This window comes from Lacerta agilis, chromosome 11 (assembly GCF_009819535.1).
Source record: "Lacerta agilis isolate rLacAgi1 chromosome 11, rLacAgi1.pri, whole genome shotgun sequence".
Taxonomy (NCBI): Eukaryota; Metazoa; Chordata; class Lepidosauria; order Squamata; family Lacertidae; genus Lacerta; species Lacerta agilis.
The window spans coordinates 8871907-8987495 of NC_046322.1; the positions used below are offsets into that span (position 1 = coordinate 8871907).

At 45.7% G+C, this 115589-nt stretch overlaps 4 protein-coding genes across 6 annotated transcripts; 1 reads left to right on the forward strand and 3 right to left on the reverse strand.

The window, feature by feature from the left end:
* Positions 1–534: 534 nt before the first annotated feature.
* PIAS2 (protein inhibitor of activated STAT 2) lies at positions 535–28123 on the reverse strand. Of its 3 annotated transcripts, none has more exons than XM_033163764.1 (14): positions 28024–28123; positions 16237–16711; positions 15752–15836; positions 14960–15010; positions 14772–14862; positions 13428–13562; positions 11836–11941; positions 10218–10291; positions 8575–8735; positions 6186–6319; positions 4396–4564; positions 2676–2815; positions 2371–2408; positions 535–1766 (listed from the first exon to the last, which is right to left on the reverse strand). In XM_033163764.1, the coding sequence occupies exons 1-14, from the start codon at positions 28045–28047 to the stop codon at positions 1683–1685; spliced, it is 1767 nt and encodes a 588-aa protein (XP_033019655.1). In that variant the 5' UTR covers positions 28048–28123; the 3' UTR covers positions 535–1682. The 3 variants fall into 3 exon arrangements, with proteins under 3 accessions (XP_033019655.1, XP_033019654.1, XP_033019653.1); XM_033163763.1 differs by having other exon boundaries at positions 535–1792; XM_033163762.1 differs by having other exon boundaries at positions 535–1795.
* A 6740-nt stretch (positions 28124–34863) lies between these two features.
* KATNAL2 (katanin catalytic subunit A1 like 2) lies at positions 34864–69084 on the forward strand. The gene is made up of 16 exons (XM_033164549.1): positions 34864–34964; positions 43977–44047; positions 46392–46558; positions 47887–47923; positions 48682–48805; positions 50168–50263; positions 50543–50641; positions 52037–52114; positions 54110–54208; positions 55828–55891; positions 57123–57241; positions 61583–61674; positions 63713–63823; positions 65337–65499; positions 66831–66933; positions 68798–69084. The coding sequence occupies exons 1-16, from the start codon at positions 34914–34916 to the stop codon at positions 68935–68937; spliced, it is 1614 nt and encodes a 537-aa protein (XP_033020440.1). The 5' UTR covers positions 34864–34913; the 3' UTR covers positions 68938–69084.
* Positions 69085–70913: 1829 nt separating this feature from the next.
* HDHD2 (haloacid dehalogenase like hydrolase domain containing 2) lies at positions 70914–86146 on the reverse strand. Its single transcript, XM_033164066.1, has 8 exons — positions 85817–86146; positions 85026–85117; positions 82300–82408; positions 78752–78960; positions 74308–74392; positions 73508–73724; positions 73342–73405; positions 70914–72331 (listed from the first exon to the last, which is right to left on the reverse strand). Exons 3-8 carry the CDS (start codon positions 82398–82400, stop codon positions 72228–72230), a joined length of 780 nt encoding a protein of 259 aa, XP_033019957.1. The 5' UTR covers positions 82401–82408; positions 85026–85117; positions 85817–86146; the 3' UTR covers positions 70914–72227.
* A 3371-nt stretch (positions 86147–89517) lies between these two features.
* On the reverse strand, positions 89518–94452 carry IER3IP1 (immediate early response 3 interacting protein 1). The gene is made up of 3 exons (XM_033164068.1): positions 94282–94452; positions 90602–90703; positions 89518–89706 (listed from the first exon to the last, which is right to left on the reverse strand). The coding sequence occupies exons 1-3, from the start codon at positions 94370–94372 to the stop codon at positions 89651–89653; spliced, it is 249 nt and encodes an 82-aa protein (XP_033019959.1). The 5' UTR covers positions 94373–94452; the 3' UTR covers positions 89518–89650.
* Positions 94453–115589: the final 21137 nt, after the last annotated feature.

Below are 115589 nucleotides of genomic sequence, written 5' to 3' on the forward strand. Positions count from 1 at the left end.
GTCTCTAAAATGGCAACAGAATACAGTGGAACCCCGTGTTACGTACACAATCCGTTCCGGGTCACGCCACATAACCCTTGTGTACGTAACATGAACAAACAAACAAAACAGAAAAAACCCGAAGGTTTGCGGGGTTTTGCACTTCTGACTTCCGAAACATTTGACAACTGCAAGCAGAAGCCTCAATACAACAGGGCAACTCAAAATGGAAGCAGAGTAGCACGTTTGGCTTCTGAAAATCGTTTCAAAACTGGAACAGTTCCAGGTTTTTGGCGTTCGGGAGCCAAAACAGGTGTTCAGGAACAGAGGTTTGACTGTACGGAGAGACATGGATTTGTAAGCACAGTAAATCAGGAATGACTAGGATGATTTCCTTCCTAACACATAAATCAATCTGGAATCTTCTATCAATGACAGAAGGAAATCATGTTTTGCGTGTAGCCCACTGCAATTTCACGATGTCCTCATCTGAACCAGGACTAGCTGCATCCAAGTATAAACCTACCCCCAGTACCCAAAACATTCATTAGTCTCTTCAAATGGGAAAATTGGTTTATTTTTTTTCCAAAGTAGAGATCTGAAATGCTATGTCATCTATGCAGTCAAGTAAATCGTTCTCATAACTATTCTAAAGGGAATGAGGATCAATCTTCCTAGCAGCAACTTGACTTAAGTAATGTGGACTGGACAGTTGTAAAAAGTTTCTACCTCATGATGGGCATAGATTCTTTCTGTGGCTACAAAATATGGCATAATACAAGCTGACTCAGCAGAGGCTTAGCACCACACGCAAATCTGAAGCACTGGCCATTTTGCTGGACTTGAAGAAGCAGAAATTCTTTTCCTTCATCCACGGAGAATGGTAATCCTGTCCTGAAAGCTAATTGCTGGGTTTTGAATTCTTTGTTTTGTGAACATGGATTCGATTTGTGAAGCTGACCTTTGCATAGCATTCTTTCCCCCCCACATTTCTGTGCCTTTTTCGCTGTTGTTGACTGAACATTCTCCAAGCAGCATGAGCTTCCAAATAGGAAAAAAAGATTTATCCAGATTTGGGAAGGAGATGGTGAAGCAACTGGAGAAGCAAAGAGGCAAACGTACAGTTTATGCACCTATTTTCACAAAGGTTTGTCCTCCGCTGAAGAAACTGCCAACTTCCTCTTGTCCTTACGTCTGTTATTCCAGAGAAATTAAGTGCTTTTTGATTCTTAACAAAACTGTTCACATTATTGCTAAATGTAACGAGAAAATAAAGTCAAAATATGGAATCTGCCCTGGAATCCACATAGTAAACCCATGTCAGTTTCTTTAGAGCAAGCTTGAAGGGCTGGCGTCCTCAAACTGACCACATTCTTCCCAAGCTGAGCAGGGGAAAAAATCCAAGACAACAAAAATATAATCCTTCCAGTCGGTTCCCTGCCCTCTTTTTGTGGCACTGTCAATCCACATAGAGGGTAAAAAAAAAAATCCAAAGCGTTCCCCCCCCCCCCGCTCTTTTCAAATAAATACCCCAAATAAGGTCCAAGTTGCGGATGGTCCAGGGATTTAGGCATGTGAATGGAGAAGCCCTGTGCAGTTGCAGATGGGCAGATTTTGCCAGCTTTTAGTCCAGAGAGATGATGTCAGGAATGTTGCTCCCGCTGCTGCTGGTGATAACTGCCGTCTCGCTCCGGCCTGAGGAGCTAACGCGAGTGCTGCTCTCCTGGTGGCTGGTGGAGGTGATGATGTTGCCGGGAGTTGTGCTTGTCGGCAACGTCGAGGTGAGACTATCCAAAAACATAGGAGGACAGTACTGCTTGAAACAAACAATGGTGCAGATAAGGAAGAGAGACAAAACACACGGGGGAGAAAAGTGCAAGCAACCAAGCTAGAGTAAGCAAAGTTAAGACCAGGTCAATTAATACAGTTTTGCAAGGCTCAAAAAGGGTAACTCTGAAATCTCTCCATCAGACAGGCATGCAAAGATTACAAGGAACCTGTCAACTCGGCACATTATTGGCCATCCTTATTGGTAACCTAATCACAAACCATCACAGTGTGCTGCCTTATGGGCCTGCTTAAAAGGGGTGGGAGGGGAAAGACAGGAGAAGCCAATGAAATTAAATGATGAAAGCATTCCTTCAAGAAATTATTCCTACTGCTTCAAGTTTTTAACCCACACCTCGCAGAGGATATTAAAACGTTCAGTCTCAAATCTTAGATGCGAATGCTACAGAGAACCATGGGAGAGCAGTCACGATAAATTTTTTAAACGCCCCAAATCTAACAATCAGATAGCAGAAGGGTTTCCCCCCCTTCACTCATGTCTACATTATTCCAGTTTAAGCAACAAAAAAGCAAAAGTAAATAATTTGTAATGAATATATTTACCTGTGGGTCAACTGGGATTAAAGAAAGAAAGTCCAAACCTAGAAGAAAAAACATTGCATTAAAAGAAGAGGCGTCATGGAGAAATCTCAGTTACATTGTGGTGCAAGGGTTAAGGATGACGAGAACTGGGAAGACCCAGAATTAATTTTATTTTACCTCTCCCTTCCTGCTCAAGAAGACATAAAAACGAGATGACATGGTTCTCTCTCTTTACCCTTCATCCTCCCATCCTAGGCTGATTTGATTCTTAAAGTCGTATCTACCCCAACTGATATCAGAATTGAGTTCAGAAAAAGAAGCCTTACCAGGTAAATCTGATGAAATACTTGATATTGGTGGGTGATGGAATGGTACAGAGTAGTCCGTTAATGAGGGTGGAATAGCAGAAGGGTCCACTGTGCTCACTCCAGGCACTCGTACAGTAGATGGCTGATACATGAGCACCCTGTGGGTGAAACAGAAGGTGGAATGTCAGAAACAACCCAGCAGTCAGCAGGAAGGTAAACTGTGCACAGCTGAGCCTTCTCAGACTCCATCATCAGAATACACACAACCAGTGCGGGTCTTTACTGTAAGCATTTTCCTTTTTGTCTCTTTGGATGCTCATCCTGCCAACATGGCCCAAGGCAGGCCAGCAGGACGATTCACAAAATGAACTGCAGTCAAAGAGGATTTTAAAAGCAGAATCCAACCACATAAGCACATAAAAGACGTTACTTCAGAGCAAAACTCCCAACGCTGAACTGTGTAGACCAGGGGTCAGCAACCTCTTTCAGTCGTGGGCTGGTCTACCGTCCCTCAAACCATGTGGTGGGCCAGACTATGTATTTTTTTGGGGGGGTGAACAAATTCCTATACCCCACAAATAACCCAGAGATGCATTTTAAATAAAAGCACACATTCTACTCATGTAAAAACACGCTGATTCCCGGACTGTCTGCGGGACGGATTGAGAAGGCGATTGGGCCGCATTTGGCCACGGGCCTTAGGTTGCCTACCCCTGGTGCAGACAGCAAAATCCATGCCCACTCTGATATGCAGCCCCTTAGGTCAATGTTGTCCTCAGCCTAAAAATGATTAACCACCTCTGTTCTGGAGTATGTGGAGAAGAGCAATCCAAAGAGATCCTCCTGCACTGTGGGAAAAGACCAGATTGTCCAAAAAGGCAGCCAGCACCAATTTTGTGTGCCAATAAGAGCACTCCTGATTCATCTGATTGGGAGCCTATGTATCCTGACACCCTGGTTCCCTCAGAGCAAAGCAGACTGGGAAACTAGGAGGCAGGTTCCCAATGGGAATTGGGAGGGGCCTTTTGAGTCCATGCCCTGGCCAAATCTTGCTTCTAAAAACCTGCCTCCTACTGGACCATAGCGAGATCACTCAGCGCACAGATCAGCAGTTGGCAAAACCTGAGGTGTTCTTGTTCTGTGAAGGTGTACAATCTACAGTGGCCAAAAACCAGTGTAATCCACACTGCTTGAAGAGAAAGAAAAGGTCAAGAATTTCTATATGAACTACCTTACACATGATTTTGGACTCTGGAGCTAGAACAGCACTTTGTAGAGAGAAAGATTTCCTCTGAAACAGACTAAAGCAATAGCATTTCTTAACTCCTAAACCCAGGGTGGGATTTGATCTGCCTGCAGACGGACTCTTCAAAAACGAATTTTGCTTGCCTTAACACAGCTAGCTGCGTTTGGGCATCTTTAATCAAACCAAAAATAATCAGAGAAGAGGCTTCCAAGAAAGCAGGGGTAGAGTGGAGAGAGATGGACCCAGCACATCTACTAAATGATGTACAAGCAGGAAAGTGAAAACGAAATCTGCCAAGCTGCCAGGATGGGGACTAAAACAAAATAAAATAAAAAATTCTTTCCAGTAGCACCTTAAGAGACCAACTAAGTTTGTTCTTGGTATGAGCTTTCGTGTGCATGCACACTTCTTCAGATACACTGAAAACGGATGGGGAATGATAGACAAACAAACCAGGACAGATAGTATTATTCACATGAAAAATTAACCAACCCTTTGGTGGGACTTGCTTGTGTGTCAGACATATATATGCATTTCCTTTTGGGAGGCGCATCTTCCTCTTCATCAGACGAGCTCTCAACTGTGAGGTCAATGACGTCAACTTTCTTTTTGCTGACCTCACTGATTGGCGTGGAGCAGGGCTTGCTGACCATGCTGGAACCTGGAAAGAAAAAGTGCAACGGAGGTGATGTTTACCCTACTGCAAACAAACAAACAAACACACCTTGTGGCCAAACTGTTTGAACTGAGTTGATACTCTGCTTTTCTCAATTAAAGGAATGACTTCTGCAATGAGGCCAAGGGAGTGAGGGCATAAAGAATCCCAGATACCAAGTTCAAAGTTCCAACCCTTCACTCTTGTCCTTTGCAGCCTATGGGTTCTTTTGTTTATTGATTCTGTCTTTCTCCAGACCTGCTCCTAACAAGAGCTGTTGAATCTAAGAGGAAACTATATCCAGAGGTGGAGTAAACTGACTATTGTGGAATCCTTAAGATTTTTAAATATATAATTCTGTCTCATGCCAGTGAGTGAATCAGGAGATTACCCTCAACTCACCTGAGGAGTCAGAAAAGAAGGTTGAGGGAGCTTTGGCACGGTTCATGCTGGGGCCCTGGTTGACTTTTTTCCACTGGGCTAGGGAGACTCCATGGAGGAAGAGGGGAGCGGCGTGTGCCTCCCCTTTTTTGGGTGTGCTTTCTTGCTTTCCTTTTATACAGCTGCTCAATTATAAACAATTATGGCTCTTTAATTTTCTCAATGAACTGAGCATTGAGGATAGATGCAGGAAAAGGTGCAGAATTGCATCACTCTGGCAAGATACGCAAGGGTAGCATCCAGGACCCTGACGAAAGGCAGACATTTGGAACGATGGGGAGTTACTATCTGACAAATATATTCCCACGGCTGTACAGGAACTGTTGGGACTGTACCAATGACTCTCTGCAGCCACCTGGTGGCCTGTGAATGTCATTTTTGCTTGGCATTTGATTGCAAATGGGCAGTCATCCACTAGGGCAGACCAGAACTGGGATACTGCTGATAGATGTACTGCTCTGTTCTGCACCTGAGAAGCTGAAGGTCTGGACACACTGACAGGGACTTCCACCAGCAGTTTCCCTTGTTTGTTGAAGTTGGCAGTGGAGCCTAGTGGAGTTGCAGCTAAGCTGTGCTTTGGTGGGTCTCTAGAGGAGTTCCCTTTCCGACTTGGCAGGGCATGGAGGACAGATGCTTCAGAAGTGTAACTCTTCGGAAGCAGGGTTGTTTTGGAAGACTTTGTTCTACAGCACTTCCCTGTTGGTGCCATGAGAAGCAGGGATGAAGCAAGAGAGAAAACAAAAGTTTAGGGGTTTTTGTTTCCCTATGTAGGGAGAACGAAGAAAAAGAAATCAAGAACAAGACCAGGGCTTTTTTTCAGCCGGAGCTCAGTTCCAGCACCTCTCAGGTGGGCGCCATTGCCACTATAAGAGAACCAGGGAGATGTTTGTGCTGAGTTCCGGCACCTCTTTTTCTAGAAAAATAGCACTGAGCAGGACTTAACAGATAAGTAACAGGATAAACTGGTGAATGGAGATCTGAAAGAATAGGCCAGGTAGGTATTTGTCCTCTGGAGAGACACATTTAAAAAATCACGCCCAGATAGTGAAGGAACTGGGAGGCAGTTACTGCAAGGAGGCAAAAGTATCTGCTGCCTCTTCTGCAAATAGGAGTAAACAGTCAGCCTGGATAGGTTCCCATGTCAACTGGGACAGGGGTTTCATGGCCTGAATTCGATGTTACTTACTTTCTACCTTGGTGCACTGCGGGCTGACAACTTTCAGAGCCTCCTTCTTCGGCCTCATAGGGCACCAGGAACCATCCTCCTGGAATTTGATCTCATCTACATCTGAACATTCGTTCAGGATTTCCATAAAGAGTCTGGAAAAGAGCATTAAACGTTACTAGTTTGTGTCCGCTGACTGTTCTGATGGTGTCTTTGAGTGATGGCTGCCTCAGAAACCCCGTCCAAAAGATCCACTACCTTTTAAACCTTATTTTAAAACCTTGTCTTATACACGGAAAAATACAGTAATTAGCCTTTGGAACCATTTGACAGGATCAGGATCCCCTGCAACTCACATTCATAAATTAACTGCATGTCACTTCAATCCTATAAAGCCATTCAGACCTCTGATGGGAGCAAACTAAGTCTCAAGCCAGGTCTATAGCCCTCAGGGGCGTAGCAAGGGGGCGGGCCGCCCCGGATTCCATAATGGAGGGGGTGACAAATTATCAAGGAACAATTTTTTTTTGAATTTTTTTTTAAATGCCTGCTCCGAAGGTCTTATCTTACTATACTAGGGATTATACAGTGGTACCCCGCAAGACGAAATTAATTCGTTCCACAAGACTCTTCGTCTTGCGGAAATTTCGTCTTGAGAGGCACCTTTTCCCATAGGAACGCATTAAAATTTAATTAATGCGTTCCTATGGGGGGGAAAGTCCGGGGGCCCCTCCCTCCCTCCCGGAGCCGCGCCACCGCGTTTTAAGACTGCAGTGAGCGAACAGCTGCGCTGTTGTTCGCTCGCTTCAGTCTTAAAACGCGGCGGCGCGGCTCCGGGAGGGAGGGAGGGGGCCGTGGGATCATGCCCGACATCGGGCACGATCCCACGGCCCCCTCCCGACCGGCATCGGTGCTCCGCACCGCCGCGTTTTAAGACTGCAACGATTGTTGCAGTCTTAAAACGCGGCGGCGCGGCTCCGGGAGGGAGTGGGCCGTGGGATCCTGCGGCCCCCTCCCCACCGGCAACGCGGCGCCGCGCGGCTCCAGGAGGGCTTACCTTTTCGCTGCGGTCGGGAGGGATGTTGTCCGCGTCTGCCATTTTGGATCGACTGCGCATGTCTGGACATGCGCAGTCGATCCAAAATGGCGGACGCGGACAACACCCCTCCCGACCAGAGCGAAAAGGTAAGCCGGCTTACAGTGGTACCTCGCCAGACGAATTCGTCTTGCGAAAAACAGGCATAGACGAATTCGTCTCGCGAGTCAACTAAAAACTCGCAAAACCCTATCGTTTTGCGAGTTTTTCGTCTAGCGAGGCATTCGTCTTGCGGGGTACCACTGTATAGCTATATATGAAATTTCATACATATCGGTTAATATCTTGACCCTCCTCCACCAAAATAGCTGTTCACTTGGCTGTTTTCCTATGTCATGAAGGCTGAAATTTCAGTTCAGAGAACACTTACTGTTCCCAACCCAAACCCTGTGGAAAGCCATCTAATTAGACTTTAATTTGATTTTGAGATGTTTTTAGGAGGTAATTTAATTATTGTTTGATTTTATACCAATGTTATGTATCTGATGTTAGCCACCCTGAGCCCGACTTCGGCCGGGGAGGGCGGGATATAAATAAAAGTTTATTATTATTGTTATTGTTATTATTCCTTTGTAAGAAAATATGAAATAACTTAAAACCATTTTTTGCGGGGGGGGGGGATCAATTGGGGAGTTGACAAGAAATTTTCCGCACCAGGTACCACCTGACCTTCCCATGCCTTGGGGGGGGGGTTGACAAAAAACTTTTGGCCCACGGGTACCAATTTACCTTGCTACACCCCTGATAGCCCTAGAAGCTGGTTGGCAATTTAAAAGGTTATAACCTGTTTATCACATTAGATCTATATATGCCAAGGGGGTAATGCTGGTGATCTTTTAAGTTGTGATTGAAGAGTAGAGCAGTGTTTTTCAACCTTTTTTGGGCAAAGGCACACTTGTTTCATGAAAAAAATCACGAGGCACACCACCATTAGAAAATGTTAAAAAATTTAACTCTGTGCCTATATTGACTATATATAAAGTAATTCTCTTGAATAGGAATCAAATAAACAAATTTTTCCCACGGCACACCAGGCAACATCTCGCGGCACACTAGTGTGCCGCGGAACAGTGGTTGAAAAACACTGGAGTAGAGTGTGTCATGGGCTACAAATTCCAAGCTTCAAATGCAGGTTAGTTCCAATTCTTTATGGCTTTACCACAACCAAACACACGCCTCTGGGAAGACACAGTGCTAGCTTACTTCCTAAGCAGCTCCTGCTGTTAATACACTGAATGCAGCAAACTGCTTTTATAGTTCTAAGAGCACTGCTACTGCCACCTGAAAAAGCGAGATACCACCTCCTCGTCTTACCCATCTAAGATGAGACTCTCATATGCAGCTTTCTTGTCGCACACAGGACATATCCAGGTGGGTTTCTTTTCATTCATTTGTAGGTAGAGAGCAGCATCAAAGCACTGCAGGTGGGTACAAGTAACGGCACGGCAGGGAATTGTCAGCCTCATTTTCCCCAGCTGGAGACCAGGTCACGTAGAAAGTGAAAAGCGTCAAAGGTAGGGAGGCCGAGGTGGAAGGAAAGGGTGGGGAGGTGAGAGAGCCATTGTTAGCGAATGGAATAGGGTGCTTTTAAGAAAAGGACAAAACCAGACAATCCTTGCTTGTTTGAGAAAGCCTGGAGCCTAGACCCTCACATGCATAGCAATCTAAAGTGTGGGTAGGCCTCCCTAGGTAAGGGGCAAACTCCTCATTGATCCACCCCCCCCAAAAAATGTTACAGCCTCTCAGCCATCAGATTCCCTCCCATAAAGGACCAGTCAAACACATCGTAGGGCACGCTGAATCTTTCAACTTTCAACTTCCAAAAATGAAGGGTGCTAAAAAGTTGTAACGTAACTTGGAAATTCAAAAGATAATTTAGTTTTGCCTGGTAGGGTAAATGTGGTGGTAAGTAAAATGTGTGTCAAGCTGCATAGAAATCATTAAAAATGATTACCAAGTACTTGCAGTTATATTCTATATTATTATTATTATTATTATTATTAAGCATTACCTCACATTTACAGAAGGTACAATTAAAATTTGTTGGTTTTTCCAAAAGGTTTATAAAATTCTTCATAAAATGTAGACTCACCAAGCTAAATATTGTCCAATAACAAAAATGGCAGATTTTAATTCCTCACACCCAAAAACCTATTTTTAAGACCCCTGACTAAAGAAAAAAATTAAACTTCACCTCATAAAATGACATGCCCTAAGGAAGGAAGGAAGTTTTCGTGTTGCGTACAGTGCCACATACAAATTCCACTGGCAGCACTACATGCGTGGACATGAGACTTGCATACTTCACAGATCCCATCAGAGATGTTATGTTAGTGGAGATGGTGATGGAAGTGTAGACATTTGGGTAACATGATTCAGAATCTTTCCAGCCCTGTATGTGAATGGATCAAGTTCCTTTTCTTTGGGCTTAGGAGGGCTCCCACTAACAGTATGTGCGTATTTAGTGTTCATGCAATTTATAAACCACTTAATATATTAAAGTATCTCTAAGCTGTGTATGGCACACTCACCCAACAACAACTACTGCTGCTAAAAAAAACCCAACACAGTAAAACCTTTAAAATTAAAATTAAACCAGTTCTAACAGACATCTTTAGAAGATGATCTTATCAGCTTTCTCTTTATAGTTTAGGGGGCTTTGAAATCCACACTAAAACCCAAATTCCACAGAAATATGCAAAGCATAGCAACTTCCATATATTACTAGTGACATACTTATTTGCAGTCTACCTCTTATTCTTTATTTTGTTCAGAAAAAACGTATAACCTCTAAACAGTTTACTTAAGACAATAATACTCAGATACAATCAGCAAGTATTTAAAAATGTGACCAAGTTAGGAGTCTGGATAGGCTTGCTGAAATAAAAAGTGTTTTAATCAAAGCAAACAATTTCCCTTTAAGACATCATTCCAAGCTATTATCCAACTTTACTTACGGGACACATTAATGATACTCGCAGACTGGTAGTTGCAATTTCACTATCTGGGTCAGCGGTGAGTTTTTCTTTAACTATCATTTTTAAAAAGAAGGGGGGAGATTTAAAATAAATGCTTTAATATCTTGCTGGACTATAACTTTTAATGTGCAATTCTTGATTACTCAGAAGCTTGACAGAATAATATACGGCCTAGCTATTTCAAGAATTTGTAAATTCAACATAAAATGATAATGGCACTGACAAAATTTCAAAGCTGCACATTAGAACTTCTACTGGTTTCCCATCCATAATACAATTGCTATATAAAATCTGTAAGATGAATGCATTTAGAGCATGTTACTGGGACTTTGCTCTCACACCAACCAGCTGAGAGACAGTACAGTGGTGCCCCGCAAGACGAATGCCTCGCACAACGAAAAACTTGCTAAATGAAAGGGTTTTGAGATTTTTTAGTTGACTTGCGAGACGAATTTGTCTTGCGCAGTACCACTGTAAGCCGGCTGGAGCCGTGCCGCACTTTAAAGCTGCAGCGAGCGAACAGCAGCACTGCTGTTTGCCCGCTGCAGCCTTAAAACGCGGCGCGGTCCGGTGCCGGTCGGAAGGGGCACTGGCCGATCGCGCCCGCCATCTTGGGTGGACATGCGCATGTACAGACATGCGCAGTCCACCCAAGATGGCGGGCGCGATCGGCCGGCGCCCCTTCCGACCGGCCCCCTGGACTTTTTTCCCCATAGGAACGCATTAATTAAATTTTAATGCGTTCCTATGGGAAACGGTGCCTCACAAGACGAAAAGTCTTGCGGAACGAATTAACTTCGTCTTGCGAGGCACCACTGTAACTCAGAAAGCTTTATGGCTACACAAGTATCTGAAGATGGGTGTCAGGGGTCAGCAGAGAGCACGATGAGGGGGTGAGAGGGGTCTCAGATGCTGAGGTTTCCGAGCAGCGCCTTGAGAGTCCAAGCACGTCATACAATGGTGACGAGCAGGAACAGGACGCCATGGTGGAGGGGCTGTCAGACTCTAGAGAGCCCAAACGCCACCTGAGCAGCTCGGGAACAGAGGGGGAAGTGGCAGCCCCGTCGCCTCAGCAACGTAGGGGAATCGAACGGAAGGAAGAGAGGAGGAGATTTGGGGTTCCCCAACTACTGTGTTGGAGGCGTTCTCGCTGAGCGCCACTTCCAGGATCTGAAAGTGACTGAATGGGCGCCAGAACTTTAGCTCTGACTTGTACTCATTTGTATAATAAAGCAATGTAAATATACAGATCGGGAGTCGAGAGTAGTGGGAAGCAGCACTATGCCCTGACAATGGGGCCTCCTGCACCCTACTCTGACACTAGCTACTGCCCCTGTCAGTATACAGATTTATGGTCTGATATTGTACAATGCTACAGGAAGTCAAAATAACACTTTTGATTCCTATTAGATGTCAAAGCAGCCCTTCCAAAAAAAAGAAAAAAGTATTTTCTTCTGCACTCTGGCAATAATACTTAGCCACATGGGATGCCCAGAACCACCCTGATGAGGAGCCACCCAATTGCTTTTATTAGAAACCTACAACCCATGACAAACATGTAACCGAAGGAAGAAAAACACAAGAATTATCTACTCACTTAGCGCCCGGGAATGATCAGGGTTTCGAATACCTTTCATTTTTAGCCTCTGTAGCAGCATGGCTGAAGTGAGTTGGCGTACAAGATACACAGACATTGAGTAATTCTACAGGAGGGGAAATGTGAAAGAATGAAAAGGTCATTTTCATAGACAATTGATCTTCAGATAAAAGGTGGTATACAAATCATCATCATCATCATCAACAACAACAACAGCAAGCCTCTATTTACAGCAGACAGACACACAGACGCAGATCATAGCAAGTTAAGAAAGAGAAAGAGTGTTGCATGAATGAGTTATTTATTGCTATTACAATTTATTATCCGCCCTTCACCCTAAGGTCCCAGGGGCAAGTTACAACAATTAACAATTCAGATATTTATATGTAATTTAGTTCCTTTCTCAGAATGGAACGGTTGAAATGAACCAGACATTAATCAAATGTGTTATTATCAACAAATTTTCATTTTCTGATATTGTTAAATTGCAGAAATTAGGTATATCTGTAAAAAATATAAGTTTTTTGTCTGATTGCCTGTTTGTTTTTTGTTTGTATGTTTGATCATCTGTTAATGTTGTCAAAAAATGAAAAAAAACAATTCAAACACTATTATTAAAACATTATTACACAATATTAAAAACAGTTTAAAACAATCTAAAATTACAGAAATAAGGTGGGTACTAAAAATATGCCTCTCAAATGCCAAAAGCCATGATAAAGAGGTGCATCTTCAGCATTCACTAAGAGAGCCAGATGTACCACTAAGGGAAAGGAGTTTCTCAATTTAGGAGCTGTCCCAGAATGGCAACCCCCCCCCAGCTTCTGTGGGTGAGGGAGCACCCAACAGGGCACCCTCCACCCTGCTTAGCACCCAAGAGGGTCTGTAGGGAAGGTGTATCTGAAGAAGTGTGCATGCACACGGAAGCTCATGCCAAGAACAAACTTGGTCTCTAAGGTGCTACTGGAAGGAATTTTTTATTTTTTATTTTGTAGGGAAGGAGGTGGTCCTTACAGGCATTGTGGTCCTAAGTCACTTGGGAATTTAAACACCAACGTGAGCATCTCGAGTTGGGCCCGAAAACAACCAGCACAGTGGTTTTAAATCAGTGTATATAAGATCAGAACGTAACCCCAGCCTTATTTTGCTACTGCATTCTGGACAACAGAAGTTTCCAAGTCATCTTCTAGGGCAGAAGTACTTGGAGCACTTTATAATAATTCAGTCTGGAAGTTACCAGAGCAGGGAATACAGCGGTCAAGTCATATCTGTCCAGCAGGTATCTGAGGCTGTCAGAGCAATGGACTCTAGGCCAGATGACAAAAGCAGATTCACCACTAGGCAAAGCCCTGCTGGGCAGCTACTTGCAGACGCAGCGATGGTGGAGAAGTAAGCTTTCTTCTTCACCACCATGTGGTAGGCACAATGGTGCAGACTCACCCACGTGCTCTAGCCACCAACCCTCTCCTCCTGTTTCATTGCACATAGGTCACTAGAAACCCAAGGCAAGGATTTACACTTTTCATTCAAAACAATTCTACATATTTTTTTTACATGAAGTCATTTTGCAAGACAGAAAGATTTCAATTTACCTTTCCAATTTCAGATGCCCAGGAAATAGAAATCTGATTTGGCACTGCAGAGGATAGCCTGACTAGAGATGTAATATTCAAGGGGCGCCCAGGCCTCTTTTGCTCAATTCCATTTTTGGGTGGTGGAGCATATCCCTAAAAAACATAGGCACAAAAATCATTTTTTCATTCATATATATATATTCTCTTTGGAGACTGCTCAAAAAGTTGCAATTTCTAGTAAGTTACAGCACATGCAAGCTAAAATTAAACACTAAAGTCCCATTGATTTCAATGGAAGTTAAAACATTTGCCAAGCATCCATTTCTTTCCAGTGAGCCTTACAGCACAATCCTATACATGTTTATTGAGAAGTAAGCCTCAATGGGTTCAGTGGGTCTTATTTCCAAATGTGCATATACGATTGCGGCCTGAGTAACTTAAGTTTGAGGGAGGGAAGTGAGGACTGCATCACTTTTTTATGAAATAAATTCCCTAAGAAAGTTGGTTTGTTAGTTTACTCGAAGTTTTGCTTTGGGAAATCAAACTTGGCTACAGCACCACACCTGTAAATAAGTCAGAGAAGGAAATTAGGGGAAATTCCAAGCTGTTAATAAAGGATTTCCAAATCTACTCTGTGAATAATGCACACTGATGCAGCATCAACCAAGTTTTGTAACTGTATTTGTTCACAGATCCAAATACTAGTTCTTTAGTTCCATAACTTTCATTCTGCAGACATTTATGGGTAGAGTTGTGGGGCAGACGGTATTTGTGTTGAACCAAAGGTGAACTGTTCTGGAAGCTTTGCTAACGCCATGTTGGTAGTCAAGATAACCCCACAATTAATTGGTAGTTGTTACAGCAATGAGCTCAAATATGTTTATATTTGCTTCCTTTGATGTAAGCTAATTGGCATGCTTTGATGTTACCCTTATCTGCGGGGCTTGGGATGCTGGGCTCTAAGCCCAGGAAAGGGCAGCTATCAGTAAGGTTTGGGTACCTGCCACCTATGCCCTCAGATAGTCAGGTTAAATGATGTATACTTCTTTGTTGCAAAAGAATGTATAAATGTTTGCTTGGGTGCGGACAAAGACATCTCCTTGCCGTGGAGTCTGTCATGCGTCTGCAAAAGCTACGAGAACTGGCACACTGCTTTGCTGTAAGTCTACACCTTCTTTAATAAAGCACTTGAACAGATCACTCTGGCGTTTTTGACATCCTTTGGTATCCCTTCACCCAAGCACTCCCATGAACCCTCCTTTTGGCCAGTGGATCAGGATGGTATAGCACCCCATTGGCCTGGCAAGTCAGGATTACAAGAAGTTTAAAGCAGATGCGCCATCAAAAATTTCAACAGCTTACCGGCAATGGAAAAAGCTTTCCATTTACTTTTATGCACAAGCTACTAGGGTAGTTATCTTCTTGGGGGCAGCTGGTTTCTGCCAGGCATAACCTGTTTGCAGAGAAGAATATTGTTGAATGGCAGCACATTAAAATGTACTCCATTAAAAAAAGGCATTTATACATTTATGTAAATAAGTTGAAGTCACCTCAGCTGAACTTGCACAGTGTAATCCCTTCTGCCTCCTGGCAAAAAGTCCCTGTCACAACAAAAGCAGAAGTTACTTAGACAAGTCTAAGGTTGCTTTATCGCTTAACAAGTCAACTCCTCATACAACGGTTACCTTCCTAATCCTGATTTGTAACTCTACTTTGCTTTCATGAGTATAAGTATCTGCAAGCACAGTGGGAGTCCACTATTGATATGGATATACAGAGAGAGATACACACAGATACACATACACACAAAACTCTATGGACAGCAAAAGATCAAGTGTAGCCATTTCCCATAGACAGCAACAAGTGAAACTCTGAACATATGGCTAGCTTTCATAGTTGCAGAGATAAACCTACAGGAGGGCTGTCAAATATTCCTGATGAGACTTCAGAGGAACAGCCACCAAATTCATCAACACTTCCAAGTGTCATCTTTGCTAGGTCCATTTACTGTATTTGTGGGGGATGACAAGCTGAAGCCTCAATGCTGTATGTTTACGCATCATGAATTAGCACTCATCATATTCATAAAAATTACATGCACCTGAACTTACAGGTTAGCAGCTATCATATGTTTATCATATTTCCAATAGGGTTCTCATTTCTGAACCATCTGCCCACTCTCACTGTAACCTTGGAAAAATGTGTTCATTCTACAAGATTAACTGAGATACTACTATTTTGCCAGGAAGTAATTTTCAGGATTCCAAGTGGTCTGGAATTCTGCCAAAGAAAATTAACCAAATCTGGTATGAGGAAGTTCATGCTAGACGTACTGCTATTACCTGGAAATGCAGATTTCTCTGACTTGCTGCGGTGTTAAAGCAAAGATAAAGAACTTCTCCTGGAACCTCTGAATACTGCTCTGTACTGCAGAGGGACACAGAAAAGTTTAGCTTTAATTCACTGACAAACACCAGAGTCTACAGAAAGCAGTACAGAAACGGGTGCCTTATAACTTTCTCAATTTCACAAAAACATGACTTTTAAGTAATGGAACTGTGTAGCTTTCAGGTCTTCCAGATTAAGTGCATAAATTGTACTTTTGCATTTAGATGCATTTAAAAGTTCACCTAATGCTATCAGTTCCCCAAGCAACTATACTTCGTACATTTCAGCAGTTTGGCAAGCTAATAACTTTATTGTTGTCTCCAATAAAGCCAGCTGTAGTGTCTTGAGAGTTAGCATGCTGTATTTTCTGAGGTAGGTGCACCCCAGCTGGAGACAGTTAAGTGATCTGCACTGCTCACAGCTGAAAAATCCCACTTACCTAAGCTTGTAGGTTTGATTAGAACATCTAGTACATCATAAAAGGGAAGGCTCTTCAGCTGAACATCAGGGTGCACAGGTGGAATTGGAGGTGATGGCTGCTGCATCTCAAAGCGAGGCTTTGTGTCCTGGAGCAGCACTGAACTAAGAGGTGAGGATGGGGATTGGGGAGTGACTGATGTAGATGGTATTGGGTGCAGACCAGCAACAGCTAAATCAGGTTCCACGGGAGATGAGCTACTGTCCAAATTGAAGACCGAAGGCTTTAAAGAGGACAAGTCCGAAAGACCTTCTATTGTTCTGGGATATCGTCGCCTGTAGAGTTCTCGGATCTTTATCTGAACTGCTGGGCTGCAGCCATTCTTCAGCAAGTGCAATGCCCTCATTAGGAGGTCATGTTTGCGTCCACTTTTATTACGTCCAGCAAAGCCCAACAGCACTTGTAGTTCAGAGACCCGAAAACTTGATACCATATTCTAAGGGGGAAACAGACAAACAGTGTATCAAACAAGAACTGAGAGCACTGAACATACAGGCACCAACATGCAAAATGAAAAAAGAGTTGTAAATTGCACTTTAGAGGCTCTTTAGATGCTATATCATATATCATACATGGAAACGGCAACAGCAAAGCCTTCATGATTTAGTCTCTTTTACAGGAAACATGACAGCCACATTGTGGAAACATTACCATTAAAAAAACCATGAGTCACTACATGTTAACTGTGCTTTGAGTGAAATCTACAACCACAAGGACAGAATTAAAGGGTATCTCATATACAGGGTCAGCTTCCAAAAAGTTGCAGGAAGGCAAGTCTGAACATGGAAGTTCTATCTAAGCTAGTTAAGATGGTAGGCCTTATTTCCACTGGTCCATCACAACCATCTAAACCGTTTCTACCTGTAAGCAAAGTTCAAATAGCAAAAGCAAATGACTAGACATTTGTGATGGCTGCCCCACTGATGTAGAACTTCCTTTCCGTAAAAGATCCATTCAAGTCCAACCTCTAAATGCCTTCTGGAAGCACTCAATGACTTTCCTATTCTAGCCTGCTTTTAACAGCTGGTCTTAAGCAGATAATGAAGCATGATGTCTATACTAAATCTAAGCATGATGATGTGAAAATATCACATTCTTCTCTATGCACCTCTGCTGTCTCCTGTGTGTGTTTCAATATCACAATCTCCTTGGGATAGTGAAATGTCTTCCCATTATTTGAGAAGTACCATGAACATGGATGGGACTACAGAACGGATCGGGTCCGTAACCCAAGGTACCACTGTACATTAATAAATATTAACAATATTTATCTGGATTATCTCTTTTCAAAATCTGCTCACTTCCTCAGACCAGTGAGAACAGTGCAGAAGATGAAACAAATGTTTTGATAAAGCTTCTCATTTTTCCTTTATACTTGAAAATTGTTTCTTTCTATCTGTCAACCAAGACGTGAAAGCTCTCTGCACTTTGTGTTTAAAACAAGCTAAATCAGAATCAACACGTTTTAGTTCTGTAGCCAACGTGTTTAGACAGTATTACCAGCTGCCCACATTATAACTGATGCAATAACTACAGGTATCATTATAGTCACCAAACAAAAGTTTGCTTATGATCATTTTTACTCTCACCTCAGTTGCAAAGCACAAGAATGGTAATACAGCAATACAGACACAAACATATTGGCAACACCAGCCAGAACCAGTGCTGCACACATAAAGGAATTTTATTATTTATACAGCACCAATGTAGATAATGCTTTAACATAAGCAGAAGACAAGTCATTGCCCCACTTACCATCTCTCAAGTTTGAACAGTGGATGAGAAAACAGACTTGGGGATTTAAGAAAAGAAAGCAGCGGGAAATGAGTTAAGTTGTAGTGAATAATAATAATAATAATTTATTATTTGTACCCTGCCCATCTGGCTGAGTCACCCCAGCCACTATGGGCAGCTTCCAACAAATATTAAAATACATTATATATATGTAACCAACAAAGCTGTCTGTGTGAACTCCTAGAGAAGGGGCAAAGCTTGCCCCAGTGAACCAGAGAGCTCAGGCCATAATGTAAATTAAACCAGTAGCAGAAGTCAATGTAAGAACACTAATATTTTTCTAGTGCTTTCAAGTGTTCAGAATACTTCACATAAAAAAAAAATCCAGCAAGGCAATTCACTACAGTATTATTATCCCCCATACTCTATGGGTACACATACATCTTAGGAGTGGCTTGCCTATCTCATGGCAGAATAGAGATTCAAACAAAGGACTTCCTGGTTTGTAGCACCAGTATCTTATCCACTAAGGACATGGGTGGCGCTGCGTCTAAACCACTGAGCCTAGGGCTTGCCGATCAGAAGGTCGGGGGTTCGAATCCCAGCGACGGGGTGAGCTCCCATTGCTTGGTCCCTGCTCCTGCCAACCTAGCAGTTTGAAAGCACATCAAAGTGCAAGTAGATAAATAGGTACCACTCCAGTGGGAAGGTAAACGGCGTCTCCATGTGCTGCTCCGTGTGCTGTTCTGTACGCAAGCTTCCTCAGCCAATAAAGCAAGATGAGCGCCGCAACCCCAGAGTTGTTCACGACTGAACCTAACGGCCAGAGTTCCCCTTACCTTTATCTTATCCACTATGCTAAAGGTAAAGGGACCCCTGACCATTAGGTCCAGTCGTGTCCACTATCTACTGGTCTTTAACTGGTGGATTGGGACCCACTACTGGGACATGACCTGATCCAAATTGAGTCATGACAGCAACACTACCACCACACAAATGCACCGTGGGAAATAAATGGGCTCCCAAATACACAGTTGGGTTAAAGACTGGTCCTGGGTCTGAAATAGTTGGCCACTCCTGCACTATGCTACATCATGTATCTCATGTATATAGGGTAGTTGGAGGAAGTGAGCATAATTCTTTGCTTTCCTTGGCGGATCATTTCTATGCACAAACACAATGAACACTTAAAAAATATTAATAATTACATACTCATTTCTGTACAGCAGGAAACATTAAGAATTTATGCTTCCTAAACAGTTTTAGTTTAAGACTAATTTTCCCATTCCCACTTTTCCGATTCAGCAGACGCAGATGAAAATGGTAGTTCAATTTTTGTGTACTGTATTGTTCTTATAGTCTTTCCAGTCCCACAGGTGCTTGCAGTGCTTTATTTTCTTCTATGCAAAAAAAGTTTTAAAAGCAAGAGACACTGGCTGCTATGGCAGTTTTCAGAATTGGCAGAGGTTTTGAAGTTATATTGTAGAATTAAGCAAATATGCAACATGAAATGAAACAAAGATTTAACAATAGCTGCGCAGGTTGCTTAGCCTCAAGAGGAAGCACTTTTGCTTTCTACAAGTCTTTTATAAATACAACTATGTAAAAACAAAAGATTCTGAGCATTACTACAACTTGAAATGAATTTGTGCTTTTGCACAAGCATTAATAGCTTGCATAATTGGGAGTCACTTTGCTTCCGAGTGGAAAATCTTGTCCAACAGTTCCTGATCATCATCATAATATCGAGGACTAAACACTCCATCAGGATTTCTATATTTTGAGTTGGTTACATGCTGACCTTTCTTGGTCACCACAGGATGACTGGCAGTCATAGCATCAGTTCCACATGACAATATGGCGTCATGTAGGTGTCATGTTAATTAATGAGCTGGCATGACCAGTTTGCTTGAAAAAGAAAGATACTCCTAAATTCCATTTGTAGCAACATCTACCAGGCATGGAAAGCCAGGACACATCTGAGGATTGAAGGATGGCTCTTAATCCTTTCCTCTGAGGCATGGTTAGCAACTTCTCTTTTTCTCAAACTGAAAACAAGCTTCTTTGCTCGGGTAATTTGTAGGATGTTAGCTGTTGACCCCAGGTAGTAAGAAATAATGGCCCTACAGTTTGAACAGGTTGTTTCAGCTGCTCTTGTTTTATATTGTTGTCATGATGGATGTAATTTGAAAACTGAGTTATTCTACCCCACCCAAGGATTGAATGTGATAACAGGTGGGCACTATTTTTTTTAAAAAAATAGACAGACACCTTTACTCTCTCCAATAGCTCCCTGCATTTGTCACCCGAGTCTGAAACTGAGACATTTGAAGTAGCCCACCAATAAGTACCAACCTCCGAGGAACTTATTTCCAGACCAATAGATTCAACTGCAGAGTGGCAATTGAATTGAAACTTAACTTGAGAACTTAAACCTTTGCCCCACTCTAATAACTCTTCTCTTATTTTATTGTATTTCAAATATATTAAGCCACCTCAAGTATTCTAGTTGGTAAAGTAAAAATGCTTCAAAATAAATGAACAAACCCCATGTTTGGGGATTCTCAATCTACTCCAAGCAAGCCTGCAAAAGAACTTGGTACTCTTAAGGAGAATGGAACCTTGGAATCACATCACACTCTCAAGTGTCCTGCTTGCACAGGAAGAGTAGCAAGAGAACACAGGAATCTTATCCTTTCAAATTCATCCTATTTGCATCAGAAGACTCAAAGTGAGATTATATCCTAACTACCCATCACATTATATTCTATTATTACCCAGTAATAAGCACTCTTTAAAAAAGTTTATACAACTATTATGTACTCATTCCATAGTATATTGTGTACATTTGCATTGTTTTTGTTTTAGAAACAAGCCATGACCTATTAAATGTTGCATTTTGTTTTTAATATTAATTAAATACTTGGTTAAGATGGTTCTAAACAAAAGGGATCTGTTTACTTTAGTGTAATCCACAGGGTGCACTTGTCAACTTCATACTGTAGGAACGCCATGTTTAGTAACCTCAATTAACCCATCTCAATTATCCAAGAATTTCCGTTCCTTTCAATATTTTATACAGTGGTGCCCCACTAGACGAAAAACTCGCTAGACGAAAGGCATTCGCTAGCGGAAGGCTGCCCCGCAAGACGAAAATGTCAATGGGGCTGCCTCGCAAGACGGAATATTTTTTTTGTGCGAAAACCTCCGCGCTCCATTACCGCTTCGCTAGACGAAAAATTCGCTCTACGAAGACACTCGTAGAACGAATTATTTTCGTCTAGCAGGGCAACACTGTACTCTACTTGTTTCTTTCTGGCCTGCTCACAGTTGTTTTAGCCTTTTAGTTTCAAGTAGTCACTTCATACAAATGATGTAACCAAGGGACATTTAAAATGAGGACAGACTTTATGGGCTAATTTAAGAATGTAAATGGTGTTTGAAACTACCTTCTATGCAAATTTCAGAATCCTTTCTGAAATTTGTATTCAGTTCGCATTAAGCTAGTTTTATTACTGAAATAATTAATACTATTAAGGTTCTAGCTCTGTGTGTAGTTTTATTTTTAGAACATTGTGTGCTTTTCATAGTTTGGGGTATTCTTACTTGTAAGTTAGAAGCTGCCGAGATAGCTTTCTGTTGTTTCTTAGCTATATATCTTGTTCATCTTAAAGGGCGATGTTTTCTTAAAGGGGTCACCATGTTTGTGTCTGTAAAACAAAAAAATAGTAGGAAGACATAGTAGCTGGAGAATGGCTACTGAAGTTTGCTGTTTGAGGCTTTAATTCCAATGTTTACCAAACATTTTGGTAAAACAAAATTGAAGAGAAAGGGGTCAGGACTAGGATGGCAAACTCAAGATGAGCAGGGGCTGGTTATGTGATCAGTCAAAAAAAGAATGAGACTGATCTGTCTGATATAATAAATAGTGCTCAATAACTGGAAAACAGGGGACGCGAGTGGCACTGTGGGTTAAACCACAGAGCCTAGGGCTTGCTGATCAGAAGGTCGGCAGCTCGAATCCTCACAATGGGGCGAGCTCCTGTTGCTCAGTCCCTGCTCCAGCCAACCTAGCAGTTCGAAAGCACAAATTGCAAGTAGAGAAATAGGTACCACTCCGGCAGGAAAGTAAACGGCGTTTCCGTGTGCTGCTCTGGTTCACCAGAAGCGGCTTAGTCATGCTGGCCGCATGACCCGGAAGCTGTACGCCGGCTCCTTCGGCCAGTAAAGCGAGATGAGCACCACAACCCCAGAGTCGTCCACAACTGGACCTAGCAGTCAGGGGTCCCTTTACCTATACCTAACTGGAAAACAAATGACATTTTGAATTATAGTAAGCCTGCAATTTATACAGGAGTTATGTTCTGGGGATAGCACCTAAAGCCAAAATTGTGTAGTCAAAACACATTGGATGCAATGGTGGGTGGGATTGCAAGTTCCTTCCCCTGGACGCCTGTCCCATTTTGATTTTTTAAAAAGGGTTAAGTTGCGAATGTACTGTACTATAATTTCAGTACAGGACTTTGGGTTTTGGGCTTGCCTACCAAATGGTGGAATACGGGACAATCCAAAGTATGGTGATGTCATACTGAATACAAATAATCTGGAACTGCCAGACTGCCAGCAGGCCGGCTACGAGGCAGAAACAGCAGTGGATAAAACAGCTTGCCATGAACGCAGTATGTGTCAACAGTAGCAGAGGCAGCCTGCAAGCCCTCGCAGTGGAGACCTGTGAGGCCTCACACTAACGGGAGCTAGCAGAAATAGTGGTGGCAGCCTGTGAGGCCTCGCCGCCGCAGCAGCACAGTGGCGGCCTGCAAGCCCTTGCAGAGGTGATAGAGTGATGGCAGTAGCAGCAGCAGCCTGCAAGAACTCATCGCAGCGACGAGAGGCAGCATCAGTAGCGGTGGCAGCCTGCGAGGACTCACAGCAGTGATAGGTGGCGGCAGTGGCCTGCTAGGCCTCGTGGCGGCAATGGAAAGCTGTGGCAGTAATGGCAGCAGTTTGCAAGGCCTCACGGCAGTGATGGTAAATGATGGCAGTAATGGTGGCGGCCTCCAAGGCCTCACAGCAGTGACAGGATTTGGCAGCAGAGGCAACAGTAGCCTGCATGTCCTCGCAGCAGAAGCCTGCGGGGACTTGCAGCAGTGACAGGAGATGACAGCAGTAGCGGCATCCTGCGAGGTCTCATGGCGAAACAAGCAGTTGGGCTTGCAAGGCCTCACCATGGTGGCAAGTCCTCCTGGCGGTAGTGGGAGCTAGTGGCAGAAGCTGTGGAAGCCTGCCTCAGCGAGGCCTTGCAGGCCACCTGTGCTTCTGCCACTGCAAGGCCTTGCAGGCCCCCGCTGCTTTTGCCACTGCCACAAGGTCATGCAGGCCACCACTACTGCCGCCATCATGACAAGGCCTCACAGGCTGCCACTGCTTCTACCGCCATGGCTCACTGCCGTGGCGAGGCTTCGCAGGCTACTGATTGTGCCACTGCTGCCGCTGCTTCTGCCACCTAGCAGGTCTACTGGCAGTCCAGCAGTCCCAGATTATTTGTGTACACTATGACTCATCATCATACTTTGAAATGTCTTAAATACTACCATTCAGCAGCCAAGGCCAAAATCAAGTCTCATTTGAATACATTTTGGCTTTCCTGCTGATGAAAGTGACCCTGAGGTGATTGACAATATCATCAGTTTTAGACCCTTAAGTAGTAGCAGTTGCCAGGACATTGTCCTGTTCACCCCTGCGTGGTTCCTTTTTTATTTCAGATATATCACCATGTTTAGCGATATTGAAAACCAGTTATCGCCCAGCCCTAGCCTGAAAATAAAAGGAATCTTCCTAGTACAAAGATTAAATCCCTTAAGATTAAAAAGAAATACAGAGCTCAGAATCAAGTCCTTGAGTGAAGATAATTCAGCATTATGCACACAGTGCAATGTCACTAATGCAAGCTCCTGTGGGATACAAGGAATGCTCAGATAATCACAAGACTGTTTTCATGGACATGTTTGTACAGATGCACAGTTCTGGATAGCAAACATTAACCACTTATCTCCAACAGGAGTTTTTATTCTCCCCTTATGCAACAAAAAAAATTTTTGGCACTTGCTGCTACACAGTGGTTCCCAGCAACACTGTTATTAGCAGCTGTAACCTGCAGGTGCATCAGTACAAATATGCTGACTATTCTGCAAGAGATGTTATCTTTTGTCTTAAAACATGTACAAAGTGCGCACAGAATACATAATTTGCTTCAATATACAAGAGGGTGAATCTGAAAATGTCTGCAATCTGAGAACATCACTCCGCAGCCCAGCCTTCTTCTGACCTCCACCAGCCAAAAATAAGTGAGGTATTTATATGGTCAGTTACTGCTAAATAGGTAAAAAGAAATCAGCTTAATTTACAGAGGAGGAGGCAAGTTATTTCCCCAATGTAAGCAGTTGTTGTTGTTGTTGTTAGTATATCCCACCTTCTTCCCTGATAGGAACTCAAGGCGTCTTACAGCTAAAATAGAAACAAGCTAAACACAAAAAAATGAATCATTTAAAACAATTAAACATTTTTATATATTATAATACACAGAATATCACAGGAAGGGTGGTACTTCAACAAAATACTATGAAGTGGAGTACTAATCAGTAACTATGAAGAGGCAAACACAAGCAATGAAGTGCAGAATATATCACCTCCTTCCACGCTTCTAAGAACTTCTGCTGTTAAAATAAGCTGGTGCTGACATAGTTGACACAATCAACAGAATAAATCTGAATCAATGAAATGTTTTGCATATTTAAAGCTCTGTGGGATACATATTTCAGAAGAGGAAGAAATCACTTGATAGAATTTTCAGACAACAAATAAAAGCAATGGCACATATAGGCAGAATTGTATTGTATCTATAACCGTTACATCCTTCCTGAAGTTTCTTAGATTAGCCTTATCTCAAACATTCCAAAAACTAAACCTCAAATACTAATGTTTCATCAGGTATATCTTAGCAGACAATGAAATCATCAAGGGCAGGGAAACTATCTGATGCAAGAACACAGTCTTTCAAATCATCTTTATGCTTCTTTCACCCCCCATGCCCCACTTATATATACACAAAGTCTCCTGGATGTCCCAAAGAACACTATACGCATTGGCTCCTCTCAGATGCCAACCCTAAGGTCACCGCTGCGGTGGCAAAGTTTTGTGCTGTCGCTATTAAGTTTCGGTCCGCACAATTAGGTGGCTCCTGATTCTTCTTTCGATTTACTGTATTTTTCGGTCCATAAGACATTCCAGACCATAAGACGCACCTTTTTAAATTTTGATTTTAATTCTCTTAAAGCAATTATTAAGTTTAATATATTTTAGTTTTAAGACGGCCAACCCCTTTTAGATCAAATCTCAGATCAATTTTAAATTGCATTTATTATTGATTCTGTATGTGTCTTTGTGTGTGTCTTTGTGTGTGCTGGTCGTCGACCGTAATAAAGAATTATTATTATTATACACAAATTCAGTGCAAACTATTTTTTATTCAACACGTTTTTAAAAATATTCCAAAGTAAGTATTTATAACAGTTTCTCAAATTCAGTCTACTCCAGCTCAAGAAACAAATCCAGATAAAATTTATTCAGTCATACAGGATGTGGTATAAGATCCAAAATACATTTTAATTAGGTTAAACTTATGATCTTGCCACAATCCATGTGTGTTATTTTGTACCACAAACTCCTAAACTATAGGTAATCAATTGCCTGTTTTGGACAATGTCATAATACTTCTGAAGGAGCCGGATCAAAGTCGGGGGGGGGGGGCTACTCCTGGATCCATCTCTGTCACTAGCAGACCAGGTAACCTGAGTTGCTAGAACTGCCTTCTATTCTACCACCTTCAGGTGAAGACAGCTATGGCTGCTTCTGGACTAGGACAGCCTGATCGTTGCCATCCATGTGCTGGAAAGCTCCAGACTGGACTGTTGTAGTGTACCCTATGTGAACTGGCCCCCAGGTTGCTCAACTGCTCCCTGGGGCAGAATATTACCATCATTTTGTGTGACTGCTGAAAGCACTGGCTGAGTTAGCTACCAGGCTGGTGTACAAGTCCTATACAGTTTGTGATCAACATACTGTACATCACCTCACCTCTTGTATACCCAACCAGTATTTGCTCTGCAGGAGAGGGGCTCTTCAAGATACCATCTCATCAGGAGGCCCATTCTGTACAGTGTCAGAATAGGACCTTTAGTATGGTGGCACATACCATTTGGAACTCCCTCCCATTATCTACCTTCTTTGCTGTCTTTTCATTGCCTATTGAGGAACTTAAGACTTCCAATAAATCTTTTGAATGAAGAATTTTTTCCTCCCAGTTGTATCTGTATTGGATTGAATATATATGTATATTTTTATTGTTAAATTGCTTCTGTATGTTTCATGGGAACCTATTCATTTTTTTTAAATGCTTTCTGATTTGTTGAGAAAAATATATTGTGGTCATGGGTCCCCAAAATATAAACAAACACAAGAGCCCAATGTTATATATTTTTAACTAGATTTAAGTCCTTATGAAGTAATGATGCTTTCACACAAATAAATATACCCAGTAATAGCTTAGTAGCTTAAGACTTGGCATGGGATCTGGTGCTGTCTGCAGAGCCGATTTTTGTAGGAAAACAAAAGCAGGCAAGAAATATTTTCAAAGGGTGGGAAATGGATGAATGGGAGGATGACACAGAAAAAGAATGAAAGAAAGCAGAAAGTGCAATGTTTAGAGTGGTTGCAACAGATCTTGGTTCAAGTGGTTGCCAAACCTAGAAGGAATTGAAGGGGTGAATGGACATTTAAGAAAGAAAAAAAGGCAATACAGTAGAGAATTCAAGAGGGATGTGCATATAATAGTTTGACCCTGAAATGTGGGGATAAAAAAAAAGATCTACCTACATGAAATGTCAGGGTGAGGAAGAAAAGCAATATTCACAGGAGAAAAGGAACAGCTTTGCAAGGGCAAAATTCAAGGATAAGAACAAGCAGATCTGAGAGGGTGCAGAAAGAGGCACTGCAAACCCTGTCACACGAAAAAAGAAGAAATGCAGCGGGAGATGAGCTACATTCAAAGGAGCTGGGAAGGAGGAGAGATGCAAAGATGGAAGGGGGGGCCGTAATTTCGGCGATAGGGCGCCAACCAAACCTAGCAAAGTGTGTGTGTGTGTGAGTGAGAGAGAGAGAGAGAGATGCCGAAGGGAAGGGTGGAAGAGAGAAACATGAAACCACATGAGCGATCAGGGGGAAACCACGAGTGGCTTCGAGACCCAAAGGCGCGCTTTGTTGTGCCTAGAGATGGTGGTTGTCTGCGAGGGAAGCATGCGAACCCCGCTCAACGCAGGATGCTCTCTTGAGTCGGGGTCGTTCGCAGAGGAGACAAAGAGGCTTAAGCCAGAGAGGGAGGATTAGAGAGAGCGGGGGGGGGGTGCGCGCTTTGGAATAAAATGGGGGGGGAACCAAGGCAGATCGTTAAAAAAGGACTTATTTTAGGGGAGGAGGGAAAGCCATCTAGGCTACCAAAACTGGGGCGGGAGGGGAGGGGAAGAAACGGGAGTGAAACCGGATTCCAAGGAAGAAAAAGGCGCGAGCCTCCCGCAAAGCCCCTTCACTCCGAAGTGTTCTTTCCTCAGCCCGGCGGGACTCCGCTCTCCCTGAGCAGCTGCCCTTTCACGCCGCGAGTTGCGAGCCCGTTAACAGTCCGCTGAGGCGGCTGGAGGCGTGGAAATAACACGAGAAAAAGGAGGCCAGCGCGGGGCTTGCCTGGCGAAGGGCCACCTCCCGCGTGGGGAAGGGGGAGGGAGAGAGGCGGTCCCGGGGGACGGAGGGATGATGCTTGCCGGGAGGGAGGGACGGAGGGAGGGAAGGCCGGCCTAAGCCGTTCAAGGACCGGGAAGCGTCGGCCCGGGAGGGGCCCCCGAGAGAACGGCCGCGGAGAGCGCGCCGCCAACCCCGCCGCCGCCGCCGCCATCGGCTTCTCCTCACCCTCAGCTCCTCGAAATCCGCCATTTTCTACCCGCCGCCTGGCTCAGCCTCGGCCGCCGCCGCCGCCACCATCCTGCACGCTCCGAGCGGCCCCCGCCTCCTCCTCCTCCTCCTCTGGCGGCACGACGGCCGGCGCGTGACGTGGGAGGCGGGGCCACGCCCCGTGATGGTTGGGGAGGGGGCGAGGTTCCGAGGGGGAATCGCGGTCCGTGAGGAAGAGAGTTATTACACAAGCCGGCGCTGTTTTCCCGCCCGTTTAGCCGAGTCCACTTCTCTGCGTGGGGAGGGGGAGCACAAAGGCCCGTCATTAAACCCCTCTGATACTAGTTGGGAGAACCCTCCCGAGTAAAAGCCCCGTCCGATGCACGTCCTCGCAAAGGTTTCTGGGAGCTGTAGTTCACTCCCTTACGGAGGGGTTTCCCTCACAGCAACAAAACGCTTACGATTGAGAACACCTAGGTACCACTGTATACCATACCGGGCGGTTCTTCAGGCAAGGCGCTATATATACCAGTTAAACAATTCATAAAGAGCAGTATGGAAATCACATTTGTTGTTCAGTCGTTCAGTCGTGTCCGACTCTTTGTGACCCCATGGACCAGAGTACGCCAGGCACGCCTATCCTTCACTGCCTCTCGCAGTTTGGCCAAACTCATGTTAGTAGCTTCAAGAACACTGTCCAACCATCTCATCCTCTGTCGTCCCCTTCTCCTTGTGCCCTCCATCTTTCCCAACATCAGGGTCTTTTCTAGGGATTCTTCTCTTCTCATGAGGTGGCCAAAGTATTGGAGCCTCAACTTCAGGATCTGTCCTTCTAGTGAGTACTCAGGGCTGATTTCTTTGAGAATGGATAGGTTTGATCTTCTTGCAGTCCATGGGACTCTCAAGAGTCTCCTCCAAATCACATACAGTCACATAAATATTCCTGATCTATGCTATTTATTTATTCTTCCACAGTTCAGGTTTTCAAACAACCTGGACTACTTATGTAGTTTTCTCAATCTGGACACATAACTGATTCGTAATATCATCATCATACAATGACTTAGTTAACAAAACATTTTCCTTTTTCTCGTATTGCAACAGAGCAGCAAACAGAAATTTTCAGGGCACTTGGACCCCATAAACCCTTTTCCCTGAGAAGCTTCAGAGGGCTGCATTCATTGGTTGTCATACTCGGAATAGACCCACTGAAAGTGATGGACGTGACTAAATCCATTAATTTAAATGTGTTTACTCTGAGTAAAACTTCGTCCTGTTTTTCTACTAAAACACCAAAATGACTTCCAATCTCCCACAAGCAAATACTAAAACTCATGCAAAACCTTGAAATACCAATAAATTAAGAATACATTAATAAGCAAACAATCCGCAGCACCCCCGCACCCCCTTTACCTACTTCTGTGCCAAGTTTTCAACAGAAACCCCTTCCCCTCTTTGGAAATTAAACCGAAATAAATTCCACTGTGGTTGTGCCATGTGCACACATTATCAGCTTAAAGTGTAACTTTATCTCAAAGTAGATCAAAGCTGATCTTTTGGGGGGGGGAGGGAATGCATCAATGCATATTATTTCATAAGAAAGGAAAGCAGAAATAGTGAAATTCGGCTAATACTGTGCATACACTGCTTCCCAAATCAGCTGGGGAGTGTACTGTACTGGATGCAGAGCAAACAGGAGTACTGTACACATAACAGAGTTTACTCACAGGTAAGAGTGCAAAGGATTCAGCCACAGTTAGTTTTATAGTACCCCTCTCAAAGGTTACATGCCACAATTATACCCAAAGCCTTTCTAGTTTTCCATGACTCTCTTCTTTACATCTGTATAGGACTTTGTAGCTATTGTTTTTGCTCACCTCAAATGTAAGTGGCTTTAGTAGCCTTTTATTTTACTACTACCTTTTAATGTTCTGAAACACCATCCTAACCTTCCAGGGATTCCTTCCTTTATCTTTCTTCTCGTCCTTTTTGTTTCAGTAGACCTGGAGTTGGAAGAAAAGACAGTTAAAGAAAAGGCATCACCCCTAACAGCCTTCCTCCATTTTCTCTGGGAAGGAGCCATTAAACAAGTAGCAGAGACTCGCAGGTATGAATTACCATTGGAAAGAGAGAATACATACCTTGTTTCTCAAAAACCTCTGATCGGATTTTTTGGGAACTGAAGGCAAACCCTCCCAGCCTGTTAACCTCTAAATATGCACTTGCAGGTGTTAACTATTTAAAGATTTTATTCCTTGAGTTGTTACAGGTGGCTCTTGATTAACATCTGGCATGACTTGCCATGAGGCTTAACTAAGTAAAATAATGTAATATGTGTATTTGGAGACCCTGTAATTTGTAGGGAACATTAACTGCCTGCCATATTTTCAATATGATGTCCTATGAGAGCCAGTATGGTGTATAGTGGTTAAGAGCGGTAGACTCGTAATCTGGGGAACCGGGTTCGCATCTCTGCTCCTCCACATGCAGCTGCTGGGTGACCTTGGGCTAGTCACACTTCTCTGAAGTCTCTCAGCCCCACTCACCTCACAGAGTGTTTGTTGTGGGGGAGGAAGCTAAAGAAGAATGTTAGCCGCTTTGAGACTCCTCTGGGTAGTGATAAAGCGGGATATCAAATCCAAACTCCTCCTCCTCCTTCTTTTTGGAATGGAGCAGCAACCGAAATTATAGATATCATATTATCTAAGGGACGTGGGTGGTGCTGTGGTCTAAACCACTGAGCTTAGGGCTTGCCGATCAGAAGGTCAGCAGTTCGAATCCCCGCAACGGGGTGAGCTCCCATTGCTTGGTCCCTGCTCCTGCCAACCCAGCAGTTCAAAAGCATGCAGTGCAAGTAGATAAATAGGTACCACTCTGGCGGGAAGGTAAATGGTGTTTCCATGCGCTGCTCTGGTTTGCCAGAAGCGGCTTAGACATGCTGGCCACATGTCATGCTGACCCAGAAGCTGTCTGCGGACAAACACCGGCTCCCTCGGCCTATAGACCGAGATGAGCGCCGCAACCCCAGACCTAACGATCAGGGGTACCTTTATCTTTACCTTTAAGTACAAACCTGAGTAACATGTATACTCAGAAGTAAGTGCCAATTGAGCACCGCCCAGTAAGCATGCTTAGGATTAATGCCTAATGTTTGCTTTTGCTTAATAATACAAGTACAAAGGTGTTATAAGGGGGGGGGGGGCTGCTCCTTTTTCCCTTAGAGCCCCTATAGAGTCCTTATGTAGGTTCTCTCTCGGTAGGAGAAAATAACAGAGGCCAACCAGAGAATATTGAGAAGCAAAGCAGCTAGTAAGCCTGATCTTTATTAAACTGTTGCAACAGGTTTCCCCACTCCCCCCATGCAGGGAGGGAGGAGAGGAACCCAAAACACTGGTGTGCAAGCTCTTATATAGACTTTTGAAATTGCTTACGCTGTAGCTCAAGACCACCCCCAAAAAACATCATACATACATCACGGAAAGAGGTGGTTCCCAGCAGAAAGTTGAGTGTTGCTTCTCTCCTGTCTGCCAGGATACCTGATAATGCCTTATCTGATTGCCTTTTCTGGGTAGCCTGACCATTCCTTTGAGATGGTAAGTACTTAGTTCCTGAATCTCTTACAGATATTGGTAGTGTGCTCAGCTTAACAGATACTTGCCAGACTGTATTTAAGGGGAGGTGTAAGCCCCTACAGTCCAAAGGCAATTGGAAAGCTTTTCCCATTTGCGGACACACGTGCGAAACCCTGTCTGTGGTGCCCACCCCTTCCCCAAAGAACGAGACAAGAGTCCAGAGTATGGGTTCAAATTGGCCACAACTTTATTGAGCATCAGAAGTGAGAAACTTGACATAGGCCTTGGCAGGCAACCTCTCAGCCCGTCTGGCTGAGGATATGCAGGTTGAAGAGGTACAGTGGGAGGGGACTGTGAAGTGCAAACTTAAACAGCATGCCCTCCCACTAACCTGAGTCCGGGAGTTTGACCTACATGCCGCCGCTCTAGGGCCAGGGACTCCCGGTTTGCCCTTTAACGGGCCCTGCAAGCGCCGCCGCATGGGAAGGGAGCCTGAAAGCACCCCCTCCCCTAACCTCATGATAGTCTAAAGGCTACTTTGCCAAGGCCTAAAACCGTCTGGCCAAAGGCGGTCAAAAGGCCAACCTAAGCAGGTGAGTGGCACCTGCCCAGGTAACCCCTGCCCGGTGCTGCAAACCCTGCCCAACTGTGGAAGGGAGGGCGGAAATTCCTTCCTCTTTGCAGAGAAATATTTTAGGTCAATTTGGGAGAGTCAAAATGGCTTCAGGATTGTTCTCCTGTACTATTTTGGACACATGGTTTATATACTTATGTATGTGTTTGCCTTGTATATTTATGAACATTATATATATATATATATATATATATATATATATATATATATGACCTTAGAATCACTATAACAAAAGGGAAGAGCAGGAATCAGTGTGATACACAAATCTGTGGGATAGTCTTCCACACAACAGGGACCCCACCCCTTTATTCTTACAACCCCTGCAAGGTAGGTCAGGTATAAGTGAGCTTCATGGCTCAGTGGTGATTAGATCCTGGATTTACCCAGGTTTACTCTGACACGCTAACCACTACACCACACTGACCCAGCCTCTGGTTGTGCTGCCAATGTTCTTTCTAGTGAAAACCTACCAGTTCTGAGTCTTTTTGGTGTAGTGGTTAAGAGCGGTGGACTCGTAATCTGGTGAACTGGGTTCGCGTCTCCGCTCCTCCACATGCAGCTGCTGGGTGACCTTGGGCTAGTCACACTTCTCTGAAGTCTCTCAGCCCCACTCACCTCCAGAGTGTTTGTTGTGGGGGAGGAAGGGAAAGGAGAATGTTAGCCGCTTTGAGACTCCTTCGGGTAGTGAAAAGTGGGATATCAAATCCAAACTCTTCTTCCAAACTCTTCTTTTTTCACCCATATTGTATGCCAAGCGAGCATTGTGTAACAGAGTGGACAAATGCCAACTTCCAGTAGTACTTATGCACATTTAACTTCAATACAATTGTTTTCACATATTAAATTGTTCTGTTTGTATATATACTATATACTATTTTAAACTATTTTCATATAAGGAATTAAAAGAAATGTGGATGCTTTTACTGTGCTATCACATCAAGGCATTTTATGGAAAGTGATTCATAAATGGAAGTAAATGAACAAATCAGTTCTCCCTAAAATACCGTAGTTACCAGGCACTTCCTAATATGTATTTATTTAAAGAAATCTCTCTTTCTTCTTCTTCAGCCATAACAGGAGAAAAACCACCACTGTATAGAAGGCTGCACAGGAATGTAAGACAGGCAAGACTCCATAGGAAAACCTTTTGAAACATGGTATCATGGTTTAGTAGGAGAAATCAATGCTTTCACAGTCAAGTTTTGTGGTGTAGTAGTTAGAGTTGGATTAGGACAGGGATCAGCAAACTTTTTCAGCAGGGGGCCGGTCTACTGTCCCTCATATCTTTGGGGGGCCGGATTATAGTTTGGGAAAAAAATATGAACAAATTCCTATGCCCCACAAATAACCCAGAGATGCATTTAAAATAAAAGCACACATTCTACTCATGTAAAAACACGCTGATTCCCGGACCGTCCATGGGCTGGATTTAGAAGGCGATTGGGCTGGATCCGGCCCCGGGGCCTTAGTTTGCCTGCCCATGGATTAGGATATGGGAGAGAAGAGAATGAATCCCCACTAAACCATGACGTTCAGAGTCTGGGTGGTTGTGAGGCTAAAATGAGGGGGCAGGAGAATTGTGGTACTTCACCTGGAGCTCCTTGGAGGAAAGGTAGGATATAAATGTAATAATAATAAAAAATTGTTTTCAGCCCAAGCACAGCATGGAGTAGAGCATAGAATCATAGAACTGTCGAGTTGGAAGCTGCAATGCATGTATGATCTCAGCTAGATCATACATGACAGACGGCTTCTACTTAAAAACCTGCAATGAAGGAGAGTCTCTGTAACCTCCCGAGGAAGTCCATTCCACTGTTGAACAGCTCTTACTGTCAGAAAAAGTTCTTCCTGTTGTTGAGTTGGAATCTCCTTTCTTGTAACTTGAAGCCCTTGCTTTGGGTTCAACCCTCCCAGAGCAGAAGAAAATAAGTTTGCTCCCTCTTCCATGTGACAGCCCTTAAGATATTTGAAGATGGCTATCATATCTCCTCTCAGCCTCCTCTTTCCCAGGCTAAACATACACAGCTCCTTCAACCATTCCTCATAAGGCTTAGTTTCCAGACCCTTCATCACATTTTTTGCCCTCCTCTGCACATGTTCCAATTTCCAATCCTTCTTAAATTGTGGTGCCCAGCACAGTATTCCAGGTGTTGTGTGACCAAGGCAGAATAGAGCGGGACCATTACTTCCCTTGATCTGGATACTATACTTCTGTTGATGCCGCCTAGAAAAGAAGTATTGAAGTTTTTTTTTACTTCTTTTTTTTTTTTTTACTGCTGCATCACACTGTAGACTCATGTTTAAGCACACATTTAGGGAACATTAAATGCGCACTTAAAAGCACACGACTCCCTCCTCCCAAATCCCGGGCTTTTTATAGCTTTGCCCCCTCCCAGAGGTACAATTCTTAGCACCCTTAACGAACTACAGTTCCCAGGATTCTTTGCGGGGGAGTCATGTGCTTCAAATGCTCCCTCTCTGCCTTCCAACCTTGCCCAACTCATGATTGGTCAGTTTTTCCATCCCGCCCTCCACCTCTAGCCTGCCTAGTTCTTATTGGCTGAGCCGTGGTATGTTGCGGGGTGCTGAATGGTTGTACTCTTTGCACCTCGGGAAAGACGCCGCCAAGGCCGCGGAGCTTCGTGTGTTGCCTCATAAAAACCCCGAAAGGAGAATAGGAGCGTTTTTCTCTCGCGTCCGAAATGGAGCTAACCTACCAAACGTTGAAATCTACTTATCAGGCCAAAGAGGCGGTGAGTGTAAGGTTAGCCGTCGTGTTTCGCTTCCCCCCTCCGTTACTATGGTAACCCCCCAGCGCTTACTCTCTGCGCATGCGTCAGGTGAACTGGAACGCGCACGCGCAGTAACGCTGCCCCAGGATGGAGGGTTTCTGAGTCTCAAGAGGGAGCAAAAGTTTTTGGGTGTTGGCAATATTGACATTTAAACAGCCTGAATAATACACACACAAACATATAATTATTCAAGCTGTTTAAATGTATATATAAATGTATAAAATCTTTAAACCGCCCTGGGATGAAGGGTTATTCTTCCTTTATATGAATAATAATAATAACAATAATAATAAACGTTAATGGGAGGAGAGAAAGTGATGATGAAGCAGGAGAGTGGTTTTAATAATTGGTATTCTGCTTTTCCAATGGCAAATGCTGAGCTCAAAGCAGCTCTCAGTAATTGAAACAGCATCATTTCTGCATTCCTGGTGGTGGTGGGGAGCCAGGAGGGTCTTTCCAAGGGGAAACCGCTTTAAGAACATAAGAAAATAAGATCCCAGCTGGATCAGGCCAGGGGTCCAACTTAGTCTACGATCTTGATCTTGTAGTAGCCGACTGGATGTAGTATCTTGATCTTGTAGCAGCCGACTGGATCTTGTAGTAGCCAGTGTGGTGTAGTGGCTAAGAGCGGCAGACTCATAATCTGGGGAACCGGGTTTGTGTCTCCGCTCCTCCACATGCAGCTGCTGGGTGACCTTGGGCTAGTCACACTTCTCTGAAGTCTCTCAGCCCCACTCACCTCACAGAGTGTTTGTTGTGGGGGAGGAAGGGAAAGGAGAATGTTAGGCGCTTTGAGACTCCTAGTGAAAAGCGGGATATCAAATCCAAACTCTTCTTCTTCTTCTTCTTCTTGGGAACCCAGCAAGAAGGACTTGTGCACATGAGCAACCCCCCCCCCCTGTGGTCCCCAGCAACTGGTATTCAGAAGCATTGCTGCTTCCCAACTGTGAAGCATAGACTGTAGCCATTGTGACTTGTAGTTATCAGTAGCCCTCTCTTCCATGGATTTGTCTCGTCTCCTTAAAGCCATCCAAGTTAGTGGCTATCGCTGCCTCTGTAGGAGTGGGTTCCATAGTTTAATGCACCGTGTGAAAAAGCTATTTCATTTATCTTTAATCTTCCCAACATTCAGCTAAATTGTCTGTCTGTGGCAGAGTGCATGCTTCTTTAAATTTTTCTCTTTACTGATTCACACTCCTGCCTTTCAGGGCAAAATCTATAGGAACATAAGAAGCCGCCTTACACCGAGTGAGAACATTGACTCAACTAGTTCAGTATTGTTTACACAGGCTGGCTGTGGCTCACCAGGGTTTCAGACAAGATTCCCTCCCAGTCCTACCTGGAGATGCAGGGGTTGAATCTGGGGCCTTCTGCATGCAAAGCAGATGTTCTGCCAGCGCGTTACTACCTTTCCACTAAATAGCAATGCAGGAAGCTCCCTTATAGTGAATTGGATCATTGGTCCAATGATCTAATTCATTGTCAACACTGGCTGGCAGCAGTTCTCCAGGGTTTTGGACAGGTTTCACTCACAGCTGTACCTGGAGATGCCATTGGAAATTGAACCTAGGGTGTTCTGCATGCAGAGCAGATGCTCTGCTGTTGTGCTACAGCTCCCCACCCCCACCCCAAATCCTGGTGACTTATAATACCAGTAACAAAATAAGAATTGGCATCTGTCGGGGTGTGCCTCCAGGGGTAGAATCATAGAATCATAGAGTTGGAAGAGACCACAAAGGCCATGCAGTCCAACTGCCTGCCAAGCAGGAAACACCATCAAAGCATTCCTGACAGATGGCTGTCAAGCCTCTGCTTAAAGACCTCCAAAGAAGGAGACTCCACCACACTCCTTGGCAGCAAATTCCACTGTCGAACAGCTCTCACTGTCAGGAAGTTCTTCCTAATGTTTGGGTGCAATCTTCTTTCTTGTAGTTTGAATCCATTGCCCCGTGTCCGCTTCTCTGGAGCAGCAGAAAACAACCTTTCTCCCTCCTCTAGATGACATCCTTTTATATATTTGAACATGGCTATCATATCACCCCTTAACCTTCTCTTCTCCAGGCTAAACATACCCAGCTCCCTAAGCTGTTCCTCATAAGGCATCGTTTCCAGGCCTTTGACCATTTTGGTTGTCCTCCTCTGGACACATTCCAGCTTGTCAGTATCCTTCTTGAACTGTGGTGTCCAGAACTGGACACAGTATTCCTGGTGAGGTCTGACCAGAGCAGAATACAGTGGTACTATTACTTCCCTTGATCTAGATGCCAAAGCTCTGCGTTTGCAGCACCAAAGGGACCTCCCCAGGACGTAAGCCTGGACAGTGGGTCTGGAGGTCCTGGGCTGCCCAGACAACTAGACCTCCCTCTCAGGCTCGCTGATGTGGGCCAAAGAAAAGCAGAGCAATACATTTGGCACCACCTTGGCTGCAGGAGTTACTGAAAGGAGGCGTTAACAGGCATACAAGGTGCCATCTAACTGTCTCAGGGACTCCACTTCAGATTTGCGTAGGATTTACCCCTTAAACATTTTCTTCTCCCAAAGATGTCCCACAAGGTAGTGGAGTTTTCGGATCAGAGTTTTCCTTTTCCTAGGTGAGCTACCTTCCCAGGTTGAGGAGACCCTTCTGCCCCTCACTTCCCTCTACAGCACACACAGAAACCGCCTTCTTGACAACTGGGCCCACTATTGGTCTCGTCCACTCAATCCGCTGGAGCCTGTCTTTAGGGGAAGTGCCTAACTCACCAAGGGTTTGAGACCCATGAGCTACCCTCCCCTGGTTTAGCTGGTATCAGAAAGGTATTAAAACAGAATCTGAGTTGACATAGATGTAGTAATACTTGCTCACAGAGAGCCTTGAAAGATAAAAATGGTATTCATGGCGTGTCTAAAAATTGCAAAAAAAGAGATTTGGGGCAGGGGACACCCCTCCCCCCTGTTCTGCAACCACAGTGCCACAACTGAAAAGGCCATGTCCTGATAGCTTTGCCTGCTGCCAGTTGTGGGTTGGGCTGAAATGACTTGGTTTTAAGCAGCATCATTTGTTAACTGGAATTCTTCTAGTTACAGGTGGGTAGCCGTGTTGGTCTGCCATAGTCGAAACAAAATAGAAAATTCTTTTCAGTAGCACCTTAGAGACCAAGTGTGTTTGTTCTTGGTATGAGCTTTCGTGTGCATGCACACTTCTTCAGATACACTGAAACGGAAGTCACCAGACTCTTAAATATAGTGAGGGAGTGGGGAGGGGTATTACTCAGAAGGGTGGTGGGAATGGGTGATCAGCTGATAGGTGTGGGAAACCTGTTGACGACTCATTAGTCTTGCAGGGAAAGGCAAGGGGTGAGATGGCTAAAGATGGCTTTGTTATGTATAATGAGATAAGAATCCACTGTCTTTGTTCAGACCAGGTTTCTCCATGGTTCTAAGTTTGGTGATTAGTTGCAATTCAGCCACTTCTCTTTCCAGTCTATTTCTGAAATTTCTTTGTATTAAGACAGCTACTTTGAGATCTTTTATAGAATGTCCTGGGAGATTGAAGTGTTCTCCTACTGGTTTCTCTGTCTTCTCTGTCTTCTGTGAGACATTTCTGGTAAAGTTTCCTTGAAAGGTAGCTTACCACCCTTACCTCATTACTGACCGGTCCCTGCTACAGAGACCTGTTGTGGGGCGGAGGTGTTCAAGGGCCTGGGATTACTCTTGTAGATGTTGAGGCTCAAGAGCTGACTTGAGTTTTATGTGAACTTACGACTGGCTCTACAGATTGCCAACATGCTGCACGTGTGCCCATTCCCCCTGGTGAAATTAGGCTTGAAAGAAGCATTCTCTTGTAGCCAGTATGATAGGTTGTGCTGTGTGCTTGGTTGTGTGGTGTGTATGTATATGGTGCCCAGAACATTTCTCTCTGGTTTGCAGATTCCCCTCCCCCCTTGTTGGCAATGTCAGTGTCTAAACCAGCCTTTCTCAACCTAGGGTCCCCATATGTTTTTGGCTTACACCTCCCATCATCCCTAGGTAGCCGGACCAGTGGTCAGGAATGATGGCAGTTGTAGGCCAAAGACATCTGGGGACCCAAGGTTGATAAAGGCTAGTCTAGACTCTCTAGAACATGCCTTGGAACCTTTTGCATTGTTTTCAGCAGATTGAAATTATGTGAAAATAGTTCCTTGAAGTTCATTAAGTATGAAAATCGCTGGCTTCCCATATCCCCAGGCTCCAATCAGCTAGAAAATGACTGGGATCCCCCTGCCCACATTATCTGACATTGGTGACTATTGACTGGATACCTTCCATAGTTCCAGTTACAGGTGGGTAGCCGTGTTGGTCTGCCATAGTCGAAACAAAATAGAAAATTCTTTCCAGTAGCACCTTAGAGACCAACTGAGTTTGTTCTTGGTATGAGCTTTCGTGTGCATGCACACGAAAGCTCATACCAAGAACAAACTCAGTTGGTCTCTAAGGTGCTACTGGAAAGAATTTTCCATTTTGTATTGACTGGGTAGTGTGCAAAACCCCATTGATGCAGTCAGTTTGTGTGCATTCTTCAGGACTACCTGTGATTGTACACAGTCTCTAGTAGATACGTGCATTCATCAGTCTGGTTGCATTGGCTCAGACATATATGCATGATGAATTTGAGAGCAAGAGGGAATGCACATTGAGAGAAAGAAACTAATGTGTAGTTTGGATGCACAAGTGGAAGTGTGGACCTTAAATTAAGCAAAGTTCCCCCCCCCCGCCTTGAATAAAGGACAGGTTGACCAACTTTTAGGACCTATTCATCCAAAATGTAGGTGAATATTAACACATCACTGTATGGTTAGTGCATGTGATGCTGTTTGCTTTTTTTGGATTGGCTAATCAGATGTTTTATGGGATGCCAGAGCCCTATTTAAAGATGGGAAGGCAGCACCAAATTCTCCAACCTGCTATGTTAAGTGCAGAACAAAGCAGGTCTGATCATCACAACTTCATCTCATTTAAAATAAGCAGAGCACCTCTAGCAATTTTTTAAAAGAACCTTGAGGAATTATCTGATCGTAATATTAAAACTTTGATTGCATGCTAATTCATCTTTTGGCAGCTGCGGCAAAAACTATGTGTGGCATTTTAAGAAATGAATAATGTACTCTGTAAGCATTGCAGCTAATTAGGGAAGCACTTTTAGCATTTAAAACTATCTCCTGTTTAAGTGCCTTAAGCTTTTATTAATTGTATGGACCAAAAACCCTTTATAGTAATTGAAAATTTAATTACACCCATTTTTTTGTTCTAGGAATGGGAGCTTATTAAACTTTAAACACTTAAACATCTATTGAAATACCAATGGCTGTAAAGATGGTGGCATTCTACATACCAATTAAAGAAGCGAGCGTAAATCGCTATAAACCTAAACTGAATTTTAAGTAATGTTTTGCTCGTTAAGTGCTTCTATTCTTTCACACATGTACAAGATTTCCGCCACTTCCGTGGTAACCATTGGCAATGTCTGTCTTTGGCAGGCCTATGTTAGTGCTGGTCTTTTTTAAAAAAACAACACCTTAAATATTGTTCTCGGTGTTACGCTCCTGCCCCAGTACCTGATGACAGCAGCTCTTATATGAGAGTAAAGAAGAGATCTTTATTCACGGCACAGGCTCAGCAACGATAAGTGGGTCCAAGGTACGCAAACATGGCAAGAGATGCAGGGCTAAACAGAAGCAACCAAGATAACCCAACGGTTGCCATACCCATAGTGCAAAGCTTTTGAAGATGAAGCAGAGTGAGCTCACTCGATGGACTCTCTTGCCTTATGGATCTGCTGTGCTTCAAATGCGCATCCGATCTCTACTACAGACAGAGGTGGCACCTGGGTCTTGGCAACAAGGCTGTTCAGACTCCAGCTGCCTTCTCCTGCTCAGTTCTTTCCCCATTTCTGACGTGACTCTGCAGGAGGGGCGATCAAGAGAGTTGGCAGAGCTGCTTCTCCCCAACATCTGGTGTCATGAAGCTCCATTTTCCATTCCTTGCAGCTAGCCTCCCACTTCTCCTCCTCCTCCTCCTCCTCCTCCTCCTCCTCCTCCTCCTCCTCCTCCTCTGTTTGGGACTGCCAAACCATCCTGATGGAAGTGAGCGGCCCGTGACACTCAGAATAATTAATAGGAATTGTGCAGATCACGTATGGAAGAGATCTGGGCTACAAGGCAGGCTGTGTGTTTTCTCAAATGGGGAGTAGCTGTCCCTTCTCTATCTCAAAATCCTAGGAGTGGAACTTTATATATTAACAATAATAATAATAACAACAACAACAACAATAAATCTTTAATACGGTCAAAGACCAGCAAGAAAATTGTACAGTCCAATTCATATAATTGGTACCTGCTTAATAAAATTACAATTAAAATTTTGCAGATTTTTAAAAGTTTTGTAGAATTTTTATGGATGGATCTTAACCACCTGTCGACATTCCTGCAGTAGTCCTACGGTAGTTCGACTAGGGTATCAGTCACTCGTATTTGCTGTCATCACAGTGCATCTTATTCTTGTCGCTATGTAGCAAAATTTTGTAACAATCCTAGTCGTCCCTATGTCTTTGTCAGCTAAAAGGTACCTGGTGTAGGCTTCCTCTGATCGACCGGGCTGTTTCACCAAGAGCGGTTCGATCAGTTCTTTCCTTGAGTCGCGATACAGTGGGCAATATAAAAGGACGTGCCCAGTGGATTCAATCTCATTGCCCTCGCAAGGGCATAGTCTTTGGTTAATCGTGGTCTTGTTATATATTTGATTCTGTTTATGAGTTACTTCCCATAACATACCTCCAAGTGATTTCACGTTAAAAACATTGACGATAAAAGCAATTGAATGTAAAAGCTATTTAAAAGATTGGGTCGTATCCAAAGCTGCTGTTCCTCTAATGCAGCAGACCTCTGCTTGCGCAGCGGAACTTTTCTGTCCTCTCCTCTGCCCCGCAGCCTCCTGTATATCCTCAGCATCTGCTGCCTCTGTGCACCCTCAACATCTGGAGCAGTTTTTGAGGGTGCACACCGGGGGGAAGAGAGGAAGGGGGAGTCCCACTGCATGAGTGGAACTGTGCGCGTTCATGCACAGATGGAATGGGCAGCCTCCTTGTGGGGCAGGTGATTCTGTTGCATCCTTTTCTGTGGCTGGGTGCTTTGAGCTCCTGGTAGCTTATTTCTTTCTTGCTAGCCTCTTTTTTGTGGCACACTAGTGAGCTCTCCTAGCATAGTTTCAGAATTACCTAGCATAGTTTCAGAATTAATAAAGTACAAGACAAATACTTATTTTGAAAAATGCACAGAATGGAAAAATAGCTTTCTGTCCTGGGCCACTAGATGGCTCTCTGGTTCCTCTGGAAAAGCCAGATTCTAGTAGATGAGCTAATGATTATTTTTTTTAAAAAAAAATGATGAACATTTTTCACTGTCAAATAGCGCAGCCAACACTTGCTTCAGGCATGTCCAACAGGCAGATCGTGATCTACCGGTAGATCACTGGACGTCTGTGGTAGATCATTGGTAGATCATGGGCTCCCCCAATAGAAGCCGAACAACTGTGGCTCCCCTTAAAAAGCTCAACTCAACAACTTTGACCTGAACCCCCCCAAAATGGGCCTTCCTAAAGAAAAAGCTCAACGACTTTGACCTGAACCCCAAAAAAGGGGGTAGATCACTGCCAGTTTTTAACTCTGTGAGTAGATCACAATCTCTTGGGAGTTGCCCCCCCCCCCCCCGATGTAGACTATAATTACTGTAAATCTTGCACTTTTGCAGTAGAATCCTACACATGTTAGCTCACTTAGTGGGCTTACTCCCAAGTAGTGGTGTATAGGACTGCAACCTTACTTTGTGTGTAAATCCCATTAATTGTAAATGGGAGCTGCATGTGTAAAACTGGTGGGATGTCTCCTTGAACTCTGGTACAGTAATGTCTCTTCCTTGCCTGGATGGAAGATAGAGTGGGTTTTGTGAGTATGGGCAGAAAGAAGTCTACTGTACAAGTGTTAAATTTACATCCATTGCGCCACCTGCCATAATTGCCCAGCAAAGAAGGTGTCCATCAGGCTAAAAAAAAGTTATCCACTGCTGCTTCAGAGTCTCATAAGCTGCATGGACACATGACAGAGCCCTGGTTCCAGGATTTTTTTTTTTTATTAAAAAAAATTATTTTCTGATAAAACAATACTAAAATACAAAAACAGTACAACACACTACAAACATCAATAAAGAAAAACAACAACAACAACCCAATACATTATCATAAATTCACTTACATCTTCTGTTACATTGTCTTGGTGACTTCCACACACCCTCTCCTTCTACGTACACTGTATCACATCTGTAGTAATTCCCTATCCTCATATCATAAAAAAAATACTACTAAACTTATTCTTATAATTCTATATATACAATTCCAAACTGTAGCCTATTTCTTCTATCTGCTCTTTTCTTAAATCTTTATTTTTGCATGTGTTCTTAAATATTCCTTAAATTTCTTCCGATCTTGCTCCACCGCGTCGTCCCTCTGGTCTCGGATTTTCCCGGTCAGTTCTGCGAGCTCCATGTAGTCGATCATTTTCAACTGCCATTTTTCCACTGTCGGTATCGCTTCAGTCTTCCAGTTCTTTGCTAATAATATCCTAGCTGCTGTCGTGGCATACATAAATATTAGTCTGTCTTTTACTGGGATTTCCTGGTTCACAATGCCCAGTAAAAAGGCCTCTGGTTTTTTAATTAGGAAATTTTGATTAAAGATTCAGTGATGGCTATGCTTTGCTGGAAACCACAGGAAGGGAGAGTTGCTCCTGTGCTCAGGTACTGCTTGCAGGTTTCCGACAGGAATCTTGTCGGCCACTGTGAGAACTGGATGCTGGACCAGATGGGCCACTGGCTTCATCCAGCAGGTCCTTCTTATGTTCTTTCTCAACAGCGATAGACTTATACAAGCGGATCATATTCCAAAACTTCCTCTTTTTATTTGCAGGAAGAGATGCGATCAGAAGCCCGTCGAAAAAACCTCCTCATTCTGATTTTACATTATTTAATGGATGAAGGGTATGTTTTCTTTTTGCTTGCCAGCAAATATTCATGGGTTGTTTTATTTTATTTTTTTACTGATCTGTTGTTTTTTTTTGTTCAATAAAAAAGTAGGTTAGGAAAGAGATAACCCTAAATCAGGGGCGTTGCAAGGGGGCGGGGGGGGGGCGGTCCGCCCCTAGTTCCAGGGGAGGGGGGGCGACACTTTGGCCGGCACCTCCCACCCCACCCCGCTGGGTGGCCCCGAACGGGGGCTTGTCGCCTTTTCCCCCTTCCAGCGGCTATTTTTCGGGGGAGGGCCAGCGAGGAGGGGGTGTCACGCTGGCACGACACCCCCTCTTTGTTGGCCCACCCCCCGCCGAAAAAAACGCTGGGGGGGGGGGAAGGAAGCACAGCAGGCGCATCCAAGCGCCTGCTCTGCTTCTTTTTCCCCTTTCCGATGCTTTTTTCCGGCAGGGGGGGCACAGGCCAGCGAGGGGGGGTGTCACACTTGTCACTAGCATGACACCCCCTCCGCGCTGGCCACCACCCCCCGCCGAAAAAAAAAAGCCGGGGAAAGGGGGGAATTCCCCCTTTCTGCATCCACGTGCGTCGTGACGTCACGATGACGTCACAACGCATGCGTCGTGCCCCTCCCCCAGGGGGGTACCTCTGCGCTGCCGCCGCCCCCAGCAGCGCACAGGCTTGCTACGCCACTGCCCTAAATAATTGCAAACTTTGTTTCCTTTCTGGCTGCGTAGTAAAACCTGTAAAGTTCTACTGGGCTTTCTTCCAGGTATACTATAGGCTGGCATCCTCTGTAAATTTGTGTTTTAGAGAAAGACTTAATATTTGGAAAGCTTTTTCTGCTTAGTCAGCTGGAGGGGATTCTTGCACTCAACAGACAAACGACCTAATTACATGCTTTGTTTGGCTGGCCTGTTGTAACTGTCACCACACTGATGGGTTGTTAAAATGTGGGAGATGATTTTCCAGCAACAGGTATTCAGAAAGCATTGTTGCGTCCAACTGTGTGGAGGCAGAACGTAGCCATCATGGTTAATAGCCATTGATAGCCCTCTCCTCCTTGAGTTTGTCTAAACCTCTTCTTAAGATATCTACGGCTGGTGTCAGTCACTGCCTCCCGTGGAAGTGAGTTTTTTTAAGGTTTCATTTTTTAAACGTTTTTATATATGCTGGAACCCTCCCAGGGTGGCTGGGGCAACCCAGTCAGATGGTCGGGGTACAAACAATACATTATTATTATTAGAGAATGAGTAATACTGCTGCTTGAAAATACAGTCATACCTCGGGTTGTGCGTTTTCGGGTTGCGCTCTGCGCCAAACCCGGAAGTACCGGTTCGGGTTACTTCCGGGTTTCGGCGCATGCGCAGAAGCGCAAAATGACGTCACGCGCAGAAGCACAAAATCGCGTCACACGCGTGCGCAGATGCGGCGCTGCGGTTTACGAACATGCCTCCCGCTCAGATCACGTTCGCAACCCGAGGTATGACTGTATAACTCTCAGGGAAGGAGTGTTTGCCATGTGATGAGAGGTCTGGATGACGGCTATCACATGATGACTGTCATTGAAAGGACCTTGTGTTCCATAAGAACATACAGGTGAAACTCGAAAAATTAGAATATCTTGGGAAAGTCCATTTATGTAAGCAATTGTTTTCATTAGCTACTGGAACTTAATATATGAGATAGACTCATGACATGCAAAGCGAGGTATGCCAAGTCTTTGCTTGTTATAATTGTGATGATTGTGGCGTACAGCTGATGAAAACCCCAAAGTTGAAATTGTTAATTTGGGGTTCTCATCAGCTGTACGCCATAATCATCACAATTATAACAAATGAAGACTTGACATATCTCACTTTGCATGTCATGAGTCTATCTCATATATTAGTTTCACCTTTTAAGTTGAATTACTGAAAGAAATGAAGATATTCTAATTTTTCGAGTTTCACCTGTATATATAGCTAATAAATATTTAAAATGCCAGTATCAGGATAGGGTAGAAAGCAGGAGGCAAGGGGTCCATGGTCCCTGTGGGCACTATTTTGGTAACTCCAGGAATAGGCTATGATGCCATCAGTTGGAGGAGCACGCAAAATAGTGGCTATTGGGTAGAGCTGTTTACCCAGTGGCAGCTTTGGGGTTGGAGCCACTTGGAAAGACCAACATCAGAGATGATGATGATGATGATGATGATGATGATGTACTTAACAGCTTCAGTGATGATGCAATGATCCTGGTCCTGTTTTATGTTCCCATTCCCCCTTCCAGCCTCTTTTTGTATAAAATGTTTTGGTTTTTACCCCCTACAGCGTTATAACAATGGAATAAACTGAACCCCTAAATCTGTAATTCCCAGTTATGTCGATGCTGCAAACGCATTGGAGCAAGAATCGAAGCTGGGCTTGCGGCGCTTTGAAGTTTGCGACAATGTTGACCTTGAGACTATTTTGATGGAATACGAAAGCTACTACTATGTCAAATTCCAGAAGTATCCAAAGATTACCAAAAAAGCCTTAGACACCAGTATGTGGCTAATTTCCAGAATAAATGTGTGTGGGGGTTTTTTTTTCCCCTTTTCAGATTTTAAATCCAGATTTTGTTATTACCGCTAGTATTTAAATTTTCCTTCAACACCAACAGCGTGCTGGTGTGTTGGTAGCTTTCCTCCTCGCTTTACCCTTATAACAGGCCTGTGAGGTAGGTTAAACTGAGAGAATGTGACTGGCCCCCAAATCACCCCAGTGAACTTTATGGCTAAGTGGGGATTTGAACTCCCAGACCCCAGTCTGACACCCAACAACTGTGCCACACTGGCTTTCCAAAGCTGGTTTCTGTGTGCATAACACTGGCTGGATTCAGAGGTGTGGGTGCAAACTGGATGCAATTTGAAATGCTGATAGCCGCTCTCCATTCTGCATTAAAGGTACTGACCTTTAAAGCCCTAAACGGCCTCGGCCCAGTATACCTGAAGGAGCGTCTCCATCCCCATCGTTTAGCCAGGATACTCAGATCCAGCTCCGAGGGCCTTCTGGCAGTTCCTTCACTGCGAGAAGTGAGGTTGTGGGCTATGTTGTTGTGGGCTATGTTGTTACATGCATGTTTAAAAGTAGAACAAGAAGAGTTTGGATTTGATATCCTGCTTTATCACTATCTGAAGGAGTCTCAAAGCGGCTAACATTCTCCTTTCCCTTCCTCCCCCACAACAAACACTCTGTGAGGTGAGTGGGGCTGAGAGACTTCAAAGAAGTGTGACTAGCCCAAGGTCACCCAGCAGCTGCATGTGGAGGAGAGGAGACGCAAACCCGGTTCACCAGATTATGCGTCTACCGCTCTTAACCACTACACCACACTGGCTCTCATATAATATAATAAATTACTGTATTGTATTATAAACATATAATACAATACAGTAACTATAATAGTTACATTTCCATGCATTATTATATGAATAATATTATTGTCCTAATATATATTTGATTCTTAGTAACCTACTGTATTCTGTAGAAACTCATTCCAGGTGTCATTATATTTATCCAAACAAAGTCTACATCTGTAAGCAATCCTTTCATATGATGTGGGTGTTGTCGTGTCATCAACCATTGATTAAAGGGGATCATGTATTCTTCAAGTTCATCAATACCAGTCTCTTGTAGAATCCATTTTCGTTGTCCAGTTGTCAGCTTTCATTATAGGAAAGAACAACTTGTGTCAGAGCAAAGAGTAGATCACTGTGCTGGGCAAGCTTCAGCATGCTTAACTTTGTGGCTGAATTGTGGCTCTCGACTATATACATTATTTTATTTAAAAGAAAGGCAAGTTCTCTCTCTCTTCTCTTTCCCGCCAACAAACAGCAGACAACAAATCAAGAGTTGGAGGGAAACAAAAAAGGTAAGAGAAATGGCTGCCATGAGGACACCATTGGTAGTAAAAAAGATTTTTCTTAGCCATGCAATCACAACATTATTTATTCCTGATGGGTGCATTCCAGGAGTGGGCAGGGCCAGACCTAAAGTGGGTGGTGCCAAACACAAAATTGCACCTTTTTAGCATAGGACAGACCCTTGGCAGAGGCACAGACAGTCATAGTGCCAACACACACACACACACACACACACACACACACTTCTCGCGCTTAACCACATCACAAAGTGTCTTGCACTGAGTATGAAAAGAGCCCATTCCAGTCTGTCAGGGTCTCGCATGTACTGGAGCAGGGGTCAGCAAACTTTTTCAGCAGGGGGCCGGTCCACTGTCCCTCAGACCTTGTGAGGGGCTGGACTATATTTTGAAAAAAAATAATGAACAAATTCCTATGCCCCACAAATAACCCAGAGATGCATTTTAAATAAAAGCACACATTCCACTAATGTGAAAACACGCTGATTCCTGGACCACCCATGGGCCGTATTTAGAAGGCGATTGGGCCGGATCCAGCCCCCGGGCCTTAGGTTGCCTACCCATGTACTGAAGGGTGGGTGCCCAGGGAGAGGGTGGAGCTTGAACTGGGAGAGGGGGTGTGGCCTGCCAGGAGTGCCAGGAGTTAAATGGGGAAATCCCATCCTTAACTTCAGTCCTTCACCATATCAAGACAGGTTGTAAACTTGACCCTTCCTGAAAGCTTTTCCTTTTTTTTTTTTTTGTTCTAGGGCAACAAGCAGCACATGTCGAAATCTTCCTAAGATTCACCCGGCAAATCAGAGGCCACTTTCGAAAAGTATTTCTCGTAGGACAGTCGAGCCAAAACATTCCATCAAGGATAGTCCTAAAGAGGTTGAGATTCCTTTTTTATATCCTCCTCCCGCCCCCGTTTTGTAAATTTGGGGAGTGCAGTGCGCTTAGCAATAGGATACAGCAACCGGTAGATTACTGGGGCTGCTAAAACCTTTATAGGAGGTTTTGTCTAAAAGTATTGGGGAGGTAGAAGGATGATTAAAACTTTGGACATCCTGGGACAACCACAGACTGAAATCTGCTTAATAGACATTCCGTCTCCCCAGCAAACTTTGGGAACAAGTGCTGGAAGGATGGCAACAGCTTTGTAGACAGATAATTGCCCATATCCTCACCAAATTACAACTCCCGAAGCTTATTGGGTGTAAGCATTTCAAACAAGCAACCAGATAACTGGAGTAAGACTAGACTGGATGCCTTAAATATGTTGCTGGATTGTATACAAGATATGCCATAACAAAGGAAGTGAAAACTTGATTATTTATCTCTTAATTGCAGCAAGGGTTGTTCTTGCCCAATATTGGAAAAGCTCTATTGTCCCATCTGTTGGGGAATGGTTATTTAAATCATTAGAAATTGCTCATATGAGTAAGCTAAAAGAGATGGTGTATAGAAATGAAATGGACAAGCTGTATACACAGTGTTTTCTAAATGACAGCTTTTTGTTCTTTATTGGAAAAAACAATTACGGATTAGGGAGCCTTGATATATTTTCATTTACAGAGAGAGTGAGAATATGTGAATATATTTGCATAATTGGAAGGGAGGTTCTTTGGGGATTGCCATTACTACAGTTAAACTAGACTATAACCAATATGTGTTTCTACTATAGATATACTCTCTGTATTCCAAAACTATTCTGAGATTGTTGGTTAACCTGGCTTGGATGAAAAGAGAGAGAAAAGTGTATGGAGCTAGATCAGTTTCAAGAGTTACTGCTGCTAAACTTGTATCTGTGGCAATAATGGCTGGTTTGCACGTCACATTAAACCATAGTTTAAAACAAACCATGGTTCAGTGCGAACAAGCAGTGTGCTGACCCACATTGCCCAAAAGGTTCCCCTGCCCTTGCTGCTTCCACACCACAGGCAAAACAAGCCAGAGTGATTATTTTCAGCTGCCTCCTCCCTGCTCTTCAGGGGTATCTTACTGAGCAAAGTTGAATATTGAGCATTGCTGCATTTTCTCATTTCCTGCCCTGTGCTCAACAGGAAGCAAAGGCAGAGATCAGCACCGTTGTGTGCTAGCGGCAACCATCGTGGATGTTACAAACCCCAATAGAACCCATTGGTTGCGCTGGGGATGCCAAGCACAGAGAATTGTGGGCGTTTCTCAAACATGCCTGCTTGGAAACCTCTTGTAATTTCAAAATTGGTCTGTGTTTGTGTTTGTTTTCTGTAGGAGAGTGAAGACGCTTTTGCCCGAGTGCCATCTGAGTTTGGTTTAAACGTGTCTGCAATCCAGAAAGGAAGTGGAGAAGGCACTCATCCTAGGAGGGTTAGTCAGAAGCCTCAGAGCATGCATGGATTGTTACTATACAGTAAGAGTGTTTGGGTGTCTGAAGGTGGAAACCTATGGATGCCTTACAGCAGCCTTCCCTAAATTGGTGCCCTACAGATGGTTTGGGGCAGCCCCACCTCCACCCGTTGTTCCAGTGGCTTCCCTACTGGTCTGGCTTCTTACACTTTGGTTCCCTGTCCAGCATCTCTTGTGTTCCAGGCTGAAGACCTGCCATGGGCTCCAGGGTCCGGTAAACACTATTTATTTCTCCTGTAGGGCCAAATCATCGATTTTCGTGGGATGATCCAGGATGCTATCAAAGGAGCATCAAATGAAATTGCTGTGAACAGCCTTAACTGCAATCCAGATCCTTCGGTGAGTGATGTTCTTTCCACCTGGTAAAATAAAAGTTGAGAAGTAGTAAGTGTCTCATACGTGTGGAGGAAAAACTTAAAACACGTTGCAGAGTCCCCCAAAATAGACCAGAGGCAATAGTACTTCATCCAGCATAGCTTTTACTGGTGCTGAAGGCAAACAAGCAGAATGGTCACGAAGCCAAATGCAATCAGGAATGGCACAGTCCATAAGAGATCCAGTTGCAGCACTTACAATAAAACTTAACAAGAACTCATAATAAGTCTAAAATCTTAACACTAAGCATACTATGTACAGAACAGCACCCAGAACAAAAGAGAGTCAGAAAGAGAAAGTGAGACCCAGGCTCCTCCTGGCCAATATTTATAATCAGCAGAATAGAGATAAGAGAACCAGTTCAAACCAGCTGTACTCAGCTTCCAGAAGGTGTAACCCAAACAACTCATAACCCTTCTGCCTGCTTCTCTCACACACAGAAGCTTCTACTAGCTTCTAGAATCCTCTTGTATTAATCAGAATAGAAAAGATCTCTACACATCAGATCAATGCTTTCTGCACTAAGAAATGCAAACTGACAATAAGAATCTGGTAAATCCAAGTGGGAAGAAAAGTCTTTTGGAGTGGCCTTTGGACTTGCATGTATCATCCTCTCTCCTCTCCTCAACATGCATAGATGGTGACGTCCAAACTGGAAGTTCTTTTGGCTGTTCAAACACAATAGCACCTTAGATCCTGGATAGGATGCAGTATCTCCTCCTATCCACAGTATCTCCCAAATTGGACTTTACCTTGTATATTTGGTGGAACTGTGTGGGGAGAGCATGAGGACTGGAAAACGCTGTATTTGCACAGGGATAGAGCTGGGGCTGGGGAAGACAGCTTGAACAGGACTTAATATGAAAAAAGTATTCCAAAAATGGCATTGCATATTTAAAACTCACATACTTAATTTAAAGTTTTGCAGCTCCTCAAAATAACTGAAACAATATTTTTTTGCATGGTATATTTCAGGCACGTCCAACTTCCTAGAGACTGCAATCTACTCACAGTATAAAAAGACCGGCTGTGATCTACCCATTGTCATTGCCAGGAGTTGTTGAGCTTTTTTGGGGGAGGGGAGGGTTGACCAAAGTTGTTCTTGTTGTTCTTGTACTTCAGGCATAGGCAAACTCAGCCCTCCATATATTTTGGGACTACAACTCCCATCGTCCCTGACCACTAGTCCTGTTAGCTACGGATCATGGGAGTTGTAGTCCCAAAACATCTGGAGGGCCGAGTTTGCCTATGCCTGCTGTACTTCATGCCGCGATCAACCTGGGACACCCCCGTGACCGACCTATTGGACATGCCTGCTATACTGTATATAGATTGCGTGTACATGTGTCTTTTTTGTAGGAACGGTTATTAAAACCTCTGGGTGCCTTTATTGGGATGACTGGTGAAATGAGAGAACTTGCGACAGTTGTGAGCAGGGTAAGACCGAACCTTGTTTCTTTTCAGTCCTGGAGTATATGCTGAGCCTAGTCGGTCAAAGAATTAATCCTCCGCTTTTCCGCATTTCTGTACCTGACGTCAGCATAGGGGAACAGGAGGAAAGTCTATGAATAACCACATTCAGGGCACGGCCCAGCAGGAAAGTCCCTTGTGGAAGCCGCAACCTTCGCTCTTCTTGTACAGCTTCCACCCACTGCAGTGGGGTCCCTGCAAGAGACTTCCCTGCTGGGTTGTGCTCTCTGTGTATGCACAGGAGGCGAGACTAGATGCTCTGCGGAAGGGGTGGGGAACCCTTTTCAGGTTGAGGGCTTCATTCACATCTGGGCAGCTTTCTGGGGCTGGGGTGGGGCTAGAGGTGAAAATGGGCGAAGCAACAAGTGAAAATTTTAACTTTCTACAGCAAACTAGTTCTACAGCAAACGCGGGTGGCGCTGTGGTCTAAACCACAGAGCCTAGGGCTTGCCGATCAGAAGGTCGGCGGTTCGAATCCCCGTGACGGGGAGAACTCCCGTTGCTCTGTCCCAGCTTCTGCCAACCTAGCAGTTCGAAAGAACGTCAAAGTGCAAGTAGATAAATAGGTACCGCTCCGGCGGGAAGGTAAACAGCATTTCCGTGCGCGGCTCTGGTTCGCCAGAAGTGGCTTAGTCATGCTGGCCACATGACCCGGAAGCTGTAGGCCAGCTCCCTCTCCCAGTAAAGCGAGATGAGTGCCGCAACCCCAGAGTCGTCCGCAACTGGACCTAATGGTCAGGGGTCTCTTTACCTTTACAGCAACCTAGTTCAAGCATCCCCTCCTCAAAATGTCTCATTGATGCACAGCAAGGAGCTGCTGGGAGGGGTGGCAGGGAAGAGCAGACCTTTACATATACAGTGGTACCTTGGTTCTCAAACTTAATCCATTCCGGAAGTCCATTCCAAAACCAAAGCGTTCCAAAACCAAGGCGCGCTTTCCCATAAAAAGCAATGCAAAACGGATTAATCGGTTCCAGACTTTTAAAAACAACCCCTAAAGCAGCAATTTAACATGAATTTTACTATCTAATGAGACCATTGATCCAGAAAAGGAAAGCAATAATCAATGTTCTGTACTATAAAATAAACAAGTCAGTATTGTAGATGATTAAAGTTAAAATATTTTTTTTTCTTACCTGCACAGATAATAGTCATTGTTTGGATGGGGGGCTTTTTATCCATTTCTGCAGTCACACAATCAATCAGTCAGTAGCTGAACTGGGTCCCACACAGTCACAAAAACAGATTAACCAAAACAGCCTCACAAACCAAAACGCAAAATAAATAGCAAAAACAGAAGTTTAATCCATTCTGGAAGTCCATTTGACTTCTGATATGTTTGAAAACCAAGGCGCAGCTTCTGATTGGTGCAGGCGCCCCAGAAACAATAGCTGACAGCTACATCGGATGTTTGGCTTCCGAAAAATGTTCGAAAACCAGAATGCTTACTTCCGGGTTTTCCGGGTTTGGGAACCAAGGCGTTTGAGAACCAAGGTACCACTGTACTTAGAGGCCTTCACTTAGGGTACATTGTGCCCACCCCATCATAAGACTCCCACTCTGCAGCCCTAAGCCTAGTTGCTCTGCAGGAACAGTCAATTTCAGTGGGATTGTCTCTTAAGTGAGCATGTTCAGAATTTTTAGTCCTCCGTGGCAATAACAATTTTGTGCATATTCCCTCTGCCAGTGTTTCTCAGGCTTGGGTCCCCAGCTGTTTTTGGACTACAACTCCCATCATCCCTGACCACTGGCCCTGCTAGTAAGGGATGATGGGAGTTGTAGTCCAACAACAGGCTGGGGACCGACTGAGAAACACTGCAAAGCAAACTGTCTCTTTCTGTGGGTACTGTTTTGTTTTTATGCCCTGGCATAACGGAGCTTATTTTGCTGCACCGATGTTTCCCTGACTGTACAGGGAAGCCGGAGCCCTGCCTTTTAAGAAGACCAAACAATGTCTTGCAGGATATCTACCTCCACAACCCGAATGTAAAGTGGGACGATATCATTGGCCTCGATGCAGCCAAGCGGTTGGTCAAGGAAGCTGTTGTGTACCCAATCAGGGTAAGGGAACCTGTTTTGAAAGTTTCTTTCTCTCCGGATTGGCACTCCTGATCTTGAAAGTGTCAACTTCTCAGCAGTATTCGAAACTCCCATTGTTCTAGGCGCATGTTGCAACGTGAGCAGTTTCTGAGCTCTGGGCGCAGTACTGCGCCTAAGATTTCAAATTAAAACTGCAGAGTGGAAGGAAAGGAAAGGAAACAAGGAGCTTTTTTCTGCCTCCCCACTTCCAGCTACTCTTTTAAGACTGGAGAAGAGGCCCTCTTAAAAATAGGAGGGGGGTAGGCAGGGGAAGGACTAGACTATGTGAAAAATGAACATAATATTTTAGCTGCATTTCATTCATTTTCAGCTTTGTATTCTTGTTATAAAAAGCATACCTAGACATTTCGTTGTTGCGCCCATAACCTAGGTGCCATTTAAGCTCCTAGCTTTCATATCTCTGTTTCTAGCACTGATTTTTCAGAGGGGGCTAGGGAGCCAAATCGGGCCAGACATGGAATGAGGAATGAGCGTCAGATAGAGTTCCCTTGGTTGAGCTATCTCTGAAGTTTACTGGCATTTCAGTGCCTTCTACTCCCTGCCTGCCAGAATTCAGCTTCATTCCAGCGCTGCTGTGGTGCAGGAGTTTGGCTGCAGCTTTCCCTTCTTGGGGTGTAGGCCCAGACCCCCCTTTACCTGGGTCGGCTGTCGCTCTGCATGCAGAAGGTCCAAGCTTCAGACCTTGGCATTTCTGATTAAAAAGCATTAGGAACTGGTAATCACAGAGACCCTTTCATGAGACCCTGGAGAGCCTCTGCCAGTCAGAGTAGACAGTACTAGGCTAGGTGGATGTATAAGCAGTTGTGTTTTTTGGAGTCGGTATTCATCTCACTGGCAGTGTCTTTTCAGTGTTTCAGACAGTAGAGACATTCCTCCGTCTGAGACTTTAGAGAGATGCTGCCCACCAGAGTAGGCTGTGCTGGCCTAAATGGATGAATGTCCTGATCATGCATTAGACAGCTTCATTGTCTCCTCAAAACACAGATCTTCAGTATTTAAATCAGAGTTGGGAGGGACCACAAGCGTCATCTAGTGCAACCCCCTGAAATGCAGGAATGTTTTTGCCCAACGTGGGGCTTGAACCCACGGCCCTGAGATTAAGAGTCTCATGCTCTACCGACTGTGCTATCCCAGCCCTAATAAACATTACAGTGAGCCATCACTGGTCATAGATTAAGTCACAGAACTGCAGAGTATTTGTTGGATGACTGTAATGAATGATAAACTGCCCCGTCTCCACCCCCAAACACCCCACTGTTGCTTACAATACCTTTGGACATGCCCAAGGATATGCCTGAAAAACAGACCTTTCTTCTCTCTCATGCTTTGGTGAAGCTGGAAGTCTGCAAAGCAGAATCTGCAAGAAGTTGCTATTTTGCCTCGGGTTTATTGCATGTCTTCCCTGTGTCAGTTACACATGGCGTTCAGTTGCAAACTGCCCCCATCATTCATGTGGTCTACAGGTGAACAGTTGTGAAATCAGCATATTGGGATGGTGGTCATTTGGGTGCAAAAATTGCAGTTTGACTCCCAAGAATTGTTATTATTATTTAATCCTGATATTATTTTTCTCTGCTTAGTATCCACAACTGTTTACTGGCATCCTCTCTCCATGGAAAGGACTATTGCTCTACGGGCCCCCAGGTACTGTCTGCATAACTACAGTTTGTGAATGAACTCCAGACATAACATTTTCCAATATTGCTCACATCCACGGTGTGGACCTGGCCACATAAATTCTCTTGCAGTCTTGCATATCTTGTGAGATGAATGCAAGATCAGCTTCCATTTCTGACACTCTGGCATTCCCTCTTGCTGCAGAGGAGCTGTTCTCCATTTAAAAAGGAAAAGGTTTTAAAGAGATATGTCTCTATATGCTGCCTTTAAAAAAACAAAAACAAACCCACCACCTGTGAATCCCTTTTGTAAAGAGTTTCAGTGGTTGCTCATGAGAAATCAGCCAAACGCAGAACTTCTAAACACTAAGTTCTTTATTGTGCAGATATTTACAGTGGAGCAAAAATAAAGACGTCCAGCTCATCCTTCTGCAGAGTCCGGGAATGCCCGTTTCCGGTTCTTTGCCCAACATAAAAGGCGCGGGATCCTGAACCCCCGCCTCCCACCTCTACGTCCTTCCTCCCTGCTAAAACGGGGTGACGGAAAGGGTCCCCCTCCCCCTCTTCCCGCTTGGCGCAGAGGCTCTCCATCCCTGCCACAGCCCCTGCGCCCACTTCCTGCCTCCATCTCCCCCTCCCCACAGTGGAGTGATCGCTTACTCCACTGGGGAAAGATGACGAGCTGCTCAGCGGAGACGGGGGTTCCCGATACTGAAAAAGCCCCGGGACCGCTTCCAGCTCCGGCGAGGGCGGTTTCCTGACACCTTGCAAAACTGCTCCAAAACTGGGAGTGTTTTTGACAGAATGGTTAACTAAATGGCCACTGCATCTGTTTTGGGAGGATTTATTTTACACAATGAATGTAGGTCTGTGACTTAACTGCTACATACAATCTCAATAGTACCCTTTCTTCCTATCTCTAGTCCATCCATTCCTGGGAGAATATTATTTCTCCCAAACCCGAATGATAGTGTTAAGATAGAAAGACAAGGTTTTCTTCCCAGCTAACACTTGCTTGAATGCTGGTCGAGTGGTTGTTACGGAAATGTCACTGCTGATAAATTATTTCGCTTTTTCAAACTCCTTTCAGATGATTAATGGGGGTTTTTTTTAACGGAGGTACGCCTCTTTTGACCAAATAGCTCAGGGGAATCATTTATTGTGGGGATAAAAGGCTTGCACAGTTCCTCAGCGGGGAGAAATGTTGAGGAGCACCTGTGTCGAGACTGAGTGCTGACTTATTTTTCTGCACCTTGTAGGTACTGGGAAGACTTTGCTAGCCAAAGCTGTTGCCACTGAATGCAACACAACCTTCTTCAACATCTCGGCATCCACCATCGTCAGCAAATGGAGGGGGGATTCAGAAAAGCTTGTGAGAGTAAGAGCACCTTCTGTTTTCCTCATGCCCTGGCAGAAATCCACAGTGTTTGGCAGAGAATCCTTGAGTGACGTGGCCTAATGCAGGAATGGACATATTCTCCCCCCCCTCCCCTCCTTTCTTTTCTAGAAGCCCCATGGCCCAACTCTTGATTTGCACCATTCAAACATGAGTTCATTTTCTGGAACAGGGAAGGTATAGCTAGCCTAATTTAAGTGATCCCGAGTCTTCAGTTTGTCTTGGGGAAATCTTAGGCAAGAGTTTGTCTTCAGTTTGTCTTAGGCAAGAGTTTCCTTTCCAGATCAGGGTGAGGTCCACCTAGATCTGTGTCTGTATATCTATATCTGTATCATCTATATCAGGATGTGGGTGGCACTGAGGTCTAAACCACTGAGCCTCTTGGGCTTGCTGATCAGAACGTTGGTGGTTCGAATCCGCGTGACGGGGAGAACTCCCGTTGCTCTGTCCCAGCTTCTGCCAACCTAGCAGTTTGAAAGCACGCCAGTGCAAGTAGATAAATAGGTACTGCTGTGGCGGGAAGGTAAATAGCATTTCCGAGCGCTCTGGCTTCCGTCACAGTGTCCCGTTGCACCAGAAGCGGTTTAGTCATGCTGGCCACATGACCCGGAAAGCTGTCTATGGACAAATGCCGGCTCCCTCGGCCTGAAAGCAGAGATGAGTGCTGCACCCCACTAGTTCTGCTAGTTATGGGGAGGGCAATGATAAGCCAAAGAAGAGATCCACTTTGGAGATTTTACCAAGGGTTTGCTAACGCACTGATCGCATACTGCTAAGCCGGTCATTGGAGTTCTAAGGACTAAGTGTTTTTATTATTAAATGACACCTTTGTTTCTTAGTATGATGGGTTATCTGGCCTTTATCTTTCTGTACTGGTGTGTAAATGCAGAATCCGTCTGTAATCATCTGTCTATAATCTGACTGACTGAACCCAAAGGGTGCTCATCAATGGCTCCTCTTCATCCTGGAGAGAAGTGACTAGTGGGGTGCCACAGGGTTCTGTCTTGGGCCCAGTCTATTCAACATCTTTATCAATGACTTGGATGATGGGCTTGAGGGCATCCTGATCAAGTTTGCAGATGACACCAAATTGGGAGGGGTGGCTAATACCCCAGAGGACATGATCACACTTCAAAATGACCTTAACAGATTAGACAACTGGGCCAAAGCAAACAAGATGAATTTTAACAAGGAGAAATGTAAAGTACTACACTTGGGCAAAAACAAACAAACCCAAAAGGCACAAATACAGGATGGGTGACACCTGGCTTGAGAGCAGTACATGTGAAAAGGATCTAGGAGTCTTGGTAGACCATAAACTTGACATGAGTCAACAGTGTGATGCAGCAGCTAAAAAAGGCCAATGCAATTCTGGGTACCACAGTTCAAGAAGGATACCGACAAGCTGAAACGTGTCCAGAGGAGGGCAACCAAAATGGTCAAAGGCCTGGAAACAATGCCTTATGAGGAACGGCTTAGGGAGCTGGGTATGTTTAGCCTGGAGAAGAGAAGGTTAAGGGGTGATATGATAGCCATGTTCAAATATATAAAAGGATGTCATATGGAGGAGGGAGAAAGGTTGTTTTCTGCTGCTCCAGAGAAGCGGACACGGAGCAATGGATTCAAACTACAAGAAAGAAGATTCCACCTAAACATTAGGAAGAACTTCCTGACAGTGAGAGCTGTTCGACAGTGGAATTTGCTGCCAAGGAGTGTGGTGGAGTCTCCTTCTTTGGAGGTCTTTAAGCGGAGGCTTGACAGCCATCTGTCAGGAATGGTTTGGTGGTGTTTCCTGCTTAGCAGGGGGTTGGACTGGATGGCCCTTGTGGTCTCTTCCAACTCTATGATTCTTTGATTCATCTGGCTGCAGCAGTGAAATGGGCTCACAGTACGTGGTTCCATTAACGGCAAAGATTAAAGCTGCAACTTCAGACCCACGCTGCAGTTTGCGTCAGAATGGAGTTTGAATGCAGTCATCTTTTTAAGCAAGGAAAGCAAGAACACATGATGCTAAAAGTGACAGGATATTGGGTTTTACCTCTCCTTAAGAATTCTGTTTGTGGAGAAAAATAAGCCATCATCCTTCGTTTAAAAAGAAAAGCCAACAAAAATCTCATTTTGTGTAATACGTGGGATTATCCACGTTGTGTTTTGATCAGGAAAACAGAAGCTATTTAGTCCAGCCAACCCAACTTTATTCTAACTTGCATTTATGTTTTTAAATATATATATATATGGAGCAACAATACATAAAAGGGGAATGTTTTAATCCTTGGTGCTCTTTTAGGATTTGCCCAGAATCCCTTTCTGGAATAATTTCCTTCTATCCTATTATTCTCCATATACTTGGGTAGGATTTAGGAGAAAAGATTTAAAATGCAAAGACAGGATTATTTGTGTGTGTTTGCTCTTTCTCTCCTCTTTTATAAGCTGTTCCGATTTAAGAAGTGGTTCGGCCTACCAAAGCAAGGCAGCGTTTCAGATGTTTTCTCCAACTAGCCTTGTGGCATCTGCCTTCCCTTCTCTCTCTCTGTCAGAGCCCATGGCAGAAAACAAAACAAGTGCAGCCTTTTATTTTATTAACTCTGTACTCTCAATTCTCTGAATGGATCATAAGATCATAATGACAGAATATGAGTAAGTGAACATAATCATTCACTGCAGTCCAACTGCATCAAAAATGTACAGCATTTGGCTCTATTCCAGCCCACACTTGGAAGTTGCCATTAGTTTAGTGTTTCTAAAATATATCTGCAGTCAGAGCCGTCTCATCCATAGAGGCCGGTGGCGCGGCGCGCCAGGGCGCAGGGCACCCCAGGGGCGCCCCCGTGAGCCCGCCGGCATACCGGGCTCCCCCTCCCCAACCCGCCCCCGCCCCCATGGGCAGGCGGGCACTCGCACGCCGGCGGGCGGGCGGGCTGTAAGCCGCCCGCCCTCGCCTCCCGGAGCCCCAGCTGGAGCGGCGCAGGGCTTTGCGCGACCTTCCAGCACTCCAGCTGGGGCTCTGGGAGGCGAGGGCGACCGGCTTGCCGCCCGCCCCCCCCCCCCGCCGGCTTGCAGCCCGCCCTCCCGCCGGTGCGCGAGCGCCCGTCCGTCCGCCCCTCATCCTCCGCCCGCCGGAGCGCGGGTGCCCGCTCCAACGCCACGCCTCTCATCCCCCGCTCGCCCACCTCCCCTCCCGAGGGGCGGCCAGCGCGGGAGGGAGGCGGGCGGAGAGGCGGCAGGCTGGGGGCGCCGAGGGATCGCTGCGCCAGGGCGGCAGATCCCTCTAAGACGGGCCTGTCTGCAGTGAAAGCAAATGAAGCCTGAGCCCGGGGAAAAGGACTTCATGTGTTTGACATAAATCAGTTTTTATCCAAAACAAAGGTGTTGATCTAAATGGCCTGCAGTGAATGGAATAATCATAAATATGGGTTAAAGACGAATGTGCAGGAAGAACATAGCAATGCTATGAACCTTGGAGGTTTTTAAGCAGAGTAAGAACGTAAAAAGAGCTGGATCAGTCCAAGGGCCCATCTAGCCCAGCATACTGTTCTCACAGTGGCCAGTCAGATGCCTAAGGGACCTGGGTGCAACTTTCTTTCTTTCTTTATTCGGCAATCACTCATAGCCAAGTAAGATTGTCTTCCATCAGCACAGTCTTAACAGAGAGGCTGTAAGTGACTGCGGAGGCCATTTCTGGATCTGCACATCCTTCCACAGTGGGGACGTAGTTTTCCGGGCAGGAGTTGATCACGGTGAGGGTTTGCCAAGCGTGCCTTCCTCTTAGCACATTTCTCCTTTGCATCCTGAGTTTGAGCGTCTTCAAAGCCCATGACACCTTTGGTAAAGGCTGTTCTTCAACTGGAGCACTCGCAGGCCAGTGTTACCCAGTTGTCGGTATTTATACTGCATTTTTAAAGATTTGCCTTGAGAGAGTCTTTAAACCTCTTTTGTTGACCACCAGCATTATGCTTTCCATTTCTAAATTCGGAGTAGAGTAGTTGTTTTGGAATACGATAATCAGGCATCTGCACAACATGACCAGTCCAACGAAGTTCACGTTGGAGAATCATCACTTCGACACAGGTGATCTTTGCTTCTTCCAGTACACTGGCATTATTTCGCCTGTCTTCCCAAGTGATGTGTAAAAATTTCCGGCGACATCATTGATGGAATCTTTCGAGGAGTTGGAGATGGCGTTTATAAGTGGTCCATGTTTCACAGCGCTCTCCCCGCTTGTGATCCTCAGTAGCTGAAGTTGCGCAAGAGCATGGCACTGGGGAGATTTCTCCCTCCTGACTTGAGCTGTCTCTCCCTCCCTCCCCCTTTCTTTTTGGACAGGTGTTATTTGAACTTGCCCGCTACCATGCCCCCTCCACAATCTTCCTGGATGAGCTGGAGTCCGTCATGAGCCAACGAGGCACAGTCCCAGGGTAACAAACGTTCAAGGGGGGGATACCCCTTTGCCGACTGTTTTCCGTAAGGCAGATCCTCTTCCCGAATGGCTTAGAAATAAACCTACCTTGCTAACTGCAAGAAAAATCCGTTTTCCCTTCCGTATATCTCGCTCTTCCACTTCTGACTCTAAACATCCCTACAAATGCAGTATGTTTGGAAAGCCAAATCTGTTTGTGCCAGTAGGTCTGTGACTTAAGCTACTTAGCCTTCCCCCTGGGTTAAGCATGCTTGCGTCTGATCTTTGTCTGCCTGAATGGGAGGCTACCTAGTATACTCTTGTTCTGAGCTCCCAGAGGAAAGCTGGAATATAAGAGTAATCAGCAAGCATGTGAGTTTATGTCAGGGGTGGGGAACCTGAGGCCCAGGTCCAGATGAAACCTCTAGGTCTCTTTATCCAGCTCTTAGGATTCTCCCTGGGCCTTGCCCTTCTCCAGCCCTGATCTGTGGCCCTACAGATGATGGTGCAATGCAGCTTCCATCAGTCCCAGCCAGCATGGCCAATGGCCAGGAATGATGGGAGTTGTAGTCCCACAGCATCTGAAGGGCTACAGGTTCCACATCCCTCTTTTAGTCCACCCACCTGCTTTTACACCCCAGCCAACGTCTGTCCGTACAGTCATTCTCCCTCTGAGCCAGGTTCAAGGTCTCTGTATTAATCTACAAATCCCTGAGCGACTTAGATTCAGGGTTACCTTAAGGACCGCCCAGATCAGGGTTTCCCAAACTTGGGTTTCCAGATGTTTTTTTCGGACTACAACTCCCATCATCCCTTGGTAGCAGGACCATTGGTCAGGGATGATGGGATTTGTAGTCCCAAAACAGCTGGAGATCTAAGTTTGGGAAACCCTGGCCTAGACCCTTTTACCTTAGCTCAATTACTGAGATCATCTGCAGAAGTGTTGGTTATTTTCCATGCTGACAAGGCTCATTTGGCATCAAAATGGAGCCTTTAGTGTGTCATTGACCCTGTATTGTGGAATACTCTTCCAACAGTGAATCAGCAGGTGCCTTCTGTTCCAACCTTTAAACATCTGCCGAAAATCCTTCTATCCCACCAGGCTTCTTCAGGCAATTCAGAATTCATCTTTCCATAATAGTTGCTTGACGGCCTTGGGTTTAAATTTTTTATGTACTTTTATTATGTACAAATGCTATTGTAAATGGCTTTGTTATTCTCAATGATGTAGTGGTAGATAAATATTTTTTATAAATAAATGATAAAGTAACTTCAACCATCAAGCACATTCCAAGCAGAGCGCAAGATCTCGCCAAGGAAACCTGTAAAATTGGCTGTCGCCCAGTTGCAGAATGCAGACTCTGCCTGTACAGAAGAATGACAAAATCTGCTGCGAAGCTCTCCTGCGTGTCCCACATTCAGCTGAATGGGAGTAGCAAACGGTTAGAGATGTGTTTTTTGGGCTGCTCCCATTCATTTCAGCAGAGCTTGCCCAGGAGAGCTTCTCTTTAGTTTGCACCATAGTTTGATACAAGGATATATAGGATGAGTAAGACACTCTGGATCAGACCAGAAGTCCATATTGCCTGGTATTTATCGGGAATGTACAAAGCTTGCATTCTGCCGCTGAACTATGGCCCGTTTCTGTTCCCTGTAATTATCCAGGCTGATCTAACTTAAGACTTAATAGCCTTCTCACTAAATGGTGGCTTTGGGATCTGCTCAGTGCCTCTTGCATTAATCTGCATGCAAAGATAAAACTCCAGAGTGTGCATTTCCTTTCGTTTTAGTGCTCTTACATGAGTGGATTCATTGCAGAATTAACTTCTGGGCATTAATCGCCATGAAGTTTGGACATAATGCTTAGGTTTTATCTCATGGAACTTAACCGCGCTTGGAATTGGGGGGGTTGAGTGAGACAGGGAGACGCAAAACCCATGAATGGGTTTGTGTTTCTGAGCTTGTCCCTGCCTCTGTAACGGCAGTGGTCCGGATGTAAGGCCGGGGAATAACACTGACTCCGCCTTTCCCTTTCTCCATCTTCCACATCTTGGTAGCGGTGAACACGAAGGAAGCCGGAGGATGAAAACGGAATTATTGGTGCAGATGGATGGCCTGGCCCGGTCGGATGATCTTGTCTTTGTTTTAGCGGCTTCCAACCTGCCCTGGTAAGAGATCCGGAGAGTACGCTTTGAATACATTTGCGTGAGCCTCTAAACACAGATAAAGATTTTACTTAGACCCAGAGCAGTAAAAGCCTTGATATTTGGTTAAAGCCTTCAAAGATTAATTGGGAGCTTTTTACTTGGCTCCTGCAGTTCTTGCCGCAGGAGTGCATAATCCTCCGTGAAGGCAACATATGCCGGCGCAAGCCAGCTGCTAATATTTAAAAAGGGGCTTGATGGCCAAGTTATTTACTATGGCTAAGCTAAAGAAGGGTTTCAGCAAAGAAACGCTTAAGGTGCTTAAAACATCCAGTGCTCAGGAAAGATATGCTCTATAAATAGGCAAGGATGGATTTCATTGGTATTAAAAGGTGACTTTTAAAAGTTTGAGGATAAAACCCTCCAGTTTTTTTAATGTCACGTAGATCTAGTGGAATGGCTGAAAATACGTACTATCCAGATTCTTCTTAGCATATTGGGTGGAAGTCCTGTTGGTGCTGTTGCACTCATGGAAGGCTTTTGATCAGTGCCGGATTTACGTATAAGCTAAACAAGCTATAGCTTAGGGCAGGCGTGGGCAAACTTCCCATCATCCCTGACCACTGGTCCTGTTAGCTAGGGATGATGGGAGTTGTAGTCCCAAAACATCTGGAGGGCCAAGCTTGCCCATGCCTGGCTTAGGGCCCCACTCTCTTGGGGGCCCCCAAAAAAATTTTAAGGGGAAAAAAATGGATGTGCATTTCCAAAATATAAGATAAAAAACAAATAAAATAAAACCTACATACAGCAACAGAGTTTTGTGTTGTGTAGGCTCCTATGAATTACCATATAGCATATATTCAACACAAAAACTTTGTTGCTGACAAAGGACAGTTGGACATATAAAGGGCTCCATTACCTTCAGTAGCTTAGGGCCTCATCAAACCTACATCTGGCCCTGCTTTTGATCCAGCAGATTCTTACTCTTCCAACAGAAAAACGTGGAGAGGAGATTTTTGCCATCCCTGTCCCTCTTCCTGCAGCAAACCTTGCATTCTGTTCTGGAGAATCACCCAACTCTCCCAAGGAGATTTGGGGTGGTGGAGGGTGGAGGTTCTTTCTGTGTGATTGGCAAAAAATAGGCCCCCTCCTCGCTGGATCAAAAGCAGCCCTCCCATGAGTGCAAAGGCACCAAGTAGATTTTGAAACATCAAGGAATGGAGACTACTGGAGCTCTGTGGTTCAGCTGTGAATCTGTGGAGACTTTAAATCACATCCCTGCCTTGATTTCACCAGGCGGCCTGAGGGCAGGAATGTTCTCTCAGCCACTCTCACCCCCAGCCCCTCATCATGTATCGTAAGAAGATCAAGATAATGTGTGCAAAGTGATTTCAACACTCAGTGTTTTATATATATACTTGCAATCCCTCTCCACCCTTTCCCATGATTTCCTAGAGATCGCAGCCCACACTTCAGAAAATGGCAAATGGACCCCCGTAGACACGGCCATTCTCCCCCTTTCCCTTTCCTTCTCTAGGGAACTGGATTATGCCATGTTGCGCCGGCTCGAGAAGAGGATCCTGGTGGACCTCCCGAATAAAGAGGCAAGGCAGGCAATGGTTCAGCACTGGCTTCCTCCCGTGAGCAACAGCGGTGGAGTCCAACTGAGGACGGAGCTAGACTACAGCTTACTCAGTCAGGTGAGGAGAAGCCATCACTGTTAACGGTTGCATCTCACAGGGGGCAAGGCATATATACACACAGAAGAAGAAGAAGAAGAAGAAGAAGAAGAAGAAGAAGAAGAGGAGGAGGAGGAGTTTGGCTTTGATAGCCCGCTTTATCACTACCCAAAGGAGTCTCAAAGCGGCTAACATTCTCCTTTCCCTTCCTCCCCCTCAACAAACACTCTGTGAGGTGAGTGGGGCTGAGAGACTTCAAAGAAGTGTGACTAGCCCAAGGTCACCCAGCAGCTGCATGTGGAGGAGCGGAGACACGAACCCAGTTCCCCAGATTACGAGTCTACCGCTCTTAACCACTACACCACACTGGCTCTCTGCAAACACTACACCACACTGCATCGTAAGTAGACCTGGGCATGTGCCAAGCTGACTCAACATAAAGGAGGCCCACTGCCCCAAGAGCCGTGTTTTGGGGGCCAACCTGACGCAGTTTCATTTTGGCTCTGAGCTTGTTCCTCCTCCCGGCTGGGAGACTGGTCTGGAAACCTCCGTGCCTGCTACTTTTGGGTTGTTTGGAATGAGGTTCGCAAGCAAAGGATAATGGTAATAATAATAATAATAATAATAATAATAATAATAATAATACCCCGCCCTTCTGGCTGGGTTTCCCCAGCCACTCTGGGCCGCTCCCAACAGAATATTAAAAACACAATAAAACATCAAACATAAAAAACTTCCCTAAACAGGGCTGCCTTCAAATGCCTTCTAAAAGTCAGATAGTTGTTTATTTCCTTGACATCGGATGGGAGGGCGTTCCACAGGGCGGGCGCCACTACTGAGAAGGACCTCTGCCTCGTTCCCTATAGCCTCACTTCTCGCAGGGAGGAAACCGCCAGAAGGCCCTTGGCTCTGGACCTCAGTGTCCAGGCTGAATGATGGGGTGGAGACGCTCCTTCAGGTATACTGGGCCAAGGCCGTTTAGGGCTTTAAAAGTCAGCACCAGCACTTTGAATTGTGCTCGGAAGCATACTGGGATGAAACAGAAGTACCCGCCTGGCATCAGTGAGCGGGGCAACTGCCATATGAGAGGCAAAAGAGCTGGGGATTGGACAAGTAAGAGCAGCATGTACTGAGATATGGATGGTCGTCCTTCACTTCTAGGGCAGGAATTGGGGGGAAATAAAAGTGGGGGGGGAGCCATATTCTAAATGGACATGCTTGTGAAGGGGCGTTCCTCTGGACCTCAATCACTTTCTGAAACATCCCATGTTCTTTGAAGTGCTACATTTACACCCATTTGCATTGGAAAGTTCCTGGAGACTGAACTGTTGTCTTTCCAATTTACTGATTAGGAGATGGAAGGCTACTCTGGTTCTGACATCAAGTTGGTCTGCAAAGAAGCTGCTATGCGCCCCGTGAGAAAAATCTTCACTGCCCTTGAAAACCATCAGCCAGGTACGTCTGTGTTTTTTGCGTTTTTATATTGTAAACCAGCTCTCGGCTCTCACCTGTGCCTCCATGCGACGGCGGCCACAACCTGGGAACGGTTTTGTCTGGCCGGTTTGACTAAACCAGGTGAAGGGTAGCTGATGGCTCTCAAACCCCCGGTGAGTTAGGGACTTCACCTGCATGCGAAGACAAGTTCTGGTGGATTGAGCGGACGGGACCAAGAGTGGGTCCAACGGTCAAGAAGGCAGTTTCTGGGAAGGTAGTCCATCTAGGAGAAGGAAAACTGTGGTTCTAAACCTCCACTGCCTTGTGGGACATCTTTGGGAAAAGGAGTAAGCCCTACACAAATCCGGAGTGGAGTCCCTAAGACGGTTGGATGGCACATCGTACGCCTCCTTCCAGCAACTCCTGCAGTCAAGCTGGTGCCAAATGTCTTGCTCTGCTTCCTTTTGGACCACATCCGCAAGGCCGGGGGGTGGGGGGGGCGGGTCTTGTCACTGCCCAGGCTTTCATCCCAGGGAGGTCACTTTGGTGCTGCTAACACAGCAGTTTGATTGCACCCCTGGGGGTGCCACTCTATCGTCTCTCGAGAAAGATGGAGGCCAACAATATTGTAAGCTGCCCTGTGATCCTCAAATGAAGGGCAGCAGGGAAATTGAATAAAAACAAGTAAGCAAATAAGTTTTCTGAGTGTTCAAGCTGCACAGGCACTCACCTGCTATTGCAGAGAGTGCTGTGCTGAGGAGCCAGGCACTAGATACCTTCCAGCGACGAACTGCAGTCGGGGTGTTCTATTTCCTGTTACGAAGCGCTCCTAAAAACATCGCAGCTTTTGATATGATGGCCTGGCACCTCAGAGGGAAGTTTCACTGCTGTCCTGGAGAAACCTCGAGAGAGTCTTCATTACAGATAGCCAGGCTGTCATGTTCCAAGCAAGCCGAGTTGAAAGGGTAACGGGCGAATTCACTATCGTCTTTTACTGGAAATCCTCTGCTCAGATCCTACCATTTATAAATTTAAAAGTAAACAAGGGAGCATCAGACCCTTTCTAGGAGTATTCAGCCAGGACATGGTCATCTGTATGTCCCACCTCCCTCCCTCCCTCCCATTATTTATTTATTTATTATTATTATTATTATTATTATTATTATTATTATTATTATTATTATTATTATTATTATTTGTATCCCGCCCATCTGGCTAGGTCCCCCAAGCCACTCTGGGCGGCTTCCAACAAATATTAAAATACATTCAAATGTCACAGATTAAAAACTTCCCAATTGTCAGGAAGTTTCAACAGCCCAAGGCTGTATTGCCAGTAGAGCCCAAAATAAATGGCGATCTCTCTTCTGCACCTCACCTGGGCAGCGGAATAAATTTTTCTAGAAGCCTTTTTGCAGACATTTTATTTAGTCAAGGCTGGCACCATTTTAAAACTTTCAACACCCATTTAGGGTCGAGGAGATAGGATTGATAGTCTCTGTTACACCCAACTAAGTCGTCAGAAGCGCTGCTTCTCGCCTAGACCTCATCTCTCTCTGCCCAGCAACTTTCCTGGGGACTTCCTCACTTCCTTCTCCCTCGTTCCCTTTTGCTGCTAAAGAGGTGCTGTCACCTCCCCCCACATGCCTCCAACAAACCCCACCCTCACAAAATAAGGACGAGGTATTACATCCCCCCTCAAGCCCATCATCTGACCAACTCTCTCCCCCACCTCCCGCAGCTTCTTCCTTCTTCAAGGGGAGACTTGAGTAATATCTACACCCATTCTTCTTTTGGTTAACGTATATGCTATCAACAGGGCAGCTGGGACAGTAACATGAACAAATGGTGTGTCTGTGTGTTTTGGTCCATGCTCTTCTTTCTGCAGACAGCGGGAGCTTACCTGTAATTGAACTGGACACAGTCACCACTGAAGACTTCCTGGATGTCATCACTCACACAAAGCCCTCTGCTAAGAACTTGAGCCAAAAATACACCGAGTGGCAAAAAGAATTTGAGTCTGTCTGAACTCCACCCTCCGGCAAGTCAAGATTTCAACCATCCAGATCCCAACAAATTTCTGGGAGCCAGAGACTGAATACTTAACATTAAAATGGATATTATTTTTCCTTTCCAAGAGAAACAGAACAATCCATTCTCAAAGGTGCACACTAATTTTTTTTCTAAGAACTGAGAGGGGCTTGCCAGTTGTTTGTTGAGCCTCTCTCCCCTCTCCTGCCTTTACTAATAGGCAACAGGAAGCATTTTTGCACTGTATTTTATGCCCGAAATCCATTTAATCGCAATATCCTCTTACATCCACCGCCAGACATACACGCATCCCCGCTGACACCTAGGATCCACCGCACACTGACACCACAAGTATTTTGCTGCTGGTGCTCCCCTCTTCAGAGGAACAAGGACAATACTTGCAATAGCAGAAGAGATGGTGGTTAGTTGGACTTCTCAGGGATTCTTGTATTAAAAGCAGCAGGTGTTGAGCAGGACTTGCAACGGTGAAGAATAAACTGCTGGTCCTCTTTAAGGGATGCATTCTGGAATCCCGTTTCACCCCTTGCCTGAGTTTATTGGGAATCGTAAGGTAGACTTTTCAAAGATTATTTTCCCGTAAGTGAAGGGATCACTTGTGTCTCGGGACCAAACATGACGCAGCCTTAGAGCTGGAGAACCTCCCAAGAGTTTTTGAACATAGCAGCTGTGGGAGAAGCAGCGGCGGGTTAGGGGTGCTTAACCCTTTCCTGCAAGCTGCTTTCCTATGAAAGTTGACAAGTTGACCCGTTGCCCTCGCAAAAGGTGCTTCTTCCAAGAGGATAGCAGGGCCTTTAGATCATATGATCTTCATGTCAAATTGCCCCTAGGCTGTGGAACCACTAAACCAGGGGTCCCCAAACTAAGGTCCGGGGGCCGGATGCAGCCCAATCACCTTCTAAATCCGGCCCACGGACAGTTTTTACATGAGTAGAATGTGTCCTTTTATTTAAAATGCATCTCTGGGTTATTTGTGGGGCATAGGAATTCGTTCATTCCCCCCCCAAACTATAGTCCGCCCCCCCCACAAGGTCTGAGGGATAGTGGACCGGCCCCCTGCTGAAAAAGTTTGCTGACCCCTGCACTAAACTGATGTGACTTAACTGCTTTTAATTCGGGTTTTTAAATTGATGTAACCTGCCCTGGGGGCCTGCTGATGAAGGGTGGGCAACAACAGCAGCAGCAGCAAATTTATTGATGATAAACCAGGGCTGGCCGATACCTGCCTTTCAACATTGTGATATATCAACCAGCTGAACATTGCAATATACCAGTACAGTGGTACCTCTGGTTACGAACTTGAATCAGTTCCGGAGGTCCGGCCGTAACCCGAAACCGCTCGTAACATGCTTTTGCTAATGATGCCTCATTTGTACCCCGCCCATCTGGCTGGGTTTTCCCAGCCACTCTGGGCAGCTCCCAACCAAATATTAAAAACACAATACAGCATTAAACATTAAAAACGTCCCTAAACAGGGCTGCCTTCAGATGTCTTCTAAAAGTCAGGTAGTTGTTTTTTAAACGGTTGTGTTTTGTTGCGTCTTTTGTTATATGAATCTCTGACCAGCGTTCCTAATCTTCTTTCCACTCAGCTACGGTCTCCGTTACAGTCCTGGAGGGCCTTCTCGGTAGTGGCGCCCGCCCTGTGGAACGCCCTCCCATCAGAAGTCAAGGGAATAAACAACTACCTGACATTCAGAAAATACCTGAAGGCAGCCCTGTTTAGGGAAGTTTTTAAACTGTGATATTTTAAATGTATTTTAATGTTTGGTGGAAGCCGCCCAGAGTGGCTGGGGAGACCCAGCCAGATGGGCGGGGTACAAATAAATTATTATTATTATTATTATTATTTCCATCCAAAAGAGAATGTAGCTGTAGCTCATTAAGAAAACCTGCTCTTTCAGTAAAGGCACCGCTACAATTACAGTCTAATAATTTAACACTCAGGAGCACTATAAAGTAAACAAAAAGGGCTTCATTCTTAGTTTTGCAAATGGTCCAGAAAAGCCATTTACTGCCATTACAAAAGTTAGCTCATTTTGGTGCCGTTAACATGTGCGGCAAGGGTGGGACTTGCTTCAAATTGCAATTTCATTTTACAGCTGTACTAACAAAACCCCATAAAAAGTGGGGAATTTGTCCCCGTGGTTTCCCTAGGATTTCCCCTCTCCGTTAGGAAATGGGTGGGGGACTCCACCAACCCAATGAAACCTTGCAACTGTCAAATTAATAGGCCCCCACTGAAGTCTAACATCAGAAATTCATTGTCTATAGAAGCCATTATGGACCAGATCTCTGTTTCCAAGCCATTCCTGTTAATAACCCCACCTAATTAAAACATCTGTAAAGCCCTGGTAGTTCTAATTTGTACATGAAAATTGAAAAACAACCCCGGCCTCTATTAATGGGCTAGCAGAAGTTCAGCCATGAATATGATTATGAATGGTAGGAGTGCTTTAAATTAAGAATCGCTAATTAAGATGCAGCCTGGCTGCATTTAATTGGATCAGGAGGAGGAAAGTGGCTAGCCATGGTAAGTAACCTAAACAAAATCCCTCAATATTTTGCAATTTAGACTTCCAGTAAAATGATAGCTCATGGTACCGTTTACCATAAAAAACCACGTTACCATGAAGTGGTTTAAATGTGGTTGCTGATGTTGGGATTTATCAAAAACTTTGTTTAGGTGAACAGCAAACCTTGGCTGCTTTTGGACTCTGGCAAACATGCAAACTCAGTTACTGACCGGCACTGTTGACACACACACTTATCACGCAGAGCTCAGGAACATCACCTGAGAAGAATCCCCCTGTTCGTGGCATCAGTGCGGAAGGGAAGAGAGAGGCCAGTCCAACTCAAGCCTCGCTGTTTTTTAACAAGGCGTGGGCTTAGCGTTTATCTCCTTTTCCGTTCAAATGTCATGTCGCAGGAATAACTGAGCTATGCATTCTGTAAAAGTGCGGAAGGTGCCACGCTAGACAGCAGACAAGGGGGGGAGGGGGACATCTATTTGAGCTCTCCCTGCCGCGAAAAAAAACAAGAAAGCTGGCATGCCAGGCAGGGTGAAGGCCAGGCTACGACTCTTCTCTGTGGTATGCTGATTCCTATGCACAGGAAGCTACCCTTGCAGGGAGAGCATACAAATGTGATCCTCCCTGCTTGGTGCCGTCCAGCAAGAGCTCCCCCAAGTAAGTCTGCTTGGGCTCTGCTGAGGATGCCGTCGGATGTTTCAGCCTTTGGCACGCGATGTGTAACTCTTGCAGGCTTCTTTATAGGAGATTCCGGAGGATGTGGTCTACGGCATGTGGAAAGCTCTCGCAAGTTAAGTACGGAGGAGGAGTAATTTTGCCTTCATCCCTCTCTCGGTATTTCCCTGTAACAAAAGCAGAGAGAAAACGCTCCGTCTCAACACCTGGTTCGCGCTGGCATAACACATTAACGGCATCTACGCATTATAACTGTTCCCAACTATGCCCACTCGACCTCTTTGCTCTGCAGAACTGGTGATGTTACAGGTGCCGCGATACTTGCTCTGCACTTGTAAGGAATCTTGTCTTTTCTTGTGGCAGCACACACTTTGGAACTCCTTGACTACTGAAATCAGGCAGGCCCCTTTTTTTCAGCACCTTCTAAAAACAATTTGGACAAGCCTGCCCCAGATATGTAGAGTGTTGCCATATGTCTTAATCTGGTTTTTAGCTTAATTGTTGATTTTAATTATTTGTTTGAATGTTTTAGATGGTTCTTTTAACTTTTTTGAGAAAGAAAAAAAATCAAACCACTTTGAGTTGTCCGGTGGTATATAAATCTTGTGAAATAAATAAGTAGCCCATGGCACGGATAATAAAAGTCAATGACAGGATAACCTATGACATGCTTAAAGGTAAAGGTAAATGGAACCCTGACCATTAGGTCCAGTCGCGGACGACTCTGGGGTTGCGGCGCTCATCTCGCTTTACTGGCCGAGGGAGCCAGCGTACAGCTTCCGGGTCATGTGGCCAGCATGACTAAGCTGCTTCTGGGAACCAGAGCAGCGCATGGAAACACTGTTTACCTTCCCGCTGGAGCGGTACCTATTTATCTACTTGCATTTTGACATGCTTTCGAACTGCTACGTTGGCAGGAGCAGGAACCGAGCAACGGGAGCTCACCCCGTCATGGGGATTCGAACCACCGACCTTCCGATTGGCAAGCCCTAGGCTCAGTGGTTTAACCCACAGTGCCACCCGCATCCTTGCTCTTCCTTAGCACCTACCAAATATGAGTGTCTCTATCTTCCCATTTAAAACTTTTACCTTTCTGCAATAGGCTAGATCCTGCACACGCATGCATCCCTCTAGCCTCCACCCAGACAAGCAAGAGGCATGGTGAGATGGTGCTTACCAGTCTTAACCAGTATTCCCAGCATCCCAGCATTCTGTGCACCTCCCACGTCATCCCTGCAGTCCTGCCAAGGCAGAGGGGAACAAAAATGTTAGGCCTGCTTGGTTCCCGGACACTCCGCGAGAGGTTCCATCTTTAAGGTGGGTTAACATGCCCAGGCACTCACATCGCCAATCATGACGGCTTCCTCCGGCATGCAGCCGGTACCACGCAAGGCTTCCAGGAAGAACGTCCGCTCGGGCTTCCCCACCACGGTGGCTTCTACGTCGGCTGCATATTCCAGCCCCGTGACGAAAGGTCCAGGGCCGAGAGCGAGGCCGTCTTTCCTCTGGTAATACCTGGCTTTGTGTATAGCTATGAGGGGAGCGCCATCGAGGATCAGTCTTGAGAAAGGAAGGGGTGGGAGAAAAGAAGAACATAAGTGGAGCCTCCTGGATCAGGCCAATGGCTCACCTAGTCCAGCATCCTGTTCTCACAGTGGCCAACGGGATGCCCTGTCATTTGAGAAGGGCAGGGAAAGTTCAGGCCACCTGGTTTGAGAGAGCACTTGGCAAAGTCCTCTCTGGTCGGGCCTCTTCTCTTTATATTATTTATTAGCAAAAATGCCCCGGGAGGGTGTGTTGACTGGGGAAAGCCCTAAGGCCCGGTGGAGAGGTTCTAAGCCTCAGGTTTCCCCATCACTGCCGTAACAGATAGCAAAGTCCTTCCCTACTTGGAAGGACAACAGTGTGACTCATTGTGCTCTGAAAGCCCCTGGAGACGCAGGAATTCCACCTGGTACCACCAAGCTATGTTGTCCTCCCAAGTCATAAAAAGAATCCTTGGGACAGTATCTTCATAAAGTTATCTGGAGGCGTGCTTTATGACAGGTAGAAACTGAGCTTGTGCCAAATGTTAATTGCCTGGTGGGGGCTAAAGGAAGTCGTTTCTTACAAAGAAACTCTTTGTCACGTCATTCCGACTTACCGAAATGCTTTGTTCATCATTTGGTAATTGAAGTGGTCGGGAGCAAGCCCTATCACCACAGCATTGGGCTCGTTTGTATCGATCCCTGCGGGGGAAAAAGAGGACAGCCAAACGGCTCACCTTACATTGACTTACTGATAGAACTGCCTTGCCGTGAAATCTTCGGGTGGCAGAAGAGAAAGGGACCCAGGGCCACTGTACTGATTCTGCTGAACTTTTCTGCTAGAACTTTTCGCCTCTTCGCCACCGCTGTCTCTGAACTTTTCCCACTGAAGTTGGGCATTATAAGAACACGGCAGCTTTAAAAACTGGTTGCCTGAGCTTCCTCCTCCCTCCTTCCTTTTGCAGACCTGAGGGCCAGGGCCGTCTTAAGGAGATCGGCCGCTGTGGCGCAGCGATCCCTCCGGCGCCCCAGGCGTCCCGTCTCTCTGCCGCCTCCCTCTCACCGCCCCTCGGGAGGGGGGATGGGCGAGCAGGGGATGAGGGACGTGGCGCTGGAGCGGCGCGGGGCTCTGCGCGCCATTCCAGTGCTCCCGGGACGGGAGGCGAGGGCGGCTGGCTCGTAGCCTGCCCGGGACCGGCATGGGCGGCAGCAGCTGCACCGCTGGCGCACGAGCGCCCGGCCGCCCCCCTCCCCAACCCGACCCCAAGGGTATGCCGGTGGGCTCAATCCTTCCGGTGCCCCCATGCGTCCAGGGCGCTCAAAATGGATGAGACGGCCCTGCTGAGGGCTGGGGCTGTTATGGATCCGCAAGCCTCTTAAGCTGAAGAGCAGAGGAACAATGCCTTCAATGGACGAGCCTTAGAGGTGGTAGCTGTTCAAACTGGGCATGGGGAACATGAGTGGGATCCAACCAAATTGTTCCATCAACCTGAGGGTTTCTGTTTGCGGAATGAAATGCCCCCACCTCCAGCTGCACACCTCTTCAATCTGGTTTTGTTTTTTTTGGGGGGGGCTGCCCCAATCCTCTGGAGCAGGTGTGGGGAGGGTGCAGGAGGGGAGACGAGAGAAAGTTGTATTACACAAGCTAATGGAAGGAGGGCATCGGCTGTTGTTCAGTTGGACCCACAATGCCCTCTCCAACATTGTTACAAAACAAAAACGCAGAAACTGAAAAGCAAGCTGGTGTGGATTTCGCTTGCAACTTTCTCTGGGAGCATCTGGGTCCATTAACCAAAGAATGGATTACACTCATCCATCTGCGAGCAATCTTATATGAAGATTATCCAAGAATAATTCCATAGTAGTTACTAACAGGAGCTTAAACATCTTTCAGCGTACTTAAACTACTGAAAACCGGAGTGTAAAAAAAAACAACCCAACTAGATATGGAGGGAAGAGCAAGGCAGAAGACCCGCAGAAGTCTGCATCAGAGCTGACCGAAAGCACAGAGGGGAGGGACTTTTGGGGAGTTGGGCAAGCAGAAGAAGAAGAGTTTGGATTTGATATCCCGCTTTATCACTCCCCAAAGGAGTCTCAAAGTGGCTAACATTCTCCTTTCCCTTCTTCCCCCACAACAAACACTCTGTGAGGTGAGTGGGGCTGAGAGACTTCAAAGAAGGGTGACTAGCCCAGGAGTAGGCAACCTAAGGCCCGTGGGCCAGATGCGGCCCAATCGCCTTCTCAATCCGGCCCACTGACTGTCTGGGAGTCAGCATGTTTTTACATGAGTAGAATGTGTCCTTTTATTTAAAATGCATCTCTGGGTTGTTTGTGGGGTCTGCCTGGTGTTTTTACATGAGTAGTATGTGTGCTTTTATTTAAAATGCATCTCTGGGTTATTTGTGGGGCATAGGAATTCATTAAAATTTCCCCCCCAAAATATAGTCCGGCCCACCACATGGTATGAGGGATGGTGGACCGGCCCATGGCATGGCTGATAAAGGTTGCTGACCCCTGGACTAGCCCAAGATCACCCAGCAGCTGTGGAGGAGCGGAGACGCGAACCCGGTTCACCTGATTACGAGTCTACCGCTCTTAACCACTATACCACACTGGCTCTCACCTTGGCCAGCTTTCTGGGGGCCGCTTGCTGGTAGTAGGCAGGGCCAATGCAAGAGGAAGTGTGCCAAAGCTGTGCTCTGACACACACTCATGTTCTCCCCAGGAATGAGTCTGGGAGGGGAAGCATGTAAAGCATTTTGTAAGCCTAATTGCCAGGGTGGGGATGCGATCTTTGTGAATATTGCAGCTGGGCAGGATTAACACTTCCCTCCCTCCACCCCCCTGTGTAGCAAATTAAGCTTGCAGTAGGAGATGGCCCTTTAATTGGCACCCAAAGGATGAATGGGGTCACAGGGGGAGGAGCTACGAGCCTATCTGCCAAGACAGGTCCCACAGCTGAAAGCAGATGCATTATAAACCCCACAGATCTGGAACTTCAGATGGAGTCGAGCTATTGCATTGCCAAACTATGATGTCCAAATTAAGCTTTAGACAGGCAGCAAAAGCAGGAGGGGGAAAAGAATAAGAAACCCTCAATTAAGCTTTAAATAAAGCAAACAAACAATATAAGCCATCTTGTCATGGACATAGAGGGTTTATGGGTTGTATGGATTTTACTGAACGATGCAAACGGTCCATTAAGCGATCAGAATATAGTATACGTGTTTTCTGTGCTCTACTTTAATTAAAGTCTGCAGTACAGAAAAGCTAATTCTGCTCGAGTCTTGTAATGGTCTGCTGCAATTCCTAAAGCGACTGTGCATCTCTCGCAGGACGCACAGCAGACTCTCCCAGTGAAACAAGGGCTTCTCTGGGCAAGTCTGCGCGGTTCCTGGCAATCAACACAGAACCACTAGGGGAATGTCATGGAGTGGCTGGATGCCGAGAAGGCACCAGCCGGGGAACCCCCTGGGGAAGAAGGCTCAGTGCCTGGGGTGTGGTGGTGGAACGAAGACTGGGAGGAGGAGGTGGCAGAAGCTGAAGAAGTAACAGTAGGGGTCAGCAAACTTTTTCAGCAGGGGGCCGGTCCACTGTCCCTCAGACCATGTGGTGGGCCAGACTATATTATTGGGGGGGGGGAAATGAATGAATTCCTATGCCCCACAAATAACCCAGAGATGGGCCATTCCATTGTTACGGGTGGGACACTTGGACCATGTTTTTTGGTATTCACACATGTGTAACAATGTAAATATACATAAAAATTAACAACCAAAATTTGAACTATGTTCTTAATAAGATACTGAACATTTTACTAATTTTTTAAAATTATTTTTATAGTTATTTTTGACAATTTTATTAAATGTTAAAGTATTGTCACGGGTGGGACCAAAAAAGGACATGGAGCTTGAGATAAGTTTGATTTATGGAAAAACTCTGAGTTGGGAGGTGAATCAATGATAAACTCAGCATATCTGTTTAAATCAATGTTTATTGGTTACAACTATGCAATCAGAAATTAAGTTTAAGAAATTTAACAACAAAAAATTAAGGAAAATATGCTGTCACGGGTGGGACAATCATCAGAAAACTTCAATCATCAGAAGACTACGTGGGTGGACTTTTGAAAAGAAGGTCCATAAACTAAACTTCTTTTGTCTTTAGCTTTAAAAAAAATGGTTAGACTGCATGTTTGGAATCTTCCTCACCAAAGTTCAGCGCTCATCTAACATTCTTATCAGGCTCATTTTTCATGGAATGGCCCAGATGCATTTTAAATAAAAGGACACATTCTACTCTTGTAAAAACACACTGATTCCCGGACCGTCCGCGGGCCGGATTTAGAAGGCGATTGGGCCAGATCCAGCCTCCGGGCCTTAGGTTGCCTACCCATGAGTGACAGGGTTTAGTGAGCAGGAAGAGGCTGTGGCAGAGAGCAGTTCAGACTCAGAGGCAGGAGCGAAGGCAGGAGAGGAGGGGGCCCAAGAGGCATATATCAGGCAGGCTGCTGAAGACGTCAGGGAGTCTCCCCCTCCTGCTGCAACCAGCTCCCTTCCCCCTGGTCTAGAACCCGCAGAGAAATAAAACGGGCAGAGCTGAGGGTGGTTGTGTGTAGACACAGCCTGAGACTATTTGGGAAAGACCCTGGAGAGGAGGGGTCCTAGGGGGAAGGCAGGGACCTTCAGTCCTCGCATCGGTTTCATCAGGATGAGGCCTCCAAAAAGGGTTGCTGAGACCACTAGGCTTGAGCCCTGGTTTGTTTCCTTGAATAAAGAGCTAAGTTCACTGGCCTCAGTCAATAGATCCTACTGCTTACGTATCAGGGAGGAGGGACGTTATTCAGTCCGGGGGCCACATTTCATTCTGGGCAACATTTTGGGGGCCACATGCCAGGCTTGGGCAAGGCCAGAGAAAAAGTGGGTGAAGCAAATGTATAAACTTTACCTTTATCCAATAGGATCACACCATAGTGTTAAAGGTGCTGACCTCACAGAGCTACGGTACCCAGGACCCTTAGCAAACTACAGTTCTCAGCAAATTGGCGCCGGGACACTATACCTTTGAAATCGTGCAGTGCGTTGTCTTCGACAAGCAGCAGGGGCCTGACTTGCTTCTGCTCCAAGAGATTTCTGGCTGCCGTCAGAGATGTGAAGATCTCGTCTTCCTCGATGTCAAACTCGAGTTTCCTCAGCCTCTCCAGCAAATCTCGCTTGCACTCCTTTGTCGTATTGGTCACAAACCGGATGGAAACCGGAGCACTGCGGAGCCTGGACCCGTGAAAAACAGGGCAAGCAGTTTAGGACACTGTCATTTTCGGAAACCACAGCAAAATTGTTTTTGTTCTCGCATTCATGGAATAGCTTCATCAGAAGATAACATGAGCACATTGTCACAAGCAGGGCGGCCAAGCGGAAGTGCTAAGAAGATTACTCCTGGATCTTTGGAGTTTGACAGAAAGAGAAATCCCACCTGAGACCAATCCTTTTGATCACTCAAGCTTGAATCCAATGTCCAAGTGTAATGGGGGGTGTCATTTGTTTGGTTGCACACATATGGCATTCTGATGTTGTCAAGTGCATGGCAGGGACGGGCAGAACACTGCAGAGTGTGCACCAGGAAAAGTGAGGACTGAATTCTGGTTCAGGAGAGGGGGGCAGTGGTTTATGGGGAACTTTGCCAGCCAGGAAGCAAGAGTCGGAGGCTGGAAGATGGGGCGCAGGATGGGTAGGAAGAAAAGGTAGAAGAGGCAGGTCAGGCTGGGTGCTTCCCCACCCTCTCCTTCACCACTAGGCCCCAGAACCAGGAAGGGACTGAAAAGGGAAGAGCAGAGGCAGCTTGCATGCAGGGGCATAGTATCCAGCGTGCATGCATGCAGCCCTCCGGGGGAGAAGGCACATGAACTGGTGGAGGAAGAGTGGTCCCCTGCTGCTGCAACTGCTCTATAGGGTGGACACCTGGGGATAGCTGCCTAGACACAAGACTGTGGACGAGGGGTATTTGGAGCTGCAGAAACAACTGTGTGGTGTAGTGGTTAAGAGCGATGGACTCATAATCTGGTGAACCGGGTTCGCGTCTCCGCTCCTCCACATGGAGCTGCTGGGTGACCTTGGGCTAGTCACACTTCTTTGAAGTCTCTCTGCCTCACTCACCTCACAGAGTGTTTGTTGTGGGGGAGGAAGGGAAAGGAGATTGTCAACCGCTTTGAGACTCCTTTGGGTAGTGAAATCAGCCCTGAGTGCTCACTGGAAGGACAGATCCTAAAGCTTAGGCTCCAATACTTTGGCCACCTCATGAGAAGAGAAGACTCCCTGGAAAAGACCCTGATGGGAAAGATTGAGGGCAAAAGGATGACAGAGGACAAGATGGTTGGACAGTGTTCTCGAAGCTACTAAAATGAGTTTGACCAAACTGTGGAAGGCAGTGGAAGACAGGAGTGCCTGGCGTGCTCTGGTCCATGGGGTCACGAAGAGTTGGAAACGAGTAAACGACTAAACAAGAAGGGCAGTGATAAAGTGGGATATCAAATCCAAACTCCTCTTCTTCTTTAACAGTAAAGAGTTAACTCTCTGCCATGTGCACTCCTTTGGCATGGAAGTGCCCTTGAGGATTCTCTTGGCAAAATGGTTCCCTACTATGCAACTCTTAAAGGCACAGGAGCCCACTCACAAGAACGTAAGACTAGCCTGCTGGCTCAGGCCAATAGCCCATCTCGCCCAGCCTCCTGTTTTCACAGTGGCCCTGTGGGAAGCCCACAAGCAGGGCATGAGCACAGTAACACTCTCCGCACTTGGGAATCCCAGCGGCTGGTATTCAGAGGCAAACGCCTCCACTGGTGGAAGAGGAACATAGCCTCATAACGCTAGAATTCGCAACATCCTGTGAAGCGAAGTGCTGAACGATGCAGGGCAGACAAGAGAAAGTGCTACTTGCTACACGTTGCAAAGCTGAACTGTGGAACTCTCTCCCACATGAGGCAGTGGGGGCCACCAGCTTGGGTGGTTTTTAAGAGAGGGTTGGACAGATTCTCGGAGCACAAGGCTACTGACAGTTGTAGACCATGACAGCTGTGCTCTGCCTCCACTTTTGGAGGCAGTAAACTATGGAACAATTAACAACAACAGCAACAATTTGTACCCCACCCATCTGACGGGGTTGCCCCAGCCACTCTGGGCAGCTTCCAACATATATAAAAACATAATAATAATAATAATAATAATAATAATAATAATAATAATAATAATTTTTATTTATACCCCGCCCTTCCCAGCCAAAAACCGGGCTCAGGGCGGCTAACACTAATTAAAATCACAGCAAAAACATAAAAACAATCAATTTAAAATACAAATTTAAAAATTCAAAATTAAAACTGCAGTCTCATTTCCAAATAGCCCATCAATAAAAGAATAAAGCATAAATATCAAACAGAAACCAACCCAAAGGCCAGGTGGAACAGCTCCGTCTTGCAGGCCCTGCGGAAAGATGCCAAATCCCGCAGGGCCCTGGTCTCTTGTGATAAGACTGTTCCACCAAGTCGGTGCCAATACCGAGAAAGCCCTGGCCCTAGTTGTTGTTCAGTCATTCAGTCGTGTCTGACTCTTCGTGACCCCATGGACCAGAGCACGTCAGGCACACCTATCCATCACTGCCTCTCGCTGTTTGGCCAAACTCATGTTAGTTGCTTCGAGAACACTGTCCAACCATCTCATCCTCTGCCATCCCCTTCTCCTTGTGCCCTCCATCTTTCCCAACATCAGGGTCTTTTCTAGGGAGTCTTCTCTTCTCATGAGGTGGCCAAAGTACTGGAGCCTCAACTTCAGGATCTGTCCTTCCAGTGAGCACTAAGGGCTGATTTCTTTCAGAATGGATAGGTTTGATCTTCTTGCAGTCCATGGGACTCTCAAGCGTCTAGTTGAGGCCAACCTAATAAAACATTAAACCTTAAAAAAAACCTCACTTCCACAGAAAGCAGTGACGGACACCAACCTATATGGCTTAAGAACAGGATTAGACAAATTCAGGAAGCAGAGGGCTATCAATGGCTGTTAACCATGGTGGCTATGCTCTGCCGCCACACAGTTGGGAGGAAGCAGTGCTTCTGAATGCCTCTTGCTGGAAACCACAGGAGGGAAGACTGCTCTTGTGTTCGAATCCTGCTTGAAAGTTTTCCTACAGGCATCTGGTTGGCCACTGTGAGAACAGAAGGCCGGACTAGATGGGCCATTGGCCTGATTCTTATGGTCTTAAAGCAGGCACCCCCAAACTCGGCCCTTCAGATGTTTTGGGACTACAATTCCCATCATCCCCGTTAGCTATGGATGATGGGAGTTGTAGTCCCAAAACATCTGGAGGGCCGAGTTTGGGGGTGCCTGTCTTAAAGCCAACGGTAGCCTTTCTCCTCCACAAATGGATTCTTAAGGGTCTGGTGTGTTAAACGCCAAGAGCCAAATTGTGTCATCTGGGACGTGACCCTGTGCACACAAGAGGCACATCAACACCCTTGCCTGCAAGACCTTTTCCTTTCCCAATAAGCAGCCTTTGTGAAAACGGCCTTTTTACACATGTTTGTTTTCTGTCCTTTTAGGGGTGGCCTGGAAGGGATAACTTGCCTTTTAAGAGCTTCCTGGGCCCCTGGAACAGCCGAGTCTTCAATATGAAGCGTTCCACTGAGATCCACCAGGACTGCCTTTAGCGCACGCCGGGCTGCCATCCTTCACACTGGCGGGAGAGGGAAGGAAGATTAAACAACCAAAGAGTTAGATAACAATGGACAATTAAAAAGGCACTCTGTTATCTGCTCCATTTGTGCCAAGCCTAGTAATGTTTTAGAGAGCATTACCCAGCATGTTCAACGAGCCCCTTTGGACAGGGAAGTAAGAGGCAACATTAAAAATATATATACATAATTGATAGAACAAGCATTTCCCCCCCCCCCATTCGCTGCACACACAGAAACCACCTTTTTCAACTTTTAAATTCCACAAGCATACTCGCACCAGAGAGAAACGGCACATCCAGCTTAGGTTTAAAAGTACAGACTATCTTATCTCAAATCTTTTTGAGTTTTTATGTTTTTACCTGCTGCATGGAACAGAGGTGCGGTTGCCAACTGCAGCAGCGTGACACAATTAAAAAGCAATTAGGTCCGTGCTCCCCCCCTTTCATTGGAAGACTTTTGCAAATCATTCCAAGCCGAATATTGTTGTTTCCGTAGGTGGAGCGTCAGATGCACAGATGGGGAAGGGAGAGCCACGCGATGCGACAGGACCAGCAATAGGGCCCAAGAGTCCAATCCGAACACAGCAGGTGTTGGACAGAAGGCTGTCCGTATCTTGCTTCAGGGAATGCAAAGTGCCCATATTAGAAACTGTCCCCAAAGCACAGGAAATCGGGGAGGGAGAGATGCCTTTTATCTGTGCAACCGAGGGGCTGTGTCACATGGGTGCATCATGCTCAACATGGATGTTTTGCACTTTAGAATGTAAGCAGAGCCTGCTGGATCAGGCCAATGGCCCATCTAGTCCGGCATCCTGTTCCCACAGTGGCCAACCCAACGCTTCTGGGAAACCAGCAAGCAGAACGGAAGCACAGGAGCCCTCTCCCCTCCTGTGGTTTGCAGTAGCTGGTATTGAGAAGCATTGCTTCCTCCAGATGTGGAGGCCGAGCACAGCCATCATGGCTAGTAGCCATTGATAAGACTTCTCCTCCTCAAGGAACCACTTCCATGTAGCAAAACCTGCAATATAATGATGCAACCCATCACTTGAGCCTGCCGGCTATTTCTTAATCTCAGGGTTGTGGGTTCGAGCCCTATATTGAGCAAAAGATTCCTGGATTGCTGGGGGTTAGACTAGATCAGGCATCAGGCATAGGCAAACTCCGCCCTCCAGATGTTTGGGACTACAATTCCCATCATCCCTTGCTAACAGGACCAGTGGTTGGGGATGATGGGGATTGTAGTCCCAAACATCTGGAAGGCCGGAGTTTGCCTACGCCTGGACTAGATGAACCTTGTGTTCCCTTGCCTATTCTCTATTCATCCGGACACTTCTAACAAGATCGTAAGCACGTTTTGCATGGTGGTTCCTGAGACGAAGGAGCAGGCTCGCATCAATGTCTGGATTTTGAATCAAGGTGGCAGAAGCTTTCAAAACCACACCCATTTTTTGGTTTCTTGCAAATTCCTAAGCTGCAGTAGGTGTGAAGCTGCTAGTCATTTACGCACGTTTATAGCCTACCCTAAATGTGGCTCCAAGAGCTCAGCACAATAAGTAAAGTATGTGTAACATACTCATTCCTGGACCAAAAATTAAACTGAATCAACAGCAGTCAGAAATGGCAACAACAACGCACTGGGGAGGTGGGGGGAATATTCTGATCTTGTCTTCCACTCGCAAAGACCTCTGGGAAAAGGGCACAACTTGAAAGGGAGGTCATTCCACAACGTGGGGGCCACCACAGAGAAGGACAGCCACCCAGCAAACTAGGCAGGATCCCCATGGTGATAAAGGAGCTGAGAATTGCAGGGTGCTCTGCTACGTGGTGGAAATGATCAGAGTCTCTAACCCAGGGGTCCCCAAACTAAGGCCCGGGGGCCGGATGCGTCCCAGTCGCCTTCTAAATCCGGCCCGCGGACGGTCCGGGAATCGGTGTGTTTTGACATGAGTAGAATGTGTGCTTTTATTTAAAATGCATCTCTGGGTTATTTGTGGGGCATAGGAATTCATTCATTTATTTTTTTTTCAAATTATAGTCTGCCGCCCCCCACAAGGTCTGAGGGACAGTGGACCGGCCCCCTGCTGAAAAAGTTTGCTGACCCTTGCTCTAACCCAATGCAAACACCTCTAGGAAAAAGAAATCTTTGGCTTCCTCTTACAGCTGCACGTAGGAGAGCACTATTAGAATGAAGAAACAGCTCTTTGGGGCAAATGACAGAATCGTTCCTCTAAACACATGGGAATCAATAAGGCTCCTCTCGTATTATATTAGGTATATTACACTTTTGTTCCGTCCTTCCTTCCAAGAGTAAGTGCAGATGGTGGTGTCTTATCCTTACACCAACATCACTTAGAAAGCTTTATGGCCACAGACTGCTCCCCCCGCCCCCCTCAACAGTCAAAAGGAACAAGCTTTGGGATTTCTTTTTCCAGTCTGCAAACTCCGTGACCAGCACAGACTAGCCTTCGGGAATTTTAAACGTTTATCAGCACTTTCCTATCGAGCAGATTTGAGATCTTCAGGTGCCATCGCAGGTTTTTATCTAATCGGAAAATGAGGAGCACTGCTCTTTCCCAGAGATAAAGCCAGCCACTAAAAGGTGCTTCAAGGTACATACCTGCAGAGTCTGCTTTTTATCACCTGAAAAAGAGCTCTTTTTTATCGAAGAAATATAAGCTTATCTGCAGGTGGACCAAGGTTACACATCTGCTGTAAAAAAAAAAAAAAGGCCGATTAAGTTCAAGGATTATACTACACAGAATCACAGAATTGTAGATTGTGCAATGCAGGAATCTCAACTAAGGCATCCATGACAGATGTCCACCCAACATCTGCTTAAAAACAACCAGTGAAGGAGAGTCCACCACCTTCTGAGGAAGTCCATTCCACTGTCAAGCAGCTGCCAGAATAAATTAGGATTTCTTTTTAGTGTCATTGGTCATGGGAGTAAGGTCAGAGGTTTCAGTCTTGCTAATGCCATACTTCAGAATCCACTCCTTGTTGCAGAAGTGTCTCACCACCAACCCACAATCGTGAAATAGCCAAGGCTGTGAGTGATTGGTTCGACCACAACATCACCCACCCACTTACACAAAATAGCCCAAACTCTGCAGTGAAACAACCTATGTTTTGCACCAGCAAATAAGGAAAACTGGTGTGGCACTGGCATCCTTAGCAACTGACAAGAGGCAATCATACACACCCATGCAGAGAAAAAGCAGAAAATGCCCCACTCCCAGCACAGCTTGGAAGGAGAAGCCAGAACAGCGACTCTTCCAGAGATACAGCAGGCAGCCTCCTCTCACAAAGGCTGCTCTAGGCTCACAAGAGACTTTAATTCAAGGTGATTTAGGGCATTATTGTCCACCATCAGCTCACCCCCACCTTCAGGAAAAAAGCGCTCCTCACCTGGCGTGCGTCACACCCACGTGTCAAGGTGAGGAAATCAGCGAGAGAAGAGGGGAGTTTACCAACGTTTTAACGTCCCCCTCCCTCTCTCATGAGATGGACCTGTCCTTCCAGCTAAGAGGACCGCATCGCGGGTTGGTCTATTGCCAGCCGAGAGGGTGAGTTTCTGTCCTCCCCCTTTTGCTGCACAGTTGGTACCGCCCTCGCCCTTAGTCGCCACGGGAGTTGGGCCGTACCATGGCGGCAAACGGGGAGGGGGGTTCACAACTCCCTCCCTCTGTTCGAATGACCTGACGCTAGAGCGACGCGGCTCAGCCGCAAGAGGTGGAGGAGGGCGGGGCTTGAAAAGCGGAGCATCTCACTGCGTAAGGACCCAGGCAGGCCCCCGGCAGGTGACTAAAATTTACGCCTGTGGGCCTTTGTTTCGTTTCAGTTCCGCACCTCCCCAACATATTTTCCTGAAAAACACAGTTAATGTCTCCCCACTAGACGCTCCCGCTTTTAGCATTTCGGTCAGATTTTGACATTAGCAAACAGGCACTCCGATAGTCACCTTTTGCCCTTTTTTGCGGTGTCTTGCAAGCAGATGGGACAGAGCCAGTCTGCTGAAACTGGCTTAATGTAATGAACTTGGGAGACTCCAGCATGTCAGAATGCACTGGATCGGGGCGGCGGAAGATAAATGACCAAGCAGCAAATTAGGATGAAGGCTATAGCCACCTTTCTAGTTCAGTAGAAAATGCCTTCCTGTTGAACTTCTGCCCGTCTTTGTGGCAATCCAAATTTCGCGAAGGGGAAAGTGGGATGCTGCACTTTTAACACTGGCAGAGACTAGCCAAAACGTCTAAAGGCTACAGAAAGCCTGTGCTGTCTTGTACTGGATCACCCTAACGCCCATTAGCAGTTTGCCTTAGGCAGTACAAGAGTAGTGGGAATTAAGGTTCACCTGTTGAACTTCTGCTTACCATTCATCTGCTAAAAGCACAGCACTGTGTGGGTGCGTGGAGCAAATGCCAGTGCCCAAAGCTTTATTGCAGAGCAAATGTGAGTGGTTCTCAAAGTTTACCTCCTCATTATCTTGCTTCCTCCCCCAAACAGTATTTCCAAAAGCTGCATACTTGCAAGCAAGACATTGCTTCTCACAAACTAAACTTTTTATTTATTCCTGAAAAAGTACCATGGTCCAGGATCTATAATCCAAACAAGGATTCTTTAGCAAAAGAGGCAGGTCCCCATAAGAAGCTCCTATTGTTGTAATGTGGATATTTAATGAAGGGTGTGTGCCCAAGATTCAGCGCGTAGATTGAGTCCATACACGTAAACTATCACTACTGGGTATTTTAGTAACAGGGATACACATATTGTTTTTATACTCGTGGCATGCTATTCATCAGTAGAAAGGTTGCCATCAGTATTGTCTTACAATGTTATTTTGGCATGTATTTGAGCAGTTATCATGCTATTTCCAAGTGTGTAAAGCTGGGCTAGGACTCCCATCCTAGCTTTGTTTCAGAGCTCCACCCACTTTTAGCCCCAGCCACCCACTTTCAGTCCTGAAAGATTACCCAAGGGGCAGCCCCGACAGAAAGCGTTTATCCACATCTGGTCTTTAGGATTGCTTACATCATCTTAAATTGGTCTAAGAGGAAATGTGATGGTCTGTGCAGCTTCTTGTGCAGCAGAAATAGCTCTTTCTTGTGTCCTGCTGATTTTCATAAGGGAGAATTGTTTCTGACTGCCATCCGCCTTCAACTTTCCCCAATGTGGAAAGCTGTGCCATTTATATCGCACAACCCAATTTCATTTTTCAGACTTAACTATGGTCTTCCAAAGCAGCTCACATCACAAAAAGAGAAAGGGGAGTAGAGGGAAGATAGACAACAGCCTACATGCCATGCTTAAAATATTGGAAATATAAAATCAGAAACTTAAAATTGGGGGGGACGGGGACATTATGGTTGTAATCCAGCCCAAGTTGAACAGTTATGTCCCTTTAATTTCAGGGGCAGATATTTTTATGATTTTAACCTTCCCATTTAAATAAATGGATTTCAATGTGCTTTAACTTTGGTTTGATCATGCCCTCAAAGAATCTGCAGTTCTGAAACTAACTTAAGATGTGGTAGAATTTGTTTTTCCATATTGTTAAGCTTACTGATTTGCATGCATCTACCACTGACAATTGAACTATATATGTAGTTCTACTTCTCCAGGCCACCTCATGAGAAGAGAAGATTCCCTAGAAAAGACCCTGATGTTGGGAAAGATGGAGGGCACAAGGAGAAGGGGACAACAGAGGATGAGATGGTTGGAGTGTTCTTGAAGCGACTAGCATGAGTTTGGCCAAACTGCGGGAGGCAGTGAAAGATAGGCGTGCCTGGTGTGCTCTGGTCCATGGGGTCACGAAGAGTCGGACACGACTGAACAACAACTTCTCCAGGACCAACCAATCCCTTTCCTCCTATGCACTGTACTAATTCAGGAGAGTCACTTCCTTCGGCAACAACCTTCACTGCATCTTTCGAATGGGCAAGAGCTGGTGGAATCCCATCATACATATTGTGACTAATGGAAAAACACTCAGATTTCAAGAAATGTATCTGTAACAATGAATGGGCAGGTCCCCTATTAGCGTAAATACCAATTGTCAGTTGGGTTTTAAGGTCACAAGGGTTATTTTTGTATAAACATGCAGAAGATTGCTAAAAAGCACTCAGATGATAAAAAGAAGAAATTGTTTCATTTTGCTCACCAGTTTCCCTTGCTTGCCTGCCTCCCACCCTCCAATATAGATGATCTGACCACAGTCCCATTTTCTCTTGGATTATCTTCCAATTAAAAGAGAGACAAACAAAATCCTGATTCAGAGTCTTAAATATGTGGATCAGGAAAATAGTGCATTTTACTGGGCACATTTCTATGGTATGAATTTTATGTAATATCTGCTTTGAACAGATTTTGATCTCAAACACCCACTGAAGAGGATTTCTGTTTACATTTCTTTTTCTAAAAAAGGACGTGCAGCCACATTTTTTCAAAAAAAGATTCTTTTCCCCAATATTTAAAAATTCTTTCAGCAAAACAGATTACACGCAGTATCCACAATTATTTACAATGAAAATCTTGGGAAAGGATAAAGATTCACTGTAAAACATACTAATAAACTGTACTTGCCAAATAAAGTTTTACATGTTTGCATTTCTAGGTCTTATTCTTCTAAGTTTGGCTATACAGCAGTTGCAACATGTCACCAGATTTCGAACTGTTAAGCTTAAAATGTCACTGCTGTGTAAAGATATAAATCATATACTACTGATCAACTATCAAAGTCTATTTAAAAACCTCTAATATGTGCCAACAACAATATTTCCATTTCTGTGACATTCATATAGTCCATGGGCCGTATTTGAACTAGTGGTCTGGAAAGTCTACATCATTCAGTTCTTCAGAAACTGAATGAAAGATCAACTTAAAACACAAACACATCTCAAGTACACTGTTGGAAAAATAAGCCCTGAGCAACAGAGGAGTTAAGAAACAGAATCTTTAAGTACTTACTACAATATGTTACAATGCATACTGTAAACATTTGATACTATTAAATGAAAAAAATCTGTTTCTGGTTCAGGATACGTACAGCACAATTGCAGTTATTCCAATCCTCTGGTGTTATGAAGTGGGCTGAATATTAAGGAATACAATAAATAGAAATGGTGTCTTTATTGAAACAGATGTGTTGCTTCCAAAGCAAAGCCAAATTGAATCCTAATGAATAAACTGGTCTGCAGTCTGTATGTTAGAGATACTGGGCAGGTTGATTTGAAGACACCAACTTCAACCAAACAATAAGAGCAGCACAATTGTAACGGTGTTCACTCCAATTAATGGCACTGCAAAGAAAAACAGGAAGAGTATTACAGTTTCTCAACTAACGACAGATATAATATTGCGTTAAGCGGAGAATAAACTACAAGGACATTCAAGATCATTTTCTGCATGCAAGCTTATAGTACAATAATTTCAGCAATGCATTTTATAAAGCAGGGGTGGAAACCTTTTTGGCTCCACAGGCCAGATCCAGAACCTCTCAGGCCAAATTTGCTTAAAGGAAAAAACACTTTAATTTGGGATGCCCCTCAAAAAGGTGTGGTAGTGAAGGCAGGGGGTTGTGGTCAGAGAGTCTCACATACTTCAGGGAAACTACAGCACTGAGTGGATGGGTTAGGGGAGGCAGAATCAGAAAGAAGCAATAATGCTCATAAGATTGACAGGACACAGGGACAGCAGAGCACAGAGACATTGGTGTTGCCACCACATAAGTTTCACATTGTTATAACTTATAAGGCTAGTGAATAAGTTAACAGCCTGATTCTATTAGACTGCTAGGCAGGATTAAATGCGAAGGTCTTTATCCTGATTAGTGAACATCATTTGTCCTGATGTTGCACCAGTGCAACCAAACAGGAAGATGCCCAGATACAGCAACTCGGGACAATTTACCGTATTTTCCGGCGTATAAGACGACCCCAACTTTTCCAGTTAAAATATAGAGTTTGAGATATACTCGACTGCAGATTCTCCACCCGGCATATAAGACGACCCCCCCGACTTTTGAGAAGATTTTCCTGGATTAAAAAGTAGTCTTGTACACCAGAATATACAGTAAATTAGCCATCAGTGTGTAAAAGCCACAGTAATACTAGATATCTGGGGTACGGAACGCAGTAAAACAAATCCACTCACAACAATATATTGCTAAAAATAGCATTATTTTGTCCACCTTACCTCTCATAACTGTTCGTACAGATCGAATAAGGTTCATTAACTGTCCTTTAATTCCTGGCTCTTCTCCAAATCCTCCAATTCCCTGGTCTGTTCCCCAGCCAACTATAATTCAGAAATTTTATTTTTGTTAAGTAAACACACAAATACATAATCTAAATTATCAGTCATATCAACCAAAAATGTATTTTACAAATGCAAGCATTTCAAGCACAAATACTAATAGCAGGCTTCTAACCTTTGTTTCAATGCCAGAAAGCCCATTTGAAATTATAATTCAAACTGGATACATATTCTAGCAGGCATTTTAACTGCAGTTTGATTTTATAGCATTGATCGATTTTTACTTTTTTGTATTGTATTTCTTGTATACCGCTTTAGAGACTATTGTAGTTAAGTGGTGTTTAAATAAATAAATGAAATAAATTTAATGCATCAAGAGAGAAGCAAAACCACCATAGACCAGAATTTCAGAAAACTATGATTGATTAGAACCAATGATCCCAGCTAAAATATATAATGCAAAACCTTCAAAGCACTTCAGTTTTGTGTACTGCCTCCACAATGATTTGCTCAGACTTTGCCCAATTTTGTTCCAATGCCTCTCCTTACTGCTTCACTGCCACAATTAAGGAGATTACAAGGACCACTAATCTAAACCAGCACTCACAATTAGATTTCATCTGAGCAACCACAACCCCACATAAAGATGATCTGAAACTAGAATGAGCAAGTTGACAAGCAATTCAAACAATTGTAAGGCATGGAGGGAAATAGCCAAAAAGATCTTGTTAAGGAGAGGGTAATCAAAGTTGTAATTAAACTTTATGTGAAAAGTTTTGTATCATTCCACTTCAGACACCTTTATCATTAACTAAAAAAAGCTCCAGCCTACACTGGCTCATTTGGTACAGATGGCATTTCATACCCCCCCTTTAAAAAAACAAAAACAAAAAACCACTACCACTACTTTTCTGCATTACTTTTACATTAACCTTTGAGACTGGGAGGCTAGAACCATTTCTTGGCAACTACAGTACTGTATAGTGTGAGGTGAACTATAGTAGCAGCTCTACTATCAAGTTGTTTACTGAGAGCAACTGTGTTGCACCCAGGGCGGGGGTCGGCAACCTGCAGCTCCGGAGCCGCATGCGGCTCTCTGACACCCTTGCAGCGGCTCTGGCCTGCCTGAGCTGCGCCCGCCGTGCCGCGCCGTGCTTGTTGCCCGCCTGCCCGGGGGGCGGAGGAGCCGCGGGAGGAGGAGCGGCACAATGGCCCCGTCGGCGCTCCGGGCCAGGAAGCAAGAGCGTGAAGTTGATCAACTGGAGTTGTGACTTCTTGCGGATGGTTCGAGTCCTGGGTGGTTTCCTTCCTCCTCTGTTCCCGCCCCCCTCCTCAAGCCCCATCACTGCCCCCTCTGTGGATCTTTCCCTTGCTGGATCGTTTTTGATCTGGCAAGCGGAGACCGGATCTCTCTCAATTAGCCGCACCGGGCCCCCCCCCTTCCCTGAACACGCACGCTGCCACTCGCACGTTGATCGGAAGCGGAGTTGGAGATTTCTCTTTCCCCACCTCCCCTTTGGGAAAGATGCGCAGGACCTTGACGCTACCCCCTTCTCTTTCAGGGGGTGCATCTCTGGGGGCTTGAATCGTAGAATAAAACATAGTTTATCCAAAGATCTCTCCCCATCCCTATTTTTATGGAGTCTTTTTTCGGCTTCCCTTCCCAGCATTGCCTGAGAGGGCTGCCCTGGAATATTGCAACTTTCCCCCCTCCTCTCTCCAACGTGAATTTTAGAGGAAGTTAAAAAGGGGTTGTTTTTTAATCACACGTTTACCGACAGTGGGGGTAGGTGGGGGGTTGGCAGCGCCTCCTTCGCTCCCAGATGTCCCCGATGGGTGAGTGAGAGCGAGACCTCCTTTTCCTGGCGCCCGGCGTGGTGCACTCCTTCTTCTTTCTTTTCCTTCATCACCCTCTCCTCCTCAGCGTGCCCAGCTGGCCGGCTCAGCTTCTGCTCTGCCCTGCCGCTGCGGCGGATCAGTTCAAAGTTTGCCCCTTTCGTCTATGATTGCTTTGGGGTGGTGTGTGTGTGTGTGTGTGCCAAAGCTTCTTCGGTGCGTATCGGAGACTTTGGCAATCGTGGGAAATTTCCATTTAAAGTGGTGTGTGCGTGCGTGCGTATCTCGGTATGTGGCGGCCTGCCTTTTAATGCCTTTGGTATTGCTAATGCAGGGGGGGAGTAGAGAGGGGCCCCATTTTTACCTGTGCCTGTGAAAACCGGGTGAGTTGCTGAATTTGGGGAAGGGGGTGGCGAAGCCAGCAAAGAGGCCTGTCGCTGTGTGCATGGATCATCAGCAGGAAGTGGGGGCTTGTGAAAAAGCCCCGAATCCAAGAGAAAGTTTTCTTTTCGATGCCAGGCTTGTCAGTTTCTCCAGCAGGCAGAGGAGGAGGGCATAGCAACATGTCTCTTGTTCCAAAGTTGTTTTGTAGGGTTTTTTGGGTGGTGATGGGAAGCTCCCAAGGTTTACAGAAGTACAGAAAAAGGGGGGGTGTAAATAGTGTTTTAAATGTCGCAATGGTTTTGCTCCCAGTTTTTTTTTCCCTTCGGAAACGGATCCAAGTGGCTCTTTTTGTCTTAAAGGTTGCAGACCCCTGACCCAGGGCAATACTGACAACCCACGTCTGCTGCTACAACACAGACAGCTGCACCTATTCTGGTGCCAAAGCATAATACAGTCTGGCTAGAGCAAGGTTTCCCAAACTTGGGTCTTCAGCTGTTTTTGGACTACAATTCCCATCACCCCTGACCACTGGGCCAGCTAGCTAGCAATGATCAGAGCTGTAGTCCAAAATCAGCTGGCAACCTAAGTTTGGAAAACACTGGGATAGGGAGGGGAGATTTCCTCCCCAATGACTCTGTTATGCTATTTATGATACATACAAACAAAAGCCTTACACAAATAGTTGAATATATATATATATATATATATACACACACCAGTCAGGCTGGCAACATTTGAACAACAAGTATTATTTACAAACTCATGCAGACAGCATGAAGTCCCCACACATGGATGCTTTAGCTGAGATTTCTGCATTGCAGGAGGCTGCAAGAGATGACCCTTGGGATCCCTTCCAACTTTGCAATTCTACGAATCGTAGAGCTGGAAGGAACCCCCGAGGGTCATCTAGTCCAACCCCCTGCAATGCAGGAAACTCAACATGCGCCCTCCCTCGATCCACTTTGAAAAAGAAAAAGAGTTCCTGCTCAGCTTTACAGACGCGCTATTAGTCTCTTTTATTGCTGCCCCACTAGGAGAATAATAGTAGTAGTAATCCTATTCGCAGGTTTGTCTGTCTTTGGGGCATTTGGCCGGGCCCCGTGAAGCCAGAATGATGGGTGGGAGGGCTCATTGCCCTGATCCACCATGCCTCCCGGGTCCTAGCCCTGCGCTCTAACCACTACCCCACACTGCCTCTCCCTACGAATGACTCGGCGCTGATCCTTATAATTAACGTTATGGCGACGTATTAAGGATGCCACGTGGCCCCAGAAGCCCCACCTTCGGCCCAGGCCCTCCGCCTTCCTCCCCACAAACTGAGGATGAGGATGAGGCTAGGACCCCCTCACCCTCACCCCCACCCCCCTTACGAAGCCGGCCCCGAAGCCTGACCGACTCACTCCTGCGGAGGAAGCGCTCCTCATGCAGCACCGCGATGGCGTTGACGAAGAGCAGCGCGGCCTGCAGCAGCGAGTATAGAGTGAACGCCATCGCTGCCGCCGACGCGGCCGGCGAAGCTCCTTCCTTCCTTCTTTCCTTCTTTTACCTCAGGACGGGGAGGAGATGCAGCAGCAGCGCGAGCGCCGCCGTCCACGCGCATGCGCGAAGACGTGGCGCTGGACGTAAAAAGAACCCTGAGCGAGCCGACAGAACTACAACTCCCGTCGTCCCGCTCTCATTGGCCCAATGCTCTCATTGGGTTGATGGGAGGCGGAGTCCCACCGCCAGTAAAGACGGAGTCCAAACCGCCCTGAGGTGACGTCAGAAGAGGCGCGGTCTCGTGTTTAGGTTGCTCCTCGCGGAGGAGTCGAAGGGAAGGGCTGGGTTTTATTTTCCCGCCTTTTCCTCGCCCTGAGGGGGCGGGGCCAGGAAAGGCGAGGAGGTTCCTATAAGGCGGCTGGCGCGGAGGGAGTCGTCGCCTGAGGACCCGGGGAGCGCGTTCACACGTGCACACGCGTCCGTTGAGGGGACTGGCGGTTAACGTTAATAAGCCGCCTCGCGCTTGACGTGAGGCGGGGCGTGGATATGTTAAGCCTACGAATAAAGGCTATCACTATTTCATTACAGTACTTATAAAATGAGTTAGAGGATCATAGGGCACTTTTACAGTTACAAAAACACAAAAATGCATAACAAGCAAAACAATAACAAATACACATTTAAATAAATTAATACTCCTTCACAAGTGCTGGGCCATGTCTTGTAACATCGCCTTCATTCGCTTTTGTTGCTAGGTGGTTTTTTTTTTTGGTACTCTTATATTAGATTTATGTGGAAATGGCTTAATTGGCTGTGTACTTTTGATGTTTTATTTATTGCTTACGATTGCTGTTAACATTTGTAATTATGTATTTAATTTTAAGGTCGTAAACGTTAAAAACTCGGGTCCCCTCAGTCCCAGTTCAGCCACGAGTGAACCATACTGTAACTCTCATCTCACATGCTTTTGGGGGTTTTCTGAGATGAGAGATAACAGTGTGGTTCACTGGTGGTTGAACTAGGACCCGAGTTTTAATCCTAGTCAGCTTTTTTATATGACCGGTTGATTGTGCATTCATCCTGATCTGTTTGTGGTGAGGTTAGATGATGTTTGTCAAAGCAAGTGTTACCCCCACACTTTCCATTTTCCTGTCACTTTCCTAATTGTCTGATACTGTATTTCAGAGAACTAGGCTTGTTGCACAAGAACTCCAGGTCAGCTTTAATTGTTGCAACTTGAATTTGCTGGCATGTGATTGAATCCCACTCAAAAAGAGCAACGGTCTTGGAAGCACCCGCAGTGAACTTTGGCCAGCAGTACTGGTATCAGGCTAATTTATATCACAAGATAATTGTGAAGATAAACGGGGGGTGGGGAGAACCATATCTTCTTCTTTGGTGATCACTTGTAGCCGGGCAAGATTGTCTTCCATGAACACGGTCTTAACAGTGAGTCTGTAAGTGACTGTGGAGGCCAATTCTGGATCCACACGTCTTTCCACAGTGGGAACATAGGTTTCCAGGCAGGAGTTGATCACTGTAAGGGTTTGCCAAGCGTCCCTTCCTCTTAGCACGTTTCTTCCTTTTGTCCTGAGTTCAAGCCCATGACACCTTTGGTAAAGGCTGTTCTCCAATTGGAGCACTCACAGGTCAGTGTATCCCAGTTGTCGGTGTTTACACTGCATTTTTTTTAGATTTGCCTTGAGAGAGTCTTTAAATCTCTTTTGTTGACCACCAGTATTACGCTTTCCATTTTTAAGTTTGGATAGAGTAGTTGCTTTGGAAGATGATAATCAGGCATCCGCACAACATGACCAGTCCAACGAAGTTCATGCTGAAGGATCATCGCATTGACACTCGTGATCTTTGCTTCTTCCAGTACACTGGCATTAGTCTTCCCAAGTGATGTGTAAAATTTGTCAGAGACACCACTGATGGAATCTTTTGAGGAGTTGGAGATGGCATTTATAAGTGGTCCATGTTTGTCCGGAGACAGTTTTTCTGGGTCATGTGTACAGCAAGACTAAACCGTTTCTGGTGCAGTGTGCCAGAGCGCATGGAAACGCCGTTTACGTTCCCGCCACAGGTAGCATACAGTCAGGTTGGACACCTTGGAGGAAATGTGAAATTAAACTACCTATCAGTTCCTTCAGATTTCTCAGTTTCTAGCATTATGAGCCAGAGCATATTTCCCTCCATTAAGCAATTCATAATTTTATAAATGTTTTCAGTGTCTTACCTTAGTCATTGGGTTGTTTGTTTGTTTGTCCAAGCCCAAGCTTGGACATAGCTATAAGCCAAATGATGGTTTAGCTCCAGAGAAGAGATGTAACCACAGTTTTACACTCACACATGGTGTGATCCAGGTCATAGAGAAGGGACTCTAATTCTTGGATCATTTTGGTTGGTTTTCTACCAACCAAATAAAGGTAGATTTCTACCTTTATTTTCATGGCTCTCTACACACAGGTGAGATTTCCAAAGCATGGAGAACATGTCCTTTCAGTATTGATTGTTATTTTGAAAGTGTAAGGCCGGTGAGCACATTTTACTATGTACTTAAACTTGAAAGAAAAATTGCAACCTAATTAATGTGCATGCATTCATTCCTTAATGACTGTGCAAGTTGGGGTTTTTTTAAAAAAACAAACAAACCAACCAACACACACACATTCACTTTAAGTAGCTAGCATTACTATTATAGCTTTGTAGCTGGTTAATTTCCCTATTGTCTTTCTTAATATTTTTCATTTTTAGGGACGCGGGTGGTGCTGTGGTCTGAACCACTGAGCCTCTTGGGCTTGCCGATCAGAAGGTTGGCGGTTCGAATCTGCACAACGGGGTAAGCTCCTGTTGCTCTGTCCCAGCTCCTGCCAACCTAGCAGTTCGAAAGCACACCAGTGCAAGTAGATAAATAGGTACCGCTCTGGCGGGAAGGCAAACGGCATTTCCGTGCACTGCTCTGGTTCACCAGAAGCGGCTTAGTCATGCTGGCCACATGACCCGGAAAAGCTGTCTCCGGACAAACACGGAAGCTAGATGAGTGCAGAGCCGTCTCATCCATTGGGGCTGGTGGCGCGCTGCGCCAGGGCGCAATGGCCTGGAGGGCGCCTCCGTCCTCCAGCCCCGCTGGCAGCGCCTGCCGGCAGCGCCCTCTGACTCCCGGCAAGGGAGCTGGCCGGCCACGCCACGCCCTCTGGCTGCCCAGCAGAGCACAGGAGCACAGCTCTGCGCGCCCTTCCAGCGCTTCCGGGATGGGAGGCGAGGGCGGCCGGATGGCGCGGCGCAGCCGGGCGGCGCGGCTGGGCAGCTTGTGCCCCATCGGGTGGGCGGCCGGCTGCGCGCGGAGCACGAGCTGCCCGGCTGCGCGCGGGAGCGCGAGCCGGCCGCCCACCCGATGGGGCACAAGCTGCCCAGCCGCGCCGCCCGGCTGCGCCGCGCCATCCGGATGCGCGCGGGAGCGCGAGCCGGCCGCCCTCGCCTCCCGTCCCGGAAGCGCTGGAAGGGCGCGCAGAGCCCCGCGCCGCTCCAGCGCCACGCCCCTCATCCCCCGCTCGCCCACCCCCCTCCCAAGGGGCGGCAAGCGCGGGAGGGAGGCGGCGGAGAGGCGGCATGGCGGGGGCGCCGGAGGGATAGCCGCGCCAGGGCGGCAGATCCCCTTAAGACGGCTCTGGATGAGTGCCACACCCCATAGTCACCTTTGACTGGACTTAACTGTCCAGGGGTCCTTTACCTTTATCTTTACTATTACAGCTTTGTAGCTGGTTAATTTCACCATTGTCTCTCTTAATACTTTTCATTTTGCTGCTGATGTAAATAGAGTTTGAAATAGTAATTAAAAAACTCATCAGGTTCTAATTGTTATTTACCTAAAATGCAGGTGTCAAGATTAATAATTGATTCCAAGCTAAAACAATTAGGTTTTGTGTTATATCAACTGTGTGTGGCCCCTGGGCACTACTGTAATACATATAACAAACCAAATAATAACTGGAGCTCAGGGATACTATACAGCTAGTGATGCATAAATAGACAATTTTTCCCCACTTATATTTTCCATTTTGATTGGTGGCAGGCTTCTGATTTGCATCATCGCTGTGATTTTATTTCGCAGTAATCATACAGTATATGAACGCCTTAATTCTGAATGGTTGACAGGTTTTATTACCCAATCAGAGCACAATGCCTGGCAATATTGCTATGCTTTCATAGCAGCTATGAAATCCTTCTGTTTTGATAGGAAGGCTTGTATAGCAGTGCAAACAGAGGACAAGGGCAGTGAAACATGGGCTCCATTGTGTTTTGTGTGAGCGGACTCCTTCGTACAGAGAACTCGCAACTTACCTATATACTTGAGTATAAGCCTAGTTTTTCAGCACATTTTTTGTGCTGAAAAAGCTGCCCTCGGCTTATACTCGAGTGAGGCGTGGCGTGGTGGGGGTGGCGAGAAAGAAGCCCTTTCTCTCCACTCGTGCCGCCATCCGCTCTCCCCAGTCAACCATTCCTTAAGAAGTGTACAAGAACGGCGGTTCTTTACTATCCCCAGGCAGCTTGTTCCATTCCTGAACTGCTCGCATAAATGCAAACTTGGCAAAGGAAGAAGAGGAAGAAGCAGTTCCTCCTCCTCCTCCACAGCGGCAAAGGTGAACCGGCTTATACTCGAGTCAATAAGCTTTCCCAGGTTTTTGTAGGAAAATTAGGTGCCTTGGTTTATATTCGGGTCGGCTTATACTCGGGTATATACGGTACACGCATTTAACTTGTGCGCATTCAGCTTTACGTGGTTGGCAATTTAAAAAATAAAAGAAAATGGGATGGGCATCGGGGCGGGGGAGCTTTGGCAATCCCACCCACCATTGAACCTTTGAAGTTTTGACTTTATGTGATTTTTGGCTTTAGGCGCTATCCCTGAAATGTAACCCCAGCATAAATAGAGAGTTGCCTATACCTTGAACAGGGTAATCACCTATTTCTAGGGTGTTTTTTTAAGGTACTCCAAGTGTTTTTTGTATTCTACTTGAACTGTATAATACTTTTACTCCTAGGGTTTTTTCCTAAGTGACAAAAAGCATGTCTTTTGCCCGGTTTTGCAGCATTAAAGTGCATGAATGGTCCAGTGTCATATGATTAAGGGCCAGCCCAGACTGTGAGTTTTATTCTGGGTGATTTCTGCAACGTGCATTGTACCAGTGGCGGATTTATTCTGATTTAGTTTGTTCTGCTTCCCCAATTCTACCCCCTCATTGATGCAGAGGGGCTATAGTATAACAAAATCGGGGCAGACGTTGGTGGCGGCTGGGATAAACCAGAACATTTGTTGTACAAAAAGTCGTGGGATTTCAGCAGGATGTTATGAGATCTGCACTGACTGTAAATGAAGGAGGATGACTGCCCCAAAACCTGTGCAGATGCCTCTCCAACAGGATGAAGAGTACACATCTGAGCTGCAGGGGCTCTGACTCTACAATAGAGACCCATTTTCAATCAATTATCACAGAGTAATATTAATGTTAATTGTAAGTAATATTAACTCAGCAGTGGCCAGAGGATTGGAGAAGATCAGTCTACATCCCAATCCGAAGAGTCTCCTGGCTAACGGTTGGTCCTTTCATCCACCACTCCTCACCCATGCTGGTAGGCGATAGAACAACAGGCAGAACAGAGTGTGAGAGCTCTGAGCAGGAAGCAGCTTGGAAGCTGGAGACACAAGAGACCTGCTTGACCTGTGCTGGATCCCAAGCTGTGACTAATGCCGAAGCAAGATCTGTCGGGGGTGTTAATGCCATGAGCCCCTCCATCCTCTGCCTAGGTTGCATTTATGTGTAAATAGAATCAAGTGCCCTAAAGACATCAGAGTCTCTGATAACATTCATTCCATGGAAACCGAATGCTTGAAACCCCCAGTGTCTCTCACCACTCAAGAGATTTGAATGGTGCGTAACGATATGTACAACCCCACCTGTCTCTTGGTCATGCTGAAGTGTGGCCAACGTATAAGGAGACAGCATCACATCTTAGGTGTCAGTCAGGGCAGGTGGTTCACTATTCTTACTAGAAGGGAGAGATGCAAGGCAGTTGGAGGGGGGTTTGAGTGCAATGCCGGAGCCTAGCCAAAGCAACTGCAGTTCACTCGTCTGCCTCCCAGTAAAAGCAGTGACACTGCTGGTGGGAAGCCAGGTGAGCTGCACTGCCTTGCCGACATCACCTTGCCGACAAAGGTCCGAGTAGTTAAAGCTATGGTTTTCCCAGTAGTAATGTATGGAAGTGAGAGCTGGACCATAAAGAAGACTGATTGCCGAAGAATTGATGCTTTTGAAGGAGGAGACTCTTGAGAGTCCCATGGACTGCAAGAAGATCAAACCTATCCATTCTGAAAGAAATCAGCCCTGAGTGCTCACTGGAAGGACAGATCCTGAAGCTGAGGCTCTAAGACTTTGGCCACCTCATGAGAAGAGAAGACTCCCTGGAAAAGACCCTGATGCTGGGAAAGATTGTGGGAACGAGGAGAAGAGGACAGCAGAGGACGAGATGGTTGGACGGTGTTCTTGAAGCTACCAACATGAGTCTGACCAAACTGCGGGAGGCAGTGGAAGACAGGAGTGCCTGGCGTGCTCTGGTCCATGGGGTCACAAAGAGTCGGACACGACTAAACAACAACAATATTAATGTTAAGTATTTCGTGTGTTATTTCATTCTGTTTCCAATGCACATTGTCTGCCTGGCATGCATCTGTGGTTCTCCAGCTTCTACAGATACACTAATGACTTACTAGGCAGAAGTGAGAAACTGGGGAGGGGAGGGGGAATCCTTCAGTCATTTCTCCCAGTTTTAACCTAATTCAAAAGGCTACTGTGAGGCTAAAATGGGAGTGCAAAGGACCATACTGGTTGCCTTTACTTGTTAGAGGCAGGGCAGGATATAAATGGAATAAATTATAGTACTCCCTCCGTGTAACGTTTTCAACTTACAGTGTGTCCTAACATCACTGTACTATGTGTTTCCTCCCATTGCCAGCAGCAGCTGATGATATGGAATGAGGGTTGGGAAACAAACAGCAAAATGATGTCTGGAGGAAGGGCAAGACGTACCTGAGAGTATAGCCTCTTTTCTCGATATAAAGGAGTGTTTATGTACTATTCCCTCTGATAAGCACATTTTTCTTCTTTTGCAGGATCATCAGTGCAAGGAGACCCTACTTTAAGAAATTCAGCCGAGTGCCATAAACGATGGCAGAGGCACACACAGAGCTAAGTTATATTTGCTCTCCTCGATACACATGTGTGAATCCCATTAGTGTAAATGGGATATAAATGTGTATATATTGAGAGTAAGATAGACTCACAAGAAAGGAGGGACAGGTATCGGACCTATCTGGAAAACACAGCATTAGAAGATGGAGCATGTATGTAGAAATAAACAATGTTTGTGCTAGAAAGCTCCAGTTGTTATTAGGATAGTATTATCCAAGCTTACAAATTTATTTGGGTTACGTAGCATTCTGCTTAGATTTCAGATGTTTTTTTCCTGTAGCTTCATATGATGGCTTTGAGATGCTGCCAAAGTCCAAAATTAACATGCTTGAAGGAAGAATTTTCCCAGCTGGCAATTCTCAACTGTACTGTGAATCAAGCTCTGCTGAAATTCTTCATTTATTCATAATTAAAACCCAGTCATATTATGACTGTGTGTGCCCATTTTGTGCCTGCCCAGTCGGCATTAATTGAAGCAGGCACCCTGAGTTGGTAGCTGCTGGTAGCATGAGCTCAAAATGCAGGTCTCAAATGAAACTGGAAGTGAAAAAGTGAAAAAGGGATTGTGTCCCCAGAATTGGCCTTGCTAAACATCTTCCAAGACAATAATGCCCACTTACACCACAAAGAACTCATAACCTACCTACTTTCAGCAGCCAGAAACACCATAACCAGACACTGGAGAGACCTGTCAGGAGTAAGCATGGACCAATGGTACCAAATAGTATGGGAAACAGCCTTACTAGAAAAATCAACCAATAAACTGAAACTGACATGGGGACAAATATGATTCTGACACAGGGACAAATATGATTCTAAGGGGAGACTGGCAACTGGCTGGTAATTACTTAGATTTTCCAATTCCAGGGAGGGTTCATTGAGTTGTTATCAGCTAAGAGAGGCAAGGGTCTCGAGCGCAAGGTGGCTGATCCAAACACCTTTTCCACAACCTCAAGCCTTACTAAGAAGTTCCCACAGAGATTGCACTCATAAGGGGTTTGAATGTAGAGAAGGGCAAATTCGAATTCCAAGTGTCCCATAGCTGAAGGAGTTCTCCTTATCCCATCTCAGCTTCAAATCCATCAAGTAGAGAGTTGTAACTGCAGCTTTTCAACATTTGTGGAACTCCTTGACTTCGCAGAAGGGTAAGTTCATATCTGTCTACAGTCATATGCTTTTATTTATTTTCTTTAAAATATATACTTTTAAACTCTAAAATGTATCCAATGGTTCACAATACTTTCAATAAACAACAATAAAATGATTATTATACAATAAAGCATCAGAACAACTTAAAATCATGCAGGATCATATATTTAAAAAAAACACAATATTCAAGCAGTAAAACAACACTAAAAAGAGTCTTGGAGAACAACAATAACAAAAGTATTCATCTGTTGCCTGAACAATAAAAGAGCTTTTGATTTGGCATTCTAAATTATTTAAATGCACCTCTAAATCTTTATTGCGGATGATGAAAAAGTCAGGTTCCCCACCACTGCGGTATGCAATAAATTCATATTTGAATTCATAGGCTTTGAATTGAAAAGCAAGACTTCACAGTAAGAGCTCAGGCTGTAAATATGAATTTGGAAATAACGGGGAACTCTCTGCTGCTGTGTCTTAGCAGTCAGAGGCAGCCCAGTATTTGGATCTTAAAATATAGTATAAGATTACAAATTGCTCAACTTAGTTGGTCTCTAAGATGCTACTGGACATTTTTTTATTTTTTAAAATATATTTCTGCTGCGTCAGACCAACATAGCTACCTACCTGAATCTAGAACCTTCATACAATGTTCAGCTATCCAGCGGTGGAGCAAGCTAATTGGGTGCCTGGGGTGGTGCGTGTGCCCTGCGCCCAGGGGCGGGGCCAATCATCCATGGGGCGGGGCCAGCTGGGGCAGCACAGAGCCTGTGGTCGCCCAAGCCTCCATGTCTCTCCCAGGAGAGACGTGTGGCTCGGGCGCGCTTCAGGCCCTGCGGTGAGTGCCACCTGGCATTTTGTCACCCCCTTCAGTGGTGAGACCCAGGGCGGACCGCACCCCCCTTCCCCCGCCCCTGCACCTATCCTGATCCAACTCTCCTTCACTGTATTGGTGGAGTAAGTATAATTTAACACTGATGTTGCAAAGCTACTCCAAGCGGTAGGTGGCCATATAGAGTTGTAGCTATCTAGCTCCTCCATATTTTCGTTAGTGGTTGTCAGGCTCTTTGGAGTCAATGTTCTGCAAAACGGATTTGAATGACTGAGGAGAGGTATCTGAGTGAGAAGCGCATAACATGGGCTTTGTTGTAACTATCAAGGCCTTTATCTCGGATGTGCATTCCAATATCCTCGACAATGTGCTGAGGTCGCCCAGATGCGTTTACAGCTTGTAATCATACAGTTCACCATTATGATGCAGGTGGCGCTGTGGTCTATATAAACCACTGAGACTCTTGGACTTGCAGATCAGAAGGTTGACAGTTCAAATCCCCACCATGGGGTGAGCTCCCATTGCTCTGTCCCAGCTCCTGCCAACCTAGCAGTTCGAAAGCATGCCAGTGGAAGTAGATAAACAGGTACCGCTGCGGCGGGAAGGTAAACGGTGTTTCTGTGCGCTTTGGTTTCCGTCACAGTGTCCCGTATATATAATTCTTGGGTGCCAATATCCAGGCTTGGAGCAAGTATTCTTTGGTGTGAGAACCACAGCAGAGATTTAAAGTATCAACATATTCAGCAAAGTAATACAAGCAAATATAGGCTAAACTTTTAAATATGGCTTTCCAAGTGAGTTCCAAAATTTCCCTCTTCCCCTCAGCATAAGAAAAGACCATACATTTGGTAAGTTAAAAATTGTTTGTAAGTAAACTCTCCAAAGGTCAGATTCATGTGCTTCAGGAAATGTGCACAAGCAGTGAAATTTAGCTTAGTTACAAATTGGTGAAAGTTCCTAAATTATTGGTATAGGAACACAAGAATGGCTGGTGAAAGCTATGCGGCTGTGCTGAAGCAACTAGCTCAATCCTCTTCACACACCGAGTTTCTCAGGTAGACTGCGTACAACTATAGGCTTGATTACCTATCTCTTCCAAAGGTGAGGGGAAGTGACATAGCTAAGCTTAGCAGGACAGCTTACTCTATGGTTTTAACCCCTTAATGCGTTAACTAGACTTAAGCATGTTGGTTATATGAAGCTGGTTATTCCACAGTATTTTCCTCTTCAAACTTCAAAGGGTGGCATTTCTTTCTCAGACACGTATATTATATATGCTGGTCCAGTAACCTGCGCTGTAAAAATATCCTTCGCTTCATTGCGCTTCACAATAACATTTGCCACCACTGTTTCAGCTGCAGCAAGCTCTTTGGCGGGACTGCTTGGTTTACCCCTTCTGAAACAAGAATAAAAAAATACAACATAGCAAAAATAATTGACTGGTCAAGTGTGATGTTCTGCTGAGATTGTCCTAGACTACTACTACTAGTAATAATAATAATAATAATAATAATAATAATAATAATAATAATAATATGCAGCGGGGGGAGGAAAGATTTGCAAACTGCAACTTCTCAGGAGGGTCTTTGGGAGAGAAAAGTCCTGAAATCCTGAGCTGAGCTATAGCAGCTTTTATGCCCCAGGCCTAAACCTTAGCTTAATCATTAGAATAAATACAGTAATCACAAAAGTAGGGTTTCTGCTTCCTGATAAAGTTTTAAAAATGGGGCTAGGCAGGAAGATCTCATTCTAAACCTCTAAGAAATAGCTTCAAAATGTATTATTCTCTTCCTGCTATTCCAAGGAAGTGGATGGAAGGGGGGGGGAGTTTAGGACATCCTTTTGCTGCTTCTGGGGGTAGCCTAAGACCACTGAAATGTCTTGGCTTTTTGTTGGGGGTGGGGTGCAGGGGAAGAAGGAATGAGAATTTTCTCTTTAGCATTTTAGCTTATGATCTCCTGGCTCAAAACATCCAGGAGTTTAGGTGTTTGATGCTCTTTTGGGTGCGGGTTCTTGGTTTGCATCGCTTTTGTTTTTGTTTTCTTATGTATTCGGCATTTTCGTTTTGTATTTTTATGCTGCGAACCACCCTGTGATCTTCGGCTGAAGGGCGGTATGCAAATTTAATTTATAATGAATTAATTAAGCTAAATTAATTTTCAAATCAGGCCGATATGGGGAGGGTGACACGTGATGGCAAAAGATTTACACCATGGCAAGACCAGTCAACGAATTGCTCCGCTGCTGCCTCTCCAGTGGTTACATGGTACCCAAGGATTAAAATATGACCTGCTCATGCAGCAACAGTTGCATCAACCCCATCCTGGTTGCATTGTGTTGTGCTGCTTCCGCATTCAGGGAGTTGAAGACCCACATTACTTCTTGTGCAACACCATAGGGCAGCCTTCTACAACCTGGTCCTCTCTAGATGTTGGACTACAACTCCCATCAGCCTTGACCGCTGGCTATGTTGACTGGGGCTAATGGGATTTGTAGTCCCCAGCTTGGTGAAGGGACATGGTATCGGGTATGTTCTAAGTTTGTTGGGAATGTGAGCATGAAGGCAGAGCTGGAGTCTGACAGATTCCCCAGAAATGCACTACCTCTGAAAATGCAAGACCCTCGTTCGGATTATCTTCACTGCAACGAACATCAGAGCTGCCAAAAAGATGCTCCCAGAGAGACATAACATGATGATTTCATAGGTCCAAGAGGAAAGATCTAAGCACAGAGAATAAAAGCAACCATTCCTTAAATGTACACCCTGTGGTGTTAGGTTATTAGCATTGACTAACTATAATCCTTTTCTCGACAACTTGGATTTGAAATAAAAAAACGAAAGCTTGTGAATAGACCTCGGTCTATTGTTCAGCATATCTGCATGCAAATCACCCCAAATTCAATCCTTGCTATCTTCAGTTTAATTTTAAGAAGGACCACATAGCAGTTGATGGGAAGGACCCCTGCCTGGAAAGATGATGCCAGCCTTCACCAACCTTGTGCCCACCGGATTTTGTTGGGCTACAACGCCAGTCAGTCCTAGCCAGAAGAGCCATGCTAGCTGGAACTGGCAGAGGTTGCAGTTCAGCAACATCTGGAGAGCATCAGGTCGGTGAAAGCTGGAGTAGCCCAATGGACCAGTGGTCTGACTTGGAAATGAGCCATCGTCACCTTTGCAGGGAAGCCGTGCAGGGAAACAACAAATAGTGAGGAATGGTGACTAGATTTATAAAACGAAGTTCCTCCCAGGGTTGTTGATCAGCATCTGCTAAGAGCATCTCTAAAAATTATTATTTCCACATGCTACCTGGCCCCATGGCAGGCAATTCAGGCTCAGCTAGACCTGGCTTAGTAAATTTAGAGCTCAGGGGGGGAAGCATCTGCCCTAGTTACTGTGCTATACAGTAGTTACAAAGCAGTTGCATTTATTGACACCGACATTCTTGGTGCTTGCAGACAATGTGCTTATTGAGCATTCATTCTGATTTGCTTGCAGGGAGCTTAGACCAGGCACCCCCAAACTCGGCCCGCCAGCTGTTTTGGGACTACAACTCCCACCATCCCTAGCTAACAGGACCAGTGGTCAGGGATGATGGGAATTGTAGTCCCAAAACAGCTGGAGGGCCGAGTTTGGGGATGCCTGGCTTAGATGATTTTTCATCCCACACTTCCAGTGCATTTCCCTATCACTTCCCTTATCACAAAAAGTCCGAACTTTTCAGGAAGCGAGTTTGTTGCACAAGACCACCCAATCAGCTGTAGTTATACAACCTGAATTTGCTGGCATGTGATTGGAAAGAGACTCAATCTAGAAGTCAACCCGACTGGCATGAAGTATTTGGGGGGAAGGGTGGGCTCTAATTATGAATGTCTCAGGGCATGGGCATAACCAGGTGTGGAGGAAGCCGCCCGGCTACTCGGAAGCACCCGGGGGCGTGGTTTCGCTCCCAGCACGCATGTGCAGTGTGCATACGATGCATATGTCGGATGCACGCTGCACATGCATGCTGGGAGCGGCGCGCTGCTGGTGGCATGCCTCCGGCAGGTGAGCCCTGGGTGGGGCGGCCTCGCTCCACGGCTTGCTCAGGGCCTGCCGGCGGTGCACAGCACTCCATAGCGGTGCGCTGCTGGCGGGTGGGCCCCGAGCAAGCCTGTCCGGGGCTCGCCCGCAGGCAGCGTGCCACTCCCAGTGCGCCTGCACGCTGGGAGCGGCGTGCTGCCAGCGGGCCAGTCTGGAACAGTCTTGCTTGGGGTCCACCAGCGGCGCGCAGTGCTCTGTAGCGGTGCACTGCCAGCAGACGAGCCCCGAGCAAGCCCGTCCAGGCGGAGGCAAGCCAGGGAGGGGCGCCCAGAGTGTTACCCTCTCCAGGGTGGTACCCAGGGCTCCCCACCCCCTTTGCCCCCCTCCCTACGCCACTGGGCATAACTGGGGGGGGCAGCTGCCCCCACAAAAACAAGTAAATAAAGAAACATACATAACCAAGCTTGGTTCTGCACGCCCCAACATAAACCCTGCCTCCTAAAATAAATTCTGCCCCACCCTAACATGAATCCTGGCTACACCTATGCCTCAGGTTGATGTTGAGACCTGTGGCAAAATCTTCAGGAGGCAAGGGACAGAAACATTGCCAGCGAGCTCGTACAGTTTGGAACGAGAGGAAACCTTGTTGGCCTTCCGATGTTTTGTTTTTAAATGAATGGGGTTAACCGTCGCTGAATATAGCTTTGCAGTGTAGAGTACCTGGATCTTTGGGGGGAAGTGTTCCATGAAATTCCTCCTCCCTAGGAGTAAGCATGCTGCAAAGCAAAACGGAGCAGAGACCTGTAAGAAGGATGAATATTGTTAATGTGATAGGTTGGGGATGATGCAAATTCCTAAAGGCAATTTCCATCATCCCTCATCATTTTGCTGTGCTGCCTGATGCTGATGGGTGTTGGAGTCCAGTGATGTCTGAAGAGCCACATGTATTCCGCCATGGTTTTAAACTATTAAAATGGGAATGTGTGGTGAATATCATTGCAGGGGCAGGCTTGCTGGCTCTGCCAGTGTTGCGAGAGCATCTCCACACACACACACACACACACACACACACACACCCACACACACACCCATTGTATTGCACTGCCCAGCACTGCCCTGAAAGCAAAGTCTTTAAAGTGGGAGGGAAAGGAGTAGGAGACATGGGGCTTGGAGCAACAGACTTGGGGTTCTAGGGTCCTCCTGGGACTCCTCCTAACATCATCCTTCTGTAGTGACCGACTGTTGTTTTCTGTGGGATGTAAACATAGAGCAGCCAAACACAACACTCCTAGAGAGGACATGAAGGTAACTCAGTCCTCCAGGCTTAACTTCCTGTTTACTTGGACTGAGTTACAGGAACCAGAAGTAGGTGTGGTCTTACCTGGGAACAAGATTCCAAAGAAGACTCCCCATTTTGCCTCCTCCTTTGAACAAGCAGGATGCTCTCTCTCAGCCTGCAGCTGAGAGAAGCAGAGGTGAAGGCTGTTCCCCTAAGGAAGCAGCTTCACTACGTGTAAATATGTTTATCTAAGTTTATCTGCCTCTTTAAGCCTGTACTGTGACTCTTGGATGTCCGTGAGTAAACTCTTTTATATCTAATAATCAGTACTGTATTGTGTCTTTGCTTTTAAGAGGGAAGAAGGGGAATATACCAGGAATATATATTTCTTATAGAGGCTTTAGCAAGCCTATGCAACCGTTTTCTGCTGTGTTTTAGAAGGGAATGTAACTCTGCTAAGTTTGGAGCTTGTTCACACAAGCTGGGATTGAGATATATAAATAATATATACTCATCCACACTCCTAAACATTCCCACATTTTCAGCATCCGTCTGTCTTGAGAGGCATTGGAGTACGCCACCAGGGGTGAAGCCGAAATACTGGAGAATCACGGCTGTGGCTGCAGAGACTGGTAACTCATAACTGCTACCTCCTGCATTGTTTTTGCTGTGCTAGCATTGTCAAAAGTGACCTCCCTGGGGCATAAGCCTGGGCAGTGTGTGTGGAGGTCCTCCTAGGCTGCCCAGACAACAAGACCCTCCTCTCAGCCTCACTGATGCAGTCCAAAGGAAAGCAGAGCAAGACATTTGGCACCAGCTTGGCTGCAGGAGTTGCCAGAAGGAGGTGTACAAGATGCCATCCAACCGCCTTAGGGACTCCGCTCCGGATTTGTGTAGGGTTTGCTCCTTAGCCTTTTCTTCTCCTTAAGATGTCCCACAAAACAGCAGGTAAGTGACGGACTATGTATTTGGGCCCAAGCATCTTATACTATACAAGCATCATTGTACTAAATCAGGGGTCAGCAACCTTTTTCAGCAGTGGGCCAGTCCACCATCCCTCAGACCATTTGGTGGGCCGGACTATATTTTGGAAAATATATATATAAAATGAACGAATTCCTATGCCCCACAAATAACCCAGAGATGCATTTTAAATAAAAGCACACATTCTGCTCATGTCAAAACACCAGGCAGGCCCCACAAATAACCCAGAGATGCATTTTAAATAAAAGGACACATTCTACTTATGTCAAAACACCAGGCAGGCCCCACAAATAACCCAGAGATGCATTTTTAATAAAAGGACACATTCTACTCATGTCCTGGACTGTCCGCGGGCCAGATTGAGAAGGCGTTTGGGCCGGATCCGGCCCCCGGGCCTTAGTTTGCCTACCCCTGTACCCTCAAGTTGATCTAAGGAAAGCCACACATATGCTAGTGTGGGGAGGATTTCTTTCCAGGTCTCATGCATTGTTTCTGATTTTACTTAGGCGTGAAAAGGACTTGCACAACCATTTTTTCGGGGGGACTTCTCTCTCTCTCTCGTTGTCTTGCTTCTTCACATATACAACCCGTGGCTAATGGATTCCCCCCCTGTTCCTCACCCCACCCCAATAAATTTGTTTTAACTTAAGGTTGCCGGTGCAAAGAGAATAGAATTTAAAGTGCCCCATCCATAACACAAGGCACAAACTCCCCGGCACCTGGGGACATGCCACAGCCAGTTGATTAACATATTTATTAAAGGTGTGCTATCAGGCTATGCATTTGGTAATTCCACACCTCATTTATAATCTGGAATAAGGGGCAGCCGGGGTCAGTGCATAAATGCCACAAGGAAGCCACTATATTAACGCCCAAGTGACAAAACGAAAATGCCTTGGGATGAATTTATGGGGAAGGAAGGCCTTTAAATCCCAAGGCTTTAACGGAGGCTCAGAACTGAATCGGGCTCTGAAATTATGTGCTATAATGTTTAACGGGAGTTTTGTTGTCACGTACATTATTTTTCCTGATAAGACATTTCGTATTTATGTTGTGGCTTCCCCCCCCCCCTTCGGAAAAAGAAGAAGAAAGATAATGGTATTTTAAGTGAGGCTGTGTCTTCTCTGTCGTGATTTGATGTGCCTTTGACTGAGCGTGGAGTCCATGGGAATAAGGTTGTAGGATGCTCCTGTTGGATCAGACCAAAGACCCATCTAGCTCAGCCTCCAACTTCCTGTGTGGCCAGCTAGATTCCTCCAGACACCTGGCTTGAGAGCAGTACATGTGAAAAGGATCTAGGAGACCACAAACTTGACATGAGTCAACAGTGTGATGCAGCAGCTAAAAAAGCCAATGCAATTCTGGGCTGCATCAATAGGAGTATAGCGTCTAGATCAAGGGAAGTAATAGTACCACTATATTCTGCTCTGGTCAGACCTCACCTGGAATACTGTGTCCAGTTCTGGGCACCACAGTTCAAGAAGGACACTGACAAGCTGGAACGTGTCCAGAGGAGGGCAACCAAAATGGTCAAAGGCCTGGAAACAATGCCTTATGAGGAACGGCTTAGGGAGCTGGGTATGTTTAGCCTGGAGAAGAGAAGGTTAAGGGGTGATATGATAGCCATGTTCAAATATATAAAAGGATGTCATATAGAGGAGGGTGAAAGGTTGTTTTCTGCTGCTCCAGAGAAGTGGACACGGGGCAATGGATTCAAACTACAAGAAAGAAGATTCCACCTAAACATTAGGAAGAACTTCCTGACAGTGAGAGCTGTTCGACAGTGGAATTTGCTGCCAAGGAGTGTGGTGGAGTCTCCTTCTTTGGAGGTCTTTAAGCGGAGGCTTGACAGCCATCTGTCAGGAATGCTTTGATGGTGTTTCCTGCTTGGCAGGGGGTTGGACTGGATGGCCCTTGGGGTCTCTTCCAACTCTATGATTGTATGAAAGCCCACCAACGGGGACTTGGAAGCAATGGCCCTCTCCTATTTAGTGCTGTATTGTCCCTGCTTCATTTGGTGGTCATACTGTAACTAATGAGAACAATTGGAGGAACATTCTCCATTTGGGTTTTAACCAAGGAGAGGGGTAGTACCTCTGGTGGGTACCTATCGTGCTCCTTCTGGGGTAGCTTGTCCACCTTTGGTCCCCACCCTGCACTCACCTCTCACCTGTAGCTCCTAGAAGCTGTCCGCATGCGACAGCAGCCACACCCCAGGGACAGCTTCAACTAGCCAGCTAAAACAGGTGAGGGTAGTCAATGGATGTTAAACCCTCTGGGAGTTAGGGACCTTCTCTTGCATGCAAAGAGAAGCTCTGGTGGATTGATTGAACGGACGGATGAGACCAAGAGTGGGTCCAATGGTCAAGAAGGCGATTTCTGCATGTGCCATACAGGGAAGTGAAGGGCTGATGGGGCTTGTCAACCAGGGAAGGGAGCCCCTCTAGAAGAAGGAAAGCTGATCCTAAATCTCTGCTGCCTTGTGGGATATCTTTGAGAGAAGAAAAGGCTATGGAGTAAACCCCAGAATCATAGAATCATCGAGTTGGAAGAGACCCCAAGGGCCATCCAGTCCAACCCCCTGCCAAGCAGGAAACACCATCAAAGCATTCCTGACAGATGGCTGTCAAGCCTCCGCTTAAAGACCTCCAAAGAAGGAGACTCCACCACACTCCTTGGCAGCAAATTCCACTGTCGAACAGCTCTCACTGTCAGGAAGTTCTTCCTAATGTTTAGGTGGAATCTTCTTTCTTGTAGTTTGAATCCATTGCCCCGTGTCCGCTTCTCTGGAGCAGCAGAAAACAACCTTTCACCCTCCTCTATATGACATCCTTTTATATATTTGAACATGGCTATCATATCACCCCTTAACCTTCTCTTCTCCAGGCTAAACATACCCAGCTCCCTAAGCCGTTCCTCATAAGGCATCATTTCCAGGCCTTTGACCATTTTGGTTGCCCTCCTCTGGACACGTTCCAGCTTGTCAGTATCCTTCTAGAACTGTGGTGCCCAGAACTGGACACAGTATTCCAGGTGAGGTCTGACCAGAGCAGAATATAGTGGTACTATTACTTCCCTTGATCTAGACGCTATACTCCCTACACAAATCTGGAGCGGAGTCGCTAAGACGGTTGGATGGCACCTTGTTGGCCTCCTTCCGGCAACTTCTGGAGCCAAGCTGGTGCCAAACGTATTGCTCTGCTTTCCTTTGGACCACACCAGTGAGGTCTTTTTGTCCTGGCAGCCCAGGACCCCCATACACACTGCCTAGGCTTCTGCCCCAAGGAGGTCATTTTGGTGCTGCCAAAGCCAGTTCACCCACAGAGCCCCAAAAGGCCCAGTGAAGGCACTGAACTGCAGCCTCATTTGGCCAGTTCTGGGTGAAAAGGTGCTGTTTGGGGGATGTCTCAAAGTACCCATAGACTCTGAACTGATAAAACTTACACCAGAAATGAGTGAGATGAAGGAATAAACAGCATTTAGACATAAAACAAGGAGCTATGAACTAATTACCTTGTGGCTGTCAAGTCTTCTTTCCTGTTCGTCTCTCACTGGGTCTCATTGGGTCTCTCGATGAAAAAAGATCTTGGCATGCTGAGCTCTCATACTCCTGATTTGTTTGAGGAGTTTAGTTGCTCCTAGCCTTTTATTGAGAGGGAGGTGGATTTCCCAGCCTCACCCATGTAATTGCTTTCACACTGCGTTCTGTAAGATAGCAAGGCTCCCCCTACAGGGTTATTTCTGCATGCTAGTTTTTTATTTTACTGTGGCACGACTACTACTAGTGGGTGGCGCTGTGGTCTAAACCACAGAGCCTAGGGCTTGCTGATCAGAAGGTCGGCGGTTCGAATCCCCGCGACAGGGTGAGCTCCTGTTGCTCGGTCCCTGCTCCTGCCAACCTAGCAGTTCGAAAGCACATCAAAGTGCAAGTAGATAAATAGGTACCGCTCCGGCGGGAAGGTAAGCAGTGTTTCCGTGCGCTGCTCTGGTTCGCCAGAAGCGGCATAGCCATGCTGGCCACATGACCCAGAAGCTGTACGCCGGCTCCCTCAGCCAGTAAAGCGAGATGAGCACCGCAACCCCAGAGTCGTCTGCGACTGGACCTAATGGTCAGGGGGTCCCTTTACCTTTTTTACTACTTCTAGTAGTAGAACTATTTAGATGTAGAATCACTTGCACTTCACAGAGAGTGTTATGTATTGAAGTTCTCACCCTAGGCCACTAGGGGTGTTGTGTATATAGTTTCACTCTGCCTACCATGGCTGCAGTTCTCACTCAGGTCCGCACATGCAAATGAAGGATTGAGGGTGCTGCTCAGCCCTTCAGTTCAGTTCTGTTCCAGCCTGAGAATAAATTAAGCTGCTTGGAGAATCACTGTTTTTGTCTGCTATGTCCACCCACTATTTAATAGAGAGAAAGGCAAACTCATCTTCCCAGCAGCTTCTGTTCTTCTGCATCCCATCACTTTGCCCTTCACACTGTTGTCGAATGCCAGCTGTTCTGAACAGGTTCTTTGCAGAGGTCAAGCATTAATGTCCTCAGAAGATAAGCTGCAGTAGAGGTGGTGGAAACTACGGTATATAAAAAACTGCAGCAAGAACCCACCTTCCTTCTAGCTCATCACCAAAGGGAATTTATGGAAAATCCAGTAAGCCATACTCATTATTCTTGTTAAATATCATTATTCGAAACCCCCACAGATTCTTACACATGACTGGAATCATTTAGTACAAAGATAAGAACGATATCGTGATCATAAAGTGATTTTTAGCAGACACATTTCACAGCTGAAGACGTTAAAAAAATGGACTTGGTCTCATTGTTTCTCTGCCTAGGGTGACTGAATCACTGGGTTTCAATCAATTACATAAAGTCATGCAACTTTGACTGGAACACAGAGCACATAGAGTTGCACACAGAGAGCACATACCTGTATGGAGCATCATTGCACTACCAGTGCGCATCTGACTTCTGCATCTTGACCCATAAGCTGTGCAGCGCTAGGTTATCCAAAACCTGTCTATTCAAAACTTGACAAGTGTCAGCTAAATTCCTGAATCGACTCCACTGAAAACATTAAAAGAATCTTAGGTAAAGGTAAAGGGACCCCTGACCATTAGGTCCAGTCACGGACGACTCTGGGGTTGCGGCGCTCATCTTGCTTTACTGGCCGAGGGAGCCAGCGTACAGCTTCCAGGTCATGTGGTGTTAGGGTGCCAACAAGCGCAGAAGTCAGAGTCAGATAAGCCAAGGTCAAACAGTCCAGGTCAGAAGCCAGCCGAAGTCAGGTGTCAGCACCAGGGTCAGGAGAAGCCGAAGTCAGGAATAGTCCAAGTCAGTCAGGAACAAGCCAGGAGTCAGGAACAAGCCAGGAGTCAGGAACACAGGAACAGGACGAGCAAAAGCAACCACACTCTCAGCACAGCAGTTGCAGATGCTGCAGAATGGGTCAGCCAGCTTCCCTAAGTAGCTGGTTCACTCCCACACTTCTTAGGAGCTGCAGCTGTCTCTAACTGCTGCCTTCGCTTCTCAGCTCGGCATTCTACAGCTGAGAAGGGAGGAGGAGAGGGGATCGGCTGATTCTCCTCCTGACTGGGACCTGCTTCTGGCTCAACTTCTTCCTCCAGCTGTAGTCTTCCTCCTCCCTGTCAGATCCCCCCTCTTCTGAGGAGTGCCACCACCAGTTGGGGGGGGGGGCTTGCCACCACTCCTCCTCA

Bases quoted from the DNA above. Each gene is read 5' to 3' on its own strand.
- PIAS2 (XM_033163762.1), bottom strand. From the start codon at position 28,047: ATGGCGGATTTCGAGGAGCTGAGG. The intron at 16,712-28,023 runs GTGAGGAGAAGC...TTTCCCCCTTAG, and splicing joins CGGATTTCGAGGAGCTGAGG to AATATGGTATCAAGTTTTCG. The intron at 2,816-4,395 runs GTTGGTTAATTT...TTTCACCCACAG, and splicing joins CAAGCAAGTCCCACCAAAGG to GGTGCTCATGTATCAGCCAT.
- KATNAL2 (XM_033164549.1), top strand. From the start codon at position 34,914: ATGGAGCTAACCTACCAAACGTTGAAATCTACTTATCAGGCCAAAGAG. The intron at 34,965-43,976 runs GTGAGTGTAAGG...TTTTATTTGCAG, and splicing joins CTTATCAGGCCAAAGAGGCG to GAAGAGATGCGATCAGAAGC. The intron at 61,675-63,712 runs GTAACAAACGTT...ACATCTTGGTAG, and splicing joins CAACGAGGCACAGTCCCAGG to CGGTGAACACGAAGGAAGCC.
- HDHD2 (XM_033164066.1), bottom strand. From the start codon at position 82,400: ATGGCAGCCCGGCGTGCGCTAAAGGCAGTCCTGGTGGATCTCAGTGGA. The intron at 74,393-78,751 runs GTATAGTGTCCC...TTTCCCCCGCAG, and splicing joins CGCACTGCACGATTTCAAAG to GGATCGATACAAACGAGCCC. The intron at 73,406-73,507 runs GTGAGTGCCTGG...CTGCCTTGGCAG, and splicing joins AAGCCGTCATGATTGGCGAT to GACTGCAGGGATGACGTGGG.
- IER3IP1 (XM_033164068.1), bottom strand. From the start codon at position 94,372: ATGGCGTTCACTCTATACTCGCTGCTGCAGGCCGCGCTGCTCTTCGTC. The intron at 90,704-94,281 runs GTGAGTCGGTCA...TCTGAATTATAG, and splicing joins GGAGCGCTTCCTCCGCAGGA to TTGGCTGGGGAACAGACCAG. The intron at 89,707-90,601 runs GTAAGGTGGACA...TTTTCTTTGCAG, and splicing joins TGTACGAACAGTTATGAGAG to TGCCATTAATTGGAGTGAAC.